Below are 144,179 nucleotides of genomic sequence, written 5' to 3' on the forward strand. Positions count from 1 at the left end.
GGGCGGTATTCTGCACAGTGGTCTTGCCCGGAAACCACCAAACTCATAATGAGGGCCCTAAATGTTTTACAACAGAGAAAACTTCAGAACAAAATTTGCAGAAACTAAAAAATTGAGTGAATCTTGCTAAAATACATCTACATAAGGTACTTCACACAACTTATCATTTTCCAGCCAATCTTTTTGTCATCCTAAAGAACCAGCCCAATCCTCTTACCTTCAGAAGTTCGACTTTACTTCTTCCTCTTTTACTAGAGATGTTCCCCAAGTTAGCAGTGACAAACGTTTTGCTGAACCTAAGGGTAGTGTCTGTTAGCGAATAACCTGATCATCTGCTCAGCGTCTTTTTATAACAGACCTAAAAGCAGGCATTTTAAATCTGCCTAAAAGCCACCATCAGGTCATCTCTAGTGCAAATCAGGTGGGCTTCGATCTACATTACAGGGACACTCAATGTATGGCAGACATTTGCTGCTGTCCTGGTTTTCACAGGCGGGCCCCTGCAGCTCTCTTGAACTTTACAAGTGGCACACTGCTGAAAAGCAGCATGGAGCTGCTGTTTACTTGACTGAGTACTAACATTCAAAAATCCAATGGAAGGGAAGGAATTTATTTACAGTAAACCCATTTTAAGGAAAAGAAACAAATGTATCCAGCAGCAATTCTCTTTAGAAACACCTTCATTTTTAAAGACAGCAAGCAAAAAACATATAAAAATATAATAAGGTCTCACCATAATTTGAAAAATGAAATTCATTAACAAGTAGGAGCTTTTCAACTTAGAGTATCAGATTATATCACTGCACTGAGAGACATTTATTAAAAGTTATAGTTTTCAAACATGAACTTACAAACATTCAGGCCTCCCCTGTTATGACAACCATACCTATAATGACCCAAGAGGCAAGCCAGTTGTCATTAGGGGTGGTTGTAGCTCTCACACTTTGCTGTAGCATAATTACATGAATTGTGTGAGATTACACTGAATTGTTAGGAGCGTAAACTTACATTTGGTGCCACTTTTTTAACCCAAAACCCAAAGTGGACTAGAGGATGCAGAAAATAATGTTAAATGCAACAGAACAGGAAAAGCAGCAGCGAGGTCTCTCGGTTCCTGTGCTTTCAAGTAGGCATGTTTGTCCCAATGTGCTCAAAATTACGCAAACCGGTGTAATCGCTTAATTTTCTGTAATTGTGTCTCACTAGAGTAATGCGAAATAGCCGAAATGTCTCCAATCACTCCTGTTCAATCAAAATATCGCCCAGGTCTAATCTGCATCTTGCTATGTAGTTGACACAATGCACATGTGCATTATCCACTGACACAGACATGTCATTATTGTTAGAAACCAGACCCAATGTAAGAACCTATATGGACATTTTCCTGTCTGTGTGTTACCTTACATCAGCAGCAGGGGATTTCTCCATGCCTAGTACCAACTGACAGGCCCACCATTGGGTGAGTGTCTCCACCAGTCAATGATATTGCTTTCTAAACTAACTACGGGATTCCTTCTTGCAGCATCTGCACATTATTTGGTAACTGACACTATGCACATGTACACGATCAATTTGCATAGATGTTGTTTTTGATGAACGTTATGACCTATGTGAGTACCAACCTTGTAATTTTTCCATCTGCAGTGTATACTATGTCACCAGCAGGGGGCTTCTCCAGCTTTACTCTTCCTAGTAACAGCTGACACACCCATCACCGAGGGAGTGTCTCCACTAGTCAGTGACGTTGCTTTCTATGCTTACTGATAGGTTCCTTTCTGCAGCATCTGCACTATCATTGTGCATAATTCGCAAAATCTGCTGTTGCATAATTATGCAAAATTACAGACAAATTATGCAAGCTTGCACAAAATTGTGCAATGAGTCTAACCCTGCATTTAGGCTTCTCAGTGTAAAATGCACCCTCATCTAAAAAGAGTGAGAGGATTCATTTTGCACTAAGAAAATAGCCCTTTATGCAATTGAACTGGAACAGCAACAGCAGTTCGCACTCTGTTCCTGTAATCTTGGGTAGGCATTTTGCCCCAAATTACAAAACATTACATGAGTGTGTGTAATTTTTGGTAATTTCTTGTCACAAGCGTAACGCAAAATTACCGCACTTACTCCGATTACTAAATCGTAATTAAAATTTGACCAGCCTAGGCTGTTTCCTATACACAGAACAACATTATAGTTTATTAAATCAAAAACAAAAGAAGGTTTTTTATAGAGCACATTTTGAACGCATGTATTTCATGGCACACTCACATGTGATAATAGAAACAAAGAGAGCAACATGAAATAAAACAATTGCCTGGGGGTTACACAATTTGGTCAAGTTTAGAAGCCGGGATTGATCCCAGGTGTTCGGGTTTCACACTGTGCAACTCAGCCACTGGATGCATATCTCTTTCCGTCTCTCTTTTCACATCAAAAGTGTATGCACCAAGTCTAATTCTTGGAACATGAGGTTAGAGCATGGGTAGCAGACAAAGGCCACTTGAAGGTTCAGCTTGGGCTGGAGAAGTCAAGGAAACTTCGAGCTTCGTCAGGCATCTGGCTCAAGCCATCAATAGCTCACCCACCTCTATCACATAATTCACATATCTGCGAATAATGGTACAAAGGCATAGGAAGGATATAATTTGATTATCATGAAACAATGTGGTGAAGCAGGAGTACCAACATCATAGCGTGGAACTCCTTGTTTCAAGATTCTTCACATCCTCACTACACCACATTTTAGTAAGCTGACTATGAGACTGGGTGTTCTGCCCCATGGGTAAAATAAAATGATAGTTGGTTTATAGTCCTCTTTTCTTATCACATACCTACTACTAGTGTTTGGTTTGAGCTAGGTTTTTCATATAGCTTAGCTTATATTTTTTCCTATCGCTACTAAAAAAAAAATCATAAGAATATGGTCAGTAAGTGATTATCCACAATTTGTCATAACAGGTGGCAGAAATTAACAAACAACATGACTTCTGATTCCGTAGTTTCTAACTTACTCATTAAACAACAACTGGAGTGTGAGTAGTTCCGATGGCGAGACACCAGGACTACTCTTACCAAAGAAATGCCACTGTGCTGTGGAACTTGCCCAAACTTGTCATGCAAAGTTCACAAACAGCATGTTGTGGCAAATTGGTAAAGCAGGGATTAAGGGCCAGATGTATGTACAACTGGTTGCAAAATTCTGGTAGCATTTTGGAACCAAAATTTCTGCGACCAGTGTGGTAATTTGCAAAGTGACCTATGTACCGATAGGTCGATTTGCAAATTATAGACTTGCAGTGGGTTGGAATTCGACCTACCTCATGAATATTAATGAGGCAGGGCACAAATTGTGACCCACTAGGAATCTCAGCCATAACAGGAATGGTAGCCTGTTAAGGTTAGCAAACCACCATGTCTATGATTACTTTTAAACAAAGCATTTTTTTTTTCTTTGAATGCAACCAAGGAAAATAGGATGTGTTTAAACAAAAAAATGAAAAGTGTAATTTGTATTGTTCTTAGACCAGATATTGATCTATTTTTTAAAACATTTGCAAAGAGGAAGGGTCCCTTGGGGACCCCTTTGATTTTGAGTTTGCAAACAGATTTCCAGCTCCTTTGCGTTTTTAATAAAATATTGTTTTGTGACTGCATTTCGGTAACAAAAGAATAATTCATAACACTATAGTCTGGTATTTGGAAGAGAGGCCCTAAACATGCCCCTTCTAAATACCAATCAATATTAGGTAAAGTGTTACCATGTCACAAGTTGGGCTTGATACATTAGAAAAGCATTTTTGTGTTCGCAATCAACTGGATTCTGCAAAACAAATGGCTCTGTACACCTGGCCTTAAATGTCAAGTTTCCTAGTGTAATGGATAAAACTTTCCTACTGTCCCATGTCTAGGGCTAAAGGTTGTGTTTTTGTCTCTGCCAACGTCAGTGAATTGCACACCTTGTTGGAAGTTCTTTGACACTAACAGATAAGAGACTAAAGGCATAAGAAGATTGTGAGCCCTAAGATTCTATATTATTCCAATTCCTTGTACCCTTGGCTCACCATTGGCAGCCATAGCAAGCAGAGAAAGCGTACCCTAATATGCGGTAGAGGAATAGCGACTCAAGTAAAGCATAACGCAGGATTGTCAAAACAATGATTATTCTATAGACTAGGAGCTTAATTTAAAGGACAAAATAGAATTAAACCCTCAAAATAACTCCACAACTCACTGTCCGCATCATGTGAGTGGTCACCTACATCCACTTCGCACACCCCGATCTTCACCCTGCTGGGATCAACGTGGCTCTGGGTCATATTACAAACCATACTTTTTGGCCTCTGGGAAAATATTTGTGAGCACTCATACTCTTTAATGTACACACTATGTTTTAAACTGATGCACTGACAGTGAGCTGGTGCATTTGGCTGACTGCAGCTTGCTGCAGTACCAAATCCACTGTTAAAGTGATCTATCTAGTGTGTGGACAGAGTTAGCAAGATGAACTTGCGGCCAAACTACACGTACAGCAATTACTTTTTTCCCTAATATTTATATTAATGGACATGTGTTCACAATTGAGGTGTAGGTGATCCTATTTTCCTACTGCAGGCTGAATTTTATTTGTTTACATAAATAGTGGCAGCAGATTTTCCAGATGAGACATGTACTGTACAAATTTAAGTTTAGATCCTGGTAGTTCTTGACAAGGTCATCTGGGAAATAGATAATTTACTTTCACTCTTCCTGGTTCTATATCTTAGGAAAGCGTGTGAGCTAAAGATACTGGCAAGTTCTGACAGGCTGGCGATCTCAAACCCAATGTTTGCCATCCACGATGATGGGGAGAAAGGAGATAACCAAGACAGAGGGAAAGTGGGAGGGTGAACAAGGGAGGGCAAGAAAGGGAGGAACAAGTAGAAGTAGAAAGAACAAAAGAGATGGGACAGGGAGAGAGGGAGATTACTTAATTAAAAACCAAGGCAACAGAGCGCTGGGCGACTCCTCCCTGCTGGATTTTTTTGTATAGTAACAAGAGGACAGGGTCTCTACCTCTGGCAACACAAGTAGTTATAGACATCTGGAGACGGTCTGCCCAGCAGATGGGGTGGGGAGGGAGGAAAACTGAAACAATGGACACCCTTGTGGCAGGGTACTACATTAACCCAGGTAGCCCAACTAAGCCTCTTCCAAAAATGGGATCATATAGGAATATCTACACTGGGCGATGTCATGCGGGGCTCGATTCTTAAATCGTTCCAGGAGATGCAAAATGAATATCAGACGCAGCATAGTCAATTTTATCAATACGTACTAACAGTTTTTTCACGCCCTGTCCCCATATTTGGACCCGTAGGAGCTGCCATAGTTTAGCCCCCTGGAAGGTAAACTCCTACTGGGAGATCTTGATACATAACAGATTATGAAAATATATCAATCCCTGATCGCTCACAATTCCACCACCCTACGGATCCTGAGGCGGGAGTGGGAGGAGGATATCAATAACTTGGATAATGACAACAGGACAGGGGCTTGGGGGGGGGGGGGGGAGGGGGTGCAGCCGCAGTATTGGGCAAACTCCGTTCAATGCAATTTAAATGCTTACATAGAACATATTTCACACAGCATCGTCTATCATGCATGGGCATGATTGCCTTCCGGGTATGCCTACGGTGTGGGGTAGAGGAGGGTACCTTCTTTCACATGGTATGGAGCTGTGTGGCGTTGACACATTTCTGGTGGGGAGTTATATCCTGCCTCCGGATGGTCCTCTCCTGGGACATGCCGCTGAACCCCAAAGTAATCCTCCTCCATAGCACAGAGGGTGTTGGGAGGGAATCGATAAAGAAGGCAGTTGCTATTCTTAGGACTCATATTTGCCAAAAGAGACATTGCCAGACTGTGGCAAGTGAACATCCCTCAATCAGTTGGGGACTGGAAGAAGGGGATGGGCCACTGTATAGGCCTGGAAGTAGGGGTATATGAAGCCAGGGGTTTCCGAAGAAACATCCCAAAATCTGGCAGTACTGGGCAGACTATAGGGGCATAGTCCTGGCTCCAGTCATACCCTTGCCTCCTTGCTGGACACTGAGATACAGAGATTTGGATTTACAGGACAGGTGCCCAACATACAGGAATAATATGTGAAATGCATGAAAGATATTTCAGGGATATGGGGTGGTTGGTTGGGCAACGTGGAACGGACAGTGCAAGTTGTTATGTTACAGTGTTTGAAGGGGGTGTTCATACTATAATCTCCTTCATGTGACTGATAGCAATACATTATGGCTGAGATGGCCAACACCCAATATAATTTGTTGTGAGGAAAAAAAAAAAAAAGGGAACTTTTGTTCCATTGCGGTCAATGTTTGAGGCTTTTTTTTTTTTTAGTTTTGTGCTGGGATAACTACAGCATTTTGGTCTCTTTATAACAGAATTCTGATGGAGAATGCACACTTCAATCCCATTTTTAAAAAACCTCTCTCGGAGAGAACCCCCAAAGTGTCCAAGGACATGCTCACTGTGCTTGCTTGCGCAGGTGAACAATTTCCAGCTTTGGTCTTGGATAGATTCTATGAAAGAATCGAACACTCAGATTAGACTGTTTCTTTATTTTCTTACAGCAGCCATATAATAATAAGACCCCCCAAAAACATAGTGTTAGACCTCGCATCCTTAGGGTGGGGTTACCCCAGACTTTTTGCCTTTACCTCCTGTTTTGTTGCTGTCACTTTTGTTGGTCTTAGGACTCTCAGCACTTTACCACTGCTAACCAGTGCTTAAGTGCATTTGCTTCTCCCCTAAACCTGGTAACATTGGTGTATTCATAATTGACATATTTAGTTTACATGTAAGTATTTTGTAAAGTGGTATAGCGTATACCCAGGGCCTGTACATTAAATGCCACTAGTGCAGCACTGACTGTCCCACCCACTTAAATAGCACTGTAAACATGCAGTCTCACTGCCACCACGACTTAGCATTCAAAACCTCTTTCCAAGCCTTAAACTCCCCTTTTCTTGCATATAAGTCACCCCTAAGGAAGCTCTAGGTAGCCCATAGGGCAGGGTGCTATCTAAATGAAAATCAGGACATTTACTTTTTAATTATTCATGACCCGGTAATGAAAAACTCCCAAAGTCGTTTTTTTTATTACTGTGAGGCCTACTCCTCTCATAAATCAGCATTGGGAATGTCTTAAAATACTTGTAAGCTGTAATTTCTGACCAGAGAGGAGTAGTTGGATCATGTTTAGCATCATTGGTAAATCTGGATTTATTATTATTATTTTAGAAATGCCACTTTTAGAAATTGGGTATTTCTCTGCCCTCACTGTCCTGTGTGCCTACACAGTCTCCAATATGCCTCTGACCTGGGATAGGGGACAGCTACACTTATGCATTCCCTCAGACACCCACACCACAGGATACTCAACTGCACCTGCATACTGATGGGCCTTCCTGGGGAGGAGGCTGGGAAGGGCTCACACTTAAATTTCAAATGGTAGTGCCCTCGGCCCACACAAAGGGGCTGATTACTCCCACTGATAGTATGGTGCCATGGCTGGGCTAAAAGTGGGACCTACGCATTTCACAGAAACGTTCTGAAGTCATCCGCCACATCAAAGTCACTTTTTGGTATAAGTACTGGGTCTATGAAGCCCTAAAATCAGTACACTTCTGGACCCAAGGAAACTCTGCTGAAGTAAAGACTGGTGTGTGCCAGAATCACCACCCTGCCAAGATTGACTGGAAGTGATGCTCTGCCTTGTTGTGCTGCCCTGCTGATCTCACCAAACCAAGAACTTACAACTAACCCCAGATGGATTCCAAGGGCTTTTTGACTTGCCTCCGGTTCTACCAAGGGTCTCTAGGACATCAACCTCCTCAGAGCAGCTTCCTTGCAGCTTTCTGCTTGCTTTTGCCAAGGATCGCAGAGTGGCTCGACCACTCCTTACTTCTCAACCCACGGAGCGGAGGCGGCAGTGATTCCCCTGGTGCTGCTGGTCCACTTACAGCTTCCACACAGCCTTGATAGGTTTTTTTTTCCGCATGCTGGGGAGAGACTCAATCAAGGACACAACACATGGTCACTTCCTGGGAAAGGGCGTGAATGGAGTATTACCATAATTTAAATAAACAAAGTGCATACACACCGCAGAATTCCCTTTATCATCTTAAACCATGTAACTTACTATAAGCACTGTTTTGATAACTTTGAAAAGTGAGACATCTTTATTGGCTTTTTGTCACTTCGGTCTTATTTTTTATAATAAAGATTTTCTATTTTCCTAGCACTGTGTGGAGTCTTTTTTTGTGGTGCTCTCATTGTGACTAATATAGGTGTGTTGCACAAATACTTTTCACATTGCCTTCTACATTAAGCCTGCCTGCTTTGCACCAAGCTACCAGAGGGTGAGCAGAGGTTAATTTAAGTTGTGTATTTGACTTACCCTGACTAGGATTGTGGTCCCTATTTGGCCAGGGTGCATACCGCAGCCAACTGGAGACCCAATTTCTAACACATACTGTAGAAATAATCAAACTCCCTTGAGGCTTCAGTAAAATATAACTATTTTATAACCAGTTATCAGTTGCAAAACAATGATACACTAATTACCAATTTTGTATTTAGAAAGGACACCCACAATATGCCACTTGCAGATACCGAATCTGTGTCCATTCAGAATGCCAATATAGGAGTTGGATAAAGATTTCAGACTTCTAAAAAGACAGTACGTAAGAAAAAGCATTTTAACGTCACACATGCCGAATTAAAGCATTTGCAACAGTTAAAATGCTGAGTACATCTAGCCTTAAATCTTTTTAAGACAAGCGTAATAATAGAATTTATATAAAATGGTTGCATATGTTTTCACAGGAAAACGATTTTAATTAGAAAACCACTACTGAGAAACCAAGTGTTTTTAGCAGATATAGCAAAATTCAGTATGTTTTAAAATTGTTATGCTTTTTTCCTCCCAGTAGGATATGACATGGACTACACAAATGTTTCCCATTATTAGCGTATACTTTACTGTAGAATTAAATATTTTTATTTGGATATTCATATTTATTCGATTTTAATGTAATTTTCAATTTATATTCTCTTAAAATTGTATTTCCTTTAAAATGTTTTCTTTAAGTTTTGATTTATTTGTATTTCCTCCACCCCAACCAGTGAAACGCCACTGGACTACAACTTGCTACCAGATCACCCTAGGTGCTTAGCATGCATTTTAAAAAAAATTACAGCTCCAAGATGAGTGTCCCTCATGTTGGGCTGGTGAATTGAAAAATTTAAGAAAAAAAAAATGGTTGCCGCAGCACTATGCCACCCACATATGGATATACACACCATCACTCTTCTGCTGTCCGTTTGCATGGCTTTAATATCTTTAGCTCTTGCTGATGTTGCACAGCACTGGCAACAACCATATTTACAATTTTGCAGAGGTTATCTGACATCTGCAACAAACGTTGACAAATATAAGTTAAGACTTTTAAAATGGGAGACCTATTGATCTGGCAATGCGTTCTTAATATGTCACCAAATTAGACCTAAAACTAATTTTTCATCAACAAGGGTGCTTCTGCCAACATGTAAATTTTTCCATTTAAAAGCAAAAAGGAAGAAATGGAAGCAGAAAGTTAGAAGTGTAATTAGGTTTACAATAGCTGATGAAGGGTGATACCCTGAAACCGGTCCCAGGATGCTTGTTTCTGGTCCAGGACGGACCTGGCCTGGCAGTTTGGGGTGGACTGTTCCCAGGAGGAACAGGGTCAAGACTGATTTGCATATGGCTGGGTCCAAACTCGGGTGGCATGATGAGCAAAAGAACAATGAATTATACCCAGATCTGTGACTGGGGGTGAGTGTTTGCATTGTTCAGCACTCCGTGCATCATCCTTTTGTGTTGCTAAAGTTGCCCTAAGTGGGAAGGGTATGACCAGACGTGGGTCCTTTGCTCACTGTGCCACTGGATTCTAGCCTGGCTGATGAAGGGTGATACCCTGAAACGGGTCCCAGGATGCTTGTTTCCGGTCCAGGGAGGACCTAGCCTGGCAGTTCGGGCTGGAATGTCCCCTTGAGGAACAGGGTCAAGACTGATTTGCATATGGCTGGGTGAAAACTGGGGTGGCATGGTGAGCAAAAGAACAATGGATTAAACCCAGATCTGTGACTGGGGGTGAGTGTTTACATTGTTCAGCACTCCGTCCATCATCCTTTTGTGTTACAATAGCTGGCCATTTCCAAACTTTTTGGGAATTTCTGCAACACCTGTCTGGTGGGATGACACCAGATACAGAGTACATATGTAAAATTCTGACTTAGTTTAGCCTTAATATTGTTACTCCACCATCAAAGGCATGATAGTGGCAGGGGGCAAAAAAAGATGTAAAAAAGTAGATGGACCAATCACACTAAAAGATGTCTTGTGTTGAAAGTTGGGAAAAATGCGATTTCAAGTGAGGCAAATATAGAAAAAAGAGTATTGTGAATTGTAACTATATGCAGTGGAAAAAGTAACTGACAACTACCAAAGCAGTGTCCTCTGACATTGCAGATTGAGCCTGCAGGTGTAAGGCAGAGTGCAGTTTTTTCTCTGCACAGCTATGCTGCTTATTTATTTTCCTTTATTAAAACAGAATCGATAGGGTAGGTGATGATGCCTCCACCATCAATATCAAAAAAAGAGGGACAGGGAGGTTAGTGGTCCAGTGTACTTTCTCCCAATAGACTAGTAACAAAACAAAGAGTACACTGTTCCAAAAGAACACACAGGGGACCTAAAAGTTTAGAAGCAAGAGCCCTCACACACCCATTTGGAGGTCAATATGGGGATAGACGTCGGGGTAGGTTCGAACAGGACGGACCACTGCGCTAATACAGCAACAGTCATAGGCTTCTATCTTCCCAGGGAGCCTAATCCTAACATTGGGGATGGGCGACACTTTTGTTTCGTTGACCAGACTGACAATAGACTTTAATGTAAGTGACTGGAGCTAACTCTTTTCTTTGTCCTCATAGAGACCTAATAGTGTATATATTTTGAGTATTTCAGGAGAAGTTTTTCTTTTGGATTTTGTTGGTCCTGATGAAGCGTCATTGGATCCGTTTGGACCACCGGACGCGAAACATGTCGACCCGTATCTAGAGGCGAAGTGATAATCTTCTTGCCCTTACTTATGCACAGAAAGTGGTTGAGCATTATTTCTCACACCATCACTTTCACGTTGTTTTTAGTCTTGGTCCAAATCCTTGGTTTTGGCTATTAAATGTTTTGGTCGTTGAGGTTTAGAACCAATTTTAATAGTTCCTCTCCTGCTTGATGAGTGTCTGCCCTTGGGCATCGCCTTAGATATTTTACCTTGGCAGCCTCCACAAAAAGATCTCCAGCAAAGAGCCCTCTTTAGGGGAGCCCGTCAGACATTGCAGCGCTGGTCTGACGAGGAGCATCCCCTGATGATGAAGCATGACATCCAAATGGGTGTGTGAGGGCTCTTGCTCCAAAACCTTTAGATGCCTCCACCATGTCTGTGCAATGATTTCAAAACACATGATCTCATATAAAGTGTTCTGAGCACCCACTCATAAGTAGATCTATTTGCTATTCTTTTTTCTTTTTGTATTAATTTTCTAATCAATTTCAAATCAAATTCACTTTATCAAGATTTAAAGAATATTAAAAAAAAATCATACCCCAGATACAAATCACAGCTCTTAAATATTATATATATAAATATATATTCCACACAATAATGCGGCGTATCGCTGCCACTTCTTCGCGGTCAGCTCGTGGAGGGGTGGCAAACCCCCAATATTCCACCAAACAGCAAGCTCCCACTATTCGTAAATTATAAAATAGTAGACCTCGTACCACGGCTCCATAATTAAGTGTGCCTTCTTTATTTTACCAAATGGCTGGAAAACCCGACGCGTTTCGGAGCTCAAGCTCCTTGTTCACTGGCATAATCAAACAAAGCGTTTTGGATGTCCATCCCCACTTCATATGGACATCCGTTCCCAACCATAAACAATCATAGAAGAAGGACTAAAGTGACACAATCACAGAATTCTTGTCTAAACATGTAGGCCATTTTGGAATGGACTCATTCAACAACCTAAATATGAACTAACCACTAAACATGTAAACATTTCTTATCCATATTAGCACACCAATGTGATCAAATTAATTACCAACTGTTGTAAATTAATGCCTCAGGTCATATCATTAACATAATTAAATATAAATAAAAAATATATAAGAAAGAAAAAATTTATTGAGAAAAACATCTACTATTTGTCAATAATACTTAACATGATATTGTTTTAAGGTAATCCCCACTCAATTCAGGGGGTAAGATATAATAGCTCTTATGTCTCCATTCCATTAGGCCGAATTCTTTCAATGCCCTATAACACAAAAACACAATATATAATAAATGAATCATATCAAGTAATCCTACACTCATTATCCTGTAGATATTATTGAATACACCAAAATAGACACTTCAATATACATAGACAGTCTTATACATTCTCTCTCTTAATTATTCTGTTTGATATTATTATATTAGCCTAGATGGATTGAGTTCTTCATCCATATTCAATCATCTCGGTTGAAGGGTCCTGTATTTGATGATTAATTTTGATTCCAGCCTGCACAATTCTTGTTCCCTATTGCCCCCTCTTATATTCACCGGAACACTGTCCAATACACAGAATTTTATCAAACTTATATTTTTACCATAGTACCTTGCACAATGTCTCACAACCAGATATTGTCTACCATCATTTTTCACAGCTCTAAAGTGTTCCAATATCCACTTTTTTGCCTTGTGAATTGTACTGCCTATATAAAATTAATCACATGGGCAGTACAATGCGTATACCACAAATTCCGTGTTACAGGTTAGATGTTTCCTTATTACAAAAGGTTTCTTTTCCATAGATAACGTTATTTCTTACAAACTGGTACTAAACTTCCATGCTTAACACATGCCGCAGGTGAAGAAACCTTGTATAGATCTTTGTAAATTTTTTATTGGAGACTGCACTAAATTTATACATAACTTATATTTCATGGAGGTGCTTCTTCTGAAAGTCATTTGTGCTTTTTCCTCAACAAAATTTCTGCTATTCTCATCATCTGGTAAAATATTCCAATATTTGTTTAAACTCCGTCTCACTTCCCATGATTGGTTATGAAAATTAGTAATGAATCTAACAGATAATTGAGTGTCACAGTCCTGTCTCCTCTGTGAAATCAATGCTTCATCCCTATTAATGGACAAAATTTTTCAACAAGCATTTCGAATGGTCTTTCCAGAATAACCTCTTTCTAAAAACCTCATTCTCATAGTCTCCATTTCCTGACGGAAATCCGCCTCATCACTAGTTCCTTTTTGCCCGAGTATCTCACCATATGGTATGCTCCCAATAAGTTTTTTTAGGATGGCAACTTCTGGCGTGCAATAGACTATTGCCTGCTGTTTGTTTGCGGAACAATACACTGACAAGATTCAAACGTCTTACTTCCAATTTCAGGTCTAGAAATTCTATCTGAGTGGTATGAATATGGGCTGTAAATCTTAGATTCAATTATCATTTAATTCCTTGATAAATGCTTCAGCTTGCACCTCACTTCCATTCCAAATACAGAATATATCATCAATGAATCGTACCCACAGGACAACATGTTCGTCAAATTGACGGCTATTGTACACCACCTGTTCCTCCCACCAGCCTAGGTACAAAACCACGTAGCTGGGGGCAAAACAGGTTCCCTTGGGTCGGTCTGTAAATCTTTTTTATCAAAATGAAAAAAATAGTTAGTTAAAAAGGTGTACATCATACGGAGTAGTATTTCGGTATGTTTAAGATAAGATAATGATCTAGCCCTTAAAAAATATTGACTAGCTTCGACCCATAACATGGGAAAAACAATATCTATTAGTCAGTTTGGATGTTGAGAGTCTATATACCTCAATTCCACACAGAGAGACGCCATTAGCTGTGCAGCCTGATAATAGCACCTAATATCAGAGATGGCCTGTCCTTCCTCCTCACTTTGGAGCTGTAAAGTCTGCATACTTTTTGAGAGTACTCCTTTTTTCAAAGAAAATTCAATTTATAAAGATACTCCAAGTTTTCAGAAATCCAGATACTTGTAGGTGTTATCTCATAACAGAATGCTAGGAAATTCTGATGTGATTGAGATGATGCATTGAAAAGGATTACCTTTGTTTTAGCCCTGTTCACATTATAACCTCTTACATTACAAAAGGCAGCAACAACAAAAAACTGGATTTCAGTAGAAGTTCACCCAGCAACTATATATAGAACAATATTTTTTGCTAACAGTTTTAGCTGTGGTGACTAAGGAACTGCTGACTTAATCGACTGCTTGACTCTTATTCCATTTGCCAGAGGCTCAACATACATTGCAAATAAAATGACAAAGGGCACCCATGTGTGGTTCATATCTGGTTCCCCAAGTGATGTTAATATCCTTAATTACTCTTCCATTTGCCAACGAGCCTTGCTATAACAAAAGCTATTGTCCTGATTAACTGGGCAGGAAAGCCTAGCTCCAAGTACTCAAAAATAGAAGCCACCAACAAAAAAGAACAAACCACTTTTCTACATCTAAAAAAATAATGGCTGCTTGAGTCCTATAGGATATAGACGTTACTACACTATTGCATGTATATGAACAGCAATTAATTTAGAAAATGCGTTATAATCAGTGAATAAGGTTTTAGAATGATATGAATTTGGATCCCTCTCTTTTTTAGACAGCTTATTGAAATACCTTTTTGAAAGGATGTAGGGACCTCACCTCCTACTAGAACATAGTTGAATAAGCGTGTTAAACGGGCTTTTAATTCCTCACCAAGCGTTTGATATAATTCTGAAGGATAACCATTTTCTCCTGTAGATTTGCCTTTTGGAAGATTTTTTTTTAAATTACATGTGCTATTTCTTCATACTGGAATGGGTGCATTAACCCAGAGGGCTTTAGAGAGGTTAAGGAAGGATTTCCAAACGAGTTGAACAATTGTGTAATTTATGTGTCAAAGTTGGTTGTACGTACTCCATAAAGGTTTTGAGAAGAAAAGAAAATTCTATCCAAGATCATTCTACATTAATCAAGCTTGCCTTAGGATCTATTATTTTAGTTACTGTGTTAGTTACGGAACATGTTTCAGTAAGCCAAGTTAATATTTTACCCACATCTATGTGAATTTGCTGCCCTACTAATGAAGAATTAATGATCTCCCTTTCTAAAAGATACAATTTCAACGCCCATTTATGATTGTTTGGCGTGTTATTCGGATTAACTTCCTCTTGGTTGAGGATATTCTGTAGTGGCAACAATTCCTGTTTAAGGAATTTATATTTATTTATTTGCACAGAGAAAGCTATTCCCTCTCTTCCGAGCCCCAACTGTTTCCCCTAAAAACTAATCTGGTTCTATCTTATTTTTTTTTTATGAAATCAGCGTTTGTCACTAACTAATTTCCAAACTAATTTCCACCTAAAGATGGATTTTGGTCCTGGTCGCAAGGATACATCTAAACAGAGCCCTGTGTGATCTGAGAAATAATTACTAATAATTTAACCAAGTATTTTTTAAGTTCTTAGTGATTAAAGAAAATATTTGTGGAAGGCCGTCTGAAATCTATTTGGAAAAAAAAGTTAAAAACATACTTCCTAGTACTATACAAGGTACTCTATTGATCTATGGCTCCCACCTCTGCTTAAGAAGTTCTCAGGCCTCTAAAGAATCATCACTTTCTGTATATTATCTGCTTTGGATGAGTCTAAAGCTATAAACTGAAGAAAATTCAATTATGAGCAAAGGGCAGTGGTATGATACAATTATCAGACTTTGCTGCTTCTCTCAAGAGCCACAGCCACCCATCTCCCAGCTCATCTTGTGCAGTTTTTTCACACAATCTTGTTCAGTTGTTAGAATGACTCCAGAGAACTGTTTAGACAAATTTGCTGATCCTTTGTATTGCAGAGGTCAAAAAAAAGGCTACTTGATAAAAGGTGAACCATAACGGATTTTGTTCTGCAAGTATTTTAGATCTATGTCTCTTGCATTAGTAATATTGAAGGATTTTGTTTGCTAAGCCATGATAGTAATGTGTTCTTTTCTCCACCATTATTCAGGCCATTTAGATTTACAGATATTATTCTGTCTTCAAAGATGTGATAGGTATGATTCTGTCTACATACAACAATAATTTTAACTGGATCTTGAATCTAATCTTTTTTCCCCCATATATCTTTTTGCTTCTTGACTCTCCTGCACACTTTTGGTCCCACTCACCCATCTTGTCACACTAGAGACCCCACCTGTCTTCCCAATCATGATGCGATAACATGCACCTTTTTTTTTTTTTTAGGAGTATGAGGGAACAGATCGCCATTCGACTCCAGTGTATAGTTCAATTATGCCTTAAACTTCAGCACTAGCACCTTCTTCCATTATTTAGAATTAACAAACTATTATGCAAAAGATTTGTTGTAAGATTTATCATCCATCATTAAGGTTAGGAATAATCTTTGCATTAATCTGTTTTGCAATTCACTAAACTATTTGAGAGCCGAGTGAATAGCTATAAAATCTTACATGAGGCTTCTGGCTGTAAAAGCATAGCTTCAACATGTTCTGTTTTGAAGAAAAGAACCGGATGTCTAAACCTTCTCAGCTTTGAGGTTTTGTAAGACATATCAGAAAAAAATCTGGAAACTGAATTCATTTGGTACTTTAAAATTATTTTGTCTTAAGGCTGCAGCTCTTGGTCATGTATTGTTCGGTTTGGCAGAGAATGAACTTGATGAGCTCTGGTGATTTTTAAATTTTCTTATTTAGCACATGGCAAAACCAGTGATCAAATCAGTTCCTTAATACCTTCTGCAACTGATGAGTTGTGCTCTCTCTGCTCTGGAATCCCTAGAAATCACAAATTGGACCGCCTCATTCTTTTGTCTTGCTCCTCCAATTGAGTTCTTAAAGATGATGGTTCCCTTCGGAGTGAATAACAAGACCATCAATTTGCATTCGAGCACTCAAGCTTGATGCAATTAAAGCTTGATTTGCTTTTGATTCTTTAATGTTTGCCAAAATGGGTTGGAATAGGGTTTCAATACCCATTTTCGGGTTTGCTACATGAAAGATGTGCTTGTCATTCTAATTAGTTAATTGTCCATACAGCATCTCTTTGTATGGTTGCTTAGGCACTTTTCCTCGGGTGATTTGGCTGCCAAGGTTTTTCATTTCTGTTTTTCTCTTTAGGGGCAGGGGACTTTATAGCGCACTTTATAGAGGACTCCGTGCATATCTCCTCAAGAGGCATGGAAGTAATGCCTCCATTCCCTGTGTTAATTATTACAGTAGGCTGTTTAGGTCTTGCTCCTATCTGATGAGCTCTGGTTGTGAAAACAGTGTTTTATTTAAAATTTCTGTATTTGCATTTGTAATTAGATTGGTGTGGTCAGTCTCAAGGTGATTAGCAAGACTCTTCTCTGAAATGTTTCGGTTTTCTTGGTTCTTGCCTCGAACTCCAATTTTGGTAATTGAGCTTTTTCTGATGCTAATGTCCCGAGTTTGGATGCTTAATTATTCTGCCTTTATAATCTATAATGATTGCTTGTTGATGTCAGCTGTGCTGTTTATGGATTCTAAGGCTGCTGAATCTGAGCCAGAGTACAGCCAAGCATGGGATAATTTGTTACTTTTTTCCTTGACCTTTTACATCTCTTTATTGGCCTGACTATGACAATAAAACTTGAGTGTTTAGTCTCAAGCAGTCTGATGATAGGAAAAGACATCTCTAATTAATTCATGTGGACTAACGCTTTTTAAAATGCAGCTGATATGGTATGCCCTATGTTTCTGATTGGGCATCCTGGGCCTTTTTTAAGGGACATTTTTAGTTTTAGGCATTTTTTAAGAGGTTAGCATGAGCAGAGAGTAGGGAGTTGCTTAATGACCTGAAAGTTATGAAGAGGAAAGCAAAAGTAGGAAAAAATATATATATTTCAGCCCTTTCTTTAAAATTTGCTTTTTATAAAAAGGTTGTCAAGCTTCTTCTGCGCAACTCTAAAATCTCCACCCTCTGCTCTTTTCCCCAACCCGGTCGACTTCAACCTTCCAAGATGACTGACCAGAGCTACTGACACTGGTATCGCTGTGCGACTGGGAGGTTGGAGAGGGTCAGAAAAAGGCTCTCTACTGATGCTGATCTCCTGTTTGTAACAGTCTCAGGAGTGGTATAGGCTAACATTTCCTTGCCCCAGCTCACAATTCTATTCAATCGTCCCTCCTCAGTGTATACTACGGAGATACAGTGTAGCCCCCTACAAGAGCAGGGCCAGCAGGGGTGACAGACACACAAGGATTCGTGCACATCAATCTCAGTTCTGGATTTTCTTTGCTATTCCTACACTTACTTCAGAAACTCTTTATTCTCCCACTTTATCCAGGAGTAATCACACTCTACTCTTAGCACCACGATTCAAACACCTGATATGAAGTTTCCGGACTCAGACACACACAGCATATCCTCGCTCTGTAGCATGCACATCAACACACTAAAGTATCAGGAATAAAGACACTCTTTTTATTAAGAGATCCAATGGCTCCTAAGACAAAAACAGCAGAAATATACATTTTACTAATATTAATAAAAGAAAAAACGTATTTTATGCCTCACAAAAAACATGTACTTCACTTTTGTAGCATTCATTTTCATTCTGGCAAGCTACACCTTGAGAATTCCAACACACTAATCAAAATCTGTCTCAGCACCTCTGTCATCATCTAGCTCGGTGGTTCCAACCTACTGGCTTCTGCAGACCCCACTTTATCATTACTGGAATCTGGGGACTCCACTGAATCATGACTGGAATCCGGAGAGCCCCCCTCCTCCACAACGAGTCATTACTGAACGCTGAGGACCTAATCTGTTAATATTATGTAATTTTCTAAGCAGTCGCGGACCCCCAGGAGTCCCCAGACTACAGGTTGAAAACCACTGATCTAGCTGGTAATAAACTAATCCCCGCCATCCACACACTCTCAAGCCAAGAATCATCGTCCTCACGGCCAGCACCCCTGTCAACCCTCTGGCATCCTCTACTCTCACCCCTTGGCAGCCCTACTCTCTAAACCTCACCCCCCCTCAAAGTCTCACCCAGGCGTCTCCTCAATCTTATACTAGTAACCTCATACATTACTTAGCTCTACATGCTCACCACTCCAAAAATATTCTTTTTTCCCATGGCAAAACCACACGCCCGGGTCCCCCCATCATCACCCACCCCCCACCAGGATCCCCCAAATTCACCAACATTCCCTGGAATCCTCACACTTTGTCCTAGCGTACCCACACTCTCAGCCATAGCTGGGGGAAAGGCAATTGTTGGCGTTTCCTTGTTTTTTATGTGACTCATAAATGTATTTGCTGCATTAGGGCATAGGGTGCACAGATTTAACACAAACAGTACCAACATTAGACCTGGTGCCAAGTGGATGGTATTTTTTTATATTTAAGGCAGTCAAAACGTGACTGCATAAGGAACCATAAATAACTCTCCTTTCATTTTCATTCTAGTCCCAAAGATGAAGAAAGATGAAAATGTTACACAAATACAAAGCTGGTCGATGTCTTGCCTTTCGTAGTAAGTGAATAAATTCAGGAAGGTTGAAGTTCAGAAAGGTTTATTGCATTTTTCACTCGTTCTTACGTAGGTAACATTGTATGTGCCAGCAAGGAATTTAAAGCGGCCTTGCCAATGGATCCTGGATTAAAATGACCAGGTGCACTGGCTCTCAGATCGGGTACAATCTAGAACCCTGGCTAAATTAAAATGATCTTGATCTGTAAATTGTAAATTACACAGACATTGCTGCAACAGCCAGAGATTGAAACAAGTGAGCACATGCTATACAGTTATGTCTCCACTACCTGTATTAACTCATTGAACATTTCTACCATGATTGGAATCAGTATTATACACCTTGCACACACAGGTCTCTGAAATACGAAGATGCACATGCTTATGGATGTATTTTTATATTAAACCCTTCAGACTTTGTAAAGTAGCAAATGTATCAGTCTTTGCCTTTAACAATTTCTCTATCTTTTCTGTCTTTCATACATTTCAAATCTTCTGTTTTTAGTTTTGTTCAAGATACCTGCTAGGCAGATTACCTTATTGAGCTGAGATCGCCCACGACTCCTTACCAATATCTTAGATTAAATGATGCACAAAATAAACTTTAGCAGATTTTTCTTTTTACCGATTAACAAATTAGAATCATTGATTACACAAAATGTTCATAATGTTTTGTGATTGTGAGATATTACCACAGAATCACATTTTGCAACAAGGAGGTAGATTAGTTTACAAGATCTGTCACCTACATTATGATTTGTTGTTAAGTTACAGCTCATTTATAAAACTCACTGTTGCCACTTTGATGGCACACGCCGGTCTCCACTGAGGCAAAAGGCTCAGTATGCCTGTACCAATGCAATGAGCACTTCCAGCCCTTGGCGTGACAGGCTGGGTAATATTGTACCATTAACTTAGAGAATGCATTCCTACAGATGACTCTTTGTGCCCGAGGTAAAGTTTGGTGGAAGGGCACTCCATCACAAATGTGACAGGTATCCTGTCCACGTTATTACAAGTGCATTATATCCTATGGCACCAGTACAATTCTAAATCAGGTTAGTTCCATTCCTGAGTTTAAAAAGATTTGAACAGCGATTAAAATATACAGATTGCTGAATAAAAAGTCTAGCACAAATTCAGAAAGTGAGTGTAACTCAGAACATGAGTGTAACTCAGACTGTGCATGTAATTTTACATTTTGTTAGAAAGTGGCATCCTACGGAAGGATGACCTGGTCACAGGCTCCTTTCGGAAAGAGGACCTCGTCAATGGCACCCCACAAGATTGTTATAAACTCCCCTTTCAGCCTAGCCTTCTACGTGCAGGGTTCATAGTCAGTCACAAGGGAACGGTACGACTTCCATATGCCAAGATCATTGGTGCATACTGTGCCCCCACCCCGCTTCTCCTCCTCCATATCCCGATTCATGTCCCCAATGCAGGTCCACGCTTCGTGGGAATTGCTGAGAGAAACACTCCACTTGGAGTGATCGACGTGCGACGTGAAGTTGGCACCAGACGGAAAGGCGATGCTCTGCACATTGAAGACATGGTAGGGCTGGGAACAGTTGGAACGCAGAACACCGCGAGAGTTGGGCCAGAACTGCACAAGAAGATCATGCTTTAGGGCACCGGCCAGCCAACCAGAGTAAAGATCTGAGGAGAAAGAGGGCAAGTGAGAAGATACCAAAGTGCAAGACTGTGTCTAACAGTGCGAGGGTGTGACTAAGTGTGAGAGGAAGCTAAAAGCGCCAGAGCAGGACCAACAGATCAGATGCTTAAAGTGGACAGGAAGTGCACTGGGGATGTTTATCAGAGTGATTAAAACGTGAGATGGAATAGTAAAGCATCAGTCAGACTACTTGCATCAGTGCTGGTAAAAGTGAAAGAGCATGACTAAGTACTTGATTCTGAGTTCAATTTTGTAAGTTTATCTACGATAACACAAACTGAACCAACAACAGGTAAGTTTGACTTATTCCTACCACCGTGTGTGTCTACATACCAATGTGAATAAGCATGCGAGACACTGACTAAAATAGCTTACCATCATAAAATAAGTTGTATTTGGCAAAGCTGACGAATGTCTTGCCCCCCAGCGAATCCAACTGTACTTGCCGGTTCCAGGGCGGGGACTTGACATGGCAGTGTTTGGCTGCGCTGGACAAGTCGGGTAGATCCTCAGCGAAGGCATCAGGGACGCTGGAGTCGAACACCCTGATATTATTGTACAAGAGCTGGGTTCCTAACAGAAGGGAGCACACATTCAATAACAATAAAACAAGAAGAGGATCATGGACTCTCCCGAACTTCCACATTTCTCAAGGTGCTTAGGGCATTTCATGTCTCCATCCTTCACTCTGACAGGCATTATTTGGGGATAGAATTTTATTCTCGCAAATTTTAATTCCTTAATGCTTACATTTTCTTGGGAATTGAATAATATGGGTGCTTTTTTTTTTTTTTTTTACTTCTCATGCAGTTACATAATTATTGTGAGGGGTTCAGAAGATGCCTAAAGGCAGTTATCTTTCAAAGAACTGGGCTAGTAGGACTTTCTAAAGTCAAAGGACTTTTTTTTCCTAAACAAGGCACAGAAGGGGCCTGTCAACGAAACCCGGTTCCTGCAAAGCACTAGCTCGTAACTATCCTTTGCTCAGTACTTTGATCATCAATAGTCCAACTAAAGAGGATCTACAAAATACAAGGGACACAGAAGAACATAAAAATTCAAAGGAGAATGAATACATTTGTTACAAAGCTCTGACCTCTAGAATTATACATTTTGAACGTTTGTGCGGAAGTGAACGATGTCACTGAAGACTTCTAACAGCTTTCGCTTGGTTGCTGCTTTCAGTGAGAATGCCTTTTCCTCACTGGGGGTGATTCAGGACGGGGTTTAAGTATGCTGTACTGCTTCACCATGACAGGTGGGGCTTCACCCTTAATTCATGATCTTCTTGGAGAAGGGAGAAGGGAGAAGCTACCGCATTTGGTCAATTAATGATGTGCTCTGTATCTGCTGCTAGCAGGGTCCCCCACACCCCAGCATCTTAAAAATCTACGGTATCAGTTTCCCAGATGTTTTTTCCATAACTGGTTAACAGCTAAATGTGGGCTCTCAAACAAAGATCCAGACATTTTGTATCTGCGAACACATAATGCTGCCCCGAAGATGTATTTAAATCTAATGGGTGGAGGTTTAAATTGAATCGAGTCTCCCTAAGAAATAAACTTTCGAGAATGGCTCTTTGTGACTGGTTAGCCTGGGCTCTGTTAAATAGCATTTTTTGGTTACTGCTTCAGCGTGCAGAGTGCTTGAACTCTAATTTCAAATCCGTAATAATTTAAGGCTAATTTTTCTCTTGCAAGGAGGAAAAAGTAGCTGCTTGCTAACTTTCAGGGGAAATAGCGAATGGAAAAAGAATACCTTTTGTTTTGAGTGGAGAGCCTATGAGGGTGCCCATTTAGGAGAGATGCCCTGCTGTGCCTTACTATCATATTTCTTCAATAACTTACAGAACCTGCAAAACGCCCCTGCTGTAGATTTCAGGCCTACATTAAATGTTGGCAGGGTGTCACCCATATACAATTGCCCCTTTCTCTTATCACGTATGGACACACCCACACAGACTGCTGCATCTAGGCCACAACCATCTCTGCCTAAATATTGAGGTCAGATGGGACTAATATTCTGAACTCACTTTGGGAACTTTCTTATAAATCGCAGCAAAGGCTGGAATAGGACACTTCGGGTCCAGGACCTCAAACTTTTATGCTCTGTGCCCACCTGTCTTACTTGTCGCCACTATTAAAGAGGCCTATGAACTCTTAAGAATGCTTCGAATCTTAACTTGCAAAACCTACCCTGGCTATGAAGCAGTTGTGTGTTTGTGGTGTGCACCACTGTTGCCATGCCACCAGATCTGCATCCTGATTTTGAAGGGATATGTCCACCTTGTGGTATTACTAAGACTTTGCTTTGAGCACAGGTCTTCTTCAGAGTGGTGGATGCCCTGCCCCAGCATGCGGACATCAATCTGCAAGAACAACCTCTGGCAATCATTCCTTGATGTACAGCCTAGAAGCTGCAATCCACCATTCTGAAATGTATGCTGCACCTTGGTGCCCACTCCCCCCTCATACCCAAGACGCCACTGCTCCTCCAACAGGAGTTAGGGCTTTGTGGCACAATAAAGAAAAAAAAAAAAAAAAAAAACACAACCTTGAGTTAGGTCTGCTTTTCAAAAACATATTTAGGTACTTGAGACTAAACTGTGAAGCACTATCACTTAAATCAGTGGTTCCCAACCTGTGGTCCAGGGACCCTTGGGGGTCCGCAAAGCCTCATCAGGGGGTCCGCGACTGCTTAGAAAATTAAATAATATTAGCAGATTAGGTCCACAGATTTTAGTAATGACTCAGTGAGGGGGTCCCTGGATTCCAATATTGATTCTGTGGGCGTCCCCGGGTTCCAGTAATGATAAAGTAGGGGTCCACAGAAGTCAAAAGGTTGGGAACCACTGACTTAAATAGCTGTCCCCAGAAAGACTTAGGTAGCATGTACAGACAACCAGGTTCTAGTACTGAAAAAAAACAGACATTAATATTACTGCAGAGAATAACACTGCCCTCCCCCACTGTTGACCAAGGTCCAGTTGTACTCCATTTTGAATTGGCCATTCATCCCAAGCTAACTCTAGGCACTTGGTGGGACTGGGTGTCTTAGCACTCTTCTTCACTTTTCCATCTGTGTCCGTGCATTCTACAATTTTAGGCCAGGAGACAACAACCAGCGAGCGCACGAGGGAAAGGGAGTGAGTGAGAACGATATGGGAACAAGAAGATATCTCACAAGAGAGACACTAGGGACTGTAAGGAGAACAGATCCAGTGCCTGTGAACCCCAGATAACACTGACCACTGTCGGGATACCGAGGAGATGGCACAGAGTAGCCCAATGAACTATGGAGAAACCACTAAAGTTTGACAAAATTTGAAGGCACCAACTTTGTTTCCAGGTCTTCAGTGCGGTGGAGGGGATCAAACTGGGTAAGGAGAGAGCGCGCGTAGGCTCTTCCATCTCAGGTGCGGGTAAAAAAAAAAAAACTCCTAGAGATGGCACACTGCATACTTACCAATGTCTTTGAACTGGGCGTAGCTGTAAGTGACGCAGAGAAACGACTGTCCATTTCGAAGCCCATTCTTCGGCCAGCTGTATTGGTCTTTCGCCATTGGTGGGAAACGGGGAGTGCTGTGAACCAGCCAGAAACCCTGGGATCTATCCAACAGGACCACTCCTACAAACAGACCGAGTGATTATGGGCAGAGAGGACTGACTAAAGTATTTAATGTACAGTAAAGAATTGCAGAGCCATGACGGAGACAATACTGACGGCAAGAGAGCACCATGGATATAGGTGTGTGCGTTGGGGGGGGGGGGGGTTGTGCGTTTTCTGTCTGATTTTTACATTTTTCTCCTCTCTTAGTGCTCGTATTTGTGTGTGTCAGATGGTGACTGGGCAAACTTGTGTATCCATAAAGTGAGTGGCATAGCGTTCGTAAAGCACAAGGTATTTCTTTGCATGTCAGAAAGCAAGCAGTAGCAACTTGCGTAGCATATGATGGGGAGGCAGATAGCAAGCAGAGGTGAGCTGTTCATTAGCTGTAAGAAAGTCAGGTATCACACCAGAGGCCTTTTTACAGAGAGTAGGTCGGGGAGCAATGGGCATGTGCGCCCACTGTTTGCACCCCTGGGATAACAGAGAAAGGGCTGCTGGTGCTTGCTCTATTTCTGTAATGCATATTGTGTCTGCGCTAAACGTGTGCTGGTGCAAAGAGTTCAAAAGAAGGCGCAGTGACTCCACCACAAATAGGTGGCTTACAGTCTGTGTTTCCCCCAAAAGCATCCCTTGACAAGGAAGGGAAGTGGGTTCCAGGGACTGGCCCAGGTCGCCCCCCTCCCCCCCCTCCCCCCCCCCCCCCCCCCGCTCTAGTCTGGTGTCGGCACTCCCGAACCCACCTTTAGGAACCCCCCTGCTCCCCCTTCAGACGCTGGCTGGTTGCTGCCAGCACGCTGCAAGGCATACGGGCATACTGGTGGCTTCAAGCCACTGGGCATCTTTTCACCAGTGTGCTGTTCAAAGTGTTCACATCTGCACGGAGAACGGTGCATACGGTGCATTTGCAGTGATGCAGTGTATTGTCCCAGGCTGTGCACCAGCTTAAGTGAGACCGGGGCGGGGGTGGGCCGGCAGTGTCCCATCTCCATAACACGACCCCAGATGTGTGTCAGGTAAAACAGTTTAAGCCAGAAAGTAGTTGGAAGCTGAAGAACGCTGTTTAAGTCAGACTTGCAAATATAATGAGAAATACCCTGGAAATCGTACTGCAATCAGCCAATTGTGCAGAGTCAGTCTTACCTTTAGTGTGTCCACCTATGGTGCTGGACATCTCTAGTGGTGGCTGGTCATTGTACAACACGTAGGCCAGGTCTTCACTCTGACAGGGAAGGCAAAAAGCGCAATAATACATGGTCAACAGGCTGTCTAATATTACCTCCCACTTTCCATGCTTTAAGGAGGCCAGAACCATACATCCTACATAGATACAGGTACTGTCATAAATGCCAGCAGGGGGCCTATCACTAGCGTTATACTGTCATGTACTGGTATTTAGAGCGTCCATACTCTGTGAGAAGCATTTAAGGGTTAATGAGAAACAACTCAGTTTGCAGTAGCAGCATGGTGCATCACGGGCAGTAGAAAGTGATGTTATTTCAGCAGGGGACTTGAGTGTACTCACACACAATGCAGGGAAACGGGACAGCAGTTTCCACGCAGAGATGGAAGTAGAATGCACAGTGGTTTAGCCCATTACCTAAAGCATTTTTAAGGGGGGAGGGTGCATAAGAATTGAGGAAGATGCTTAGAGATGAGCGACGGAAATGAGATCTAGGAGCCTCGCCCACTGTCGGCTGGAGGATTATGGGAGTGGCGGGGACCACGAGCACTATCCAGCACTCTGCCTGGTTTCTCGCCAACCCTCGGGCCAGAGTTTCAGACTGCACACAAGCAGACTGCGTATACACACAGCTGCAGGCACGCACACAGACATTCACAGGGACATACACATACCCTCGCAGCACACAGACGTTTTAACCCAAAAACTTACCTGCGGCAGGCGCACGATTTCAGACTCCTCGTCTTTCTCCAGAACCCACAGTTAAACCCACAAGCTTCCAATCAGAAGCTGGAATACGGCTCAAGGTGCCGGGGTAGACCTTTGTTCCCCATTTCAACTTCTGACAGGGCAAGAGGGTGTGTGATTGACAAGTCCTGAAGCTCCATTATCGGATAGTAAAGAATGTCCGATATGTACAGTGCATGTGTGAGGGCGGGCTGTAATAGTATCCGCCTGGCACATAGTGAAGCCCTCTGCTGCTGACAAGGTAATATTACAGCTTTCACTCGCAAATAAACGATCCATGAGACCATTTATTTTTATACAAAAGCCTGTAACACGCCGCATAGTAGCGGCAGAGGGAGGCAGTGGGTTGATATCCGGACGCCCACTAGGGGCAGCCGCAAATGGATTATCGCCCTGCACTCATCACATTTGGCTACGCCAGGAATATTTCCCAGCACTGATGCATAGGTCACAATGGTACTTTTTCTTTTCATCAAAGACATCCATGCTCTACATAAGAGGTTTGGGTTTCTGTGAATTTATCGTCAAGTGGGAATGGAGATAATTTGTAATGGTGAACAACTATGAAAGAGGAACAAACTAAGAGATCCTAAGGAGGGCAGGTAAACAGGCTCCTATTTGCTTCACTTGACGCGTAATTCTAGAATACGAGTGCAAGAATAAGCCACAACTACTACTGAGGACCTTAGGTGCACTAATCCCCCCTCACCGCACTTCACCCAGGGAACCCTATCCCATGCACAAAGGCCTCCATTTTGACACCTCAGAGGATATCATCCTCACGTGGTCAGCACAAATACCTCAGCACCAACCCAAACACATCGGTCCTAAACATAAATGTTTTATTCTGACTCCTTCTAAGAGAGATCAACTCTTATGTGACTGGCCTCCCTGCATATGCCGCTTTCCGTCCCCATTCCAAACACTCTCTGCCACTGTTATTAGTCCACCTAAGATAAACAATGTAGAAGGTCACAAATGTTACATTACGTGAAACTGTACATTTAAAACAAAATAATCAATCGGGGATGTTTATTTAAATTGTAAGCACAGGGACTTGAGACTACCTCAGGCAACTGTATTAGAAAACAAACCCATATTTACAAACAAGCATTTGACTTTAAAGACCATTATTTAAGTAAATTAAATGCTACTAGTGGGCCTGCAGCACTGATTGTGCCACCCACATAAGTAGCCCTTTAACCATGTCCCAGGCCTGCCATTTGCAAGGCCTGTAAGTGTAGTTTCACTGCCACTTCGACTTGGCAGTTAGAACTATTTGCCAAGCCTTAAACTCCTCTTTTTCTACATATAAGACACCCCTACGGTAGGCCCTAGGTAACCCATAGGGCAGGGTGCTATGTAAGTAAAAGGCAGCAGTTTTGGGTATATATACTGGGTCCCTGACCCTCACCAAATCAACATTTCTGGACCTACACCTGGACTCTGCCAGAGGGACTGCCTGGCTGTCCAAAGGGCTCATCTGGACTGCTGTGCTGGAAGGACTTCTGCTTTCCTCCAGCAGTGCTCTCCAAGGGCTTGGATTGAGCTTGCCTCCTGTGCTGAAGTCTCAGGGCCAACAAAGACTCCATCCAGTAGCTTCCAGCTAGTTCACCATCTTCAGTGATTAAAGCACTGACGCAACACCAGTGCCTGCTCCAGCTCTATGGTCTTCGTTGAGCGCGACAACAGGGGCCTGCAATGCAAGTCCGACATGGATGCGATGCTGCTGAAGTCCCACAGTGTGATCGAAGCACTGCAAAGTCGACAAAGTATGTTTTGACCGACTGAATTCATTAACGCTGCCGGGTCACAAGGAACCAACGCCTCGCCACCGGTGCCACATCAGCTCCACTGCAACTGGACAGAACCGACGCCTTGCCTCCCCTGCCTCACAATACGGAACCGACACCACACCTCCCCAGATGCCGTAAGGGGCCGACACCGCATACGGCTCCCTGCGACTTCTCACCTCCCAGACTCCATGCAACGTCTTTGGTTCTTTGTTTTCAAAAGTATTGTGTCTGGGGGTCCGTGCAACTCCGGCACCATTGGTGTTGGACTATGAGTAACGACTCAAACTATGACGTCGTGAGAGCCCCAGTTAGAGCTATTGTGTTTCTAAGCATTTTATTGGGATTTAATCTTTAAACATTCATATCTTTGGTTGCACACATTGGATTTTTGATATTTTGACCTTATTTTATTCAGATTAAGATGATCTACTTTTCTAAACTGGTATGGTGTACTTTTGTGGTGTTTTCAGTGTGTTACTGTATGAGGTATTGCACAAATACTTTACACATTGACTTCCAAGTTAAGCCTGACTGCTCCGTGCCAAGCTACCAGAGGGTGGGCACAGGATAATTTGAATTGTGCTGACTAGGACTGTGGTCCCTACTTGGACAAAGGTGTATATCTTTGCCAACTAGTTATCCAATTTCTAACATTTGGCTTACCTTGGTTGTGAGGGGGAGGGCGGGGGGGGCTTGGGAAAGGCTTGGCTGATGCCTCTGGTGTTGTGGGTTCCACTCTGGTAGAAGGAGGGAGTGCAGAGGCTGAAGAGGTCAAGGTGCCCTCAGATGGTATGGCAGGAAGCCAATGGCATAACACAGCCCCCCTGGGCCTCCTGTGGTGCAGGGGAGCCCCCAACCCTTTAGGGGCATCTCAACTCTTAAGGCACCCCATTCAGCTGAAGACCAATGAATATCTGTGATATATGGGAAAATAAGGGCCCCCTCTTTATATTTTGCAGGGGGGCCTTATCATTTTGGGTTACGCCACTGCAGGAATCAAACTGACTTCTAAAGCAGTCGGAAGAGTACCCCTCAAAAGACATCCTTATCCATCTCCTCGAATGAGGCTGCGGTCTGTTTCAGGGCCTCGAAGATACGGATGAGGGGGCCAGCTGTGTTAAACACTGGATCCTCGTAATGCTTTATGATACCATCAAACCCTCTTCAGGGGTTGCAACCTTGGCACTGCAGGAAGGTCAACAGGTACTGGTCAAGACCAACGGTGCAGAAAGCTTTGCCTGGTATGTACCAGCAAGGACATTCAGATCAGAGGATGATTCAAAACATTTTTTTTCAAAGGACACGGAGAACCAAGGGCAGACAAAATCCATCACATGAAGATAAACATACCAATAAATGGATTAGTGCGCCTTAACTCCAAAGGGTCATACATGGGCTTGTCGAGCAAATCCAGAAGGAGAATTTGTAGGTGGTGGGTGGTAGCATGGATACAAACAGCTCCAGAAACAAAGCAGCGGCAATGGGCACATCGTTGTCGCCTAAGCGTGACACATGGGAGGCTCGTCCTCCAAGCCACAGAAAACATCCTCTCAGTCCTCTCTGAACTGTGGCTTGGGAGAAAAGGGGGCCTCATGCTTGATGCAATACAGCAGTCTCTTTTGGAGGGGTGTACCAGTGAAGGCACCATGGAGGTGTTTGTGCATGGGGTTTCCAGTGTCCTCAAGAGGATTCTGGGGCTGCAGTAGAGTGGCAGAGGGAGGGGAAGGAGAAACGCTACAGAAAAGAGGTGTTCAGTGCCTTGTCCAAAGTAGACCATATTGGGGCCCTTCAATTATCATTCACCTTCAGCAGCTGGGGTGAGGGGTGGGGGGGTATGAGAATGTAGGAAAGGAATGGTCTTTGACTGCCTCCTCAACGCCCAGCATGATAGCAGATACCCTCTGGGCCTGGGGATGTGGGTATAGTTAGAACCATGCTTCCATAGATAATGGAATTAACAGTGTGGTAATAATTTTGGTGATGTTTCAAAAATCTTCAAGAAACTTAAAAAAAAAAAAGTCTCATCTACCTCAGCTTCTGCCTGGAAAGTTTCAGGGTGATCCATCAAGGGGGTGTCCCTAAATGTGTACACCCCATTAAGTTTCCCATAGGAAAATTGAACAGCGATGGCACAAAAATGGCAGAACAGAATTACACCAGATTTGCCAGAAAGCTAGTCCTTGCTCTAGAAAGCATGTTATTTTGTGATTTGAAGTAAATCCACTCAGCATTTTGATAAATGCAAGTATATTTTATATCTCTGTTCAACAGCAAATTCTATGTGGTGGATCTGCTGATCAACAAGCGCACATTGTTATTGCAAGCTGCAGCCTGAAGAAAAAGTTGTGGCTGCCATATTAGGACTCGGGGAATCAGTACCATTGTTGCTGAAAATAAACCAAAAAATATATAAAGGGGCAAGGAAGAGGTAACCTGAACAGCAAGGGGCATTTTTTGAAACAATGTTTTGTTTTTGGGGCTGGGGGTTCTGTGGATCTGCATATCCAGCGCAAGCCCCATTGCTCTAGAGACTGGGGGCAGATCCGCAATTCCGTAGTGCAACAGAATTTTTATTAAAAAGAAGGGGGCCCTTCAGTTATACGCAGTGGGTGGGTTGGGTGACCAACCCGATGTTGCGCACGGCGATGGACACCTTACTTTATATTTAAAAAAACATTTAATATCATTGAAAAAGCCCTAGGTTAAAGTGAAGTTTTAGTTAGGAATTATAATAATATCCTTATTCATGTCACAAAAATCCTTAGAAATTCAAAGGAAAAAAAAACAAAGGTTAAAGCAACATTACAATCAGGAGGAAATGTCGGTTAAAAATTAATGTTTTAAACTAACAAAAGCACTGAAATTCGCCAGTAATAGTTATCTCATGTAACTATAACTCATGTCCTCGCCATGCACTGTTTATACCCTCATATAGTACATCACTCATGTTATGTTCAATGATTACATTAATAATAATATCCCAATTGATACCTCAAATGACATCATAGATAAGAATACTGTGCATGACAAGGGCACGAGTTTATAGTTACTGTTACTTTAGGGCACAAGTTATAGTTACTTGAGGTAACTATAACTGGCGAATATCAGTGCTTTTGTTAGTTTAAAATGTTTTTATATATATATGTACACACACACACACACACACACACACACACACACACACACACACACACAAAAAGCCCTACCCCCCCCCTTCACCGGTTATGTAAAGGAATGGAAAACATGGGGTGGGGCGGGGCAGGGAGCTCTCTTGCAATGCAAACCCCCTCCAGATCCTCTATGATCTTTCCCTTTCTTTCTCTTTTTTCAAGGCACTGTAGCTTCTATTTTTTGCTTGCTCCTTTGAGTAGGCCAAAAAGAAATAATACTTGTTTCGCTGAAAATGAGAAAGGATGGTGGCAGCACAGTGCCAAACTGGTAACAAAGTAAGCACTAAAAGCTATCACAAGGGAACAATGGCAAAATAAAATAGCTGCACACACCATAGACATGTATAATGTGGCTGCCGTATGAAGACTCGGAAGGGTGAGGGAGAGGGTAATTCTGCATATGTAAAATAGAAAACAAATAGGACCCACTACTAAAGCATATACACCTTTGGAACTTTGTGCTATGCAGTAAAAACTGCTCTTTGAGTGCAACTGCTGTTGGAAAGTAGATGATTCTTTGATACTCTGTAAATCTGAAAATTGTTTAATTTTTAATCCATGTTAACGTGTCTGCAAATTTAGAAGCAAAGATGTAACACATAGGAAGAAAAGCAGCAGAAATATATTGGAATTCCATTCAGAATTATACTACCTTCCCAGACGTATTTCTATTCTCTGAATTATTGAGTTGATTATAGATCTGGATGTTTGTCTCATTTTTGTATAGATCGTAGATTATTCCCTGATTATCTCTACAATTATATACATCAAAAAATGTATCTTAAAAAACTAATCTAACAAACTCCCCTAATGAGATAACGTGACGTTAACCGTATAATGTGTTTCCCTGTCTATTAGCACTGCATTCAGTTCCAAACATTAAATCAAATAGTAATTAAGAATCTATTAAAATCAAACTGTACGTTTTGCTACATTGACAGATGTATATGTTTTGCAGCTCTTTCTTTTTGGCCTGTTACATTAAAACGTCTACCAAATACTTTAAGAGGTTCTCTAAGTGTGATACCACAACAGACAAACTGGATGTTTGGAGGGACCTGCTTACGACACAATCCAGCTCTGGATCACAGTGAACAGGCTTCTTCTGTCCGGTGTAAGACTGAACTATAGAGAATGAAAAGTTACTAATAAAACTTACTTATGCAACATAACTATCTGCATTATATTCATAGACTCTAGAATAACGCATACTGTTAGTGAGAAAAGAAACAAGATCACTAGTACCCTTTCAGTAAAAAAAAAAAAGTGGACAGTATAACTTTAGGTTAGCAACTTTCCTAATGCCTCAAACTGAAACTGTGTTATTTTTGGCTAAGAGATTAGGTGTTGACCTAACTCAGAATACTTTCACCTGACTTCTACAGTGAAGTAGGAATGTTTTTGAATATATGTACATATCCACCAAACGCTGGTGTGTACCAACCGGCTCTTAAGCCGTGCTCTTGAAATGCGCCCACGGCATATCGATTGAATCCATTGCTCTGCTCTCCTTCTTAGATTAGATCAGAGCACAACATGTAAATGTGAGTATTTTCAGTACTCAAAGTGTGTTTGGAGAAAAATGGTTGAATACTCCAAATATATTTAAAGCTATTGAGTTGGAGGGATTTGTTACTCAAATTATTGCATTGGTGTCAGGAGTGCTGCCGTTTTGTCGGTTATGTATTACTCCTTTAGAGACATTCCAAATTGATAGTCCTGGTTTTATTTTATTGCTGGCAACCCTACCTAATGCACTGATGTGATCATTGCTGACAGGCTTGGATGGTGTGGTCACTACTATATCACTAACATTAGTAGCTCAGGATGAGTTTCATTGAACATAAGTAGCTCTTGTTACAGAAAAGGTTGGATACCCCTGCTAAGTTTATGTAATTGCATAAGTGTAAAAATATATTGCATGAGACCAAAAGGTGGGTGGTCCTCAGTTTGGTGAGCCACTCACTCCCGTGGATGCTGTTTCAGCCACATTAGAAATCCCTCACACCCACTGTTACCTGATTCTGGCTGAACTTGTACAACTGGAGGAGAGTCCTTCCAACTGATGCTGCTGTGCTGTTCATCAGAGATTTACCATCCACCCAGCCGCCTGTGGAGCTGTCCTGGTACTTGTACATCATGCCAGTCTCTGGGGGACCTCTCTTTTCCTGTGGGAGTTTGTAAATGATAAACCTGCAGAAGGGTGAGAGAGAAAGGGGGCTGCTAATGACAGGAAGGCAGGTCTGAAATGTTACAGAGTGTAATAACAGCTAATAATAAGAGGTAGCGCAAAGGACCAAGGGATGAGCAGACAGGAGAACTTCAGGTATAGGAGGAACTGCTGGGGAGAAGAAGCAGGAACCACTAAGAAGAGATGAGGGAAGGGGCATCCAGGAGACAAGAGCAGGACAAATCCACAGAGCTGATGAAGGGAGAAAAGAAAGGAGAAAACAGGTAAAGTAGAAACATTTGAGGCAAATAGGAAAGATGTAGGTTATGTATGAACAGCCGGGTCAAGGCGTGGGTCCCGAGAGATGAAAGAAGCGGATAGGCTATGGTTAACCTATATTTGGTTCATATGGAAACTGTTGTAGTTTTAATTCTAGATTACCATCATTTTATAAAAACATGGGAAATGTGATTTTCTAATGGTTGACAGTGCTAAAAAGAAAAAAAAAAAGTAAACACAAGTAACATTTGAGATCTGTGCCTCTATGTCTGCCAGTGGTGTTGGAGGGCGTGACAACAGAGGAGAAGACTGCTGTGGATTATTCTGTGGACAGTGGTGGACACAGACTTCAGGTCACAATACGGATTATGAGCAGCATGGTGTAAACAGTGGCATCAGATCCGGGCACTAGTTAAACAAACACAGACTCCAGCATTTAGCACATGTTTAAGCACTAAGAACAGATAACAGCCTTTTGGCATATAGGCCAGCCATCAATGATAATCATGGTAATTACACAAGTCAAAATGACCAGTTTAGTTTGTCGTGGCATTAGGTATCAGCAAACACATGGACACCAGAACTTAGATTCAGTTTGGTGGGTATGGAAAACTTAATGTTGTCCACGCTAGCCATTTAAAAACATGTAACGTGTTTTATGCACACAAAAAAAAAAAAAAATAGATGCATACTTATACTAACAAATATGTTTTTTTTTAAAACAATCGGAAGATGGCCTCTACGGTGCATGGCGATGTGCATTTCTAATTTTCATCATCATCATATCTCGTGACCACACTTATGGTCTACAACCAAACTTGTAATTTCTAGAGAACGCAATGCTGCTATTTCGAGCCCGATCATTAAGGCAATACAAAACCTGTGAATCTGGAAGAATTTCATGATGCAACAACTTTAACAGCGAATGAACCTGTCAGTAAAATGGAGACATAGGTGAACCTTGGGCCATTGCATACAGCACCAGGCTAATTCAGGAGAGGACTGTATCAAATTTGAATCTTTGATGTCACAAATCTAGGAAGAATATGCACTACTTGGGAGCAGATTTAAATAAACAGGCACCATCGTAAAATGCTGTGATCTATTTTGATGGTGGCTGGGCTTACATCCAACACCACCAATGAGATACCAGCACTATAGCCCCCTCTAGTCAATCAGCCCAGATTGAAACAATTGCACAATCAGACGCTTGGCACTAAGTGGGGGCATGATTGACAGGTCAGAGACAGGGCCACATTGTCCATGACGTTGGAAAGGGTTGGCTTTGGGGCACCAGCTCTCCTAAACCAAAAGACTACTTCTTTGGGCATGTCAGTAACTTCGCCCTCAAAGCATGAACTTAAATTATATAAGTAGTGTTGTCGCGAAGTGTGTGCAAGCTAGCCCCACAGTAACTACTGTTCGCCACATCATGATAAAGATGATGATCATATACATCATCGTACAAAACATAGGTAGCAAGCAAGTATGAGCGTTGTTTTACAAGCTGTTGGAGATGACAAGCCTAGGGGCAATGTCTCGGGTTCCTCTAGAGATCCTCCCTACAGGAGCTGAAAAAACAGGCGCAAGAGGAATGTTGTACTGATTTAGAGATATATTTCTTAAAGTTGAAAAACATCAGGTAAACATGACTCCACTATCTTTCACTCGTCAGAAAATGGGCAATTATGTAGCTGTGAGCTACGACAATGAAAAAATAATCCCTCTTCAGTTTTGACCCAAACATATGCTGGGATGGAGGGATGTCTTCTAGGATCCAGATATTGTTGTAGGGTTGAGCTAGGATAGGTAGTTCTAATGTTACATAGTTACAAAAAACTTCTGAAGGGATTTTATCCAGGCCGGCGGTCTTGTGAGGTTTTTGAGCCATAATCACTTGGGAGAATTCCGTTTAGCTGAACTCAGACAGTTGCTCCAGGACCAAGGGAATACCAGGAATTCTGAAGGCTGTTGCATCTGGTATATATTCTAGAATGTGCCGTTTTAGGGTAAGCTGCTCATTCATTGTTGGTTTTGGCTCTATTTTCCTGCTGCAATCTTCTGGGCGGGTTCCTCGATTACATTGGAATTACGCCTGTCCACCTCCTAGTGTTAGGCTAGTAAGATATTTACCTCATACAGCGAGATGTCTCCTTGACTCTGATACAAGGTAGTAAAGTGATCTGTCCAGACTTGAGGACTTATGTTCAGCTCCATGTTCTTTGGGGGGGCCTTCACAGCCCCATCTGAAGATTTCCAAAATTCCTTTAAGTTTCATGAATTAATTGCTTCTAGTAGGTCTTTCGAAAGCTTACGCGAGTGATACTCCTTTTTATACTTTAAAGGCCCTTTGTACTGCTTCCAGTGAACCAGGAATAGAAGTTTGCGGACTTCAGACATGTGTCGATTCTTTAGAGCAGGGGACAAAGCTTTTTTGAATGTCATACATTCCTCGTCAAACCAGTCCTGGCCCTCAGGAAAACAGTGTTTAGGGGCAGTGCTGATTCTAATCTTCCTTTCCACAGATGTCTGTGCCAGTAGCTCCTCAAACATTTGTAACTACTGCAGTTTGCTGGGTCCCCTCATTTACTGGTAGAGTTAGTCCTGTGGTTTGTAAAGCTAACCATTTATGGCTGGTAATATAAGTGTTTGTGTTACCATTATCATCCATCATGGTGACGTTTTTTCTATATGGTTTTAAAACGATTTTAAGACCCCTATCTTTTTTGGTAGAGGTTGATGCCTGAGATTGGGTGCCCCAAGACCAGAAGCAACGGATCATGATCACTTTCAAGCCTGTTGATTACTCTCATATCGACAATGTGATTCCATGCTTCGATATAATGACACTTTGCCTGCCACAAGCTTGAAAGGTGGGTTTGGGAGTATGTCTGATTTAGTGTTGCCGTTCAGTTTGTGCATGCCTCCTTCAACTAAGGCTTCAAAGATTAATTTTCACTTTTTTGTGTGCTCATGTAACCCTCTGTAGGTGGTAGTGTGTTCCAGGCGCTGTCTTCATCTATTACCGATTGGTCCCACATGAAAGGGTGCAGCTTGGTATTGAAGTCGCCACAAATCAGTACACACTCCTTTGTGGGCCGAATCGATCCTCCCAGCATAGCTTCAGGTAGTGGCTTTGGCAATTCACCCAATCTTTTAGTCGGAAGGTGTTCTTTGAGGAGGAGAATGTCCTGATTAACTATTGCCCGACCGCCAGGTGGGAGATATACATTTATGATCTCGAGTGACCATGCTTTACTTCTTAAGTTGGGGATTTGAATGTTCTTGCTTAGTATGGTATGAAATATTCAAGCAAAGGCGTTCTTACCCAGGTGGTCAGGCTCTGAACTGGTCTGCCCTTGTTTTGTTTGATTGCAGGCAGGTGGATTGTTGAATACCCATCTAAATCATTTGTATCAATGGATCACGTTACATGACGACAGAGTATGTCATGTTACAATAAAAAAAAAAGATAGCCAATCCTTATCCTCCATTTTAGAGCTATGCTCCAGCTTATAATTTTGAGTTGTGTTTTTAGCCATGTTTCCACTTTGGAATTTCTAGGTTTATCCTATAGTCGTTTGCCTTCTTGGGCGACCAATGATGATCTTAATACTGGTTGGGAAACTAAACGTTGTTTAGTTTGAAGTACATTGTTTGCAATGCAAAACTTCAGATCAGTCAATTTGGAGCGCCTGGGGAGGGGCTGGCAGGAACTTGATGCATCATGAAGTACTGAACCCACTTTTTGGTTGTGCTCAGAAGTACTTATACTTGCTTGTTCTGAAAATATGCGTGGGTACAGTTCCCTTTCGAGGGGGCTATGTTGTTGCCCCAAGTCTTCAAGTGTTTTGTAAAATTGAAGATAGCATGGGGAAAATTTTCGGAAAACTGCTGTTATCCCACCTGGACTAGTGGCTACAAGAAAGATTTGATATCTACATTTCAAGCCGGTTTCATGGGAGGACAGAGTGCAGTAGATCAGGTATTCAGGCTAAAGCTAATCTGTTCAAAATATGCCTGTTTAAAAAAGTCATTGCTATACTTGGTATCTGGAGATCTCCAAACAGCATTCAATGTGACCATGCTACACTATGTAAAGTTCTAAGGGAAATGGGAGCCCCAGAAAAGATTTTGAAGCTACTAATCTAACTGCACTCTGGCAACACCACTACGGTCAGATATAACACTAGAGGAGAATATACAACAGAGATCCCGATTCAGTGAGGCATCCAACAAGGTTGTGCCTTGGTATTGTTACATAAATTACATTCCAAATGCCTTGAAGGATCTCAACCTCGATGTGCCTAGGTTGAGCAACAAAAGTATATAAATACTGCTCTTCAACGAAGACACAGTACTGTGGACCAGAACAAAGATAGCAATGCACCGTCTGCTGAAATGTTTTGAGTCATTTTGCACTGCCTGAAGATTAACCATCAACACTGGGAAAACAAAATGCATGGTACTTATTTTAAACCTTGAAAATGGCTCGCAGTTTCTACTTTTGATTAAGTATCTACGTATGACTATCTGGGTACCCTTGTCTATGCCAAACTTTCATGGACCCTGCAGTTATCCAAAAGCCATATTATCTTGGCTCCGCAAACTGCAGCTGTGTTGAGAGTCACAAAATCTTGCGGCAATCATTCAGGGAAGTCAGCAATCTTGGCCTAGAAAATGAAAGCAAACGCAGCAAGCACAAATGGCGCTGAGATTTGGGGATACAAAAACTCTTTGGTATTACAAATTACTGAAAACAACTTTATACGTCAGCTACTTTGCCTGGGCCGAGGATCACCAATGGATGCTGTGAGAATAGACCTAGGCATTGCAAAAATCCAGGAGAACATCACATTGGCACCACTAAAATATTGGTCTCGGATCTGGTCCAAGGTGGACCTTATGACGTACAGATTTATACTAATCTACATCATGAAGTCACAAGACTATCATAAATTACCGTGGTTTGCCCATTTGTCAAAGGTCTTAATTGATATCGGCTTAAAGGACTTCTGGTTTCATTCTGAAGCAATAACAAAGGACAGTCTTGACGTGGCGTTAAAGGCATATTGGGACCATAGAAATCAAGCGCTGCATAACGTTTTAGCAGATGACCTGGATGGTTAATTGTTACTAAACTATGAGCAGGCTCATGTTGCTTTCATCGATGAGATCTATCCAGTAGTAAGAAAGATCCCTCTATTTGAAATTCTGTTTGGGAACATTGCCTGTGGCCTCAGTTACTAAAAGGTGGTCTTCAAATACTGATGAAGAGTCAGATTCCTGTTTGTGCTCTCTGGGAGACCGTAAAACATTATCTCATCTTCTCTATTTGTGTTCCCATAGGTTTCCTTTCCAAGTAATATCTACGCCCACTTTTCCTAATGTTCAAGGTTAGAAAGTGCAAGGAGGCCGAGTCCCTGTGTATGAGATCAGATGACAGGCATTGTGCTGACTGTTTCATCTTACATCTATGCAGCATGGAAACAGAGCAGAAGCGCACAAGATGTTACATGTAGACAGCCAAAGCCTGCAAAACGTCGGCTATTAAATCTTCCCAGTGGTCTGAACACCAAACACTGATTTGTTTTTCCAATTTACAACTTCAGCACAACTGCAATACTAAATGAACAGCATCAGTACACTTTTATAACATCTTTTTCTTTTATGGATTAGAAGGTACTGCCAGATGGGGCATTAAAAGTCAATTACTTGAAGTTATTTTAGTGATACAAACTGTAAAACAAAATGGACAACACCAGTGCACACCAGGGCCCCTTAAACGCACTGGCAACCCACATAGGGTGCACTGTGAAATAGATCCTCACTGTCGAAATAACTCTTTTCCTGTGGTTGCTTACAATGCGAAGGTGGGCTAAAATATGATTTTTTTGGCGGCTGTTGTTGGGCTGACTTCTGGAGGGCAGCTAAATGTACTTGTATTTTATGCCCACTATACTTTAATGCTATGTCTTGCGCCAGTTGCCTTTGGGTCCACTGCCACCTGGGCAAATGTACTAGCACTTTAAGTTTAGCGCACTTTGGAACGATAGTCCGTTATATCCATCGGATTGTTTTTAGTTTTTTGCATTTTATATCTAGCACCTTTTGTAATACGAGCCAGTCGAATCCTTTCATCTCGGATTGTTCTGCAACGCTATTTGCACAAAGATTGAATTTGTACTAGCCGAGATCTATTTGCCCGATTTGGGTTTAATGTATAAATACATGTTAAGTCACAGTTTTGTCAAATGGCCAGAAAGTTTACGTTTTTCATGGATTGTTGATTGCAAGATAAAAATTCTAATCGATGAATTTTAAGGATTTAACTGCACTCTTCATAATGCTATTTGTTTTAAACTGCATAATGTAGTATTTTTAATTGTTATGGGCAGTTAGGCTGAAACAAAGTTATAAGTTTTAAATCACTCTGTTGCTCTGCCGGACATTCCATCCACCACATCTAAAGATGTCTACAGGCTCCACGGACATGTCTAGAAATTGGCAGAAATTGCTATTATGATGCTTACCGTTACTGTCAATGTTGTAAAATGTTGAGAGATGGCCGCGCCAAACAGGAAAGCCGTCTGTCAAACTTTTACATAGACGTACTGTTTTCAAAAACAGTAACCCAAAGAGGCAGTTCGTGTTTTAGAATGAGTAAAACTTAGGACCCTCACGCCATAGAAGTTATCATTTTATTTTATTTTATTTTATTACCAGTCACAGCCAGGTTTTATATGGTGGTGATGGGCAAAAAAAATAAAATAAAAACAATTTAAAAAATACAAATAAAAACACATCCGACCGCCTGCTCTAAATTTAGCAGCCAGCGAGATGTCTAATCTCTGATGCCTCGTATTCCATTTGGCCATCGGAAGAGTGTGTTGGTGATGGAGCCAGAGTAGGGTCTGTCACTAACATACTAAAGGACCGGTCACTTTAAAAACTGGGTGGGTGGACCATGAGTTTGGCAGAAGGGAAGAGAGAGTATCCTCTCCGACAAACTCTAAATCGGCCCCTTGGTTTGCTGGTGGGCCTGTTCAGCATGGTGTGACCTGGCAGATTTAACTGGAGTGCTACCTTTGTGGCAGGACAACATCATACTGGCCCTCTTCTATAAGTGAATGAAACTGTATGCTCCCACAATAATAACTAATGGGTCAGGGTGATTCAACTTTTCATCCATCACTATTTTTGCAGTAGATCTTCACATTGTAACTGACACAGTATAAACAAAATCCCTTTCTTCCTCAAGCATGGCCCATTCCTGGAGGAGACGGATTCTGAACTTTAGTCGATTGTGCAAAGGAGAAAGGATGGTTCGGTAAGATCGCAACAACTTCTGGAGGATAATTATGATGGACTTTAGCCTGGTTACATAATTCAACAATTTAATCGAATTAAAAAAAAAAAAAAAAAAAACACACACACACACACACCACACAAATAGGGAGATGTGCTCATTTAACAAGTTTTAAACACCCAGGGTGCGAGTCCTGAGCGAGAAACGTAAGTAACTTCTTTCTTTAGAAAATGTAGAATATATTGTTTTATAATTTAGGAGTCAAGTATTCTTGAATGACTATGAAGCTGCCTGAACGCTCAACATAGCATTTATGTAGCTCTATTAGTATATGATGGCAACCTGATGATGAAAAAAGAAAAAACAGTCCCCAAAATTAAATGCCAGTGCCCATCTCTTGCGAACTTGCAATAGTACACGTGTAAAAACGAATACATTTTATTCCACAATTACTGCAATGAAATGCACCCATAAAAAAATTACTGACTGAGGTTTCAACTAACATGCCTTGTCCTTAAAAAAAACGTAATTCACAGTACAAATGTAGGATTTCGTTACACATTGTACCATTAGAACTACGAATGTGTTTTATTGGGCATCCAACATCAACTTTTCTGCAAGCAACAAAATCTTCAGGAGTTCCTTAATGGGAGGTGGGATTATCACCATCATAGTCATGTTTCTAAAGCACTGTAACTCACAAATAACTCCGAATGGGCCCCCAAGTGCTAGAGAAGAATCGCTGCCACATGGCTAATAGTGCCTTGGGGGCTGGCTGAGACAAAGTTTCCCACATAAAATATTGTCAAGGTTTTGAAAAGAGCCTGAAAAAATTCAGTTCAACACATTTATCACAGTCCACTCCAGAAGAAACAACTCACCTCTTCCTCTTTTAATGTTAGAAAGAATGTGCAAAGACAGGAGGTGGGGTGACGTTGCTTACCATTATTGGTTTTCTTATTTGCATGGTTCTTATTTAATGCCTTGCTTTCCTTTTCTTGTGTCAAACTTATTCTGGGGGCATAACACACCCGCACGACACAGGTTGTTGGTGTCACACTTAACAATGATTTCAAAAACTTCACACAGTATGCATGCAATATCGGTTACGCCCCTGACGCAGCCAGACCAAAGTCCCTTATCGGTATCAAACCAAATGGTGCCCTGATTAACGGTCTCTTCTTCTACATACTGAGCAGTAGATCCCAATACTTTTGCTATAAATTAGATTTAGGGTCACAGGAATTATGTAAATCAGCAACTGCAGCTTTGTATACATAATTATGGATATTACGCATTTGCCACAAAAAATGCCTAATCCATCATTCGCTGCATTATCTGCAGATTTTAACAAAAAATATATGTATATGTTTCTAGCTCGTATGGGTCAAACGTTACGAAAACAGTCTTCACAGGCACTGGAAGGCCCTTCGCAAAGGTTAACTGGTCATCTTTCTGTTGCTTATTTATGAATTTGGTTGATAAATTGGTACTAATTGGGTGCAATATATGCCCATAGAATATTACAGTGTGTACAAATCACAAACTTATGAAGTACTGCTATCAAAGAGTGCAGCATAATTTTCTTTATTCTTAATGCATAATTTAGTCAACCCTGATGCATAATTTGGTTTCCCATGCCGCATAATTCCAGTGGACCTGGTTATATTGATCTATGTTTAAAACCATCCACAGCTGCTTCTTTTTTTTCGCATGTTAAACAATTTTCTGTAAACATTATTCATTTTGCTTGCTTATTGCTAGCTTTTGCTTGTTGAGGTGGAACAGTCATAGCCCAGAGCGTTTTAAACATAAGCTTCTAGAAAGTCGTTCCCCATGAGTTCTTAATTTCAGAGTTATTTATGATCTGCCATGATAAACGTTTTGAGGATCCTCCTGGGCGTAACTCATAGTTTAGCCTTTAGCACAACAGACAATACAAAAAGTCGTTCAGATATATGCTTGTCTGTGGAAATTAAACTCCATTCTTACTTAAGCTTGTGAGGAGCAGTCCGGGAGGCTATGTAAGAGCCAACAGGAGTGGCAGTGGGCCACATCTAGCTAGCCATGTTGCATGTTTCCCAAACGTTAATCTTGACATACATTTACTCCAGATTGCTATCATAAGTGGACTCACTCAAGGGCCATATAACCTTCTCATGGCTGCCAATTGTCTCTTTATACTACTCCACTTACCCAGCTGAATACATAAGTATTTATATCCATTGGTATGTTCCAACTTTTTCTGATGTAAATACCGACATCCTTTCTTGTGAAACTTGGGTGCAAAAACTTTAAATCAAATCAGGGTTTATAGAGTGCATCTACTCACCCATAAGGGTCTCAAGGCGCTGAGGTGGTTTTTCCTCTGAGCTTCAGTTGACAAGCCAGGTTTTAAGGTTCTTCCTAAATAGAGGTAGCGCTGGGGACTTCCTGAGGTGCAGAGGCATGGTATTCCAGCTCTTTGCCATGAGGTAGGCGAAGGATTTTCCACCAGCCGAGGTCTTCCATATGTGGAGTACGGTGGCCAGTGCTTGTTGAACGGAGCGGAGAGGTCTGGTGGGGGGAGTAGAAAGTGATGCAGTGGTTGAGGTAGGCGGGTCCTAGGTCATTGTGGGCCTTGTATGTGTGGACGAGGAGTCTGAAGTTAATTATTTTCTTGATAGGAAGCCAGTGGAGGTCTCTTAGCTGATTGGTGATGTGTCTGCAGAAGGGAATGTCCAGGAAAAGTCTGGCTGGGGAGTTTTGGATGTGCAGTCTTTTCTCTTTTTGTAATTGATATCCAAGTTATGATTTGCAGAACTCCTTTTAACATATGTAATTTCCTTTGAATGCCAATTACCATCTTTTCTAAAGTCACAGTGTTGTCTGCATAGTGTAAGATATTAAATGGCTGTCCAATTAGCTTTGGAAGAAAGGAAGAGTCCTAGTCAAGGGCCATTGTTAGATTAGCTACATACAAGTCAAACAATACAGGAGCCATGATGCAGCATTCCTTCAGAACTGTGATTTTGTTGATTTTCTCAGAAGTTGTCATATCTGTGGCCACTAGGATCTTAACCCAAGTGTTTGAGTATACACTGATAATTGTATTCAATAAACCTGTAGGAATGCCCCAGGCCAATAATTTTGCCCATTGTTTTTCCCGATCTAGGCAACTGAAAACTGACAAAGTTTAAAAAAAAAAAAGGCTGTGTATAGGAGACTGTCTGTAGTGTTGGTAGTTTACAGATAAGCATTGATCGTTTCACTAGAGCACCTTGTCCAATTTTCTTTTGATTGCTTGTTAGGAATACTCACACTCCTCACATTCTCATCCTTCCCTTATTTCCTATTACCAGTAACCAAAAGTTTCTCTGTTTGCAAGGTCTTTGGGGGTCCCAATGCGGGAAAAGAAGCGATTAGCTAGGCCTATGGATTTTTGTCCAGAGACCTGGTTTTGCTGCAGTGCTTTCCTGCAACACATATGGATATATTTCAATCTCTGGTGTGTTTATATTAATTCACCAGTTCAAAACACGCGTTCTATTTTCCCCGATTAGCTTAACAAAGAAACGGGCACTCAAGGACACGTCAGGTCCTTTGTTTACTTCACAATTTTTCTAGCCACAAATACAAATGAAGATATGCCTTTTTATTCAATATGTGATAACACCAGCAAAGCGTTAAAGAGTTTGATAACATTCCCTCTGTTTAATATGGCCATGCCATCACAAGCAGTACTCTGGCAGAAAAATTACTTTACTAAGAGATTGCTCTTGTTCAGTAAATATTAAGGGTTCTTGCGACTTTTGATCTTATCCTGGAATAGGCTTTAGTACTTTCTGGTTTTGTTTAACATAACGTTATTTGCATTTTGCCGAGATATAGTTGTTTCCAATATAATGTTTTTGCATGTGGCTCTGACTTTATTTGCTAAGATCTGTGTTTTTTCCTTTGAGTCACTGCATTAAATGAGCCGGTACGGAGTTCCGGCACTTTTTTTTTTCTTTTTATTTCGAGAGGGAGAGGACCTGCAGTTCTCAAGATAAACGTAATACTTGTAATTGTAGATTATCAACACTTCTCAAAAGCAAGCAGTTACCCCGACAGTGAGTACCTGCACTTCTATTTTGCCATTTTAAGCACTGCTTTGAGTTCAATCTAAAACTGAGAATTCAGCTGTAAAGAAGGTCCTGATTGCATCTATCCATAGTGTCCAGCATTATCAGTGTTCACCTACAGCGCACCAACATGGTCAGCGAAAGCTACTGTACATTAAAATATTATTATTATTTTTTTTTTTTTTGAACGGGCTTAGACCCCGGTCCATCCTTACCACTGGTAGGCTCCCACGTCACTCATTTCCTTGCTTCTTGTTGGTCAGGGCCTCCTGCTGGTTTCACTTCCTCTTTGGTGAATCTTCCTTTTGTCTGTTCGTCCATACAGCTTGGACCAAGCACATTTTTCTGTCTCTGCGGCCAGTGTCCTTCCACTAGCCGCCGCATGCAGAGGTACTTTTGTTTTTATTTTTTATTTTAAATCTAGCATTCCTTAAGAGTGCGTGTGTTTGAAGGCCTTTTATACCCCTTCCACCGCCTCTCTCCTCCTTGTTATGAACTACTCCTGAATTCAGAATCTCATTGTGCACAGCTAATTTTCCAAATGCTAACTTAAGTGCAGTGGCTCAAGGACGCTCAAATGGCGCTCTTAGAACTGTGTGTTTATTCAGAACAGAAATGTATAGCTCAGTATTCAGAGTATGTTTTTTCCGACCTGTTGCAGCAACAGCTCAGCTCCAAAGGCACACATTTCATGTTTTGACTCAATTTGAAATGGAGAGGAGAAACCCCGCTGCGCACTTCAACCACAAATCGCTTGTGTTTGATGGGGATTTGGGGGGGGGGGGGGGGGGGGGGTAGTGAGGGCTTGCCTGGTCTCCCCCCCCCCCCCCCCCCCCCCCAGGCAGATCGGGCGTCTGTGGTAGAACCCACCACGCAGGTGTCTTGATTGGTTAGTTAGGGCGGAAGGGTGGGCTTAGGCGTGGCTTTATAAATAAGGGGCAGGGCGAGGGCGGCCTCTTTGGCCATTTTCCCACACCCAGGATAGTTCATTTTTTCTATTTGTGTGAGGTAGGCCTTAGATATTATTCAGGTTGTTGAAGAAACTAATTTTTGAGTGGTGTGTCAGTTAGAGGATTATATTTGAAATGGATAATTCAAACAAGGTTATTCAGGCTATGAAAATGTTGCAGGAGGAGGGTAGAGAGGATCTCCCTCAGGCAGGTGTTTTAGAGCAAGCTTGGGTGGGTTTGAAGAGGCCCAGGAGGGCATCAGCCGAGGGTGTGGCGGCAGCAGTAATTGCTTGTGCATCACCGGTTCGCACTTCAAAGAAGTTTCGGCAAAAGAGTGTAATGGGCAGGAAGATTTCGGCTTCACCTGATAATGTTGTTTTAGTTGAGGATATATAAGGCTCTGACTTATCTGGGCACATGGTGGGTAGTAGGAGAGATAGCACGAGGTTTGCGCGTCGCTCCGGCACGTCGATTAGGCAGTGTGTTGTTTCTCGAGGGAGGGGTGCTGCTCAGAAAGGTGCAGTAACTGGTGATGGCCGCCTGGGGGCCGAGGGCGTGTACGCGCAGGCATCTGTGGCTGTGCGCCTCATTCTTTCAGGAGAAAAACGAGTTCTACTCCCCTCAGAGATAACGAGGGGACAAGGGGAGGGATTATTAGAGGAAAGGTCATGGGGAAATGGCTCCCAAGATGGCAGTGCCCACTGCAGATCATTGAGGTATGATTATTGTTGTGTCTGGTACTGAGGGAAATGACCATGTGGATGAAGGATGTTTATGTCAAATTTAGAGTATGTTAATGTTCCTGTGGTGAGGCAACATGGTGAAAAGATGCAGTTGGTCCATAGTTTGGTTAGTCCAATGTGGCATAAGGTGCAACAATGGGATGTTAGTCAGACCAGATATCAAAGAGGGCAGCACATTGAATTTACAGAGAAAGGTAGTGTAGGCGTGAGAGGTGTGTTAATTGGTGAAGCTGATGTGAATGGTAAAGCGGGTAGGGCAAAGGTTCGGGTGGATTTTTGGCAGCCGAGGTCATCAGTCCTGTTGCCTGGGTGTGGCACTTCACATGCAGTGGGCGGGCATGAGGAGCATACTTCATCGGCATGGCCAGGACGTCCTGCTAGCAATCAAGGGCTCTCGGTGGGGGTTGGAACACCCCTAAGACACCGGAGTGAAGAGAGGGCGAGACCCGGAGCCGTTTGCCAGACTTCGAGGGATGCAGCTTTACTTGTACTGCAAAATGTGCAGCATTTTGTGCATGAAGAGCAGTCTACCAGCTGGAGCGCTGATGGTTTGGAGCGGAATATTGGCATTGAAGATGAACTTTTAGATTATGATGATGGGAATGAGTCAGAAGCGATAGATGTGGTGCAGCAAAAAGGAAGAGAAGATGGGCTTGGTATGCAAAAGAAATCTAACAGGGGAAAGAATTTTAGTGTTTTACAGGAGACAGCAAAGAGGGCTGTCCAGAGCAATCGTCATGGTGGAGGGAGTCAGATGACCATTTTGGCTGGAAATTTACTACAAGGTGAGGAGAGAAGGGAATGTTTGGTTATGGGTGGGGAAGGGGTATCTCAAGCTGAGATGGTGGTGTTCACTGAAAAGGCTTTGGTTAAAGACAAGGGTGTTCAAGCTGGTTTAGCAGTCAAGGATGACTCAGTTAATAAGGATTTAACTCATGAGGTAAGTGGTATGGTTACAGGTTCAGGTAATTCTGAGTCAAATCAAGCTGGGAAAAGTCAAGGTCAAGAAAGTAGAGCTGTTAATGAGAATGCTGGGGGAAGTATTAGAAACAAAAAGCTTCTGTACATGGGAGTGTCTATGCCATTGGGGGCGCATCTCACTCGAACTTTGAAAGACAAATTTTGCAGAGGAGAGTTCATTGATGTGTTTAAGCTTCTTCATAGGGAAGTCCAGGCTAAGGAAGCTTCAAAGGAAGAGGAGTGGGAGTTAGAGCGTAGGCCCAAAGTTCCTACTACAATTGAGAATTGGACTTCTGCATTTTTGATACATGCCAGTGTTTATTGTGCGCGCTATCCAGACAGGAATGTGACTTTATTTAAATACATGGATATTGTACGTAGGGCTCAAATGGATTATGGCGGTTTTGGCTGGTTCAGATATGACGAGGAATTTCGGGCAAGGATGGCGGTTTACCCAGATAAGGAATGGGGAGAGATTGATAACGAATTATGGATGCAGTGGCTGCGGACAGCACGGAACGCGCCGGTCATGCATACTGCTAGCAGTTTGCCTTCACAATACAATTCAGGGTTGTCCCACCCAATACGGGGTGGTGAGTGCTTCACGAGGTCAGTTGCCGCAAAATGGGGCGTGCTGGTCCTTTAACAGCAGTGTAAATTCAGGCATGACTGCTCAAGATGTGGCGGTAGACATCCAGTTTTCCAATGTTTTGGTGGCATGCACTGGGGTTAGCAAGGTTCACAGGGGAGAGGTGGTAACAGGGGTAGGGGCCATGTGCAACAGGTGGCAGGTAAAGGGCCCTACGCCGATTAACTTAGATGTCCTGCGGTGGTGGTTGCCATGTTATCCAAAGGAGTCTGAGGATAAAGTTCTGTTGTGGGAATTTTCTGAAGGTTTTAGACTTATCAAGGACCAAGAATTCGGAGGTGGGCAAGAAATTTGAAGTCAGCACTGGATCAACCATATGTGGTAAGGGTCAAATTGCGGAAAGAGCTCGATATGGGTAGACTTGTAGGCCCATTTGGCCGTTACAAAACTTGAGGATTTCCCCTTTGGGAGTGGTGCCAAAGAAACAGCAAGGCGAATTTTGGCTGATTCATCATTTGTCATGGCCTTTTGAGGCATCCATTAATGATTTTATTGCTCCAGAAGATTCCATTGTGCGTTATGCCTCAGTTGATGAGGTAATTGCATTGGTGAAATGATGTGGTGTTGGGGCAGAAATGGCAAAATCTGATATTCAGTCTGCTTTTAGGCTCCTTCAGGTGCATCCAGGTGATTTCTCTTTGTTGGGTATGCAGTCTGATGGTGCCATTTATGTTGACAGAATGTTGCCTATGGGTTGCCAGGTTTCGTGCTCATTGTTTGAAAGGTTCATTTCGTTTTTGCAGTGTTTTTTTCAGTCACAGACCAGTCATAGATTGGTAACTCATTACTTGGATGATTTCTTTTTGGTGGGTGCAGCTGATTCAGGTGATTGTCAGGCAGCGTTGTTGGATTTTCAAAGAGTAATACTTGAAATGGGTGTTCCTTCAGAGCCGGAAAAAACAGAAGGGCCCACAAGCTGTTTGAATGTTTGGGGAATAGAGTTGGATTCCCAGAAAATGGAAGTATGTTTGCCTAGTGGTAAGGTACAGTTATTGATTGGGTTGTTGGACGAGGCAGTTCAAAGACCTAAGTTGGAGTTGAGGCAGGTCCAATGTTTACTTGGGCATTTACATTTTGCTTGTAAGCTTGTGAGAGTTGGAAGGGCTTTCTTTAGAAGGTTGGGTTTTGCTATTAGTGGTGCGGTTTTGCCTCGCCATCATATCCGGCTTCGGGCCAGTGTCCGAGATGATTTGAAAATGTGGATTTCATTTCTACAGGATGGCTGTGAATCTGGTTAACTCTCAGAAAGCAAAGGATGAAAAAGTGTTATGTCTTCTGAGGTTGTTCTTACTGAATTGTTTGAAGTTTAATATAATTTTCAAAGCCAGGTATGCCCCAGGCATTAATAATGATATTGCTGATGCGCTCTCTCATTTGCAGTGGCAGAGATTCCGTGGGCTCGCACCGGGAGCAGACGCACAGAAGACAGTAGTTCCTGGGGCATTATGGGAGATGGGAATATAAGGATGTTGGAGCCGATTCAGTAGTCTATAGCTCCTTCTACATGGAAAAATTATGATCAGGCTTGGTCTGAATTCATTAAATATGGGGCAGTTAGGAGATCTGGGGGGGTTTTGGCTTGTAAAGAAAGGCAGGAGGATACGGTTCGTTTTATCATGCAGCAGATAGATTTGGGTTTATCTGCTGTAAGTATATCTGGTAAGTTGTCAGGTATTTCTTTTTATGGTAAGTATTTTTGGAGTTATGATCTGATGGAGGGTGAAATCTGTATAAGGATTGTTGCAGGTTGGGCTAGGGGAGGGGGTGCAAGGCGTGATCAGAGACGCCACACCACGTCGCATTTGTTGAAGGACTTGATTTTGGTATTAAAAGATGTTTGTTTTTCCCCCATGGGAGGTGGTTTTGATGTCTTCATTCATGTCATGGCTTTTTCCATGGAGCTTTTAAAGTCTGAGCTGTTGGGTTTAAAAGGTAAGGAAGGTATTTTACGCATGGATGTCAGGGAAAATAAAGGTGTTGTCTATTTGTGGCTACGGTCTTCAAAAGTGCATCAATTGGGTAGGGGCCGGGAGGTGGTGATTCAGGGGGTGAATTCTCCTGAGGGGCCGGTGTACTGTTGGTGGTGGTTTGCCAGGATGTTGCTGGAGAGTTCTAGGTTTGTATTCGTTCATCAGGATGGTACTCTGTTGAAGTCACATCAATTGCTATCAGTTCTAAAAAGGTCTATAAAAAAAATTGGGGTTGGATCCACATTTTTACAGTACTCATTCTTTTAGAATTGGGGCTGCTACAGAGGCTAGACAACTCGGCTCTCAGATAGGTCAATAATGGATTTGGGGCGTTGGAAGTCTCAGTGTTTTAAGCGCTATGTTTGAACTAGTCAGTTTGAGGCTTGTTAAAATGCTGTTTTATGTCAGTTTAATATTCTAGGTAATGTTTTCTGCCTCTTATGAAGATGGATCTATTGAGGATCAGACAAAAATGGGTGGGGACACACATTGTTTAGACGGAGTTGGTTCCTAGGAGTGTTTGGAGGGGAGTGAATTCATTCAAGGGTATTGAAAAGCAGGGAGATGCGTCGTTTTTGTCAGGTTGAGGGGTTTTCAGTTTTGCAGCATGGAGAAATTGTTCATGGGGATGCAGACATTTTTAGGCAAGATGGAGTACATTTATCCTTTTTGGGTAATGAGCACTGTTTATTAGAGCTTCATATTAAGATCTCGGAATTGCTTGGTGAGAATTTAAGGGATCGGAGTTAATGGAGTATTTTTCAGGTGGGGCAGGAAAACACCTTGCGGGTTTTCCTGTGTGGCAATGTCTTTGCAGACATGCTTTGGGGGGGTGGGTGGAAGGGTACGGATGCACAAAGATGAGAGGTCAGGGAGTTTTGACAAGGAACAAAAGGGAGGAAAAGGCAAGGGTAACTACAGAAGGTGGACAGCAGGACAGATGGGTACTAGTTTGGTGGGGTTAAGGTGGGATGGAAAGGGGGTATTGATGAGTTGGAAGTTTTGTAGAGGGTGTGGGTGGGTTTTTTAGTAAGTTTATGTATTAGTGAGGAGTTTCTAGTTTTGTAAGGCTAAAATGCCAAGGTTAATTGTTCCAGACCTGTTCTATTAAAGTGGTCTTTTACCCCCATTTAGTGTGTTGTGGTTCACACGCTGTTTCACCCCATGGGCTGACTGCACTGTTAAGTGTCATGGCCTTGCACTACTAGAAGCTGAAGCTCTGGGATATTTCTGGAGAGCTACCATTGGGCGGGTCTAGTTTCTCATGTATGCCCCTTCTTCGCTGGGGTTCTCCCTCAGTGCCTCGTCACTCTAGCATGTCACCCTAGCCCTCCCCCGTATTTAGGGATTCTGACTGTGGCTGGTGGCAGCTGGAGGTGAAAGGGTCATGGCATCGCAGTATTGCTCCCGAAACTATTGATTTATTGTCAGGAGCTTGTAACCATAAACTGTGTGTACAGCACACTGACATCACAAAGGCTGGGTTTGCGGAAATGAGTCACCTTATGACCAGTTTTTCACGTGGTGCTGACACCATGCAAGTTAAAATACAACTAACTACTCAGCTGACAAGTGTCAGCTTTAAGTGAAAATTGTGCAGAACCTCGTGCATCCTCAATCGTAGTCCGCGTCCAACTCATTTTATGTGTATACTTGCAGCTGGTCGCATTTAAAAAGCACACATAAAATACATGATTGTGTTCAGTAGAAGGAAGCATGAATGCTCGTTCGTATGAGCGTTACCATTTGGGCGTTGGGGAAGCTTTAATAGATTTGCTTAGTTGCTACTGAAGACTAACTACACCCTCACGTCACACCATTTTCCAACAATGTTTTGTGAATACGGTGCCTGCTTGTAAATGCCTGGAGTACAATTTTGGGTTCTAAAACGAAGACCAGACATTTCAGTGTCCTCATGCTATTATGACATCTTCCCTATTAAAACTCAAATGATGCATTTGTAACCTCTTGAATGCTTGTATCAACGTGGTTGATGCGTCATTGGATGGATTAATTCTCTATTCCAAGCCTTAAGGCATATACAGGGGGCCTAGTATTACTGCCCCGGAAACTCTGTTTGGAAACTCTGGGCCCCTCTTCAGCAGGTGCGAATATGCTCCCGGTAAAGCTGTGGGCGGAAGTGCATATTGGCCCCCACCTCTTCCTTCACCTTAATGGGAAAGATAAAACATAAACCCCCTTCACTTCCCATGCGTTGCAAATGCACTCCCCAACCGGGATTCTTAGGATCACTGTTGATGGGAGAAAAATAGTGGTTTTGTAAGTACCTTATTGTTAGGACTTTGGATTTCCCGTTGCAGTCATAAAGTAGAATGTCCTGCAGAGCACACCTTATATGCAGTAAGGCTTAAAAGAATTTTAAAAGAGCATACCTATTTTTTCTGTACTTCGTTTTGGGTTTTTTCAGCAGTTTTTGTTTTACAAACATGCATTGGAACTGTGAAATTTGTAGTTTGTCTTTTTTAGGTCGAAGCCTGTCAGACGGCGGAGCTGTGTGGTGTGCTGACAACTTCTTGTGGCCACTCTGAAAGCTTCCCTGGGAACACAATTCATCCATTGCTTACTATTGGCTTTGTGGTGTGTCATTCACAGTTGCCTGCTTTCCATTTGCTAAAGGCTGTCCAGCTTGTGTTCAACCTTGTTTACTGTATCCGTCAGAGTACTCACTTTCTGTGAGCAAGCGTTTAAATGTTGTTCTTATCTTGTCACATTTGCTGTGCATTCAAAGGCAGAGGTCAAATGCCAGGATCTGTCTTCCAGGGAGGTTGGTGTTTACTTTTATTTCTCCTACTTCAAAGTGAAAGAAGTTATGTGACAATCCTGCTGAGTACCCATGTGAGAGGAGAGGCTCTAGAGATGGTATTTTTTCTAGTACACAACAAAAATGAAATGTGCTGATATTTCAGAAAATATCAGTATCAAGAAAGTACAAATTAAGCACTTTTTTGTAATTCTGAAGTGTGATGGAAAAATATCAGAATTTCATCAAATCAACACACATCAGTACACTAGGTAATGACGTTGCCACACATTATCGTTTGTGTGCATTAAAACTATGTCTGTGCAAATGTAATGGCCACTTCATTTGAATATGTGATGTCTGCAATGGCAGTGCACTACCATAGCATGCATTCTCCACACTAGGCCACTCGCCTTTGCACCACTCTACTTACTTAATGACCTTCAACTCTACGTCACACCACTCCATTCTACAAACACACCACTCCACGCCTCTTCACTCTGACACATCAGGCCAATCCACGACACACCACTTTACTCAACGCCTTCCACTCCAATCTGCCACAATCCACTCTCCACTCCAGTCTACCCCTCTCCAGTCCACACCAATCTACCACACTCCAAGGCAATCTACCACACTCCACTAAAGTCTATCTCACTCCGCTCTACCCCACTTCAATCTACCAGTCTCCCCTTCTCCAGTCTACCACTCTAACCCACTCCAGTGTAATACAGTCTACCTCACTCCAATCCAGCTCACTCCACCCACCTCACTCCAATCTACATCACGCTAATCTACCACAATTTATCCTAATACACCCCACTCCACTGTACCCCTATCTTCCCCACTCCAATCTACCCTACTCCAATTTACCGCACATCACACCACCCCAGCGTTCCACACTCCACTCCAGCCCAATCTAACACTCCACTCCAATCTATCTCACTCCAGTCTACCACAATCTACCCAACTCCACTCCAATGTACCACACTCTAATCTAACCCACTTCACCCCACTCCAGTCTACCCCACCCAGTCCACCCAAATCTACCATACTCCAATCTACCCGGCTCCATTCTTTCCCAGTCTACTCCACTCCAATCCACCCCACTCTACCTCAATATACCCACTCCACCACAATCTACCCCGACCCCAGGCTCCCCCATTCTATCACACGTCACCCCCACTCCACCCTTCCAAACTACCTGACCCCACCCAAATCTAACTTACTCCGATCCACCCACTCCAATCCACCCCACTCCAATCTACCCCACGACACTATTCCAATCCACCCCACTCTTCCCCCAATCTACCGCACTCCACTCCGTGCCACTAACTTTTAGCCACGCTGAACAGCAGCCACACTGTTGGACAACATAGCTAAAACACATTCCCAAAGCCAATAGCTCTTGCATAGGCAAGACCTACTGGCTTTACCAATGGTTGGTTTATACAATATATTGCACAATCGTTTGGACTGCTGTGCAACATGTATAAAGAAACATTTAAAAAAATAAAAATAAACCATTGTCAAAGCCACTTGGTTTCGTATGGGCAAAAACTACTGACTTCGCTAATGCTGGTTTTTAATACGTAGGGTTGCTTTGTCAATTCCTCGGGCATTGACAGCTGGTGGTGATCTCGTTGGTTATCTGGCTGTTCCCTATTTCTTGGCACCATATTCGTGCAACTTTTCATAATACTTTATCCTACTTGAAGTGACAGACTCATGTCTGAGTACAGTTGCTCTGGTTGAGTTTTTATTTACAACGTCTCTTGTACATGGGAGACTTTGCACAACAGGTGACACCTATTTATCGGTTTCTAAACTGTTTTCATAATTTTCTACTTCAAATATTGGAAATACCTTGGTGGTTATGAGGTTATTAAGATCATAAAGAATGACAGCATTATTTGTCTCTTTTTTTTTTTTTTTTTTTGTCTATTTACAAATGTTTGCGGGGGATAGGTTCTAAACTGGAACTAGTTGCTAAGTTGTTTCCATCCGCGAGTGAAGGTGACAGACTAAACCCCATTGTTTGTACGGTAATACTCCCTATTCAGAAATTACTTTTGAGCTTTGCATTTGGTCGAAATAATTCACTGTTGTGTGTGTCGCACAATCAGTGTTGTTTAAATTATACTGTCTTTTTGGAAGCTTCCTTGTCTGGGTCTTCTTTTACCCAGCTCCCTGTTTCTTTCAGTGGAAGACTAGAGTATGTATAGTTTCTGGTAGTTGCAGAACAGAAAAAAATACATATGTCAAACCTTCCTCATTAAATAGGGCAAATGGTCTAAGGTATTTACACTGACGACACCAAGTGCACCTGCCTGTGAGGTAAGGTCTCTGCCGGCAATGGGGCACCACAGGCAGAAACATGACCGTCTCCCCGACTCTGAAAAGTGATGGTGGACTGATAGCTTGAGTAGAGGGTAGTCCACTGTATTTCTGGCGGAGTACCCTCTCAGATAAACTGAAAGCGTAGCCGTTGGTCATTTAGACAAAACAATTATCTCCCACAACACTTAAGCCGACCCTCTATTCAATATGCTTCGATTTTTGTATGAAATTAATGAACATCTAAATAAACAGATGCAGTATTAAGTGTACATTGATTGGGGTAGATTTTTGGAATGAAGATTCAAATGTGATGAACTATATAGCAGGTCAAGAGAGCCTGTAATTTGAAGTGAAACATTTCTATATGTATCTTTACCATGGTTATTAAACATTATAAAGAAATACAAAATTAAGGAAAATGTATCATCTGTTTTTTGCTAAACTTCTAATTGTGTTTTCAGCTAGAATTTATTTTAATCAAACCACCTATTTTGTGAAAATGTCACAAAATAATTGGTTGCTACGGGATGAAAGCGAAATTTGAGCCAAAGCTACAAACAAGGGAGACTGAAAAAGGTAAATGCATCCTAAACAGAAGAAACATTGGCTCAGCAAGAGTAACCCATCATGCTAACCGAGACAAGGAAAAAAAAAAAAAAAAAAAAAAAGAATATATATATGCCACGCAACATATGTTTACAATGTGCTCACTGTGTGTAACAAGTATTGGCAAAGCCAATAGGCATCACCTATACAAGAGAGATTGACTTTGGCAATGTGTTTTCACCATGTTGTATAGCAGTGTTGTTGCTGTTCAGCATGGCTAAAAGTTAGTGGCGTGAAACTTGGTGGCGTGAAACTTGGTGGCGTGAAGTGTCCTAGAGTGGACTGGGGAAGTAGAGTGTCGCAGACTGAATTTGTTAGAGAAGAGTGTCTGTGAGAGGTGAGGAGGAGTAGTGTTGTAGGGTTGAGTTGAGGGGTGTAGAGTTCAGTGGCAGAGAGTGTCACAGGTGGAGTGGAATGGACTGGATTGAGGTAGTGGGAGGACTTGATTGGAGTAGATTAGAGTGGATTGGATTGGGGGAGAGTGGGCTGGATTGAGTGAGCTGGACTGGACTGGGATGGAGTGGGACAGACTGGAGTGGGGTTGGTTCCTTTGGACTGGAGTTGGGCCAACTGTTTTGCATTAGAGTGGGATTAATTAAAATAGGGCCAGATTAGAATGGGGCCAGATTGTTTTGGATCTGAGTGGGGCACACTGGAGTGTGATGGACTGGAGTGGGGGCAGATTGTTTTGGATTTGAGTGGGGCACACTGGAGTGGGGTGGACTGGAGTGGGGCAAATGGTTTTGGACTGGAGTGGGGCAGATTGTTTTGGATTGGAGTGGGATGGGATGGACTGGAGTGAGGTAGACTGGAGTGGGGCAGATTATTTTGGCTTGGATTGGAGCAGACAAAAGTGGGGCAGACTGTTTTGGATTGAAATGGGGCAGATGTTATAGGGCTGGCTGACTATATTCTGTGTATTTAAGAAGTGCAGAAGAGGCCACCAAAGGGAAATGAAGAGGGACTTGGGTATAAATTCCATACCACCTGTCACGGATGAACTCACCAGTCCACAGGCTGCCCATTATCATCGTAGCAGGAAATGCTGGCACTGGCACTCCAAAGGCCGGCTATGAGTAGCAGAGACTGGAACATGGTCCAAAATCCGACGCCTGTCTACAAGTGCCTAAAATAAATAAATTAAAAAAAGACTCAGTGATACTCAGGACAAAGGAATAGGTACAACCACTCACCACTTAAGCATACAGTTACAGGCTCGCTGCACTTTCCACAGGAGGAGCTATTAAAAACCTCAAACTCAGCTGAATTCAACTATAACAAATGTCATTAGGACACAGATTGTGACAGAAGAAAAGGCCCAACCCTCTCAGCTTGCCCTGTTCCTGCTGACAGACACATGTTTTTCAGTTTTACCCATACGTACTCAGAGAGTTGTCCGACCAAGTCAACTTTTGAGTTATTTTCTTCTACTTCTCACTACCGCCACTTTCGCATTTATTGCCCTTTCTTAAAAATATTTTCTGAAGTTACTACCCTGATTTCCCCCTAAGTCTTCTATTGTTACTTGGTAAGCCCGAGCATCTTCTCCCAGTCTTCTATCTTAAGTAAGTCTAGGCCCCATATCTCATCACAGGACCTTTTACGCCTGTCCTCCTTTCCTAATGCTACTGAGACTGAGAGAGAATCTCGGAATAATCCATCTCTCATATATTTAGGCATCTAATTCCCGAACATCCCTCTCCATTTCATATATTGGTCTCCACAATACATTTCCCTTTCAAAACTCCTCGGCTGCGTTCTGGCAAATGTACAATATTGAAGCTCCCTTTCCCCTCCCTTTGTACCTACCTCCCAAAATACTCTAAAGCACCAGAGAGTGGTTAGCAGCGTTTTACAAAACTACCAAATGAAAATTATGTAATTGTCATTAAGGACACCCAGTCCTGGCATTTCATTTAACATTCGAGGGGTAAAATCACACTGAAGAGCCTTCTGAACTTTTTGGAGAATTGTTTAGTTTTTTTTCCTTCATGTAAATGGAACAAATAATCTGCGACGCTATCAGTATTGTTTTTCTCATGTCGATTTTTCTGTACAGTGGTAGTGGACTGGAATATGTCTGAATGTGCTGTAAACAGCATTTGTTATTCGCGATATTTACCTTATGCCATGCCTGTAAAAAATAAATAAGATCGAATAACACATAGGATTTGGAACAAGTGTACTAAGAAACACACGTTCAATCATGTATTACTACATTACAAAGGTCACATTCATGAGTATTACCACAACACACTGTAACAGACTTAGAGACCCTAGGGCGCTTCATGCCAATATGTCGGAGTCCTTACAGCAGGTCCCCAAGGATGAAAACAATGGCACCCAGTTATTCCCATGGGCAGTTAGAAGATTGAGTAACTGGGTGTGAGTCCTTTTCTGGACTATGGGGTCCAGATGTGCGGTGAACTCCAACATTTAAGTCAGCAGATGTTGTCTATTCCTAGTCCTCATTGGCTAATCAGGCTGGGAGCCAGCTTAGGTCATATGTCACTGGCTACCCTTCGATCCCCTGTAGGCTAACCCACTGCCTTAACAAATAAACCTGCAACATAACTTTCTCCAAAACAAAACTGGTGCAGTCATTACTTTGTAGATTTTTCAACTGCATGCATATATTCATTGCATGTGTGCACACCAGGCCATGGGATATTACACAATCAAACTGCCACGTCATAGGAATTTGGATTTGACCTGTATGCTAAGATTTGTTGTTTCTCTTACATCAGAAAAGGTGCCTTTCATTGCTAAACAGCTGGAGGTTAATATGATAACTGAGTGAGTTTATTAGAAAACTATCAGTTATTTTGTAAGCATTTGGGGGAACAGAACTTTGCATAGAAAAGAGTCCAATTATGAAACACCCCATCACTTCATCTGCACTTGGACTAAGACTACTAGAAGTTCAGACAAGGACTGAAGATCTGCCCGCTTCCTTGAACTCGGAGCTTGTAACCACACCCTATGCGGCAGGAAGAACAAACCTCCAATTCCCCATCATACATCCACTGAAATCTTCTGTAATCTTTCCCCACCAACAAAAGTGCCTAGGGGCTTCATAACTGCATTAAAAAAGCAGACTACAACAAAATAAACAATCACTGGAAAAACCGACAGTGAGGCAGCAGGTAGGGATTAAATCAGAGAATGTAGGCAGAAAGGAAGTAGAAGGCGTCCAGCATGGAAGGGGAGTGCTTGAGTGATCAGCTACTGTATTTTTCAGTAAAAAAAATATTAAATGCGATGATTGACCATACAATAGTCTATCATACATCCCAATGAAGGAGAAATAAAACATCCAGGCAATATCACAAAATAAAATGATGGACTGAGTGTTAAAACTTTTCAAACACTCACCCGCAGTCACAGATCTGGGTTTGATCCATTGTTATTTTGCTTGCCACGTGCTCACTGTGCCACCAGATTCAAGCTAGCCTGGCTGATGAAGGGTGATACTCTGAAACGGGTCCCAGGATGCTTGTTTCCGGTCCAGGGAGGACCTGGCTTCGCAGTTCGGGCTGGAGTGTTCCCATGAGGAACAGAGTCAAGACTGATTTGCAAATAGCTGAGTCCAAACTGGGGTGGCATGGTGAGGAAAAGAACGATGGATTATACCCAGATGACTGGAGGTGAGTGTTTGCATTGTTCAGCACTCCACCCATCATCCTTGTGTTGCTAAAGTTGCCCTAAGTGGGAAGGGTATGCCCAGGCATGGGTCCCGTGCTCCCTGTGCCACTGGATTCAAGCTAGCCTGGCTGATGAAGGGTGATACCCTGAAACCGGTCCCAGGGTGCTTGTTTCCAGTCCAGGGAGGACCTGGCTTGGCAGTTAAGCCTGGACTGGTCCCATGAGGAACAGGGTCAAGACTGATTTGCGTATGGCTGGGTCCAAACTGGGGTGGCATGGTGAGCAAAAGAACGATGGATTAAACTCAGATCTGTGACTGGGGGTTAGTGTTTGGATTGTTCAGCACTTGGTCCATCATCCTTTTGTGTTGCCAAAAACAAAACATCCAAACAGCCAATAGAAAGGCAGGTACTCCTCTTCAGGGCAGAAGGGTCCTAAGCCAAAAGGGGCAAATTCAGGAAGAGACCTGAAATAAAACCCTCTACACATCAGTATATTTTTCTGATCCTGGTAACTGCAGGCCTAACAAGTATTGGCAAAGCTAATAGGTCTCACGTATGCAAGCGGTATTCTCTTTTCCATTATGTTTTAGCCATGTTTTACACCAGTGTGGCTGATTTTCAGCATGGCCAAAAATTAGTGGCATTAAGGAGAGTGGTGTGGAGGAGAGTGGAATGTAGTGGAGTAGCATGGAGTGGCGTAGAGTGGCAGAGAGTTCGCTGGCGTAGTGTTGTGGAGGGAGTAGAGCGTCGTAAAGTGGAAGGGAGTGGAGTAAAGTGCTGTAGAGTTGAGTGGCAAAGAGCAGAGTGGAGTGGACATCTGCTAGAGGGTTTTGTGTAGAGTGCAGTAAAGTGTTTTAGAGTACAGAGGTTTAGAGCAGAGCAGATGTTCGTAGTGTGGAGTGGCAGAGTAGAATGGCAGAGTAGAAAGTATTAGAGCATCGTAGAGAGGAATACTGTTTCATAGAAGAGAACTGAGTAAAGTATCAGAGTTACAAAGAGCGTCAGAGTGGAGTATTGTGATAAAGTGGAGTAGAGCTTAATGGAGTACAGCATCAGAGTGGAGTAGAGCGTCATAAAGTAGAATAGAATGGCCAAGAGTGAAGTGGCTTAAAGTACAGAGTAGACTGGCATAGAGTGCAGTGGCGTAGAGTGCATTGGTTTACAGTAATGTGATGTGGAGCACACTGGCGTAGAGTGCACCATGAAATCACAGATCAACACCATCTCCTTCACCTGCTTCTTTACTTGGCGCATGCTACGTAAGATCTTCGAGTGGCTACCCCTACACACAAGACGCCCTACACACTGGACTAGCAATGCCCTCTACGTAGGAATCACTGCATACCTGTGACCGAGACTTCAGACAATACAGAGCCCTGCAGCCAGACTCATCACCAGCCTTCCCCGACAAACACACATCACGCCCCACTTCAGGCAACTACAATGGCTCCTCATACAGAAGAGATGCCAATTCAAGCTGCTGAACCACAAGGTCTACACAACCAAAAGACCCCAGTACATTAACCACTGCCTGAACTTCCACCAACCATCAAGAAGACTACGCTCTGCCTGCCTTTCACTTGCCCATACTACTCGCATCTACTGAAGCAGAAGTGGCGGACGCTCCTTCTCCCACATAGCAGCAAAAACCTGGAACAGCCTCAACACACCTCGGGACCATCATATCACATCCAGAATTATGAATGGCCCTCAAGACCTGGCTGATGAAATAAGCCTCCAGGCAAGCGCTAGGATACCGTATTGGGTGATTAGCCGCACTTTATAAATCCTGATTGATTGATTGAGTGCAGGGGCATAGAGTGGAGAGCTGCAGCGTAGACTGCAGTGGCATAAAATAGATTGTTTCAGATTTTGGTGAAATGGTGTAGAGCTGAAAGGTGCAGGGTAGAGTTGAGTGGTGCAGGGTATAGTGCAGCGGTATAAAGTGGCGTTGAGTGCAGTGAGGCAGACCAGATTAGAGTGACAGAGTGCAGAGCTGTAGAGTGATGCAGAGTAAAGCTGTGTGGAGTGCATTGGCGTAGAGTGTCAGAGTTGAGTGGTGCAGAGTTAAGTTCAGTTACATAGAGTGCAGTGAGGAGAGGTGTGGAGGTCAGTGGTGGAGAGTGCAGTCTTGCAGACTAGAGTGCAGTAGTGTGCGGTATGGTGCAGTAGAGTGGAGAGGTGTAGAGAGTAATGGCGTAGAGTACAAGGGTGCAGAGTAGAATAAAGTGGCTTAGAGTGCAGTGACGTAGAGTGCAGTGGTGTAGAGTGGCATAGCATGCAGTGGTGAAGTGTACACCACAAACATGTTTTTAACCTCGGGCAGAGAAAGACCTGTCACAAAGAAAGAAAGCAGGAAACTGCCCGAGCCACTTAAAGAGCCAGGGAGTGTCTGGTAATGGATAAAGAGGGAGGAAGTGGATTTAAAACTATTCAACATTGGTATTTGTCATGCAGACATTTGATAGCACCGGTCACGGGCTTCTGAGCAGAGCTCTGGGCACCAGCGCTCATTCTGTTACAAATTAAGCAATGGGCGAGGCAGAGAGCTGTTCCCTAGCACCGATCCTTCATGGTTTTTTTGTCGTATGGGAGTTTTGTTAAGAGCCGTGTCGGAGAAATTCCAAACGCAAAAAATGCACAAAGCCTCCGGCACGAAAGTCTGTCTCTAGCTGAGCACTCCACTGTACTTCACTTCCACTGATGTGAAGATCTGTAATGGAGTTGGCTCTCCCAGAATTTTTGTTTTGGTGACAAGCGTAATCAGACAGACTGTAAACTAACAGACTGGTATAAGACACCACACGTGCACTTAATTCAATAATAGCATACTCGTGAGAGGGTGGTACATGATGGTTTCTAAATACATATGTAAACACTATTACTTCGAATAGACGGCACTCAATCCAAGGAAATACTAAAGTTAAAAAAAAGGAATACACTTAAAAAAATAAAGTCTTAACCCTGTGTTAACATGAACTTTCTTGCACGATTTACTTCTCAAATATTTTGATGGGCTCGGCTCGTGCACAGGCTCTTAGAGTCAGAGGCGACCCTTGGCTCGGCTCTGGTGAAGCTCTCGCTCACCTTGAAGGACACATGTGCTCTGGGTGTCAGGCTCTTGAGTGGAAACTAATGTTCAATGTCTTTCACTGTCACCTGGAACTAAACTTGCACACCTAGCATAGTGTACTCCGGGTAGGCTCGTTTAACATGTGCGAGTTCGGCCCACGCGCAGGGCGCTGACCTTCAGAGGGTGAGTAAGCTGCCTGCAGCAGTCTTCTTTCGTCTTGGCTCCAAAGGAAAGTCTATTTAAACACTGTTTCTGGAGGCTGCAGGTGCCCGGGTCTACATTTCAACAGCTTTTCTTCTCATGGCTCTCCTCTTTCTCACCCCTTCCCCTTCCTCCTACACCAACCACTTTTTCCAACACACAGTTAGGGGGGGATGAGTCGCAGGGGGACCAGTCTGGTTTCGCCCAGGGCGCGGTCTGAGCAAAGGCCAGCTCCGACTCCAGGTGCTGTCTCTTGGGGAGGGTGGCACTGCTCCTAAACTCCAAGTATCAGAATTAGGGCACGACCTATGCATCGTGCAGTGGGGCACTGAACCTGCGCTCAACGAGCTGGTCTTCATTTCAGTGAGCGCTGTACCTGAGAGGCAAAAGCTGCTCTCTGGCGGAGGGGAAACATCGCCCCTGTCGTCCAAGAACTGGTTTCATACTGTAAGTATTTGTGCGCCAAAAATGTATCCCCGGGAGGTGGGGGGGCACCTCAACAGTTGGACTATGGGGCGAGGTAGAAACATGACTCTTTCACACTGTACCTGTGCAGTAAGTTAGTCTCCCTGAGGGTGATGCGCAGTGCATCAGTACCACTTAGTTTCCTTCCCCATTCCTCTTATTACGAATGAATGCCTCAATTTCGTAATGATCGGAACATGGAAGTCTGGACGCAGAGTAACTACATTACCGGTAAGTAATCTATGCGGTACTCCTTGTCCTAAGGACCTGTCTCTGTAATCTGGGTACTGAGTGAGGAAAATGTGCCTGTGTAGTCTTTACAGGTGGGTTTCTGAGGGTCGGGGGGCGTTGCACCGTGCGTAGGTGTTGGCCCCGAGGGTTAGGGAGGACCTGTAGCCTATATTTTGGTCTATGGAACATACTGTACGGGTGCTCCAGGTGCTGGTCTCTGGAGGGAGGGCTGGGCACAATACCTGCGCTGTAGGGGTGGATATCCGTAGGGCAAGTATCAGACCCGCAGGTGCTGCTCTCGGGGGGGTTACTGCACGCGTGCGCCAGGCTGTCCTCTCAGGGGTGGTCTTTTGCTCGGAGCTGCTCACAGACTACACTCGTTGTCTCCCGCCCCCACCGGCGAAAGTGACTCAGAGCGCAAACTTCCCTTTCTGTAATGACTCCATTGTCATGTGATCTCGCGGGCCACGTGACACCTCTTCCCAGTTTCTAACTGCACTTCCCTCCTTGGAATGAGTAAAAGGGGCCACCTATCTAATTATTCCGGAACCAAAAACGGATAATATTTTGCAGGTTTTTTTAAATGTAGCGTGAACTTGGTTCCGCAGATACAAAATTGTCTGCTCGGGCATTAACGGCAGAATACTTAGTGTCGACTCCCCCAGAAGAAGAGTCGTTTGGTTTAATTTTTAAGACAAACAATATTAGACCGGGGAAACTCAAAAAGTATTGCCGTCATTATTTCTTTGTTTGCTGCCTTTCAGAAGCAGCTATCGGAAGTGAGTGGTAGAAGCCTGTTTCGACAAGTGTGCTGTCATAAATTTAAAAACGTCAAGAATGCGTGTAAGAGCGAGGGTACACAGAAAGGCACACTTTTTGTTTGCTACATACTCATGAGTTGCAAGTCTTATTTATAAAAGTGTAACGGGTTGGGAACCAGATTACATCCAGGAAGGACTATGTTTTTTTTTATGTGTTACATTATGGAGAGTTGTAAAGCATGACTAACTCTAATAAACGTAGCATGATGCCCAGCAACAAAAAAGTCGTAATTAAATATTGAGCAACTATTATGCATCCAGAAAGCTTAAATTACGTTTTGGCTCGTTTGCCTCCCCAGAAGGATTGTGTGCCTTCATGGCGGTGAAGGGCCCACTAATTGTCAGTCCTTCCTTCGGGCGAGACGGCACGCAATGACCACTCTCATTCACTATTAAAGCGCTAAAAGGCTTCTTTAATAGAGCAGACCTGGAAAATGTACTATCATTATCTTTACAAATGCATTACTAAACTAAATAACCTCACTAATATATTAAATACCTGACCCACCCCTCTAAGAACTTTTACCCCCTTAGAACACCTGACCCACCCCTCTAGGGACTCTTACCCCTGACATATTCCTTTCCACATAAACATTGTTCCCAATTCCTGTACCCATCTGACATGCCTGCAACCTTTCGTTGTTACCATTGCCCCCTCCATCCCTTTGGTCCTTGGCCAATATACCTCACCTCTCATTGCTCTGCCTTTCTGACCCCCAAATGTCTACTAGCCCGCCCAATACAAGACCTGTCTATCAGTGGCAACGAATACAACCAAACACAGACCTGCACCATGAAAGCTCCCAGGCCAACTCAAAAGCAAACCAAAAATCCTCTTAATCCAAACCCTGAAAAAGGGTGTGGATGATGGAATAACACACTCCAGGCCACCATCTGTCACTCCCTCCTGCGTGGCCAGTGTTGCTGCTGCCACTGTCTCCTGTCAGAGCCTGCTGGCTCAGTGTTTGAGGCCCACCTCCACCCGTACGCAGCCACCTGCGCCTCATCCCTAAGTGGCCATCTGTGTCAGGTTTGTCTGACTTTTTTCTCTTTTCATCCTTTTCTGTATTTTTGCCTTTTTCTCTTTCTTCACTCTTTGTCTGCTTGTTTGCCCTTTGCACGCTTCTCCGCTCCCTGTCGCTGCTGCCCCGCGGCCACACCCTCATAGCACTTCCTGCCCTTCCACCTCTCAGCTGACCAATCTCTTCCTCGTCCCTCCCCTTCTTAAAGGTGGCCGCTGCTCAGTGAGGGGCAACTTCATTGTCCTTTTCAAGCCAGCATCCGTCGCTCCCTCCTGCGTGGCCACTGCTGCTCTGTGCTTGAGGCCCACCTATACCCTCAGGCACCTGCCCGCGCCTCATCCCTGGTAGCCTAGTGGCTTTCTGTGTCAGGTCTGTCTGCCTTATTTCCCTTTTCATCCTTTTCTGTATTTTTGTCTTTTTTCCTCTTTTCCCCCTTTGTCTGCTTTTTGCTTTTCTGACCTTCGCACGCTTCCTCCGCTTCCCCGCTTCCTGCTGCTCCTGCCCCAGTGTTCCCACCTGCATAGTGCTTCCCGTCCTCCCAGCTGACCAATCCCAATTCCCCCATGGACCCACGGACCTTTCTCCTGCCGCCACTGCCACCTCACCTTCTCCGCACGCAAAACTCCAGATCTCCCATTTCCAGAAACACCTCTGAACCACCTCAACTGTATCCTCCTCAACGTCTGCTCTCTGCACAAGCATGCTGTGGAGATTTGGAACCTGATAGATGCCACCTGCCCGGACATCGCTTTCCTCACCAAGACATGGACCAAGTCTACATCCGGACTGGACAAAACCATCACCACCCAGAGCGACTACAAGCTGCTCCACAAGGACTGTCCCTCCAGACCAGGAGGTGGCATAGCCATCACCCACAACACCACCCGACTAACGATCAACACACAGGAATCCCCGCCTCTCATGGAGCACCTCCACTTCTAAGTGCACAACACCCGAAGACCACCACCCGCGGCACACTCATCTACAGACCACCCGGACCACACCAAGCATTCAGCAACTCCATTGTTGACATCATAGCCCCCCACGCACTCACCTCCAGCAACTACATAATCCTCAGAGACCTAAACTTCCACCTCAATGATCTCAGCGACCACATCACTTCATCACTACTCGAGAACCTGTACACAATCTGGCTCAAGCAACTGGTCACCTCACCAACGCACACTACCGGACAGACTCTCAACCTCATTTTGTCTGCCAGCAGCAACATCATCATCGATGACTCAATCCTGCTACACTGGACCGACCACCACTGCATACACTTCTCCATATCCACACCTACAGGACACACTTACATAACGCTCCCCTCCCACAGGAAATGGAACCATATCACAGAGGAGAAACTCGTCAGCACCCTCAGCAACTCGCTGACCCCGATACAACAGATGCCAACACCTCAGCACTCAACCTCCACAAATGGATCACCGGCTGCGCCGACACCCCAGCTTCTCTCCGACCGACAGCAGGGAAACTCTCCTCCAAGAAATCCAGCTGGTTCACCCCCCACTCCAGGAATCAAAGCACACCTGTAGGAGGCTGGAGAAGAAATGGAGGCACAGCAAATCCCTGGAAAACCTTGCAACCTTCAAATCCGCCACAAGATCCCACCATGGCCTTATCAAATCCACCAGGAAAACTGGCCTGCAGGACCTCATCAATGCCACCACACACAAGACTAAGGAACTCTTCAGCGTCATCAAAGAATTAGCCAAACCACAAGCCAAGACCACTAACATCCCTCCATCCCAGGATCTCTGCTACAGGTTAGACACCTTGTTTCATCGGAAAACTAAAGACATCTACGACATCTTCGGAACCCAAGACTCTTTGGACTCACCTACAGCACTCCTACTAGGATCTGCTGAACCCCCACGACCCCTGCACACCTGGACTCTTCTCACAACAGACGAGACTCACTCCATCATGAGCAGCATCCACCCCGGGGCCCCTACCGACCCCTGCCCCCAGTACATCTTCAACAAGGCCAGCGCCTCAATCGCACCCGAACTCTGCAAGACCATCAACTGCTCCCTAGAGTCAGCAACCTTCCCTGAGGACTGAAAGCCGGCCAAGATCCTCCTGCTTCTGAAGAAACCCACAGCCGACCCAACAGATCTCAAGAACTACTGCCCTCCCTCGCTGCTGTCCTGCCCTGCTAAGGTTGCTGAAAAAGCAATCAACATTCAGCTCCACCACTTCATCGAGGACAACAACACCCTGGACATCTCCCAATCAGGATTCAGACCTACCCACAGCACCAAAACTGCCCTGCTTGCCTCCACAGAGGACATTCTCTTTCTCCTCAATCGCAGCCAAACAGCAGCCCTGATCTTGCTAGATCTTTCAGCCGCCATCAATACAGTGTCCCACTGCACTCTATGTGCCAAACTCCACACAGCAAGCATACGTGGCAAGGCCCTTCGATGGATAAACTACTTCCTGACAGGAAGAACGCAGAAAGTCAAGCTCCCGCCACACCTGTTAGAATCTACAGATATCAGCTCTGGAATATCCCAAGGATCCTCGTTGAGCTCCACGCTGTTCAACATCTACATGACCCTGCTCTCCCCTATTGTCAGGAGCCAAAGTATAAATATTGTCTCCTACACTGATGATACCCAGCTGATCATCTCCCTGATCAAGAACCCCTCAACAGTCAAGAAGAATTTCACAGACGAGATGGAAGTAGTTGCTACCTGGATGAAGGAGAGCTGCCTCAAGCTGAACTCTGAAAAGACTGAGATCCTCATCTTGGGACCCTCCTCCTAAGCCTGGAATGACTCCCGGTGGTCCTCTCCACTCGGCAGGCCCCCTAATCCCACAGACCATGCATGAAACCTCAGCATCATCCTAGACTCAGCGCTCACCATGACCAGACAGGTCAACTCTGTCCCATGCACCTGCTTCCACACCCTCCAACTCCTGCGGAAGAGTTTCAGATGGATACCAACCGACTGCCAGAAAACCATGACACACGCCCCAATCACAAGCCGACTTGACTACGGCAATGCCCTCAATGCTGTAATCTCCAAAGAGAACCTGAGCAAGCTGCAACAAATTCAGAATGCCGCCACCAGACTCCTCCTGAACAACCCCAGCCGAGAACACATCTCAGAACACCTGAAAGACCTACACTGGCTCACCATTGAGAAAAGGATAAATTTCAAACTCCTCATACACACCTACAGAGCCCTCCACAAGATTGGACCCAGCTACCTCAACCTCCGCATCACCTGGTACTCCCCTTCCAGACCTCTCCACTCATGCCAGCAGTCACTCGCCAACATACCCCAAATAAAGAAGTCTTCGGCTGGAGGAAGGTCTTTCATCTACCTGACAGCAAAAGGATGGAACACCTTACCTCTTTACCTCAGTCAGTCGCCATCACTACCTCAATTCAGTAAGGACCTCAAGACCTGGCTCTTTGACTGAACCCAAAGGACATACCCTTCAGTGCCTTGAGACCCTATGGGTGAGTAGCGTGCTAAATAAATGTCTGATTGATAAAGAAACGTCCTGCCCCTTGGTGTGACAATGGCCAAAAAGGGCCGCCTACAATCCTCTTCAGTGCTAAAACCCCACACCACCACCACCCACCCAATGGGAACCGAGAGCTTTGGCAGAATGCACCACCCTGTCCGAATATCCCCGGGGGAAGACCAGGCAAGCCCATCTCCCCCTGAGCTCCCATCGGGCGAGACAGCATGCAATGGCCACACTCACTCAAAGTCTGATTTAATATAACAGGCCTGGAAATTCCGCTATCAATACCTCGGCAAATGCCTTACAAAACTAAAGCTGACCCACCTCTCTAAGAACTCTTACCACCTGAGATGACCTTTTCCACCCAAAACTGTACCTCAGTTCCTATACCCATCTGAGATGCTCAGAACCTTCCGTTGCTACCATTGACCCTCCATCCCTTTGGTCAGTGGCCAATATCCGTGACCTTGCATTGCTCTGCCATTCCAACACCCTCCCATCCAACAAATGTCGTCTAGCCCCGCTAACCAGGAAAACCCAACAGTGTTTTCCTGCCATATCTAAGAACAAAACATCCTGCTATCTGCACCTCAATCCCACAACCTCTCCCACAGGAGCTCTGCAATTTTCAAATGCAATTCCATTATGTAAACCTTTTTGCTTAAAACAGATAAATGCACACCATCCTGCCTAAACAACTACCAATCCTCCTGCACAATTTCTGGATGCCGCAAAAAGGAGATTCCTATTGCACTAGAGAAACCTCTCATCTACCTATTAATCTTCTTTCTCTGCTTCTCCATAGCCTCTTGCTTCCTTGCACCTCTCTAAATTCTCCTCAGCACTAACTCAGTCCTAAAAATATGTGTGCCTGGCCACCTTGATTCAATATGTTCCAAATCCAACTCCATTGTCTTCAATAGACCAATATGACAATAAAGCAACCGGATCATTCTCTCCAAGGTGCAATACCAACAAATCAGGACAATACCCACTGCCACCTTCTTTGAGAGTGTACACAAAAGCTCACCCCATCTCATGCCATTTTTCTACCCACCAAACAACTACCCTGGCCCCATCCTATCCCAGCTGATGTCCCAAAATTCCACCTGTTTTGCTATACAATGGACCAATGGATGTCCCACAATCCACACCATGGAAAGGCCGTTGCATGGCCCTGCATTACAACTTTGAAAAGAAAACACAAAATTAACAATATCCAAATGGATGGGCAAGAACATTAGAGCTCCAAAAAGGTTTAGAACCTCACACTAAACTGGAATAAACATAACGCTTATAACATTTTACTTCCATTGTCCCATATTCATTACTTTGTCCTCCAAAAGGCCTCTCTGTTGCACTACGGTAGCCACCCCAATTCAAAAAGAATGTGTACCATAATACTTTGGACAAATACCAAGCCTATGTAATGCAATCTGTAAAATAGCTAAGAACTGAAAAGATGTCAGCTTAGACCTATTTTATGGACAAAAACATAGGTGTCATAATTTCTAAAACACTGAAAAGAAAACCAACAAACCAGTGGACACACCAATGAGGAGTCCTTGTTCAAGATGACTTCCTGTCCTCTGCCTAACTGCTCCATTTTAGACTGAGCCAACCAAATCCTAATCCCGTCATCACACACCCTTACAGTGGAACATGGTAAACCCTCCCTCTCGTCCCCAGCAACTCAGAAACCCCAAACACACTGTGAAATATCCAAATAATGCACAGCAATAGGAAAGCCACCTCCCATGGGGAAAACAAATCCTCTACAATTCCCTCAATACATCACAAAGTAACTTACCGTAAATCGGTCTCCATCTATCAGCACGAGCTCCGCCTTCCCTCGCCCAGCCAGCCACAATCCTCCTGCAAACCTGTCTCTCCTTAGGATCATATCCTCAGAAAATACTTACGGTAGAATGAAATACCGGCCATCTTACCAGATGCATGGGGAAGATTGCTTTGGGCCTTTCACAGCTGAAAGAAGCAATGCAATCGGCCCCATGATAAAGCATACTCCATCATCAATCCTTTGCAATAAAGCCAATGGACCTTCCCGCGTGCACCAGATTGTAAAAATTCAAACCGAGTCAAAGAATAACTCTTTTGGGTGGAAACAGCTATTGAATTCCCAATCAAATCCAAAATCCTCATTCTCCCAGCCACCACAGATCCTGAGGCATCTCTGTCTTCAGCTTGTCCACTCCTGGTGCAAGACCACAGAATCTCTGCCACTGTGAACAAGATAGCGTGTCTGACACATTATTAGCTGCCCCCGGGATGTATTTGGCTTTAAACAAAATGTTAAACTTTAAACATCCCAGAAGGAAAATCTTCCAAAACTTAAAAACTTTCTCCATTCACAAGGTTAACCACTGTTTGATTGTCAAAATGAAAAACTAACCCCCTTTTGACCAACCTCTTTCCCCATAACACCATTGGCACCACCAAAGGGAAGAATTCCAAGAATGCAATGCTGTGTCTCGTTTCCAACCATGCTGCTGGCTACTTTTCCATCACCCAATGTCCGAACCAGAAAAGGCCGAAACCATGCACTCCAGCAGCATCAGAAAATATCTCCACCTGCCACAACCAATCCTCTTCAGTGGACCACATGGTAACGCTGTTGGATTCTTTTAGAAAATAAATCTGCATCTTCAAATCTGCCTGGATTCTTTCTCTCCAACATAGCCGGTGAAGGGGCAAGATTGCACCTGTCACTGAAAAACCAAGTCGACTACAAAAAGCTCTGCCCACTCTAATCAGTTGACATGAAAAATTCAAATACCTCTGCACTTTCCTGAGTTAGAACTTCTTAAAACGACCACTTCCTCCAACAGCAAAATCAACTTCTGCACCTTATCCATAGGTAAACAAACTTCCATCATTTGAGAATCTAGCTCAATACCCAGGAAAGTAATGGACGTACATGGTCTTCAGTCTTCTGTGGAGCCAAAGGAACTCCCAATTCCTGTATTGATGCTTGGAAAACCTGCAATGCCTTTAACCCTTTCACAGCTAAGCCTATCCCCTGCCCGAGTGCTAAGCCTTTTTTGGGCTATTTAGGGTAGTTCGCGCTTAGGCCCCCATAACTTTTTGTCCACATAAGTTATCAGTGCCTAATATGCAGCCTTTTTTCTTACATCCTGAGGAATCTAAAGGTACCTAGGGTTTGTGAATTCCCATGGAGGGGCCTGAGAAAGTAGCCAAAATACTGCTAAATTTTGGGGATTTTGAGAAAAATGGAAAACAAATGCTGCAAAAGAAAGCGTCTGTTTTTGCCCTGCAAATGGCATCAGTGAAGGGTTTGCAGTGCTAAACTCACCATCTTCTCAGCATTCAGGAACAGGCAGACTTGAATCAGAAAACCAAATTTTTCAACACAGTTTTAGCATTTTACTGAGACATAGCCCATTTTTCCTATTTTTTGTGCTTTCAACCTCGTTCCAGTTAGTGGTCAAATGGGTGTGAAACCAATGGTGGAGTCAGGAAAGCTATACATTTCTGAATAGTAGATAACATTCTGAACTCAGCAAGGGGTAATTTGTGTAGCTCTTTCAAGGTTTTCCTAAAGAAAGTAACAGTTGAAATTAAAAAATATTGAAATTGATTTGAAAAAAACAGCCCTTTCTGACTACGTTTTCTTCCAAAAGTTTTCAAACTATAGAAGATTTTTGAAAATAATATACCATTACATCTGTCGGACCTTTTTGTTTTTGGGGATATATAAGGCTTGTAGGCTTACCAAGATCCCGATGTGCCCAGAGCCAATAATTGAGCTGCACCTTGCAATGGTTTTTCATTGTGTACTGGGTATACAGTAATTCATTTGTTAAACTATAAAGAGTGAAAAATAGGTATCAAGGAAACCTAGGTATTTCCGAAATGGGCAGAAGATATGCAGTTTATAAGTAGTGGTTATTTGTGCATCTATCAATCTGGGGATACCCATACTAGCATGTGAATTAGAGGGCATTTCTCAAAATTACTTCTTTCTTACAATTTGTCTTACATTTGGTAGGAGCAAATGCAGAGAAAGGCAATTGATAATAACACTTATTCTACTATTATGTGTTTTCCTATGTCTCCTGATAAAATGGTATCTCACTTGTGTGGGTAGGCCCAGTGCCCACAACAGGAAACTGCCCAAAACTCAAAATGGAAACATCAAATAATTTTATGCAAAACTGACTTTTTTTTTTGCAAAGTGGGTAGCTGTGGTTTTTGGGCCTTACCTCACCTGGCACATAGGGAAACCTAGCAAACCTGTACATGTTTGAAAACTGGACAACTTGCGTGGCTCTCACCTGGTTCTGTCACCCAGAATTTTTGCAAACCTCAAAATATGACTAAAAACAAATTTTCTTCACATTTCTTTGATGGAAAGTTCTGGAATCTGAGGGGAGTCACAAATTTCCTACCACCCAGCATTCCCCTTGGTCTCCCAATAAAAATGACACCTTAGTTGTGTAGGTGAGCCAAGCGCCTGTGACAGGGAAGGACCAAAACCATGTGGAAATTGAGGGAGAACCAAAGCGGATCCAAAAGGGCAGTTTTTTATTTTCATACGTTTTTAGGCTGACTGTGCTTTGGGCACCCACACAATTGGGGCAGAGTTTTTATCAGTACAGGTGGGGCAATGCTGGCTGATAGAAATTGTGTGGATTCCTGCAGATTACAAAGGTTTCTATCAAGGAAATGCAGGAAAATGTGTGATTTCAGGCAAAGTTAGGGGTTTGCAGGGCAACGTGGGTAAGAAAATGGTGTGAGGGTGTATGTGAAGCACATTAGTCTGGACTCCCCCAGATGTTTAGTATTCAGAAGTGTCTGGGTCTTGTAGGTTTTTCCAGGTGGCAGCGTACCAAAGTCCAAAAAGTACAGCTGATCACCATTGCAAGTGGGACGATATTGGGAGTTAGCTAAGCTCTCTTGGCCCATATGTAAAATCCAAAAGAATCAAATGTCCTTTTGCTTGCCATTGAGATGAGATGGTTTAGTATGCAGCAAGAGCAGAAAGATTGTTGCTTCCTTCAGTTGGGGAGCAGAACATAACCATGCCCTTAGTGGTGGCCAGCCTCAACCTTCTATTTAAAAAAAAATGCTTCTCTGGGGTCTAGTGTGCATTCTGCCCATCCTGGGGGGGCAGGGGTGTGGGGGGCAGCTCAGAGATAATAATCCCTATCTGCCCAGGGGGGGGCAGAAAGACTGTGTCCATTTATTATTGGTGGGGGCATTACCATGCCCATTCGGGGCAGCCCCCACCCCTACATTACCAAAAACAAATTCCTGGTGCCTAGTGGGCTTTCAACCCCGGGGGCATATTGGGGACTATTGCTCCCATCTTCCCCCAGGGGGCAGAAAGAGTGTGCTGATTTTTTTTGGGAAGCGACTGGGCATTGCAATCCCCATTCTGGGCAGTCTTCACCCCTAGATGAATACAAAAAAATCCCTGGTGCCTAGTGGACTTTCTGCTCCCCAGGGAGCAGATTGGGGACTGTTGCTCCATCTGCCCTGGTCGGGGGTGGGGGGGGGGCAGAAACACTGTGCTGATTTTTTTGGGGGGTGGCAGGGGTATTTCTTTGCCCATTTTGGGCAGCCCCCTCTCATAGATGAATTAAAAAAAAAACGTGGTGCCCAGTGGACTTTCTGCTCCCTGGGGGGCAGATAAGGGGCTAGTGCCCTTTCTGCTCCCCTGGGGGGTGGAAAGACTGTGCTATTTTTTTTGGGGGGGAATGTAATGTCCATTCTGGTCAGCCCCCACTCCAAGATGACTGAAAAAAACCTGGTGCCTGGTAGGCTTTCTCTCCCCCTCTGGGGGTGTGGGGGGGCAGATCGGTGCTGTTGCTCCCATCTGCCCTTCAGATGCGGCAAAAATACTGTGCTACTTTTTTGGAGGAATGGGGTCATTACAATGCCCATTTAAGGAAGCCCCAACCTCTAGATGAAATAAATCCCTGGTATCTAGTGGGCTTTCTGCCCTCCCCCCCCCAGATACTGATCAGGGGCTATTGCCCACATCTGCCTCCAGGTCCAGGTGGGGCAGAAAGACTGACAATGCCCAAAACACAAGGGGAGCAAAAACCCTTGTCAAGGGGCGCTCCCCCCTCCCTAGTGGCTAGTGTGTGGATCCCTGCTTGGGGATCACCCTCCAGTGACAATACCCATGCAGGGATCTACTAGGGAGGGGCACCATTGGAAAGTGGAGATACCCTCCTTTCCAATAATACCTCTCTTGTCTGCCTCAGTGCTTGCAAGGCTGAGATAGCCCCCTGAGCACTGAGACAGTGCAGGTGAAATGAGCCAATTGGCTCACTTTACTTTCGGTTTCAGTGAAATGACGTCAGCGCGCGCAAGGTGATCCTGATTTCACTGAAACAAAAGAAACAGCCCCGGGAGATGGGAAAACTCTCCCCCATCTCCTGAGGCTATCGATTTCTAAAAGAAATCTCTTTGGTGCCCGCACCAGAGGGATTTCAAGAGCCATGTGTGCCGATAGTGAGAGCCATCTGACGCATCTCTGACGTCATCAGATGTCACTTGGGTGGGAGGTGGAAGGGGAAGCAATTCCCCTTCCATCCCTGACCAGGGGAGGGCGTGTGAGGCTCTCGGGGTGAGCGGTGCTGCCGAGGATGTAACTGTTATGTCCTGGGCACCCAAGCGGTTAATAAAAAAATTAGAGGCAGTGTATCTGGCATCTAAAACATGTATAATGTTTTTTTCTAGCCACACTGACCACCAGTGGCTTCAGCTCAAGTGCCGCTGCTACAAGAGGAGAGTCAGTTTAAGGAAGAGAAGCAGCGGCAGGGATGGGCAGTGGTAAGTCAAATTGCTTGCTTATTGACAATTACTATTATACTCATTAGCTACAAGGGCGTCGTTGTGATCATGGATCCCCTGCATTACCAACTACAGAGGTGGTTCGGTTATGGTCTCTTCTATCTGCAACTCACCAAAAACTCACATAATGTACATTAAAAATGATGGCTTGATGGAAACGGAAAAGAATGGAAGGTTAAAAGAAAGGATAGGTGAAATGATTGAAAGGAAAGAATACATGGGTGAGTGGGAGAAAGGATGCATGTGTGAGCATTGGTTAAATGGATGGATGAGCAAAAGGATGATAGAAAGGGTGGATACTGAATGTATGGATAATGGATTAGGAATTTTGGTGAAAGACTGGATGAGAGAAAGTAAAGCTTAAATCATGGGTGACTATAGTAGGATGAACGAAAGGATGATTGAATAATTGCTTGGATGAATAAACAAGGGAGCTCTTCTGCAGAGGGGCATGCTGCTCACCTACTTCGCTTACTTTGTTTTATGGTTATCAAAGCTATGGTTCAAAGTGTGGGGTATTTCAATTTGTGTTCTAATCCCTTTACTCACTGTGTTTGTTATGCGAGGTAGATATGTATCCCATCATTCATCAACCCCCTCCTTGCCCATGGCATTTCGCCTAACATGACCGAAGAAGTGCAGTACGGTTCAATTTGTTACTGTAGTGTTGGCTGTGCAATGAGTGTCTGCTTCAGTTAATGCAGCATGTACAAAGTTTTCAATGCATTGCAAACCAAACATACAAGATGTGCTTCCCTCTGCCCACCCAGTATTCTGTCCCAGCCTACCAAAACAATTGAAAAATCAATTCTTGCCATGTGGCACATTTTTATGGCCATGTGAAGTGTTTCCAAAATATATTTCCCTTAAGGCGTTCGCCTATACAGTGACTGAATGAGCTAAAATTTAGTCACATGATGAATTGATGATCACTGACACCCCTCTATTCTACAGCAAAAGCTCTTCCTAACCACCTAATCCATTTGCCTTTTCCTGCACTAGAGTAAGTCAAGTTTCCTTTCGTTACTGCCCAGCATCTGGATTTCTTGCAAATAATTTGTGGTGGTGGGTAAGGTCAGTGAGTAAAGTGGGACTAGTAAATTCCCGACTTGATTTCAAGTTTGGCATAAGGGATACTCTGCGACAAATACAGTCTATTTATCCCATTCCTTTCTCTGTAGTGCAGTGCATCGTTTTCCCTACCGTCTACTTACGGCAGACAGGATAATATATCCACATTTTATATGTGACATGTGTGATATGTCTTATTTATTATTCATCTGCCTCTTTGGAGTCAGGGTAGTAAAGATAAAGAATTGTCACCTACAGCTGCCCCAGCTGCAGACAGTAGCAAAGTAACAAAGCGCTGGCTAGCATGCCTCCATTAATTTGGCACAACAACTTGTACTCCATAGTGCAGAATCCATAAATGAGAGGTAAGTGATTTTTATTTTTCTACTAAAAGTGTCCATTTATTTACTAGAAAAGCCTTTAAAAAATCAAATCATTGTTTTTTTTAACTCTAGGGTTATCCTGCTATAATTCTTTTCTACCAGACAGTCAGTGCTTTTTAAGTGAGGCACGTGTGGGTAAACAAATAAAATTGGCCCTGCTACTCTTCTAATCAGAATCACATCAAATTTCAATGTCCCTAGGTGACCAGCAATGTACTGGTACCGTGTCATCCACTACTAACTTTGAAAGAAGTGTTTGCTCTGAGCATTGTTTACAATGTGCCTTTTTTGTTTTTGTTTTTCTCAATTAAGCTATTCCTTCTGGTCGACCAGCACCACCCATCAGGCAGGAAATAGTGGCCCATCTGCAGTGGCAGAGGCTGGAGACTATACAGGCCGAATACTGGCAGCTGGTAGTTGTAGAGGATAAAGAGGCGGAAATGGCTGCCTCTGACCCAGGACCCAGTTCAGCAGCACGCCAGCCCCAGCCTCCTGACCATTACATCTCCGAAGCCACCGCCAGCTGTCAGGGGTCCTTACTACACCTGCTGCCACCCCCTTCCGCACTAACAGGGCATTACTCCAGCGCATCCTACAGCGGATGGACCGTATGGAGAGCTGGCTTGCCAGGATCAAGCAGAGCCTGGTCTACCTCCAGACCCAAATAAACAATTCCCTTTTCTAATCCCTTTTTAAAAACATTTGTTTTGGTGGGAGAGACTTGTGGGTTGAGAGGGTCGGGGAGGGACTTGGGACCAGATTTCACTTTGGACTTTCATTGGACTTTTTGGGGACGGGAGATTTGTGTGAGGAGAGGGGTGGCCTGTTGTGGCTGGAATTGGTGGGTTTTCTATTTGTTAAAAATAAAGGGATATGTTACTTTATTTATGCCTCAAATGTTTATTTTGGTCTTTTAGTTTGCACTGCTGTCTTTTAGTGTAGCCTGTTTTTTCAAATCTGCTAAAAAGTGTATGTAATTGACTTATACCCTTGCTCTACTGCCCTCTGTAAGTATATTGACCACTAGGGGGTGGTTGACATTGCCTATTTTACCTACAAAAACCTAGATACACACAAACATCATATTCTTCTGTAGAAGTTGAACACTAACTAAACAACTTCACTTCAATCCATTGTTCTTCTCTTACCTGTTTGTACAGGAGAGGGCTAGGAGAAGTAAACAGTAACTGTATTATGGAGTCAAGGAGAAGAACCACAGGAAGCAAGGTAAGCTTCATGAGGAGTCAGGAGTGTACCAAGAAGACTCAGAGGCAGAGCAGGAACATAAAGAGGATTTTCATGTTTGAGTCACCAATGCAGCAAACACATACCCAGCATCCTTTCCCAAATCAACGCACTTCTCTCCAGTCCATCGAGCTGAGTGAGTACTAGGCCTCAGAGTCTTCGCCATCTTCATGGTTACTGTTTGAAGTCAATAATTTTCTTGTTCTAGCTTGTAAGGTAGTCCTGCCCTGTGTCCTTCTATCCTCCTCTTCCTCCTCCTCCTGATTCTGAGAAACTCCGTCTCAATCCCAAACCAAGCAAGGTAGACCTGTGTAGTGCACTGCTGTTGAAAAACTAATAGAGAAATATAATTGGAGTATCTTGTGTTGATTTGTGTTTGGTAACTAAAGTGACTGAGCTGGTCTCTGAGGAACCAGAAAAAAGGAGTGGACCCGGCAAGTAAATTTTGCTAAGTTTGAAAGGCTAGTCACTTTTAGAAATAACTGAACACCCATCAGCCCCCAAACATTGCAAAACATCAAAATCAAGTTTACAAATTTAATACATTTCCTCCCTCACTACCAGCCACCACATACACCATCAATCATCACTCACAATCACTGCATATATCACCACTTATTGGTGCAATAGTTAGTAGGTACCTCTTCCAATCCAAGGTGGTTGATACAAAATATTATTTGCTCTTTGATCTTAGGAAGACATTGGAATTTGGCATTGATCTTCTGGGGCAGCCCTGGTAGGTGATGTAAAATAAGGATAGGGAATGGCATGTGAGAGAGGCAGGCATTGTCTTCAATGTTCTGAACGGAATGTGGGGGCTTCTCACTTAAAACAGGCCCAACTGCAAATCGGCCATATATGTGACTAACAAATTGTGTGACAGCATAATTCTGACACAAATATGATGTTCCACTAGCTATTTTTTGCAAAGAAAGAAAGAGGTTCAACAAAAAATAATTTTAAAGTTCTATGGTGGCAGTGGCACACTGAGTCTGGGAAGTGGAGTCCATCCTCAAACTCAGGCAGTTCATCGAGAAGTTGATCAGCAAGCACACTTGATTCTGACCAATCATCCTCTTTCTCCTTCTGTGCTGTTTCGGGAATGGTGTAATTAGGAGGTATAAAATGCTAGTTCATTTTGATCATGGTTAATCTCTCCACGTTTTGAGACGGGAGACTAGTCCTTCTCACTGTAACAAGTGTGCCAGCTGCACTGAGCACACATTCAACCGACATGGTGGCTACAGGACAAGCCAGATACTTTATTGTCAGCCTGCTGAGCTCTGACCATTGACACATCTTCCCATACCATTACACCAATGGGTTTTGATCCACATACACCTCTTTTGAGTCATCCAGATACTCCTTGAACATCTCCTGAATTGCCATTGATGCTGCCACTTGCTTGACCTCTTTTGCCTTCACCTCTGCACTGCACTTAAGACCTGCCACTTGAAACTAGGCCAATGCAGAGGTTGGGTCTGATTCTTCGGATGCTGTTGTTGCAGGTGTTTTTGTTGTTGGTGTTGGCTCCTGTGAGACCAGACTGCCCTCTCTGGAAGTTGAAGGCGGCACCCTAGAACTGCGTAGTTGGACTCTAAGTTCCAGCCATTCTTTTTCCAATTCTCGGACTTGCTCAACAATCCACCTCTTGTATTTTGAAACATCCCTTTAAAAAAAAGGAACGAAAGTGGGAAGAATTGTTTTGTAGCATGGATCAAGGAGGGTGGCACAGATTTACTCCGGACTTGATGATGTTAATTTTCAGCCTTGCATTACAAGTCAAGCTTAGGCTCTCAACCAAGGCATGCACTTCTGAGTTTTCGTTCACACCACTGAGTGCGAACCTTTGAGACACCTTTTTTAGCTGCTCCCGTAGCAGATGCAACAACAGGATAGCTTGGCCCATTGTACTGTCCTACTTGTTAACTTCCTGAATATAAACCTCAAAAGGGAGCAGCATCTGTGTCAGGCATTTGACTAGGACCCATTTGACTGCATCCATGGTCATAGCTTTCCCAATTGCATCCCTTCCTCTTAGAATGACATAGTCATCAATCCGTCTGTATTTCTCAAACAGATGTTGCAACATATCATAGGCTGAGTTCCAATGTGTTGGCACCTCCTATATCAGGGCTTTAACTGGTACTCTGTTACCATGCTGAATAATCCGCTGTTGCTTCTAGGCTCTTAAAGAATGGCTGAAATTAGTGCAGATTCGTCTGCAGGTGGTCAGTATGTTCCCATGTCTTCTTTGTTTAGGAAGTCTTGCACAACCAGGTTGATGCAGAGTGCATGGTGGATGATAACAAACACACACACACACACACACACACACTTGCCATAAAGAAGCATGGTGGTAACACTGAAGAAAACACTAACATTAATTCAGCAATGCAAAACACGAAAATGAACTGAGCTATAAAAATTTCACAACAGTACACATCCTCCTATGCCATCAAATATTACCCCACAACATATACACTTTTTGCAAAAAAAAATGAAATGCAAACAATAGCCAACATTGTTAACTTAATCCTATGTCATCCATGCCCTAATTGAAGTTTACCATTGAAATATTTTTTTCATGCACTGATGAATACTAGTACTGGACCCACTGGCTCGATGGCTCTTTAGAAATCCAGGCCACATAGTTAAATATTATTGCAAATGTTAAAAACATGTAGAAAAGGACAGGTACTGACATGTACAACAATTTTTCTTTACAATAGCTGAAAAATCAATGAAATGCAAAATAAATCACTACTTAAACTCCAGGCCGCCCACCACTATACATTTTTAAAATCAAATTAAAGCACAGAGAAGTACTGGTGCATGCCCAAGCAAATAAACAGCCGCCTTATTCAATAGTTTTTGAACTTGTATGATTTCACAAAAACAAAGTCCTTAAATCCAGAGATGTAACCAGGAGACAAAGAGAGTGATCCTTCCACCTCAAAATCCAAGTGAAAAGTCACCAAGAGATGGACAAAGCACTGGGAGGAGCCTGCTGAACAGGACAGTAAGTTGTAGTCTCTGGGGCACTTCCTTCCTGTTTGAAAAAGAAAAAATGCTTCTCAATCTTAAACATTGTAGAAGACAATCCACCCAAAAGCCACTTGTGACTAGATTTAGATGTATCTAGAGTAGAAACTCTACTCCAGGTGCATTCGCGATCATGAGCGGACTGTTTTGGCAGCCGTCGCAGCCTTAAGCAGCGCAGGTAAATGCAAAGTCTTCCGCGTGCGACCAGAAACAGAGCAAGTGAGTGCAAAGTTTTGTGCATACTCGCGAGCAGCCCTATGGAAGGGTGGCACTCATGAGAGACTGCCAAAACAAAATCTCACGTGTGCAAACAAACTCCACTCTGTGCCACATTGCGGAATTCGGGAACTCCGCACTACTCCGCGTAGTGCGGAGCACCTGAATTATGCAAACTCTGCCAGCTGAGCAGAGCTTTACGCCCAGGCCTAGAAACAATCCAACATACTTAGTTTTTTAAGGAAAGAGCACTGTCACTAGGTCTGCATAGCAGGCCTCAGTGCACTGTCAGAGTCAAAAACCAGCATCTAGTAGTTCCAAAAGGGGCCAAAAAGTGTGTGGGGGGGCATCTGCAAAGAAGCCCAGTTTCCTACACCTAGAGGCCAAGATAAATGATGTATGAACCTGAACTCACTTTGCTGCTTCCTCAGTACCACCCCCGGTGGAGAAATAGTCAAATCAGGCAAAGGCCAATAATCAAAAGGACCAACAATCCTTCCCTCTGATGCCTCCTTTTCTAATTTTCTCTGCAGAACTTCAGGATTTTCCAAAGAAGATCTCAAATTCTTTGCCCACATTCGTACCCTAGGGAAACCTTTAAAAAAAAAACACAGTACAAACATTTGGCTTCTTCCTGACATGGATAAAACTGTAATCACTAACTCAAAATGTATAAATGAATTGGTGTAGGTACCTTTACCACCATCTGCTGCACCGGATCTCCACCCCTGTCCACCTGTCTAAACTGAGATCCTTGCCACGCCACGATAATCCCCAAAACATTGCAGAACGGGGTTCCTCCCTCCACAGTTTGCGCAGTCATGCCTGAATCTGCATTTTGGGCACCTCAGTTAAAGGACCAGCAAGACCTGGTCTGTGGCAATTGTCCTCTCCCAAAGCCACCCAGCCCAGATTGGGTGGGACGACCCTGAAAGGGCTTATATTGAAGTGGCAAACCACTAGCTGTATGCACCATCAGTATAGTCTGTCAGACTGCAACCACTGCATCCACAATTCATTATCGATATCACCCCATCACGGTTTATTGCCAATCATGCCCTGAATTTCTCATCATATAGGAACCAACCAAAACCTCCTTAATCCATTTGTGCCCTACGTACAACATCCATATACTTAAACATGGCAAAACATCACCCTGGATGGTGCTCACAATAGATACTGGCATAAGTCAAAAATGCCGAAGTCCAGTTCCCCACCGTAGTCCGCACCTTTGGCCTGCGTGCTAACTCCACTCCCTCCTCCTTTCAACCCTCTTTTGCCTGAACCTCCCTGATGAACTGACCAGAACACTGGCCACCTCCAGCCCTTGCACATTATTCACTGTGGGGCTCACCCAATTAGGTACATCCTCAGACCTGTAAGAAAAGTTAATGTCCTCCAAAACATTCCGGCCCATCCCCATAACACTTGCCTCCTCGCTCATCTGGCTTGCAGCCCCCTCCTCATTATAAGAATACAATATAATAATTGGATCGACAGCAGCCATAGGCGTGGCCATCTTGGCGAGTGCTCCTAACAGTCATTTGTCTACAGGCGCAGCACCTTCTCCCCAATGAACACTATGGAGAGAAGGGGCCTTGGCAACACTCTCTGCAATAGTATCAGCACATACACGTGCACTGGCAGCCTCGCTATGGACCTCAGCCCCTAGCAGCAAGAACCTGCCGCCGTGTCACCGCAGTTGTCGCTGGAAGCCACTGTGTTCACCTGTCCACTCTCTTGCGTTACAGCATCCCAGACTGCCTTGGAAAGGGCAGGCCAACTCTCCGTGGACCGATGATGCCCACTGCCACCTGACCCACCAGGGAAAGCCCAAAACCTTCCTGAAGCCCCGTTTTTAGCAGGTACAGTATGACCCCCACCTTCCACACGCAATTGTTTGCCAAAAATTCTTCAGTTTATTGACTGGGGAGAGCAAGCCAAAACAGCAGCAGCAACTTCCCCAGAAGACACCCTTCTAGGGTGCTTCAAACCAAACAAAGCCTGCTCCAATACTCCCTCCTTAAGCAAATCCTCCACGCCCTCATCCTTGAGAATTTTAAGCACCTCAATCACTCTATTGACTTGTGGTTTAATTGCCCTGGCTCAGACCCAATGAGCAAATTACTAACCCAAGGGCTTGATAAACTTTAGCGTATCTGGATGACACACTCTGAAGAAACTCCCTGCCCTTGGGTGTGAAGATGGCCAAAAAGGCTGTCCAGAACCACCTCAATGCTAAAATCTCACCTAATTCCCCTACCCACCTTCATTCAGCCACTGGGAACCCAGACGATTGGCAGAAAGCAACAACATGCCTGAATAGCCCAGGGGAGACTGGGCAAGCCCAACTACCCTTGAGCCCCCATTCCAAGTTTAGTTGTGTGAACACCTTAGCCAAGGACCATGCCAAGGACCTTGTCCCTGTTATCGTGGCATCCTGAATGATGCAATATTACAGCTTCCACAAATTACCTTCTTTTAGAGTGCCACCAGGCCTCTAACACAGGGGATGTGACGCACTACGCAGTATGAGCCAGGCACACACAGGATTTAAATAAAAAGGGTAGAACATCAGTTGCGGGCACATCCGTACTAGAGTTCCAGAGTGTGCTGTGGATTATTATTATTGATGGCCCCACTGTGCGGCCTGTGTCTAGTAAGCTTAAACCTTGGGCACCCTAAGGGGGATGAGACAGCGGTGACTTTTCGCCTCACTTGACCCCACCCCTTCTTTTTTGCAGCCCACATGGGCATGCCACTGCATGCAACCACCCAGCTGTCCTCATGTCCTGGGAGAATTCAGTCAACACATTCTGTGTGAGTACTACCCTGCGGCAGGTCATCGCAGCCGGGTAAGCGCTCCAGACATGACTGTGCCTGTACAGGCTGGAAATTGCCTGATCGGCCTCTGCCCATTGGGGGCCGTCGAGCAATAGACAAAGCAGAATAAACAGAGCATGAGCGCGAGGTGAAGAGTACCAATATAGGGCCCCGTGGAGAGCATACGCAGGCTAGTCTCTCCACGGGAGCATTCGGGACAGGGGAAGTGAAACGGCAGGACAGGGATTGGCTGGATCTAGGTTGGGGAGGGTCTATATGGAGGGAGTAGCATAGGTGAATGGTCTCTTCCGTGACAGCCTCCCGCGCTGTTGCGAATCTGGCTGTTCGGGGGTAAGTGTAGGAAAGGTAGAAGGCAGGTTCTGTGATCAGGGACATCGTGGGAAGCGCCTGCTGCCTGGGCTGTGCTTTGCACGGCCAGCAAGGCCGGCGAGCGGATCTGCTCAGGCTCAGTGTGCGGGACCGGGCCTGGGTGGGTAAGGGACGCAATGGGCACATGGAGGCACGAGGCGCTGAGGTGCCTGTGGCTGCATGCCGCCCGTCGCATAAGCGCAGCGAAAAGATGGCTGTGGGGGAGAGGGGATGCAACATCCACCCCCCCTTCTTGAACTATGGCCCCCGTGGAGGGCAGTGGGCTGCGTGTGGATCGGGGGGTGGGAGGGCCGGGGTATCCTGGCCAGGCATCCTGGGTAAGGAGCTGTAGCTCAGGAGCATGGTTAACGGCCTTTGGTGTCTTAAGCCCTCAACAGGAAGAGGTTCGAATCCAGCCTTTTGAAAACACAGCAGGGCGAGCAGAGTGTGACATGTCACCACCTCCTGAGCAGGGCCTAGACGGGGGAGAGCTGTGGGAAGGGAGCTGGGGTGGCCAAGTTCAACCCCAGACTTGCCAGGGGGTGCAGGGGTGCTTAGTGTTGGGGCTGGCAGGGCGCTTGGCAAGGAAAGGAGCAGAGGTCTGGCGGCGGCCTAGGGCCACGTTTACTCAGGAGTCCCCAGGGTGCAGCAGAGGGGGCGTGTTCCGAGCACACCAGTGTGGGGTGCACCCTGGGTGAGCAACTCGAGGGCCGTGAGGAGGGGCCGTGGGGGAGACAGTAGCAACTAGTGGTGGTCAGGCCCTGCCTGTTGTGGATAAAGGCCATGATCGAGAAGGTAGTAGGGGGGGTGTCGGAGATGGAAGGGAGGTGGGTCCAGCTGTGCGGGGGCGGGAGAAGGCGAGGGCGAGGGAATAGGCCATGCAAAGGAGGGTGGGGTTGGGCTGTGGCTCTGGTCAGGGAGGAGCCTGGGACTAGCCGGAGTAGTGGGGTAGGGGCGCCATAAGGGGATCACAGAAAGGGGCAAGAGGCTTGAGCGGCCGAAGGGGTAGGCACGTGGCGCACAAGGCCATGTGAAGCGTGGAGAGTCAAAGTCAGCGGTGGAGGCTAGCAGAAAGGTGGGTAAGCCAACCGGGTGCAACACAGCCCCTGGATGGTGCTCCGAAGCACTAGAGGGGTCTCTGGCGGCCTTCTCAACAACACAGGAACATAGTTACCACACATATGGCACACGCCATGAGGGGTAAGAAGCTGGGGAGTTGCGTGATGTGACATATGCTGAGGGTGCAGAGGACACGTGTGTGCTGAAAGACGAGGATATGTGGCACTCGTTTATGAGATGGTTTTGAAGATCGGGAGGACGGGGAGATCCATGAGCATGTGGTGAATTTAGAAGATGGAAGGGGAAGGGGCGCAAGAGTAGCGCAACACCCCTTTTCAGTTAATGTTTTGCAGATTTTCAAGATGGGCACATGGAGTTTTTCGCGGAAAGAGAACCACAGTCGCAAGTCAGTGGTGGACGCAGGAGCACAGGCACAGGTGGTGCGAGGTAAGGGTGAATAGTGGTCCATTTGAGAATTTTGCTGAGCAGTCACGGTGCCCTGCATGGCAAATCATTGGGGTGGGTGATGACTCCATACACGGAGTGCCTGGTACAGGTGCAGCACAGGTGGAGCGCAAGGAGGGGGTAGAGGGCAAGGAGTCAAAGGGTCTGGGTGGGGAGGGAGAGACGATATCGGAAGTGGAGACTGAGGGTGAGGACAAGGATAAGGGGACACAGGATGAGGCTCCCCATGCATGGGTTGGGAAAGGCATCTTGGTTTCTCACGTTGCGGAGAAAACAGCCGCATCACGCCCAAAAGATGGGGGCGGTTTGGTCTCAATAATGACCTCAGGTGCCTGGTATGGGAGCCTGCTAGGACATTAACAAGGGTTTTTTGCCCCATGCATCAGAGCACTATTGATCTGGAGTTTTCAAAATGTGGGGGAAAACACCCGGTCACGGAAAAGGGGGATACGCTCAATGCTTCTCCCTCTGCCGGCACAGTTGAACAGTGGAGGGCTGGAGGGGGATCGGGAGCAGCTGGGCTACGGGGCTCTTACGCCAACTAGGCAGAAGGGGGGAAAAGAAAAAAAATGCTACCATGGCTGCGCATGGATCCGAGTAGGGTTATGCTGTGCAAGCTTAAGTGGAGGTTTCAACGTCAGTTTCAGTGTGGGACACCAAGGGCCGCGTATGTGACATTGGGCTGAAAATTTGCGGTCTGCACCAGAAATGGCAGGTGTGGTGGCGACTAAGTGCACAAGGAAGTGGCAGGGGGCAAAAATGGTGGGGACATGTTATAAGTGGCAGTGGCATTTTTGATGATTCCACCTTTGAGAGAGATGCCTTAAAAAAAAAATAAGGGGTTTCAGCTCTATACATCACTTGTCATGGACGGAGGGGGCGTAGGTGAATGACTTAATCGTGCCGGCAGACATGCAAGTGGTATATGCGTTGCTGGATGATACTATTCAGCTCATTCAATGGTGTGGTAGAGGCACTGAATTGGCCAAAGGCGACAGTTGAAGCGCCTTTTCGATTTGACTATTTATATGGAGGTACTTTTACATTTCTGGGAATTGAAATTGGAGGGAGCAATATATGTGGAAGGAGTGCTGTCCATGGGGTGTGCGATCCTTGTAGTTTTTTCAAAGCCTTGGATACATTTCTGCACTGGGTTCTTTCATTCTGCACTGGGTTCTTTCATGAAGGGAGTGGGCACCGGACGGTGCTGCACTGGTTAGACAACTTCTTTTTTGAGGGAAAAAACGGTTTCAGGGTAGTGGGGTTTAGGGCTTTGAGGTTTTTAGAGCAGCTCGTGGGGGGTTTAGGTGGTTTCCGTTGGCTACTGTACAGACATAGGGTGCCAGCGGTGTATTGACAATTTAAGAATTGAGCTGGACACAGTGGCCTCCATGGAAAGACTGCCACGAGGCAAGATAGAAGAGATTTCTGACCTTTATGCGGTGGGGCAAGTTGCTGCGATCAATTAAATTGCCCATGGCATACAAGCTATTGGGTTTCCTCAAAAAATTTGCATGCCGGGTGGTGCGCAGGACATTTTTGCAGGTGTGTGGGATTTGCGATGCAAGGTGCATACGTTTCACATCACAGGGGGCCTGAGGGAGGACATAAGGGTGTGGGACATGTTTGTAACTTGGTTTTAAACCGGGTGTCAATGGTTTTTGTGGAAAGAGGATACTGTATGGCAGGTGCTGATATTGTCGGATGCGACATGGGCTGCTGGGTTTGGCCTTTTGGGAATGGACGGTGGAGCACAGCAGTATGGTTGGATCCATGGTTGACCCAAGGCAGGAGTATTGTGTTCTGAACATTTTTCCACTGCTCATGGCTTGGATAGTGTGGGGAGATAGGTTGGCCACTCAAACCATAAGTTTTTACATGTGGACAATCTGACGGCAGTGGATTTGTTGAACAGACGGAGGGCTAGGGACCTTAGGGTACTGCGGCCACAGCAGAATTTCATTCTTCGGTGCTTAACTCAGTGAGAAATATTTTAAGGCAGCACACGTTGGAGGCGTACATTTAATTTGCGGATTTCCTGTATTGTTTGCAGTGGCAATGTTTTTTGCAGCTTTGCCCAAGACGAGGACGGATGCAAGGCAGTGGTCCTGGCAGACAGTTGGGAGTGGGGGGTGTGATGGTCATTAGGCTGGCCGAGAGGTTGTTGGCCGCATCCACGTGGCGGAGTTCCCACCCGACATGGTTGGAGTTCTAGAATTTTGTAGGATGTGATGGGACAATTTGGTTGCTGGGTAGTCGTACTATGGAGACACGAGGGTTGATTTGGTTTGTCTTGATTTGGAAATGTTTCTCGCCCGCCATTATTGTGGGCAAGTGTGCAGGTGTGTTGTTCTACAGGCATATGTTTAATTTCAATCCCGCTAGGGATGATATGGTGTAAAGGTTGATGGGTTTGGGGGAAGGGGATACTGGGGTAGGGCTCAGCGGCGAGAGGGGCTATTGCATTTGTGCAGTGGCTTGATATGTTGCACGTATTGCCAGTATGCTGGGTGGATGCACACGCAGTGGCACAGTTCAGGTTCTGCATGGAATGTATGTTTTGGGGCTCTCCGGGAGTCAGGAGACAGATCCATGGGATAAGGGGAGATAGGTATGGTGGAGCTGAGGGGGCTTTGCAGCAGCTTGTCCGGTATGGAAATGGGACAGTTTCGGGACAGATGGGGTGACGAGAGGAGAGGACGCTTTTTGTCGCATGAAGGCGAACTATATATTACAGGGCTGCAATTGCTTTCAGTCTTGAGGGTGACATTGCCTAGGGTTAGGCGGTAGGCCAATTATTTGCGTGCTTTTTCCTTTTGGTTTGGGGCAGCCATGGCGGCAGCCAGCTTAGGCTAGGACCGGGTTCAGATCGGCACGCTGGGGGTGGTGGTCCAAATGCGGAGACCGTCATGTGAGGGCATGAGCTGTGAAAGACAGGGCTGTAGGTATAAGGGAACAGTAGCTGGAGGCAGGAGTGGGGGTGTGCTGGTCAACCATTAAACTATTGTGTTTCTTTGCAGGTTGCGTAAGCGGCCCGAGTAAGCGAAAGTGGCCACATGGCGTTTTGGTTAAGACTCATTACATAAAGTGATGGAACGCAAGGGCATTAAGGAGGAAGAAGCGATGCTCTTCAAGGATGACGGGGTGCACTTTTCTGAGATGGGTGATGCATATTACATTGTGGAACTGTGTTAGATTTTGGGGGAACGGTTGGGGGACAAGGTCGTGTTGAGAGAAACTGCTTAAGGTTGCAGTGTTGCTGTGGGTTCGCTGGTGGGGCAGCAATACGCCCAAAGGGGGTTTGTGCTGGGTGGCAGTAGATGGGGAAGGGTAGAGAAGGGTAGAGAGTCAGATGCGGGCCCGGCCACCCTTCCAGAGGGAGAAGAAGAAACAGGTGAAGGACGACAGAGTGGGGGATGCCCAAGACAGGCAGGGGCCTAAGGAAAAGAGGGTTTTGTGGAGGAATGTATGTGGATACTGGAACGGAGGCAAGATTGGAGAAATGAAGTAAAAAGCAAGAATGGGGGGAGTTCAAAGGGGGAGGTTAAAAGGTCGATAAGTTGAAGTTACAGTGTATATCAATGTTATGTCATGTTTTCAACCCTGTCCTAATAAATGGCCTTTTACAGTTATAAGTGAGTGTCGACGATTATGTCCCGGTAAGTGACATACTACAAACGGAAAAGCAAAGGGACCAACAGTGAGAGACCAGTAAGATTCAGCGCAAGGGACACCGTATTGGAGACTTCAGTTAAGCATTAGAAATGGCAGGCAAACACCCCCCACCACCCGCTGCTCCTTTGCCTTTCTTTCCATCCCCCGCTACCAGCATCCACCTCCATGGCAGTGCTCCAGTCAATTAGTAAGGTGATGGACACTGTCACAACGGCCCTACCCTGGAAGATATAGATAGGAATGCTCAGCAACTATTTTCATGCCACAAGGGAAACAGATGGCGCAGTAAAAAAAATCGTGTTTGGGGGCTGGAGAGGGAGGGTTACACGCTGTTTGAGAATCCCAAAGGAAAAGGAGAGGATGACGGCTATGAGAGTGCAATGGCTGCATTTAAATCACATTTTGACCTGCAGATGAGTGCAGACACTGAGCGGGTCATGCTCCATCAGGCCCAACAACCTGAAGACAAAATGATCAACGGATTCCATGCACAGCTCAGGTCCCTAGCAAGCACATGCAACAACGATGACCTGATGAAGAGCTGAAAGCACAACTAATTCAAGTTTAGCTTGTCTGTTTTGCGTCATCTTATTCTACGCCAACCAGGCATCAATTGGAACCCTCACAAATTCTCCAACAGCTGTGCTGATAAGATGGAGCTAGCCTTAGGAAAGAGGCTTGCTGCCACTCCCCGACCAGGCCTAGCACCATCATAGTCAAGGTAGTTGATGCTGTGTACAAGCGGTCACCCCAGATTCAGCCAACACCATTGCAACACCCCCTCAAGGACATTGCTGCAACTACAGACTAGAGTCTTACATGCCAGAAAGCTGCCCAGCCCAAGGAAAGACATGCTTCTGCTTCTGATGTAGAAGGCAGAACCACTTTGCTAGAGTGTGCCAGAACCAAGAAAAGAGGAGGCAATCACAGGCACAGCCATGCCCCAATAACACATAACCCCAGCTGACCTTTGATGTCAACAGATCTGATCGTAGCGACCCATGGCCACCTGCTGTGGAAGAGGAGTTTGGCAGCAGGGAAGAAGACGTATTCATGATCTCCTATGCAGAATTGTATGGCAGGGGAAGGCAACCTCCTGCCTTATGTACCTTCAAGGTGACAGGAAAAACCATACATGCCCTAATTGGGCTTAGTGAACATTATGAATGAACGCCAATGCCTGCCAATCATGCCCAGGCCGCCTTTCCAATTCACAAACACAAAGATTTATACATATGGTGGAGGAAAGCCTCTCTTTATGGCTGGGATGATAGAAGTCATAGCCAGAAACAAGGACATGCTGAAGAAGGTCCAGTTCCTGGTCACGAGGGAGGGTGAGGGCATCGTCGTCTCCACACCACCCTGGTGCAACTGGTTGAACATGGGTCATGCACACACAGAAGTGCTCATTCTTTGAGCACACCTTTGAGATCTTTGGATACATCTTGTTCAAAGAAGACATTCAGGTCAGTCCCGCAAGGCGGACACCATCCTCAGTCCTCCGGTACTCCTAAACCCAACAGAAGTTTGTAGTTTCCTGGGGATGGCCACCTATTTCAGAAGGATGTGCTGAACTTTGCCATGCTGTCTGAACCTCTTCGCTATCTCACGAAAGCTAAAGAGGTGTGCAACTGGGTGTCATGCCTACCATGGGCCTTCAGATGCATGCAGCAGGGGCGGAGCACAGCGTTCATAAAGCAGCTCTCACACAGCAGGAAACTGCTTGATGTTTTAGTCTTCATTTCTGCAGTTTCTTGCCGTCAGGTTCACAGTCCTTCTGCTTCCGGGTCACTTTTCACTGCGGTCGGTGTTTTCATCAGTCTTTGTCAGTTTCTCTCTTCGTCTCGCATCCATGGATAATCATTAAAGCCGCTCCTGCTTCCTCCCAACTTTGCACTTGCAGAGAAGAAGTAAAAAAGAGAAACAGAAATTTAAAGCACATTACTCCTCAAATCCATATAGTGGTAACACGTGCTGCGCTGCTATGATTATGCATATAATTATCTGATATAATGCCTGGCTTCTGGGGACTGAAATGATAGCCGCTCCTGGATACATCCGAAAATAATGATCTACTCTGCAGGGTGCACAGTGATAAAATGCGTGATACGCTTATAACATTTATTGACTGCACACACTTGCCTGCTATTAACCCCAGGTTTCTGGGGTCTTTAAGTCGCCCTAAGAAAAGATCATCCTGTGAATTCTAACAGGAGATAAAAGTACTTGTTTGGATGTAGAAAGGCATAGTTCTATGGACTCTAGTCAGGCACTACTTGTTTGCACTTGCTGGGATGTCACTCTTTCCTGCTAGGAACAGAAAGGTGTAAGGCATGCTCAACCTTCATATACGTATATAGGGATGTTGATATTCTTTACCACTGCCTTCATGTAGTTTTTATGTTCTGTTGTGTTTCCATAGATCATACATTCTATCTTTTACACCACCCACGCGTCAACTAAAGGAGGAGGGAATCACTCAGGTATTCTACCAGTCTTTTGCCATATATCCCTGCACATGCTGTATCTCTTCTCTCCTTTAGGGTGAGACTTACTAATTCTTTTTTTTCTTTTATCTCTTCCCATGAAGGTACACACAACACCAATTGGGTAACACATACTTCCGTGCCCTGACTGTGCGACCTGTTATTGTTTCACTTCTATCCCCTCTTCCCCCATTTTACCTGGATTGGCTTTGACATTGTTGGGCTGTCTGGGTGATGGTGGAAGTTGGGAACTTACCTCATGAATATCCTGTCGCTCCTGCAGAAACTAAGGTGAGATCTGACAGAACGTCAAGCCCAGATTATTTTCTGCCCAAGCGATATGGAGGTTTGTGATGTCACCTTAGCGGATTTAGCAAACATGATAGGCAATTTACAAAAGGTGACACAATCGCTTACCCTTGGAGTAGACGCATTACAACAAGCTGGCACCTCTTATCCTGCTCCAGGTCTTAGTCAGGGGACTTCTGGGAATGTATTTACTCCGGCTTCTCCTCCAGGGTCCATAACTCCATTAATTCATGTCACTGCACCTTCAACAATTTCATTGGCCCCACCTGAAAGGTTCACAGGAGATCCTACCCGATTTGCTACATTTATGAACCAGTAGCATCTACATTTTTTAAACTTCTGTCACATTTTATTCCCACAAATTGAGCCCCACAAAACAAAATTATTCTGTTGGGGATAGAGGGTTGCCATCTATCAGGAAGGCCTTTGCGGTATGGCAGCATTTCCTATTGGCGGTTTTTCATACCATCATGGTCCTTACAGATCACAGAAATCTGTAGTTCCTCAAATCTGCACATGTCTTATCCATGGGACAGTTGCACTGAACCCAATTGTTTAGCAACTTTGATTTTGTTATTCAGTTTCATGCAGATAGAAAGCATGGGCAGGTAGATGCCCTCTAAACGTTGGGGGTATGATTCACTCAACATACGTACTGAACACCTACTCATAATTTCTAAGGAGTGTATCTTGGGGGCCCTGCATTCTAAAAACAGTTCACTAAGGATGTCGGGCAGACTCAGCTGTCTAAGCAGGCAGAAGACATTGCACGAAAACATGACGGGCATAGGATACAGGATTTACTATACATACAAGGGGGTTTATTCCTTCCTACATTACCCCTATAACAGCAAGCTTTGGATTGGTGTCTTTCCCATATGCTAGCTGGGCATCCAGGGGAGAAAAAGACCGTACATCTCCTACAACAACATTTCTGGTGGGCCACTCTTTCCACAGTTGTGAAACATTACATACAGAAATATCATAAATGTGCAGAAAGCAAAAGCTTGCATCAGGCACCTGCAGGGTAATTGACTCCTTTAACCACTCCTCCTGCTCCCTGGCACACCATAGCTATGGACTTTATCGTAGAACTGCCGAAAACTGAACAGGGGTTTACTGCTAGATTGGTGGTGTTGGGCTTGTTGACCAAAATGGCCCATTTTATACCCATAAAAGGTCTGCCTGCCTCTAAAGATGTGTCCACTGTGTTTTTACAGCACATAGTACGTCTACATGGTCTTCCGTCTATCATTGTTTCAGAACGGGGTTCTCAATTTGTGTCAAAGTTCTGAAGAGGGTTGGGTAACATATTACAGATTGATATATGTGTGTCCTCTAGCTATTGCCTCCAAACAGATGGTCAGATCTAGTGGGTGAACCAATTCCCTGAACAGTATTTAAGGTGTCAATTGTTGCATTCCACCTCTGATTGGGACACTTATCTTTGGGCTGCTAAAGTTGCCTATAAAAATGGGATGCACTCTTCTACTCTGTTTTCCCCTTTCTTTGGCAATTATGGCTTTCATTCTCGTTACCTTCTTTCATACTCCTCTTTCACCTCTCCTATTTCTAATGCCCAAGAATTGGAAGATCACATACATGACTTACAGAAAACTATGCAGGCTCATTTGGACAAAAGTAATGCAATGTTCAAAAGAAGTGTGGATCTCCACCGCCGCCCATTCTAGTAGGGACTTTGTCTGTCCACTCATAACATTGCCTTGAAGGGTTCACGTAAATTCAAACCTCGGTTCATTGGTCCTTATAAGATTATTAAGAAGATCAGTCCTGTTGGTATGAAATTGGAGCTGACTGCTACCTTAAGAATGCACCCTGTCTTTCATGTTTTTCTAATGAAGCCTGTTGCATCCAGTACTCTATGCCCCAGAAAGCCTTTGCTTGTCAAGGTGAATTATGAACCAGAATGTGAGGTGGAGACCATTGTGGACTTGAGAAGGGTACAGTGTAGACTCCAATACCTGTTTAATCGAAAAGGTTATGGTCCCGAAGATCGTACAAGGGAGCACGTGTGTTACCTCCATGGTCCCCGGTTGTTGCGGCAATTCCACAGACGATACCCTCAGAAACCAAAACCTGTGGGGGGTGTTGTTGAGGAGGTGTACTGTTGCACCTGCTGTGGGTGTCAAATTCCATACCTTTCTTTCCCACTTCAGAGCGTTGTGATGGTTCTCCGCGTCGGCTCTTGAATGTTCTGGTCTGTACGAGATAAGGGTGACCCTTTCCGATGGCCATGGTGCTGCCAACGGAGAACATCAGAGCAGACTTTGCCCTATAGGAGTCCCAAGAGGAACAAATCCTGTAAGGAGAGAGGCCAGCAAGAACTACTAAGGATACTCAGGACAGGAGACAGAAAATAACAGAAGGCTCCCAGGACTCCGAAAATAACAAGAAGCAGCAGGAAGAAGCAAAGTTACACCAAGCAAAAGTAGGTAGCACTAACGAGATCGTAGATACACCAGCAGAAGCAAAGAGTATTTCAATGAAAAGGAAACGGTACTGCCGCCCAGTATATACCCATATGGAGGAAGTGATGAAACAGGAAATAAGGACCGTACATCTTGGATAGGGAAACAGTGAAGAGAAATCAGAAAAGCAGCTGTCTTTGAAAGGTGAGTATAATACAGCGCCCCTGGCCTGCTGGGAACAGGAAAAAGAAATAACAGGGCCCCCAGGAATAAGGTAAGTAGGTCTTAACCAACACTGTGGGAGCTGCAGTTCTGAAAGGAGTGGCGGTGTTAGGAGTTAGGAAATGGGCCACTGCACAGACCCGCAGCGTGCCCGACAAAAAAAAGGTAGGTGTCATGGAGTGTAACCTTCATGCAAAAACCACCACAGCGGGCCGCCATGCCGAACTGCGGTGTCCCCTGAAAGAAGGGGCGATGCAGAGGGTCGCATAGTGGCCCACAGTGGCAGCAATGACAGTGTCATGGGATGACCCACAGCCCGCAGTGTAACAGTAGGTCTACATCCTGAGGCACCAGGCTTGTCAGTAAAAGCCAAAGTGGCAGACAAGAACTGGAACATGAACTGAGCCAGCATCCTCATAAGATCTGTCACTGGGAGGTTAACCCTTCCAGTGAACCAGAAACTCTAAACGGTTCCTAAAGAACCGGGAGTCACACATTTCCTGTACCTCATACTCAGGAACACTATTGACCAAAACAGGCGGAGGTCAAGAAAAGTCCCTCTTATAGGGGTCAGTGACATAAGGTTTCAGTTGGGAGGTATAAAACACAGGATGAACATTCCAGGTATTCTGGCAACTGTAAACAAAAGGACACTGGATTTCTTATGTGATTGATCTTAAAGGGACCATAAAAGCACAGTTTGAATTTGCTAAGGGATAGATGATGAGGCAGAAATTTGGAGGAAAGCCAAACCTTATTGTTAACCTGATAGGGCAGGGACAGGCACCAAAGGGCATCAGCAGACTTTTTCATTTTCTTTTTGGTGTCCTGCAGATTGAAATATATTCTGCGCCTAACGGCTTGGAGATGTCTATGAAAAGAAGCAGCTGCTGGAATAGAAACAGTGACTTGTAAGACAGGATGAAGAGCCTTAGGTTGTAGACTATACAGGCAGGAAAACAGTGGTAGCTTTGGATGCACTGAGAACAGTGTTATTATAGGAAAATTCTGCCAATGGTAAGTAGGACAACCAATCACTTTGGGTAGAATTACAGAAGCAGCAGAGATATTATTCCAACCCTTGATTTAAACATTTGGTTTGACCATTGGTCTGAGGATGGAACCCAGAGGAAAAGGCTACCTCTTTGTGAAGGGATCTGCTGAAATGTTTCCAGAACCGTGAATCATACTGGTCAGATACCAAGGTCAGATATAATGACCTCTTGTGAACCATGTAGGCGAAAGATCTCATTTGTAAAGATGTATCATATTTATTGTGCAGTGGGTAGTTTACGTAAAGCTGTAAAATGTGCAATTTTAGAAAATGAGTCAACAGTCACCATAATGACATGGTTTTCTACAGATGGAGATAAGGAGGTAATGAAATCAGTAGACACTGTATGCCATGGTGCTGGAGGAACAGGCAGGGGCTGAAGTAACCCTACAGGTCTAGTTTGAGAGGTTTTGGATTTAGCACAATCAAGACAGGAATATTTTATTTTACTGATGGCCACCAAAAAGAGCAGAGCATCAGTTCCAGGAAGGACTTAGACCCACAATGACCTGCGATGGGGGTATCATAAAACATCTGTAAGGCCTCAAATTGTACTTCTTTAGTAGAGAAGTATAATGCCTTTTCTTTGTAGTAGTGAGTGCCATATTGACTGAGTTGAGCAGCTGTGTTTTCCCATTCATCTTTGGTTAGGGAAGTGTATCCCAACTGGACCCTATCAAGGAAAGACTGAATGATGCCAACTATGCATTGAGATTCTGTGATGTTTTGTTGTGGAAAGATAGGACTTTCCAGATAACGGTGGGACATGGCGTCAGCCGGGTTGTTCTGCCCAGGTATAAAGGTGAAGATAATGTCATATTGGCTAAAAAAGGAATGCCCACCGGGTCTTACAGCTGTTTTGACATTGGATCCTGAGAATACACTATAAATTTCTGTGGTCTGTTTGTATTTCAAATGGTTCCTTAGTGCCCATTAGGAACTGTCTCCATTCATGGCAAGCTAATTTAATGGCTAACAGAGAATAGAGTAATTCCTCTCAGAATCTTACAACACATGCAACATGTAAAAAACAGGGTGTTCTAGCCTATCATCTTCTTGTCTCTGAAGGAGGACAGTCCCTACTGCCCTGTCTTAAGCGTCTGCTTCTACTATGAATTTCTTGGATAAGTGAGAATGGGTGCTTGAGTGAAGGACCGTTTTCAGGGATTGAAAAGCGTTTTCTGCAGCTTCGGTCCATTTGAAACCCTACCGAAGATTATTCTTCTTTAATGTTTGTGTCATGTAGTTTGTTCAGTGGGCCAAGTTACCAATAAACTGGCAACAGAAATTCGACGGTCCCAGAAAGCATTGGGCTTCTTTAATGGTTGAAGGTGAAGGCCATTCTAATATTACCTATACCTTTCTGGGATCCATGGAGATTTCTGTCTTGTTGATATGGCACTCCGATATACTATCTCAGATTTGTCAAACTCACATTTTTGGGGTTTACAAAACAAACTGTTTCAACGCACCCTTTCCAGGACTTGAATGACATGTGCCTATTGTAGCTCAGGATCCACAAATGAGACCAATATGTCATCCAGGCATATCACTACCATCTGATTCAGAAGGTCCGCAAACACATTATCCATCAATCTTTGGAACATAGAAGGAGCATTGGTCAATCCAAAGGAACCCAATATTTAAAATGATCCAAGGGTTTCTAATTGCGGTTTTCCATTCATCTCCTTCCTTAACTCGAAGGAGATGATAAGCACCTCGAAGGTCCAACTTGGTAATTCTTTGTTCTCCTCTAACCGATTCTAGAACATCCTTGTTTAGGGGTAAAAAGTAGCGATCCTTTATAGTGACTTTATTTAAACCCCTAAAGTTGATACATGGCAGCAGTTCCTTGCTCTTTTTAGGTACAAAAAAGAGAGGTGCCCCAGTGGGTGAAGAGGATCGTGTGATCAGACCACTCTGAAGTTTCTCCTCTGCATATTGCCTTAGTGTTTCTTTCTCTGCCTCGGTGAGAGAGTACATTTGACCAAAGGGCACTGTAGCTCCAGGTTCAAGAGGAATGGCATCATCCAATTCCCTATGGAGAGCCAATACTAGACTCTCTGGTTTCTGGAAGACTTCTGCATACTTCTGGTAAAGACTAGATACCTTCTCTATGACATTGATTTTGTTACAAACGTCTATAGGGCCATCTCCTCGGGAGACCAATAGTTCTCAGTAGTATAAGAAAACTGATGACAAAAATGTGATATCAAGGAAGGAGATGGTCCTGGTTTCCAAGATGATGTAAGGATTATGGGGGTCATTCCGACCCTGGCGGTAAAAACCGCCAGGGCCGTGTCCGACCTGAAAGCATGGCCAACAGGCTGGCGGTGCTTTCCTGCCCATTCTGACCGCGGCGGTAAAGCCGCGGTCAGAAAAGGGGATCCAGCGGTTTCCCGCCGGATTACCCCTGGCTGGGCTGAATCTCCATGGCGGCGCTGCTTGCAGCGCCGCCATGGAGATTCTGACCCCCTTCCCGCCATCCTGTTTCTGGCGGATTTTACCGCCAGGAACAGGATGGCGGGAACGGGTGTCGTGGGGCCCCCTAACAGGGCCCCAGCATGATTTTCACTGTCTGCTTAGCATACAGTGAAAATCGCGACGGGTGCAACTGCACCCGTCGCACCCCTGCAACACCGCCGGCTCCATTCGGAGCCGGCTCCTGTGTTGCAGGGCCTTTCCCGCTGGGCCGGCGGGCGCTCCCTTGGCGGGCGCCCGCCGGCCCAGCGGGAAAGTCAAAATGGCCCCCGTGGTCTTCTGACCGCGGAGCGGTCTTTTGACGGGGGAAGTTTGGCGGGCGGCAACCGCCGCCCACCAAACTTGGAATGACCCCCTATGTCTGGTCAACCATGGTATCCCTAATATCATGATATGATTAGGAGACGCAATCAGATCAAAGGACAGGTGTTTTGATGATTTCCGAAAGTGAGCCTTAACGATGGTGTCATTTCTTTGACTGGTCCAGAAACAAGAGGGGTTTCATCTGCAGTGTGTACTTGTTCTGGCGTATCTTTGGGTATTCGATTTATTTGTCTTCCGTGGCTCAATTTTCATCCAGATAGAGTCAGCTAGCCCCACAATTAAAGACTGCCAACACTCTCTCCTACTTTCCATTGGGTGGACTCAAAAGCATTGGTAGTAGAAAAGGCAAGTTGGAAGTCTCATTTGAAGAGCAAATAGAAGGTACGTTAGACCATCCCGTCCTCTTCCTTCTTACAGAGGACACGATTTGGCACTTCCCGACTGTTTAGATGGGCAAATAAGACAATTACGGATCAGATGACCAGGAGAACCACAATATAAACACATTCCTGATCTTCCCCCATTTTCTCATTCCATTTCGGTTAGAGGTCCCCTAGTCAGATCTATTTGCATTGGTTCTTCGCCAGTTGAGGAAGATGCCTCAGGATGGGGAGCAGCGGTTCGATGCACAGTCGAATGCATCATTCCTGTGTGTGGCAAAGCACGTGTTTTACGTCTCTCTAACCATAGTTCCTGAAGGCGATTTTCTATGGACAACGCTAGCTCTATAAGCTCAGCCATGTTCTCAGCTCGAGGTGAATGTACCAATCCGTCTTTGATTTCTACTTGCAGCCCTCTGTGAAAGAGCGTTACCAGAGTTTGTTCTACTCATGTAGTTTCTGCAGCGGTGGGTCTGTTGTTGCAACACAAAGGAAATGAAACTGCAGCCCTTTATGGCTCCATAGGGAGGAAGTGATGAAACAGGAAATAAGGAACGTCTACCTTGGATAGGGAAACAGTGAAGAGGAATCAGAAAAGTCATCATCTTAGAAAGGTGAGTATAATACATCTCCTCCCCAGTCATGATAGGTAACAAGAAAAAAAAAGAAGAAGAAAGAAAGAACATGGCCGCCAGGAATAAGGTAAGTAGGCCTAAACCAACACTGTGGGAGGGGCGCAATCAGGAATTAGGAAACGGGCCACCGCACTGACCCACGGCATGCCCGACAGAAAACGGTAGGCGTCGTGGAGTGTAACCACAATACGAAAACGACCCCAACGTGCCGCTGCACAGAGCCGCTGCATCCCCTGAAGAAAGGGGAAGCACTGTGGGTCTCGCCACAGCTCCCAGTGGCAGGCATGACAGCATTGCAGGCTGACCCACATCCTGTGGCATAACAGTGGGCCGCCAGATGCATGCAGAGGGGTGGAGCACAACAGGCCTAAAGCAACTCTTGCATGGCAGGAAACTAGTTGACGTTCTAGTCGTCAGGTTCACAGACATTCTTTCTACTTACAGGTCACTGCACACCACGGTCGGCATTTTCGTCGGCCTTTGTCAGTTTCTCTCTTCGTCTTGCATCAACAGATAATCGTTAAAGTCGCTTTTGCTTCCTCCCAACGACTTGCACAGAAGTAAAAAAGAGAAACAGAAATTTAAAACACCTTAATCTTCAAATCCACACCATGGTAATGAGCACTGCGCTTCTATGATTATTGTATACATTTACTTATATCCTTTAATGCCTTGCTTCTGGGGACTGCTTTAACGGCCGCTCCTGCTTAACCTCCCCACATTTGTGTAAAGAGAGGATACATCAGAAACATTATGATCTCCTACTTCAAAAGGTGCATAGTGATAAAATGTGTGAGATGCTTATAACACTTATTGACTGCACACACTTACCTGCTATTAACATCTTGTTTCTGAGGTCTTCAGGTTGCCGTAATAAAAGATGATCCTGTGAATTCTAATAGGAGATAAAAGTACATGGTTTGGCTATAGAAAGGCATAGTACTAAGGACTTAGTCAGGCACTACTTATTCGTACTTGGAGGTTATTCTTTCAATTCAATTCAATTCAGTCTTTATTCAATCTTAATAAAATAGATCATAAATTATAACATTAATTATTAAATAAAAAATAAAACATATTTACAGATAATATTTAATCAAATATAAATAAATATAATTAAAACAGCATCAACTTTCTAAAGGCTAGGGAACTTTTTAAAAAGCATCCAACAGCAAAATAGGGTTCATTATCCATTAATTGTTGTAGAAAAAGCAATGCGACCCTGCATCTAGTGAACCTATACTTTTGCAATAGAGGTAGCAAATAACGACTTGTAAAGGGCATGTCCAAAAAATTATATAAGTGCAATAAAGACTGAGAAGACGAATCATCACAGGGCAGAAACAGATGTCAGCAGTTGAGAATTGCCCTTGAGGGAAACTCAGCAGCTCACAAAGAGACCCCAGCCTAAACCGAGTCAATACAATTTACTCACACACATTTTGTCCATACAGAAAGTGTGGTGCAGTCCCCGTTGACATTTGAATCATGCAATACTCTCTAAGAAATGACTTCATTACCTTGTTGGCCTCCCAATCAGACAGTCTATGGGTGACAAAACATTCCTGAACCTAGGCTTTATCCTTTTTTTGTAATTGACTGAGGATTATCAAACAAATGAGGACAACCCAAAGATATCATAGTGTCCCATATATACTTCAACCATGGGATAGAAAGACCATAGTCGCTGAAAAGACAGTCATTAATGATTGCTCTATTGAGTTCCTCTTCCTAATAAGCCCAAACCGAGCACCAGAGCACCAACGGAGAGACATTAATGGTATCTTGCACATAATCTAAGCCTTTTTCCAAATGGAAAGAATAGTGGAGTGTCGATGGAGGAACACCCAACAGCCGGCGGCAAAAACTATTCTCCTCCACCTAAATAGTGCCAACTTCCCTTGTGCCCCCACACTCCCATACCATAAGTCACAGTTGATAGACATTTCGTTTTATTGATTTCCAAAATGGGTGGGATGGGTTTTTTCCCAAAGCTGGCTGCAAGGGAGAAGGTGGCTCCCACAGCACACAAAAAACGGGCCACTCTACCTCTAACACAGGGAAACCCGGTGCAAACATCATCAAAATCCAACCCCAAATACTAAAAAGAGTGCACTCTATCCACTGTCCGCCCACCTATGCTCAGTGAATGGGTTTTAGTAGATTTGGAGACGCATACCACTATAAAAGTCTTTGTATAATCTGTCTCCAACTCTAACTCCTGCAGCACGCATAGAAAGAGCAAAATGCCAGAAAAGATTGCTTATGTGCAGGAAGGTGTTCCTTCCTGCACATAAACAATCAAACCCCTCAAACGCGGACATGCTTGCATGATGGTGCAAGGATACCTGCATTGGCACTAGGCAGCTGAATTTAGCACCAGCGCAGGGGGAAACGCAGGGGTGCGCCGTTTTCTAATAAATACGGCGCATTGCTGCATTTCTAAAGTGATGCAGCGCGGCTCCTCCAATTCTGGTGCAGCACCACGCTGAGCCATTTTCTGTTAAATATGGGCCTTTGCACGTTGACCAGGACAACAAGATAGGAATAAGAAGCAAGTAAAAAGTCAATCATGGGAAGCACATCCATAGTTTGCTGAGGCGCCCGAGTTAAATGTTAACTGGCGGGATAGCAGAATTGTTAAAAGGTCGTAGGGCTTCCTTCTGTGACCGAGAATTTGCAAATGGTGCAGCCTCCTGATTGTCAGTAGCACAACCCCACAACAGCCCCCATCAGCTCCTTCAGTAATAATATTTTCGGACAATGATGCTATGGGTTGAGAAGACAACAATGATGAAGGTGGAGTGGCAACAACTTCACTAGATTGGTTGCTGCAACCTGCGAACAAACTGGACCACTTTCTATCAAAGTAAGCAGATTTGACATATTGGCCTCTATAGTTTCTAACAATTATAGATTGGTTTCAAGTATCCAGGAGGCCCTCAAGCCACTCGCTCAAGATGTCCCATATATCTGTACTTGAGGAAGACAAAGAACTTAAACCATTCACTTTGTGAGAGCCAGATAGTTGCATGGATATGAGCGTTTTGGCTTTCTGCACTTTTTCCCACCTTTTAGCTATCAGCCGAGCCACTGGTGAACAACTTACAGCTGTTGTGTTGTAACTAACTGCGGGCCCTTCTTCTTGCTCAACCACAGGCAAGCCAGTCCCAACCGAACAGTCCTTCGTTGGAAAAATAGACCCATTTGAGAAGTGAATTGAAGCACCAGTAGCAGCAACAGAACTTATATCTGGTGAGCTTGGTACCCTAGAAAGAGGCAGAGCATCAACGTCCTCCGACACAAGTGAAAGGTGGCATTCAGCCAGTTTGATATAATTTGAAACGAGGTCCACCACCTGTACTAAAAAACTATGGGGCAGATTTATGAAAAGTGGCGCTGCACATAGTGCAGCGCCACTTTTCCTGCGCCCCTTAGCGTCCCCCTAACACCACCATGGTGGCACCGTATTTAAAATACAGCGCACCATGACAGTAGTTAGGGTGACTATTGTCATAATTTATTACGCTAATCCGGGCATTTGCAGGATTAGTTAAAAAAATTATTACGCTATCCTGCAAAGCACTCAGAAGCCCATTGTAATCAATGCCAGCCTCTTTTGAACACCTGCACTTAGCAATTACGTCCCCCTAGTGACGGAATGACCCCCTTGCTTACATTATGCCTGGTACCATTAAGCATTGCACCACTCTGTAAATATGGCACAGTATTTTTTCCCTTCCAACTCCACATTAGTGTAAAAAAATGACGCTAATGTAGCATTGAAATTGTGCAAGGCCGGCATAAATCTGGTCCTATCAATTGAGAAGCATGGGTGAATTTGCAAGCCCAAGGTACATGCAGCATTGGCTTGTAAATGACACCAAATGACATGGAACACAATAAACAGCTGCACATAGTACTTTCAAATGGAGGGCAGAAGGAAACAATATCCTGGGAACAAAGAAGGGACGCCAACAGAAGGTAGGCCCAGCCCGGCCTCTGATGGCCTGTCTTCACCGAATGTTTGCCCGGGCACACCCTTGGGCGTGCCCCGTGCTGTGGGTCCCTTGGGCTGCTTAAGTGCGCCTCCTGCCGCAGGCCAAACAGCGTTGGCGTCTCCTGCTACAAGGAAGGCTGGGCATGTAATCAAACACCCAGCAGCCAAAACAGTGAAGTCCCCCAATCTGCCGGTCCTCTGGGCTGCTTTAACTCCTGGCGTAGGCAGGACAGCGTAGGTGGCTCCTGCCGCAAGGAAGCCTGGGGTGTACAGTCAAACACCCGCCCAGACACCACAGTGGAGTCCCCCCTTTTTTCCTGCTTGGCACAGAAAAGTGTAAGGTATGCTCAACCCTCATATACGTGTATAGGGATTATGATATTCTTTTCCACTGCCTTCATATAATTCTTACGCTCTGTTGTATTTTCATAGATCACAAATATTATCTTTTACACCACCCACATGTCAGCTACTGGAGTAGGGTTTCACTCAGGTATTCTACCAGTCTTTCGCCATATATCCCTGCACACGCTGTATCTCTTCTCTACTTTAGGGGGCGCTTTCTGATTCCTTTTTTTATTTTATCTCTTCCCAGGAAGGTAGACAGAACACCAATTAGGTAATACATACTTCCCTGCCCTGACTCCGTGGGACCTGTGTTTTTTCTCTTCTGTCCCCTTGTCCCCCGTTTTACCCAGATTGGCTTTGACATTGTTGGGCTGTCTCCGTGGTGGTGGAAGATGGGAACTTACCTCATGAATCTCCTGTCGCTCCTGCGGAAACTAAGGTGAGATCTGACACTGGGATGGTAAAGTGAACAACGCCTTTGAAGAAATCAAACCCGCCCTCCTTCGGAACAACAATACGGCATAGTTTGACCCCTGCTGCAACACCAAACTAATGGTAAACAGAAGCCCCATGGGGCTGGGCATGGTGCTGACCCAGGAAGGATCTAATGGCCTACAGGTCCCCATCACATATGTCAGCAGGGCACTGAATGACACAGAGAATAAATGCGCCCAGAGGCCCTGACCATTCGCTGGGTTTGCCAATATTTCCATTTCTGCCTATATGAAAGGGAGGTCCAGGTTGTCACCGAAAACAAGCTGTTGGTTCCTCTGTTTGCCAGCAGTTCCAGCCATTCACTGCAGTGGATCGAGCAGTGGAAAGTACAACTACAGCTGTGCAACTTTAGCGTTGTCTACCACCTCAAGGCGAATAAACCGGTGGACTCTCTGTCATGGCATCCTCACCATTGGGAGACAAGGAGGTTGGGGCCGCTGAGTGGGCAAAAGCATTTGTACATATCAATGCCCAGGATGCCTGTCCGAGGATGCTTGATGAAATCCACACCACAATGCTTGATGACAGTTGTTTACAGAAGGGCCAACACATGATCACCATAACCAGTTTCAGCGACTGATCCGTGGCAATCTTCCCACTGGACCAGCCTTGCATCTGGTCCTAAGGGGTAACGACTGGGCCCAGCAACAACACCATGCTAACAACAACTGTGCCAGTAGGGTGTGCCGCGCTGAACTTCTGATGCTCCAAGCTGGGGATCATGTCATTGTCCGGGACAAACGTCTGAGCTGAAAATTCTAGATTCCATTTGAGAAAGAACATGGCATGTGCATAAGGTGAAGGGCACCATGATAACGCCGGTCCGCAGGACTAAGAGAGTCACCCGAAATGCATCCTGGTTTAAGAATGTAGCCACTCTAGGGGCATACGATGAGGAGAGGCTGAAAATTCCTGAGTGAAGGCTGGAGACTAGAAATCACACCCTTGAGACTGCTTAGTTAGATCTTATTTGGTAGTAGCTCTTGCACCGTACAACCCCATAGGTGGAAGAAGATGCCTGTGTCTGAAGCTTGCCTGACAACATTGACAGCCCTGGAGGGCCCAACTGTGAGAGCCAGGAAAATCCAACGGAAAGCCCACAAAGAAGCCACAAATTCCACCTACGGCCAAACCAAGCTCCTAGCCAAGCCCTCAAAGTCTATGGGGGTCATTACAACATTGGCGGTAAAAGCCGCTTACTGCTGTGCAGAAGACCGCCAACACACCGCCGCGGAATTCTGCCACGGTCATTATGACCGAAAGCCCGTAATCTGCCAAAATCTAGACACCCACACAAGTCCGCCACACCAAAGGTCAGTGATAAACTGCCGATAAGAAATCCTTCACCGTCATGCCAACAGGAATACGCCCACACTATCACGACCCACGAATCCACGCAGCGGTATTTCAACCGGGGTATTCCATTGGCGGTACACACCGCCACGCTTAAAATACACACACATATACAAAACACATCCACATTGGACAATTCGAAATACACAAACCTGATACACATACACACACCACTCCCACACACCCAATACAATATAAAACACACACCCACATCACCCACAAACCCTTATGACCAGAATTGCGACTGAAGGTCACAAAGAGACACCACCATCTACAAACGAGCATCCACAGGTACTCAACACCATCACCCACATAACATCCACGCACCTCACACAACACACCACTAAATGTCACCCCACACATCACAACACACACAACCCCACACATCACCCACACCACCCCATGGCACGGCAAAGACACCCCAGGTTCTCTGAGGAGGAGCTCAGGGTGATGGTGGTGGAAATCATCCGGGTAGAGCCACAGCTATTCGGATCACAGGTGCAGCACACCTCCATAGCTAGGAAGATGGAGCTATGGCGAAGAATAGTCGACAGGGTCAACGCAGTGGGACAGCACCCAAGATATAGGGATGACATCAGGAAGAGGTGGAACGACCTATGGGGGAAGGTGCGTTCCGTGGTCTCAGGACACCACATCGCGGTACAGAGGACTGGCGGCGGACCTCCACCTCCTCCCCCACAACTAACAACATGGGAGGAGCAGGTCTTGGCTATTCTGCATCCTGAGGGCCTCGCAGGAGTAGCTGGAGGAATGGACGCTGGTAAGTCAAATCTTTACTATTACATCCCCCACCCTACCTGCATGCCATCACATACCCCCACCCTCACCCTCACCCCCATCACTCCTACTACTCACACATGTCCCAATATCACAAACCACCCATCCCAACACCAAGCCCTGCATGCAACACCAAAGCATGGACACCCATCACCAAAGCATGGCCACTGCACATACCCATCCACCCCCTAAACCATCATCATACAAGGTCCTTCACAGGAATGCAAGCACTGGGGTACACGGTCATCCACCCATTGCACACCATGGCACACACAGATGCAATAATCATGCTTTTACCCCCCTGCAGGACCTCTACCCAACGTCACCGGACAGGAGGGTCCAGACATGTCCACTCCACCCACGAAAGAGGCCCACAGTGATGACAGCAGCTCTGTCCAACTGGATCTAGACGACCAGCCCGGCCCATCTGGGACCTCGGGACAGTCGGTTCCCCTCACACTGGCACAGGCCACTACAGAGCTTCCCCCCTCTGGAAACACCAGTACAGCACCCACCAAGCGGGCCCATACCTCTTTCCCCAGGACACGTCAAGCAGCAGTGTGTCCACCACTACAGGGAACCCAGGATAACCCACCACCCCAACAACACCAGGGACCTGGGGGTAGTGGCAGTGGTCACACGGTTCAGGGGACAGAGGCCCAGGAACACAGGGGAACTGGGAGGGCTGCTGTGCGACAGGGGGAGGACAGGCCCAGGGAACCCACTCTCCACGAGGCCCTCTCCAACATCATGGGAGCCTACCACCATTCCCAGGAGAGGATGGCAACGGTACTGGCCAAGTTTCAGGAGACCCAGCGGCTGCAGGAGGAACAGTATTTGGGCTTCAGGGAGGAACTCAAATCCATCAATTCCACTCTGGGCACCATTGCAGGGGTGCTGAAGGAACTCCTCAACACCAGGAGGGACACTGTGGCACAACAAGGGGCCCCTGACACTAGCCTGGATGATGAACTGCACACCACCTCTGCCGGCGCTAGTGGACAGGAGGCACCGCCACAGGACCACCACACCAGCACCCCACCCCCTGCAGAGGGAGAACCACCCGCAAACGGTCCCTGAGATCCAAGACAAAGACAGAGAACAATACCAAGACCCCCGCCAAGAAATGAGACCACCCTGATTGTCATCCATTTGTCCCACCTTGTCACCCTGTCCATCCTTAAACTGCCCCAGATCCACTTCCTATGCCCCTTTGGACAATGCACCTGTGAGACTAATAGACTGGACTCTGCCATGGACATTCCTCCACCATCACCCCTCACCATTTTACAACCCCCTCCAATATTGAGCACTTAAATAAACTCCCTTAAAGCACAAAACAATCTGGAGTCTGTCTGTGATTTCGAAATAGTGCAATTACAGTGCCAAAATGCTCTTTCAAATGTAATGTCAACATACCTATGTCACACAGCTCTAGTCCATGAGGAAACAAAGCAGATGTCACACAGTGGGACCCACATCTGTGAAATCATAAGGGAAAGTGACAACTCAGTGACCATACACTGGGTGAAAATGACAGACAGTAGAGAGGTAGTAGATTTTAATTAGATGTAGCAGGCAGGTTTGTCTTCTTACCTGTGTCTCACTGGAAGTATTGCAGGATCACCGTGTTCCTGTTGCCGATGTCCTCTTCTTCTGCTTCCTCGTCTTCACTGTCCACAGGCTCCACAGCTGCAACAACACCTCCATCTGGACCATCCTCCTGCAGAAAAGGCACCTGTCATCGCAAAGCCAAGTTGTGAAGCATACAGCAGGCCACGATGATCTGGCACACCTTCTTTGGTGAGTAGAATAAGGAACCACCTGTCATTTGGAAGCACCGGAACCTGGCCTTCAGGAGGCCGAAGGTCCGCTCTATAATCCTCCTAGTTCGCCCATGGGCCTCATTGTAGCGTTCCGCTGCCCTTGTCCTGGGATTCCTCACTAGGGACAAAAGCCATGACAGGTTGGGGTAACCAGAGTCACCTGCAAATGGCAAGGGAAAACTGTTGGACACACACTAACTCTTAAGGACATCCCCAGACCCAGACACCTAGTCACACTGTATTGGGTCCATGTGCTCACCTAATAGCCACACCCACTGCCTCTGTAGTTGCCCCATCACATAAGGGATGCTGCTATTCCGCAGGATGTAAGTGTCATGCACTGAGCCAGGGAATTTTGCATTAACATGGGAGATATACTGGTCTGCCAAAAACACCATCTGCACATTCATCGAATGGTAACTCTTCCGGTTTCTGTACACCTGTTCACTCCTGCGTGGGGGTACCAAGGCCACATGTGTCCCATCACTGGCACCTATGATGTTGGGGATCTGTCCCAGGGCATAGAAGTCACCTTTCACTGTAGGCAAATCCTCTACCTGAGGGAAAACGATATAGCTCCGCATGTGTTTCAGCAGGGCAGACAACACTCTGGATAACACGTTGGAAAACATAGGCTGCGACATCCCTGATGCTATGGCCACTGTTGTTTGAAATGACCCACTTGCTAGGAAATGGAGTACTGACAGCACCTGAACTTGAGGTGGGATTCCTGTGGGATGGCGGATAGCTGACATCAGGTTTGGCTCCAACTGGGCACCCAGTTCCTGGATTGTGGCACGATCAAACCTGTAGGTGATGATCACATGTCTTTCCTCCATTGTTGATAGGTCCACCAGCGGTCTGTACACCAGAGGATGCCGCCATCTCCTCACATGCCCCAGCGGACGGCGCCTATGGAGGAGAACAGCGAACACAGAGTCAACCAACTCTGAGGTACGTAAACACAGCTTACTCTGAAAATATTCATAAATCGAAATTTGCCTGTATGAGTGGTTAGGCAAGTCCTAGGTATGTGTGACGCAGTCAAAAATAAAGCCATGTGAGCCCCTGAAATGGCGACTGCCTGACCTGTAAGGTGGGACAAGGGGATATGAGGTAACTGTGCTGGCATTGTACACCAGTGCGGTAGGCGGTCAAAGACCGCAGCGCAATTCTGCATTGGTTAACATTGGACCCTATGGGTCCCAGGAGCCAATGACGATGTACGCCGGCGGTGACGGTATACACTGCCGTGGACGTGACCGCCATTTTCTCTCTGTCCAATCACTTGATACCTGATCTTCGACAGGAGAGGACCTACACAGCAAGTGCTGCTGTGACCTCAGTCTGGAAGAGACAATGGCTCGTGTGTCTGGGGAAAGGGCCCCTGCCTTCAGCATGGAGGAGTTGGAGAAACTAATGGATGGGGTCCTCCCCCAGTACAAGCTACTCTACAGTCCTCCAGACAAACAGGTAAGTACATTGTGAGCATGCTGTATGGGCAATGCCTGTGTGGAGTGGGGTGGATGAAAGATAGGGGGGGTGAGAATGAGGCGTGCATGAAATGATGGTGAGTGCATGTGCGTCGTGGCAAGGGTAGGTATGCGGGCCAATGACTGTGACGGTGCAGTTGGTAATTACTTCTCTTTTCCCCTGTGCAATTCCTGTAGGTCAGCGCCCACCAGAAGAAGGACATCTGGCATGCCATCGGCAAAGAAGTCCGGACCCTGGGGGTCTGCCACAGGTGGAGCGCCCACTGCCGGAAAAGATGGGAGGACATTCGCTGCTGGAGCAAGAAGACGGCGGAGGCCCAGCTGATGACGGCCTCCCAACGTGGGAGGGATGGCCGTCGCACCATGACCCCCCCCTGATGTTCAGGATCCTGGTAGTGGCATATCCTGACTTGGATGGGCGCTTGAGGGAATCACAGCAGCCACAAGGGCGTGAGTACACTCTCATTCTGCTGATTCAGTGCGCATTTTAGGTGTCTGGGTGGGGGAGGTGGGCTGTGGGTTCCCCTAGGCCAGGGCGAGTTTGCTAGTTAAGTTTCCTTCTCCAGGCAGGCCCTGTGGCACCCCACCCCACCTGTGTACAGTGCCAACTACACCTAGTCAGGCTCCTGTGACATCCATGTGTGCAGAAATCGGCCATAGCCTTGTAAGCCATGTCCCAGGGATTGAATAGTGGACCCCAAGTGTGCGGCGTAGTGCAGGTGGCTTCTGTGTCTGTAGTGTCCGCCAACGGTAGTGGCATTGCATGCACTGAACATGTCTTTCTTCTGTCTTCCTCCCCTTTTTGTGGTCTCCCTGTACTTGTGTGCATTAGCATCATCAGGCGGAGGAGCAGTGGCACCGGAGCAAGAGGGAGCTGCATCCCACATGGCCCTGGAGGGCGACATTACGGACTCCGAATTCACCAGTGGGACGGAGGGCGAGGGGAGCTCCACGGCGGGGACAGGAGCTGACACCAGCGAGACGGACTCCCTATCTGTGCCCCCGTATCTACAGGTACAGCCGCCACCCCCCCTACCAGCACCGTCCTCCCAGCAGCCCCTCAGCCTTTGCCCGTGCCCGCTCACCCAGGAGGGTGGGCATTACCTTCTCCCCAGGCACCTCAGCCCCTGCCCCTGTCACCCTTGCTACGCTCAGTGAGGAGGACATTGACCTCCTCAGGTCCCTCACTGTTGGGCAGTCTACCATTTTGAATGCCATCCAGGGTGTAGAGAGGCAGTTGCAACAGACAAATGCATACCTGGATGGCATTCACTCTGGTCAGGCAGCCCTTCAGCGAGCTTTTCAGACTCTGGCCTCAGCACTGATGGCAGCCATTGTCCTTGTCTCTAGCCTCCCCCTCCAACTTCCTCCACCCAGATCCACACCCCTGTACTTCAGCCTATCCCAAGCACACCATCAGACCAGCATGCACACACCTCAACACACAAGGGAATCTCTGGAAAACATAAGCACCATACATCCAAAAGGCACTCAGGCAATCATCACACACATGCAGACACACCAACATCCACTGCCTCCACTGTGTCCCCCTCCTCCTCATCTCCCTCCTCCCTCCCTGTCTCGTCTCCGCTCACACCTGCATGCACTACATCCTCAGCCACTACCTCCATCACCAGCACACCCACCACCACACCCCGCTCACGTGCAGTCACCACCCCCACTACCATTCACACATCCCCTGTGTCCTCTCCCAGTGTGTCTGTGAGGCCACCTCCCAAGGTACACAAACGCAGCCACGCACCCACCCAACAGCCATCCACCTCACGACAGCCTCCAGCCCATGCACCTTCACCCAAAGTCACCAAACGTACACCTCCTACAACCACAACCTCTTCCTCCACTCCCAAACCCCCTCCAGCTACCCGTCCCAGTGTTCCTAAGAAACTTTTCCTGGCCAGCCTTGACCTCTTTCCCTCACCTCCTCCACTCTGTCAGTCTCCTAGGGCCCGACTCTCCAGGTCCCAACCTAGCACCTCAGCCACAACATTGGCGGGACCAGTGGTGCCAGTAGTCACCAGATTATGGAGTGCACCAGGAGGCAGGGCAGGCAGAGTGGGAAGGAGCCACAGCACGGACAGTCCCCCACCTGTCAAGCATAAAAAGTTGGCCAGTGCCCGGCAGGAGAGGGGAAAGAAACCAGCCACCAAAGCCACTCCCAGGGGTACAGTTGGGAGTGTGGAGACAGCTGCGACACCATCCAAGGTGGGAAAGGGGCACAGTAAAATCGTCAAGTCTGGGAAGACCAGCACGGCGAACATGATCGCCAACAGCCACACTGCACAGGAGGCGACCGCCAGCAGCCACACTGCCCAGGAGGTGACCGCCAGCAGCAGCCCCACTGCCCAGGAAGCGACCGCCAGCAGCCCCGCTGCCACAGACAGGACCACCAGCAGCAGCCCGCACCCCAGGAGGTGACTGCCAGCAGCCACACTGCCACAGACAGGACTGCCAGCAGCAGCCCGCTGCCCAGGAAGCGACCGCCAGCAGCCCCGCTGCCGCAGACAGGACTGCCAGCAGCAGCCCCGCTGCCCAGGAGGCGACCGCCAGCGGCCCCGCTGCCACAGACAGGACCGCCAGCAGCAGCCCCGCTGCCCAGGAGGCGACCGCCAGCAGCCACAGTGCCCAGGAGGTGACCACCAGCAACAGCCCCACTGCCCAGGAAGCGACCGCCAGCAGCCCCGGTGCCACAGACAGGACCGCCAGCAGCAGCCCCGCTGCCACAGACAAGACCGCCAGCAGCAGCCCCACTGCCCAGGAGGCGACCGCCAGCAGCCCCGCTGCCACAGACAGGTCCGCCGCCAGCAGCCCCACTGCCACAGACAAGACCGCCAGCAGCAGCCCCACTGCCCAGGAGGCGACCGCCAGCAGCCCCGCTGCCACAGACAGGTCCGCCGCCAGCAGCCCCACTGCCACAGACAAGACCGCCACCAGCTGAACCGCTGCTCAGGACACTGACGCCAGCAGCCCCGCAGGCCAGGACAAGACCGCCACCAGCTGAACCGCTGCCCAGGACACCGCCACCAGCAGCCCCGCTGCCACAGACAAGACCGCCACCAGCTGAACCGCTGCCCAGGACACCGCCGCCAGCAGCCCAGCAGGCCAGGACAAAACCGCCACCAGCTGAACCGTTGGTCCTTGGCAGGATGAGGCACTCTGGGCACAAGGCCCCCTCCAGAACCAGTGGAGAGATACATCCACTACCTCAGTCCTTGGCAGGATGAAGCACTCTGGGCACAAACCCCCTCCAGAAACCAGTGGTGACTGTTATCCACTTGAGACACTGTGGCTTTGAACTCCCCAGGATTGAACAGTGGGCAAACCACCCACTGTAGAGACTTGGGAGACTGTGGCTTTGCACTCCCCAGAATTGAACAGTGGGCAAACCACCCACTGTAGAGACTTGGGAGACTGTGGCTTTGCACTCCCCAGGATTGAACTGTGGGCATGGAGCCCCCTCATGGATCTGGCGTCATGCACTCAACCGGCTGAGGTGCCTCCCCTTCCCTTCCCTCTGAGGTGCCTGTTTTATTTCTATCTGATGCCCCTGCAGTGTTCTCTCCATTTTGATTGGGTATTGAGTGTGGGCCTCGTCCATGCCTTTTGGGCCCAGTGATCCACGGACTATGTGGAATCCCTTGGACTTGTGTTCTTAGTGTATATAATTGTATATAGTACAAATGTATGTATTTGTAAATATTTTTGATGTATGTAATTGAATATATCACAATTATTTGACTCATTTCCTTTTGTCCTTGCATTCTTCCAGGGGGGGTTGGGGAGTGTAATTGTTATGTATCAGTATGTATTAGCGTGTGTGTTGTAGTGGGTGAGGCTGGGGGTTGGGGGGTTGCGTGTGTGTATCACTCTCTTTTCCCTCCCCCCTCGCCTGTGTCGTAGGTGCAGTACTCACCGTTGTCTTCGCCGCCGGCGTTCGTGCTCCTGGTAGAGGAGCAGGAAGATAAAGGCTGGCAGAATCTGGAGCTCGGGTTCCATGGCGTCCTCGTGGGTAGTGTAGAGGTGAGCGTTTTCCCTTCGAAGTCCTGTTTCCACCGTGTTTTTGTTCTCGATGAATCCGCCCCGGAAAAGGTGGCGGATTGGTGGGTTGTAATAGTGTGGGCGGTACATTGTCCTCCGCCTGTCTGTTGGTGGTTACCGCCACGGTGTTTGTTTGTACCGCCGTGGCGGTCAGAGTGTTAAAGTGGCTGTCTATGTTGGCAGTATCCGCCACGGTCGTAATTCCATTTTTTTTTACCGCTGGCCTGTTGGCGGTTTTACCGCCGCTTTAACACCGACCGCCAGGGTTGTAATGACCGCCTATGTATGCAGGACAAGGCTATGGCTGGGGGCCAATTCCATGGGCCAGGGGAGTTCAGCAACTAACGTGGGAAAGTATGTAGAGTGTCACTTGGCCTCTACTACAAGGGATGTGACATATCAAGGCTGGGACCAACCAAGGATATAAATAAAAGGGTTGCAGGCCGCTCATAGCCACACCCGTACCAGAGTGTGCTGTGAGTTTTTATTATTGATGACCCCACCACATCGCCTATATCTGGTGGGCCTAGCCCAAGCCACCAGACTTCTGAAAGCCTTTAGTAAACAAAATCACAATCAGTCTACCAAAGTGATTAGAAGTTCAGGGTGTCATATGGCATGATGTAGGTGAAGCAAACCCTAACATTAACTGGTAGATATTAAACAATGTAAGCAGTTTGTCACGCTCCTCTTCAGATTCAGACTGTCGCAGTCTGCTGATGACTTTCTTATGGAGGGTAGGGGAGTTGTGCCTTGAAAAGGCTTAAAAAGAGAACGATGCCTGAGTGATTGATAGATTCTAAATTAAAGGGTTGTTTAGCCTTTTTATGTAGCCCACACCTAGGCTAGGGGGGAATTGGAATGCTTTGGGGACCAGTTACATTACACAAGTTCATAATAATTTTTTTAGGTAAGGGGAGATTAAGGGCCTGATTTAGATGTCCGCAGAGGGAATACTCTGTCACAAACATGACAGATATCCAGTCTGCCGTATTACAATCCCCAAAGGATAGAATGGGACCATAATACAGTGGATGAGATCCCCCCAGTGCTTAGTTTGAGCTGGTGGTTTCTGGTGGGGGCACCATTACTTATTTTAGAGGGCTGTCGCTTACTTTCCTGCATCACGCATTTACTGCAAGCAAAATACACATATGGTAAAGACGGAGGAAGAGAAAAATTAAAAAGCGTCACAAAGGGAGAAAGCAGAAAGCTCCAAGAGTGAGCTGAAGGGGCAGGGAGTGGCTGTAAATGGATTAAAGAGGCCTGAGGTGGCTTTAGGATTACGCTGCCTTTTTAGTCTGTGCTTGCACATTTAATTGCAGCATCTGCGTTTCAAAGGAGAGCTTAGGGCACCGGCCTGTTTTTATTTACAAGTTAAGCACTGGATACCCCTCACATTTGTGACAGAGTATTCCCCTCCGCCGACATCTAAATCAGGCCCTAAGTGATTTGCCCACAATCACAGGATGTTGAACCAATGCCAGGATTCAAACTTTGGTTTCCAGTTCCATAGACAGCAGCTCTGGCCGTAACGCAACACCCTCTCCCTTCAGTTGTCTTGGAACCAACCATGTACTGCTCTTAGGGTGAAAATGAACATTTGGAATGTAACCATGAACAATAGTAAAGACACCTGTCAATCTTCTGTCCTCAGGATGCTTTGACCTTGTTTGTGCGATTGTTTAGAGGATCATGGACACATTTAAAACCCTGACTGCATTACCTTGCCATGTCCAGGGAAGATCGAAGTGCCACGGGCTTCTTGGGAGTTGAGGTGTTTTTGTGAGCTACAACTTTGTCAAGATCTGGTTGCGTGCCCTTTTCCCTAAAAATATGTATCCCTGAAATTTCAGTCAGGTTTGTTGGCATCACTTCGTCTTCTGTGGAGCATCAGGGTCCTATCTCAGCATAGCCTCATAATGTTTGGCTTGTATTTTTCCAAAGCCTGGGGTTTCATTGCCGTATTTCAGACAGTTTGTATGTAGCATATCATTTGATGAATTTCTTCTGAGAAACTTCAGTCACAGACAAGTCTCTAAAACTAAGGTGGTCATTACAACCCTGGCGGTCGGTGTTAAAGCGGCGGTAAGACCGCCTACAGGCCGGCGGTAAAAAAATTGCAATTATGACCGTGGCGGAAACCGCCAACAAAGACAGCCACTTTAACATTCCTACCGCCACGGCGGTTCAAACAAACAGCGTGGCGGTCACCGCCAACGACATGCGGGAGAAAATGTACCGCCCAGACTATTATGACAGGCCAATCCGCCATCTTTTCCGGGGCGGATTCACCGCTGATAAAAACACGGCAGAAACAGGAATCCCGAAGGAAAATCACTCACTTCTACACACCCCACGAGGAACGAGGACGCCATGGACCCGGAACTCCAAATTCTACCTGCAATAGTCTTCCTGCTCCTCTACCAGGAGCACGAATCCAGCGGTGAAGACCACGGTGAGTACTGCACCTACGACACAGGGGAGGCAAAAAACAGGGACACACACATGCAACACCCCCACCCTCACCCACTACAACACACACACTAATGCATATCAATACATCACAGTTACACCCCCCAAACCCCCCCGGAAGAATGCAAAAACTATAGAAAATGTGTGTAACCATTGTAATATATTAAAAGCAAGTAGGCAGAAATATATATATACACCATGTACATAATATATACCAAGCATAGTAGTCCAGGTAGTGCTCTAAGAAAGTCCGTGGAACACTGGGACCACACGGTATGGGCGAGGCCCATACAAGATCCCCGACCATGACGGAGAGAACACTGCAGGAACATCAGACAGCAACTAAACAGGCACCTCAGGAGGAGGGAAAGGGGGGGCACCTCAGCCGGTTGAGTGCACAACACCAAATCCACGAGGGGGCCACATGCCCACTGTTCCATCCTGGGGAGTGCCAAGCCACAGTCTCTCAAGTCTCTACAGTGGGTTGGTTGCCCACTGTGCAATCCTGGGGAGTGCAAAGCCACAGTCTCTCAAGTCTATACAGTGGGTGGGTTGCCCACTGCCATATCCTGGGGAGTATAAAGCCACAGTCTCTCAAGTCTCTACAGTGGGTGGGTTGCCCACTGTTCCATCCTGGGGAGTGCAAAGCCACAGTCTCTCAAGTCTCTACAGTGGGTGGGTTGCCCACTGTTCAATCCTGGGTAGTTCAAAGCCACAGTCTCTCAAATCTCTACAGTGGGTGGTTTGCCCACTGTTCAATCCTGGGGCGTGCAAAGCCACAGTCTCTCAAATCTCTACAGTGGGTGGTTTGACCACTGTTCAATCCTGGGGAGTGCAAAGCCACAGTCTCTCAAGTCTCTACAGTGGGTGGGTTGCCCACTGCCATATCCTGGGGAGTGCAAAGCCACAGTCTCACAAGTGGATAACAGTCTCCACTGGTTCTGGAGGGGGCATGGTGCCCAGAGTGCTTCATCCTGCTAAGGACAGAGGTAATAGATGCTTTTCTCCACTGGTTCTGGAGGGGGCATGGTGCCCAGAGGGGTTCATCCTGCCAAGGATTGGGGTAGTGGATGATAGTCTCCACTGGTTCTGGAGGGGGCATGGTGCCCAGAGTGCTTCATCCTGCCAAGGATTGGGGTAGTGGATGCTTTTCTCCACTGGTTCTGGAGGGGGCATGGTGCCCAGAGTGCTTCATCCTGCCAAGGATTGGGGTAGTGGATGCTTTTCTCCACTGGTTCTGGAGGGGCATGGTGCCCAGAGTGCTTCATCCTGCTAAGGACAGAGGTAGTGGATGACAGTCTCCACTGGTTCTGGAGAGGGCATGGTGCCCAGAGTGCATCATTCACCCCGTGACGGACTCATTTGCGCCAGTGCCCTTGCCGCTCATGGGCCAGCTGTGCTTGAGATGGCGGTGCCCTGTTCAGCGGTGCTTGAGTTGGCGGTGCCCTGTTCAGCGGTGCTTGAGATGGCGGTGCCCTGTGCAGCGGTGCTTGAGATGGCGGTGCCCTGTGCAGCGGTGCTTGAGATGGCGGTGCCGTGTTCAGCGGTGGTTGAGACGGCGGTGCCCTGTGCAGCGTTGCTTGAGACGGCGGTGCCCAGTGCAGCGGTGCTTGAGACGGCGGTGCCCTGTGCAGCGGTGCTTGAGTTGGTGGTGCCCTGTGCAGCGGTGCTTGAGTTGGCGGTGCCCTGTGCAGCGGTGCTTGAGTTGGCGGTGCCCTGTGCAGCGGTGCTTGAGATGGCGGTGCCCTGTGCAGCGGTGCCTGAGATGGCGGTGCCCTGTTCAGCGGTGCTTGAGACGACGGTGCCCTGTTCAGCGGTGCTTGAGATGGCGGTGCCCTGTGCAGCGGTGCTTGAGACGGTGGTGCCCTTTGCAGCAGTGCTTGAGTTGGTGGTGCCCTGTTCAGTGGTGCTTGAGATGGCGGTGTCCTGTGCAGTGGTGCTTGAGATGGCAGTGCCCTGTGCAGCGGTGCTTGAGATGGCAGTGCCCTGTTCAGTGGTGTTTGAGACGGCGGTGCCCTGTGCAGTGGTGCTTGAGTTGGCGGTGCCTTGTTCAGCGGTGCTTTAGTTGGTGGTGCCCTGTTCAGCGGTGCTTGAGACGGCGGTGCCCTGTGCAGCGGTGCTTGAGATTGCGGTGCTTGAGATAGCGGTGCCCTGTGCAGCAGTGCTTGAGATGGTGGGTGCTCTGTTCAGCGGTGCTTGAGACGGCGGTGCCCTGTGCAGCGGTGCTTGAGTTGGCGGTGCCCTGTTCAGCGGTGCTTGAGTTGGCGGTGCCCTGTTCAGCAGTGCTTGAGATGGCGGTGCCCTGTGCAGCGGTGCTTGAGATGGCGGTGCCCTGTTCAGCGGTGCTTGAGACAGCTGTGCCCTGTTCAGCGGTGCTTCAGATGGCGGTCTCCATTGCAGCGTTTCAGCTGCTGGCAGTCCTTCATGGCCCAGCGGGGCTTGTGCTCGCGGTCCTTCATGGCCCAGCGGGGCTTTTGCTGGCGGTCCTTCATAGCCCATCGGGGCTAGTGCTGGCGGTGGCCTCCTGGGCAGGTGGGCTGGTGCTGGCGGTGGCCTCCTGGGCAGGTGCTGGCGGTGGCCTCCTGGGCAGCTGGGCTGGTGCTGGCGGGCCCCTCCTGGGCAGGTGGGCTAGTGCTGGCGGTCCTGTCCTGGGCAGCTGGGCTTGTGCTGGAGGTGGGCTCCTGGGCATTGGGGAGTGTGGGAAGGAGTCACAGCACGGACAGTCCCCCACCTATCAAGCATAAAAAGTTGGCCAGTGCCCGGCAGGAGAGGGGAAAGAAACCAGCCACCAAAGCCACTCCCAGGGGTACAGTTGGGAGTGTGGAGACAGCTGCGACACCATCCAAGGTGGGAAAGGGGCACAGTAAAATCGGCAAGTCTGGGAAGATCACCACGGCGAACAAGACCGCCAGCAGCCACACTGCACAGGAGGCGACCGCCAGCAGCCACACTGCCGAGGAGGTGACCGCCAGCAGCAGCCCCGCTGCCCAGGAAGCGACCACCAGCAGCCCCGCTGCCACAGACAGGACCACCAGCAGCAGCCCCGCACCCCAGGAGGTGACTGCCAGCAGCCACACTGCCACAGCCAGGACTGCCAGCAGCAGCCCGCTGCCCAGGAAGCGACTGCCAGCAGCCCCGCTGCTGCAGACAGGACTGCCAGCAGCAGCCCCACTGCCCAGGAGGCGACCGCCAGCAGCCCCGCTGCCACAGACAGGACCGCCAGCAGCAGCCCCGCTGCCCAGGAGGCGACCGCCAGCAGCCACAGTGCCCAGGAGGTGACCGCCAGCAACAGCCCCACTGCCCAGGAAGCGACCGCCAGCAGCCCCGGTGCCACAGACAGGACCGCCAGCAGCAGCCCCGCTGCCACAGACAAGACGGCCAGCAGCAGCCCCACTGCCCAGGAGGCGACCGCCAGCAGCCCCACTGCCACAGACAGGTCCGCCGCCAGCAGCCCCACTGCCACAGACAAGACCGCCACCAGCTGAATCGCTGCTCAGGACACTGACGCCAGCAGCCCCGCAGGCCAGGACAAGACCGCCACCAGCTGAACCGCTGCCCAGGACACCGCCACCAGCAGCCCCGCTGCCACAGACAAGACCGCCACCAGCTGAACTGCTGCCCAGGACTCCGCCGCCAGAAGCCCAGCAGGCCAGGACAAAACCGCCACCAGCTGAACCGCTGGTCCTTGGCAGGATGAAGCACTCTGGGCACAAGGCCCCCTCCAGAACCAGTGGAGAGATACATCCACTACCTCAGTCCTTGGCAGGATGAAGCACTCTGGGCACAAGCCCCCTCCAGAAACCAGTGGTGACTGTTATCCACTTGAGAGACTGTGGCTTTGCACTCCCCAGGATTGAACAGTGGGCAAACCACCCACTGTAGAGACTTGGGAGACTGTGGCTTTGAACTCCCCAGAATTGAACAGTGGGCAAACCACCCACTGTAGAGACTTGGGAGACTGTGGCTTTGCACTCCCCAGGATTGAACTGTGGGCATGGAGCCCCCTCATGGATCTGGCGTTGTGCACTCAACCGGCTGAGGTGCCTCCCCTTCCCTTCCCCCTGAGGTGCCTGTTTTATATCTATCTGATGCCCCTGCAGTGTTCTCTCCATTTTGATTGGGTATTGAGTGTGGGCCTCGTCCATGCCTTTTGGGCCCAGTGATCCACGGACTATGTGGAATCCCTTGGACTTGTGTTCTTAGTGTATATAATTGTATATAGTACAAATGTATGGATTTGTAAATATTTTTGATGTATGTAATTGAATATATCACAATTATTCGACTCATTTCCTTTTGTCCTTGCATTCTTCCAGGAGGGGTTGGGGAGTGTAATTGTTATGTATCAGTATGTATTAGCATGTGTGTTGTAGTGGGTGAGTGTGGGGGTTGGGGTGTTGCGTGTGTGTGTCACTCTCTTTTTCCTCCCCCCTCGCCTGTGTCGTAGGTGCAGTACTCACCGTTGTCTTCGCCGCCGGCGTTCGTGCTCCTGGTAGAGGAGCAGGAAGATAAAGGCTGGCAGAATTTGGAGCTCGGGTTCCATGGCGTCCTCGTGGGTAGTGTAGAGGTGAGCGTTTCCCCTTCGAAGTCCTGTTTCCACCGTGTTTTTGTTCTCGGTGAATCCGCCTCGGAAAAGGTGGCGGATTGGTGGGTTGTAATAGTGTGGGCGGTACATTGTCCTCCGCCTGTCTGTTGGCGGTTACCGCCACGGTGTTTGTTTGTACCGCCGTGGCGGTCGGAGTGTTAAAGTGGCTGTCTATGTTGGCAGTATCCGCCACGGTCGTAATTCCATTTTTTTTTACCGCTGGCCTGTTGGCGGTTTTACCGCCGCTTTAACACCGACCGCCAGGGTTGTAATGACCGCCTATGTATGCAGGACAAGGCTATGGCTGGGGGCCAATTCCATGGGCCAAGGGAGTTCATCAACTAACGTGGGAAAGTATGTAGAGTGTCGCTTGGCCTCTACTACAAGGGATGTGACATATCAAGGCTGGGACCAACCAAGGATATAAATAAAAGGGTTGCAGGCCGCTCATAGCCACACCCGTACCAGAGTGTGCTGTGAGTTTTTATTATTGATGACCCCACCACATCGCCTATACCTGGTGGGCCTAGCCCAAGCCACCAGACTTCTGAAAGCCTTTAGTAAGCAAAATCACAATCAGTCTACCAAAGTGATTAGAAGTTCAGGGTGTCATATGGCATGATGTAGGTGAAGCAAACCCTAACCTTAACTGGTAGATATTAAACAATGTAAGCAGTTTGTAACGCTCCTCTTCAGATTCAGACTGTCGCAGTCTGCTGATGACTTTCTTATGGAGGGTAGGGGAGTTGTGCCTTGAAAAGGCTTAAAAAGAGAACGATGCCTGAGTTATTGATAGATTCTAAATTAAAGGGTTGTTTAGCCTTTTTATGAAGCCCACACCTAGGCTAGGGGGTAATCGGAATGCTTTGGGGACCAGTTACATTACACAAGTTCATAATCATTTTTTTAGGTATGGGGAGACTAAGGGCCTGATTTAAATGTCCGCACAGGGAATACTCTGTCACAAACATGACAGATATCCAGTCTGCCGTATTACAATCCCCAAAGGATAGAATGGGACCATAATACAGTGGATGAGATCCCCCCAGTGCTTAGTTTGAGCTGGTGGTTTCTGGTGAGGGCACCATTACTTATTTTAGAGGGCTGTCGCTTACTTTCCTGCATCACGCATTTACTGCAAGCAAAATACACATATGGTAAAGACGGAGGAAGAGAAAAATTAAAAAGCGTCACAAAGGGAGAAAGCAGAAAGCTCCAAGAGTGAGCTGAAGGGGCACTGAGTGGCTGTAAATGGATTAAAGAGGCCTGAGGTGGCTTTAGGATTACGCTGCCTTTTTAGTCTGTGCTTGCACATTTAGTTGCAGCATCTGCGTTTCAAAGGAGAGCTTAGGGCACCGGCCTGTTTTTATTTACAAGTTAAGCACTGGATACCCCTCACATTTGTGACGGAGTATTCCCCTCCGCCGACATCTAAATCAGGCCCTAAGTGATTTGCCCACAATCACAGGATGTTGAACCAATGCCAGGATTCAAACTTTGGTTTCCAGTTCCATAGTCAGCAGCTCTGGCCGTAACGCAACACCCTCTCCCTTCAGTTGTCTTGGAACCAACCATGTACTGCTCTTAGGGTGAAAATGAACATTTGGAATGTAACCATGAACAATAGTAAAGACACCTGTCAATCTTCTGTCCTCAGGATGCTTTGACCTTGTTTGTGCGATTTTTTAGAGGATCATGGACACATTTAAAACCCTGACTGCATTACCTTGCCATGTCCAGGGAAGATCGAAGTGCCACGGGCTTCTTGGGAGTTGAGGTGTTTTTGTGAGCTACAACTTTGTCAAGATCTGGTTGCGTGCCCTTTTCCCTAAAAATATGTATCCCTGAAATTTCAGTCAGGTTTGTTGGCATCACTTCGTCTTCTGTGGAGCATCAGGGTCCTATCTCAGCATAGCCTCATAATGTTTGGCTTGTATTTTTCCAAAGCCTGGGGTTTCATTGCCGTATTTAAGACAGTTTGTATGTAGCATATCATTTGATGAATTTCTTCTGGGAAACTTCAGTCACAGACAAGTCTCTAAAACTAAGGTGGTCATAACAACCCTGGCGGTCGGTGTTAAAGCGGCGGTAAGACCGCCAACAGGCCGGCAGTAAAAAATTTGCAATTATGACCGTGGTGGAAACCGCCAAAAAAGACAGCCACTTTAACATTCCAACCGCCACGGCGGTTCAAACAAACAGCATGGCGGTCACCGCCAACAGACATGCGGGAGAAAATGTACCGCCCAGACTATTATGACAGGCCAATCCGCCACCTTTTCCGGGGCGGATTCACCGCTGATAAAAACACGGCAGAAACAGGAATCCCGAAGGAAAATCGCTCACTTCTACACACCCCACGAGGAACGAGGACGCCATGGACCCGGAACTCCAAATTCTACCTGCAATAGTCTTCCTGCTCCTCTACCAGGAGCACGAACGCCAGCGGTGAAGACCACGGTGAGTACTGCACCTACGACACAGGGGAGGCAAAAAACATGGACACACACATGCAACACCCCCACCCTCACCCACTATAACACACACACTAATGCATATCAATATATCACACTTACACCCCCCAAAACCCCCGGAAGAATGCAAAAACAATAGAAAATGTGTGTAACCATTGTAATATATTAAAAGCAAGTAGGCAGAAATATATATATACACCATGTACATAATATATACCAAGCATAGTAGTCCAGGTAGTGCTCTAAGAAAGTCCGTGGAACACTGGGACCACACGGTATAGGCGAGGCCCACACAAGATCCCCGACCATGACGGAGAGAACACTGCAGGAGCATCAGACAGCAACTAAACAGGCACCTCAGGAGGAGGGAAAGGGGGGGCACCTCAGCCGGTTGAGTGCACAACACCAAATCCACGAGGGGGCCACATGCCCACTGTTCCATCCTGGGGAGTGCCAAGCCACAGTCTCTCAAGTCTCTACAGTGGGTTGGTTGCCCACTGTGCAATCCTGGGGAGTGCAAAGCCACAGTCTCTCAAGTCTATACAGTGGGTGGCTTGCCCACTGCCATATCCTGGGGAGTGCAAAGCCACAGTCTCTCAAGTCTATACAGTGGGTGGGTTGCCCACTGCCATATCCTGGGGAGTATAAAGCCACAGTCTCTCAAGTCTCTACAGTGGGTGGGTTGCCCACTGTTCCATCCTGGGGAGTGCAAAGCCACAGTCTCTCAAGTCTCTACAGTGGGTGGGTTAGCCACTGTTCAATCCTGGGTAGTTCAAAGCCACAGTCTCTCAAATCTCTACAGTGGGTGGTTTGCCCACTGTTCAATCCTGGGGAGTGCAAAGCCACAGTCTCTCAAATCTCTACAGTGGGTGGTTTGCCCACTGTTCAATCCTGGGGAGTGCAAAGCCACAGTCTCTCAAGTCTCTACAGTGGGTGGGTTGCCCACTGCCATATCCTGGGGAGTGCAAAGCCACAGTCTCACAAGTGGATAACAGTCTCCACTGGTTCTGGAGGTGGCATGGTGCCCAGAGTGCTTCATCCTGCTAAGGACAGAGGTAATAGATGCTTTTCTCCACTGGTTCTGGAGGGGGCATGGTGCCCAGAGTGGTTCATCCTGCCAAGGATTGGGGTAGTGGATGACAGTCTCCACTGGTTCTGGAGGGGGCATGGTGCCCATAGTTCTTCATCCTGCCAAGGATTGGGGTAGTGGATGCTTTTCTCCACTGGTTCTGGAGGGGGCATGGTGCCCAGAGTGCTTCATCCTGCCAAGGATTGGGGTAGTGGATGCTTTTCTCCACTGGTTCTGGAGGGGCATGGTGCCCAGAGTGCTTCATCCTGCTAAGGACAGAGGTAGTGGAGGACAGTCTCCACTGGTTCTGGAGAGGGCATGGTGCCCAGAGTGCATCATTCACCCCGTGATGGACTCATTTGCACCAGTGCCCTTGCCGCTCATGGGCCAGCTGTGCTTGAGATGGCGGTGCCCTGTTCAGCGGTGCTTGAGTTGGCGGTGCCCTGTTCAGCGGTGCTTGAGATGGCGGTGCCCTGTGCAGCGGTGCTTGAGATGGTGGTGCCCTGTGCAGCGGTGCTTGAGATGGCGGTGCTGTGTTCAGCGGTGCTTGACATTTCGGTGCCCTGTGCAGCGGTGCTTGAGACGGCGGTGCCCTGTGCAGCGGTGCTTGAGACGGCGGTGCCCTGTGCAGCGGTGCTTGAGTTGGTGGTGCCCTGTGCAGCGGTGCTTGAGTTGGCGGTGCCCTGTGCAGCGGTGCTTGAGTTGGCGGTGCCCTGTGCAGCGGTGCTTGAGATGGCGGTGCCCTGTGCAGCGGTGCTTGAGATGGTGGTGCCTTGTTCAGCGGTGCTTGAGACGACGGTGCCCTGTTCAGCGGTGCTTGAGATGGCGGTGCCCTGTGCAGCGGTGCTTGAGACAGTGGTGCCCTTTGCAGCGGTGCTTGAGTTGGTGGTGCCCTGTTCAGCGGTGCTTGAGTTGGCGGTGCCCTGTTCAGCGGTGCTTGAGATGGCGCTGTCCTGTGCAGTGGTGCTTGAGATGGCAGTGCCCTGTGCAGCGGTGCTTGAGATGGCAGTGCCCTGTTCAGTGGTGTTTGAGACGGCGGTGCCCTGTGCAGCGGTGCTTGAGTTGGCGGTGCCCTGTTCAGCGGTGCTTTAGTTGGTGGTGCCCTGTTCAGCGGTGCTTGAGACGGCAGTGCCCTGTGCAGCGGTGCTTGATATTGCGGTGCTTGAGATAGCGGTGCCCTGTGCAGCAGTGCTTGAGATGGCGGTGCCCTGTTCAGCGGTGCTTGAGACGGCGGTGCCCTGTGCAGCGGTGCTTGAGTTGGCGGTGCCCTGTTCAGCGGTGCTTGAGTTGGCTGTGCCCTGTTCAGCGGTGCTTGAGATGGCGGTGCCCTGTGCAGCGGTGCTTGAAATGGCGGTGCCCTGTGCAGCAGTGCTTGAGATGGCGGTGCCCTGTTCAGCGGTGCTTGAGACGGCGGTGCCCTGTGCAGCGGTGCTTGAGTTGGCGGTGCCCTGTTCAGCGGTGCTTGAGTTGGCTGTGCCCTGTTCAGCGGTGCTTGAGATGGCGGTGCCCTGTGCAGCGGTGCTTGAGATGGCGGTGCCCTATTCAGCGGTGCTTGAGACGGCGGTGCCCTGTTCAGCGGTGCTTGAGATGGCGGTCTCCATTGCAGGGTTTCAGCTGCTGGCGGTCCTTCATGGCCCAGCGGGGCTTGTGCTGGCGGTCCTTCATGGCCCAGCGGGGCTTTTGCTGGCGGTCCTTCATGGCCCATCGGGGCTAGTGCTGCCGGTGGCCTCCTGGGCAGGTGGGCTGGTGCTGGTGGTGGCCTCCTGGGCAGGTGCTGGCGGTGGCCTCCTGGGCAGCTGGGCTGGTGCTGGCAGGCCCCTCCTGGGCAGGTGGGCTAGTGCTGGCGGTCCTGTCCTGGGCAGCTGGGCTTGTGCTGGAGGTGGGCTCCTGGGCATTGGGGATGATGGCGGTCTTCCCCGCCGCGCTGCTCTTCCCAGACTTGCCGGGTTTCTTGTGGCCCTTCCCCACCTTGGAAGGTGTCACAGCTGACTCCACACTCCCACGGGACCCCTGCGAGCGGCTTTGGTGGCTGGAGTCTTCCCCCTCTCCCGCCGGGCACTGGCCAACTTCTGATGCTTCACAGGTGGGGGACTGTCTGTGCCGTGGCTCCATGCCACACTGGCTGCCCTGGTGGACGGTGCACTCCAGATTCCAGTGACTACAGGCACCACTGGTCCCGGAGATGTTGTGGCTGAGGTGCTAGTTCGGGACCTCGGAGACGGACGGGGTGGGGGAGGTGTGGGAAAGAGGTCAAGGGTGGACAGGAAATGTTTTTTGGACACACTGGGACGGGTAGCTGGAGGGGGTTTGGGAGTGGAGGAAGAGGTGGTCGTTGTAGGAGGTGTACGTTTGGTGACTTTGGGTGAAGGTGCATGCGCTGGATGCTGTTGTGAGGTGGATGGCTGTTGGGTGGGTGTGTGCCTGCGTTTGTGTATCTTGGGAGGGGGCATCACAGACACACTGGGAGAGGACACAGGGGACGTGTGAATGGTAGTGGGGGTGGTGACTGCACGTGAGCGGGGTGTGGTGGTGGGTGTGCTGGAGAGGGACGTAGTGGCTGTAGAGGTAGTGCATGCAGGTGTGAGTGTACACGAGACTGGGAGGGAGGAGGGAGATGAGGAGGAGGGGGACACAGTGGAGGAAGTGGATGTTGGTGTGTCTGCATGTGTGTGATGCTTGCGTGAGTGCCTGTGGAATGTGTGGTGGTTATGTTTGCCAGAGCTTCCTTTGTGTGTTGACATGTGTGCATGCTGGTCTGTAGGTGTGCTTGGGATAGGCTGAGGTACTGGGGATTGGGTCTGGGTGGAGGAAGTTGGAGGGGGGAGGCTAGAGACGGGGACAATGGCTGCCATCAGTACTGAGGCCATAGTCTGAAAAGCTTGTTGAAGGGCCGCCTGACCAGAATGAATGCCCTCCAGGAATGCATTTGTTTGTTGCAACTGCCTCTCTACACCCTGGATGGCATTCAAAATGGTAGACTGCCCAACAGTGAGGGACCTGAGGAGGTCAATGGGCTCCTCACTGAGGGCAGCAGGGGTGACTGGGCAGGGCCTGAGGTGCCTGGGGCGAAGGTGATGCCCACCCTCCTATGTGAGCGGGCACGGGGCAAAGGCTGAGGGGCTGCTGGGAGGGCGGTGTTGGTAGGGGGGGTGGCGACTGTACCTGTAGATGCGGGTGGCACAGATGTTGCCGCCACCACAAGGGAGCTCCCATCAGAGGACGAGTCTGTGTCGCTGGTGTCAGCTCCTGTCCCCGCTGTGGAGCTCCCCTCGCCCTGCGTCCTACTGGTGAACTCTGAGTCCATAGTCTTGCCCTCCAGGGCCATGTGGGATGCAGCTCCCTCGTGCTCCGGTGCCACTGCTCCTCCGTCTGATGATGCTAACTCACACAAGACCAGGGAGACCACAAAAATGGGGACGACGACAGAAGAAAGACATGTTCAGTGCATGCATTACCGCTACCGTTGGCGGACACGACAGACACAGAAGCCCCCTGCACTACGCCGCGCTCTTGGGGTCCACTGTTCAATTCCTGGGAAATGGCCTACAAGGCTATGGATGACATCTGCACACATAGATGATACAGGGGCATGACTAGGTGTACTTGGCACTCTACAGAGGTGGGGTGGGGTGCCACATGGCCTGCCTTACGGAGGGGCCTTGCCTACGAAACTCGCCCTGGCCTAGGGAAACCCACAGCCCACCTCCCCCACCCAGACACCTCCACTGCGCGCAAAGTCAGCAGAATGAGAGTGTACTCACCCCCTTGTGGCTGCTGTGATGCCCTGAAGCGCCCATCCAACTCCGGGTAGGCCACCGCCAGGATCCTGAACATCAGGGGGGTCATGGTGCGACGGGCACCCCGCCCACGTTGAGAGGCCATCCCCAGCTGAGCCTCCACCATCTTCTTGCTCCAGTGGCGAATGTCCTCCCATCTTTTCCGGCAGTGGGTGCTCCGTCTGTGATAGATCCCCAGGGTCCGGACGTCCTTGGCGATGGCACGCCAAATATCTTTTTTCTGGTGGGCGCTGACCTACATGAAATGTACAGGGGAAAAAGAGAAGTTATTACCAACTGCACCGTCAAACTGATTGGCCCCCATCCCTACCCTTGCCATGTGTCACATGCATTCACCGTCTTTCATGCACGCAGCACTCTCCCCCCATCCTTCTTACATCCAGCCCTCTCCACACAGGCATAGCCCATACAACATGCTCCCTGTGTACTTACCTGTTTGTCTGGAGGACCGTAGAGTAGCATGTACTGGGGGAGGACCCCATCCACGAGTTTCTCCAACTCCTCCGATGTGAAGGCAGGGGCCCTTTCCCCAGACACACAAGCCATTGTCTCTTCCAGACCGAGGTCACAGCAGCACTTGCAGGGTAGGTCCTCTCCTGTGGAAGATCAGGTATCGAGTGATTGAACAGATAGAAAATGGTGGTCACGTCCGCGGCGGTGCGTACCGTCACCGCCGGCGTACATCGTCATTGGCTCCTGGGACCCATAGGGTCCTATGTTAACCAATGCAGCATTGCGCCGAGGTCTTCGACCGACTACCACGACGGTGTACAACGCCAGCGCAGTTACCTCACATCCCATTGTCCCACTTTACAGGTCAGGCAGCCGCCATTTCAGGGGCCAACATGGCTTCATTTTCAACTGAGTCACACATACCTGGGCCTATACTCTACACACATTCAGGCCATTTTTTGTGTAGGAATGGTGTTCTGTGTAAACTGTGGGTACGTACCTCTGAGTTGTTTGACTCTGTGCTCGCTGTTGTCCTTCATAGGCACCGTCCGCTGGGACATTTGAGGAGATGTCGGCATCCTCCGGTGTACCGACCATTGGTGGACCTGTCGACAATGGAGGAGCGACATGTGATTATTACATACAGACTTGACCGTGCCACAATCCAGGAACTGTGTACCCAGTTGGAGCCAGACCTGATGTCAGCAATCCACCATCCCACAGGAATCCCCTCTCAAGTGCAGGTGCTGTCAGTGCTCCATTTCCTTGCAAGTGGGTCTTTTCAAACAACAGTGGCCATAGCATCAGGGATGTCCCAGCCTATGTTTTCCAACGTATTGTCCAGAGTGTTGTCTGCCCTTCTGAAACACATGCGGAGTTACATTGGTTTTCCTCAAGTGGAGGATTTGCCTACAGTGAAAGGTGATTTCTATGCCCTGGGACACATCCCCAACATCATAGGTGCCATTGATGGGACCCATGTGGCCTTGGTTCCCCCCCCCTCCCCCCCAAAACAGGAGTGAACAGGTGTACAGAAACCGGAAGAGTTATCATTCGATGAATGTACAGATGGTATGTTTGGCAGACCAGTACATCTCCCATGTGAATGCCATGTTCCCTGGCTCAGTGCATGATGCCTACATCCTGCGGAATAGCAGCATCCCTTATGTGATGGGTCAACTCCAGAGGCACCTTGTGTGGCTATTAGGTGAGCACCTGGAAGCAAGTCAGTGGGAATGGTTGTCTGGGGATATCCCTCCAGGTTAGTGTGTGTCTAACAGTTGTCCCTCACCATTTGCAGGTGACTCTGGTTACCCCAACCTGTCATGGCTACTGACCCCAGTGAGGAATCCCAGGACAAGGGCAGAGGAAAGCTACAATGAGGCTCATGGGTGAACTAGGAGGGTGATCGAGTGGACCTTCGGCCTCCTGAAGGCCAGGTTCAGGTGCCTCCATATGACAGGTGGATCCCTATTCTATTCACCAAAGAAGGTGTGCCAGATCATCGTGGCCTGCTGTATGCTTCACAACTTGGCTTTGCAACAACAGGTGCCTTTTCTGCAGGAGGATGGTCCAGATGGCGGTGTTGTGGCAGCTGTGGCGCCTGTGGACAGTGAAGACGAGGAAGCAGAGGAAGAAGACATAAACAACAGGGACTCAGTGATCCAGAAATACTTCCAGTGAGACACAGGTAAGAGTACAGACCTGCCTACTACATGTACTTTAACACTACTACCTCTAACTGTCTGTCGTTTTCACCCAGTGTATGGTCACTGAGTTGTCACTTTCCCTTACGATTTCACAGATGTGGGTCCCACTGTGTGACATCTGCTTAGATTCCTCATGGACTAGCGCTGGTTGACATAGGTATGTTGACATTACAATTGAAAGAGCATTTTGTCACTGTAATTGCTAATACACTATTTCGAAATCACAGACAGACTCCAGATTGTTTTGTGCTTTAAGTGTGTTTATTTAAGTGCTCATATTGGAGGGGGTAGTGAAATGGTGAGGGGTGATAGCGGAGGAATGTCCATGGCAGAGTCCAGTCTATTAGTCTCACAGGTGCATTGCCCATATGGGCATAGGAAGTGGAGCTGGGGCAGTTTATGTATGGACAGGGTGACAAAGTGGGACAGTAGGATGACAATCAGGGTGGTCTCATTTCTTGGCGGGGGTCTTGGCATCGTGCTCTGTCTTTGTCCTGGATCTCAGGGACCGTTTGCGGGGTGGTCCTCCCTCTGCAGGGGGTGGGGTGCTGGTGTGGTGGTCCTGCGCCGGGCGTCCTGTCCACTAGCGCCGGCGGAGGTGGTGGGCAGTTCATCATCCATGCTAGTGTCAGGGGCCCCTTGTAGTGCCACAGTGTCCCTCCTGGTGTTGAGTACTTCCTTCAGCACCCCTACGATGGTGTCCAGGGTGGAGCTGATGGTTCTGAGTTCCTCCCTGAATCCCATATACTGTTCCTCCTGCAGGCGCTGGGTCTCCTGAAACTTGGCCAGTACCGTTGCCATCGTCTCCTGGGAGTGGTGGTAGGCTCACATGATGGAGGAGAGGGCCTTGTGGAGAATGGGTTCCCTTGGCCTGTCCGCCCCCTGTCGCACAGCAGCCCTCCCAGTTCCCCTGTGTTCCTGGGCCTCCGTCCCCTGGACCGTGTGCCCACTGCTACTGCCCCCAAGTCCCTGTTGTTGTTGGGGTGGTGAGTTATCCTGGGTTCCCTGTAGTGGTGGACATACAGCTGATTGACGTGTCCTGGGGACGGAGGCATGGGCCTGCTGGGTGGGTGCTGTGCTGGTGTTTCCAGAGGGGGGAAGGTCTGTGGTGGCCTGTGACTGGGTGAGGGGAACCGACTGTCTCGAGGTCCCCGATGGGCCGGGCTGGTCATCTAGATCCAGTTGGACAGAGCTGCTGTCATCACTGTGGGCCTCTTTTGTTGGTGGTGTGGACATGTGTGGACCCTCCTGTCGGGTGACGTTGGGTAGGGGTCCTGCAGGGGTATAAAAGGATGGTTATTACATCTGTGTGCAATGGGTGGGTGACCATGTACCCCAGTGCTTGCATTCCTGTGTGTGACCTTGTGTGATGATGGTTTAGGGGGTTGTATGGGTATGTGCAGTGGGCATGCTTTAGTGATGGGTTTCCATACTTTGTTGTTGCATGCAGGGCTTGGTGTTGGGATCGGTGGTTTGTGATGTTGGGACATATGTGAGGAGTTGGGGTGCTCGGGTGAGGGTGAGGGTGGGGGTATGTGCTGGCATGCAGGTAGGGTGGGGGATGTAATAATTAAGATTTGTCTTACCAGAGTCCATTCCTCCACCTACTCCTGGGAGCCCCTCAGGATGCAGAATTGCCAAGACCTGCTCTTCCCATGTTGTTAGTTGTGGGGGAGGAGGTGGGGGTCCGCCGCCAGTCCGCTGAACCGCCTGGTGGTGTCTTGAGACCACGGAATGCACCATCCCCGTAGGTCGTTCCACCTCTTCCTGATGTCCTCCCCATTTCTTGGGTGCTGTTCCACCTCGTTGACCCTGTCCACTATTCTTCGCCATAGCTCCATCTTCCTTGCTATTGAGGTCTGCTGCACCTGTGATCCGAATAGCTGTGGCTCTACCCGGACGATTTCCTCCACCATGACCCTAAGCTCCTCCTCTGAGAACCTGGGGTGTCTTTGCCGTGCCATGGGGTGGTGTAGGTGATGTGTGGGGTGGAGTGTGTGGTGTGTTGTGTGAGGTGCGTGGAAGTTCTGTGGGTGATGGTGTTGTGTGCCTGTGGATGCTGTTGTTCTTGCTGGTGCTGTCTCTCTCTGGCCTTCTCTCTGAATTTTTTGTCGTAGGGGTTTGTGGGTGATGTGGGTGGGTGTTTTATATTGTAATGGGTGTGTGGGAGTGGTGTGTGTATGTGTATCAGGTGTATGTATTTCGAATTGTCCAATGTGGCTGTGTTTTGTAAGAGTGTGTGTATTTTGTGCGCGGCGGTGTGTACCGCCAATGGAATACTGCGGTTGAAAGACCGCCGCGTGGATTTGTGTGTCGTGATAGTGTGGGCGTTTTTCTGTTGGCATGACAGTGGAGGTTTTGTTTTCGCCAGTTTATCACTGACCTTTGGTGTGGCGGACTTGTGTGGGTGGCTGAATTTTGGTGGATTCCGAAATGTGGGTCATAATAGCTGTGGCGGAATTCCACGGCCGCGGCGGTGTGTTGCCGGTCTTCTGCACGGTGGTAAGCGGCTTTTACCGCCAATGTTGTAATCAGGGCCTAAGTTATTTGTAGCGGTGAAGCCCTGGAAGACAAGGAGTTCACTGTGCTGTACCTTTATTGTCCTTCCAGCTAGAGATGACAGTAGCCTTTAAGATGTAGCTTTAAAACGATACAGGCTGCGTTTAGTTGGTGAATCATATTTCTGATGTGTGGGGAGTTGTCTCTCACTGTATTGATGTGTTTATCTGTCCCATATCATTGCATACTCTGATCTGTACGCTGATTGTTTCTGATGAATATGAATCATGGGGGAGAACCATGTGTTGAACCAAAGTGCAATTATTGAAGACATAATTTACCCTGAGGATGGCAAGCCATCACCATATAGGGATGTTGTTCCCTGCAATTGCAGAGGGGATTTGGGAGGCAAATCGAGCCAGCAACCCAGTATCAAATATTAGAAAAGGACCACTTTTGAAACTGCTGTAGAGCCTCTGGGCTTTGCCACAGGCCCAGCGGTATACCAAGATCGAACACTTGAGCCAAACTCCGGTTAAGCATAAAGAGCTGGGGCACTGGCTCCTATGGACCCCAGAATTTAAATCCAGGGGCATTCAGAATGTATTAAATTGTGTAAATGTCCTAAAACTGATAAAGGGACTCCCAGGCCTAAATTATGTAGTATCAGATGATATTGGTTCCATTAAGTTCCTGCCAGCTAGAGGAAGGCAGATCTCAGAACCGACGCTCATTACATTTTCTAATCTGGATCTTCCAGCAAAAGTTCTAGAGAGCAAGAAGCTGCTGAAGGTACTGTACCAGGGGAATCAATATCCCCCACCATTGATAGAGCAGCAGCAACCGGCCAAGGAGGCAAGTATATGTCTATCTAGGCATCAAGATTGATCTAAGAGTCTCATTTGCTCCACAAAGGGAAGCGATTAAGGAAAAGGAGTTGGCTTTACATTTTGTGTCTTCAACTCTAGCAACCCTCTTCTGGGGCACACCTCTAACCCCTGGCTGCAATATTGAAGGCAAAATTGATACCTACTCTCTCGTACGGAGGTGAAGTGATGATGGGTGCAGACCCCAGTTTATCGGATAAAATCGTAATAAAAACCTATAAGCAAGCATTTCGGCTGCTGAGACCTGCATCGCCCGCACAAGTCAGACATGTGTTCTCGCAGACAAAGCAGACCCTTGCCAGGCCTGGAGCATTTGCAAAACGCATGTTGAGATCCAGTGCCAAGAGTTCGGTAGCTAACTTGGTTTGGACCAAAATCAACCTCCAAAGAGCAAAGGACGACTACAAAAAGTATCAGGAGGAGAACATAGAAAAAGTCGGGATGGGAGAGCTATGGAACCTAGACACATTTACTCAAGTGTTCAGGAGGATGCTAAATAAAAGCTGTAAGGTGCAAAGTTAGATAGGGGATAAAAGCAGTGCCTAATTTGTGCTTGATGTTTCGGGTGCGAAGCACCAGCACTTATTTTTGAGGGCCGGCGCCTATTCTTCTGCCCAGGCACTTGCCGCGAGCAAAAGGCACATATGGGATAGACAGAGGAAGAGAAAAACAAAAAAGTGTCACAATGGGAGAAAGAAGGCAGCTGCAAGAGTGAGCTGGAGGGACAGGGAGTGAGTGTAAATGGATTGAAGAGGCCCAAGATGGCTTCAGGATTACTCTACCTCAGTATTCCGTGGTCCCACATTTAAATGCAGGAGCCACATGTTTATTGAGGAGGGCTTTGAGCACCGGCACATTTTTATTTACAAATTAAGCACTAGATAAAAGAGGAGTGGCCAAGCGACCACATGGGTGGCTTCTGCAGAATTCCTATGCTGATCAAAAGGAACACCCACTTTTGGAAACTACCCCATCCCTGAACATTACACAGAAATACCTGTTGTTGAGATTGGGAGAGCTCCCCACTCTGGATTTTATAGCAAAATGGCAGGAATAAGACCAACGGGGGATATGAGGTGTCCCTGGTGCCATCAGACAAATGAGACGCTGTTGCATATCGTTTGCATCTGCCCATGTTTAGGGCAACAGCAGGAGACCCTGGTGAGGAAGGAGTTTAAGGCACTGGGGATTAGGACATGCAGATCGGCAGTAATAAAATCGCTGGATCCATGGAATATGATGCTTAACTTCAGATTGGTGCAGTTTTTGGACATTTTAAGGACCTTGGGCCAGATGTAGCAAATTTAAAATTTGCGAGGTGCAAAGTGCGAGTCCATGCAACTCGCACTTTGCACCTCGCAAATTGGTATGCAGTACGGTGTCTCAGACACCGACTGCAACTCGCTATGGGGTCGCAATGACCCACCTCATGATTATTCATGAGGTGGGTCGTAAATTGCGGCCCCATAGCGAGTATAGGCACTCGCAAACATGGAGGCCTGCTGTCGTCAGCAGACCTCCATGTTCGTGACTGCTTTTAAATAAAGCAGTTTTTTTTTTTTTAAGTGTAGCCCGTTTTCCTTACAGGAAAACGAGCTGCACTTAAAAAAAAAACGAAACCTTTAGTTTCGGTATTTTTTCAGGGCAGGGAGTGGTCCCTTGGACCACTCCCTGCCCTGAAAAAATATTTGTGGGTCCAGTCACAAACTGGAAGGGGTCCCATGGGGACCCCTTCCAATTTGCGAGTGGGTTACCATCCACTTGAAGTGGATGGTAACTGCGATTCCATTTGCGACCGCGTACGCGGTCGCAAATGGTATTGCATACCACTCAGACTCGCAAATAGGAAGGGAACACCCCTTCCTATTTGCGAGTCGGAAATGCATATTGCGAGTCGGTACCGACTCGCAATATGCATTTCTGCATAGCAAAGAGGCATTTGCACCTCGCAAACGGCGATTTTCGCCGTTTGCGACGTTCAAATACTTTGCTACATCTGGCCCCTTGTTAGGAAGAACATTCTCAGACTCAGACTGTGGTTGAAGCTGCTAGCCATAATGAACTCCCCCAAGGGAATATGGAACCCATTCATGTCACTGCGGTCTGCTAGGGCAACATTTGACCCATTATGCTCCTATCCCGCAAAGTTGAGTGTCAGTTCCCGCATAAGTTGATCTAGGCACTGCGGCATTTTATACGTGCCTTTGCATATTTGGGAGGGATTAGACCATCTTGCCATGGTTAGGAATCAATTGGAAATCAGCCCTGTTAGAACCTACCTTGTCCTGTTGGTGTTGATCTTATTCGTGCTAACCTCAGATTTCGTCCCACATACGCACCTTGATGTCTTTTGCGAGTAATAGATCAGACATTCTTGTTAAGATCAATTGGTCAGTCAGGGAAGCAGTATGCTCATTTTCAGGATGCTTCTAGTCCCCAATCTGCCTTGTGTGTATAGGTTAAAATCTTAAGTTTCATTGACACTGTGGCACTTTAGAAGAGGTTTTATTATCAAGGTATGTTACTCTCTGCTGGGAAAGGCACTAGTTCCTTAGTCTTGAGACTGTTTACATCCCATGCACCTGAGCACTTTAAGAGCCCCTAAGGTGCGTCAAATCCCCACCATCATGTGGGGAACCACATATAAGCTTAATGTAAGTACTTTGGCATTTTTTATATGTTACTTGACCATTCAACTTAGCCAAGATAGTGTCTGCATCTACATTCACCTTAGCACTGTATGTGCCCCTTGGAATTTTGGGCGCATGGATGAGCCCTCGGGCTTGTAACAAGGAAGGTATCTTTTGTAAGGGGAGCTGGTTTTAGACTCTTCGTTATTGTCTGAAGAGCTGCATGCTTGATTTTATTATTATCTGTTGTGATATTAATTGTAGTTTGATAATGTTTATGGTTTTAATAGACTAGTAAACACATTTTCCTACTACTACTAGTTGGATGTATGACGCTTTGGTCTCATGTTATTTATTAAAATCTACTCTATTTTCTAACTCTGTTGTGGGCTCCTTTTGTGGTGTGTTTTCACTGTGTTACTGTTTGAAGTGTTGCACAAATACTTTACACATTGCCTCTAGGTTAAGCCTGGCTGCTCTGTGACAAGCTACCAGGGTGTTGAGCACAGGTTCATTTAGAGTTTGCTTGTGCCTTACCCTGACTAAGAATGTGGTTGCTGCTTGTCCCGGACTCACAACCCAGTCAACCAGTATCCCAATTTCTTACATGCATTCATTAATAACTGTCATCTTTCATGTCCTTGAGTATGAGGAACATTTGAAATGCATCTGTGCCACCGAGGTCCCAAGATTCTGGCTTATTAAATTTCAAATGCAAGAGTGGTACTTCAAGTATTGGCTTTCAAATTAGTTCTTAGCATACATATCCTTCTCCTACAAGAGAAATGTTTCCTTGGGATAATAAGAATGTGTTTTTATATAGAACTTCCTGCCACACTTCTCTTGTGTATAAGCATTGGAAAGCTCGGTTGGCCTTGCCTGCTTCACAGCAGATGTCAATAGTGAAACGTATCTGAGCCATCTAGCTGGATACAATGGGTTTTGTGGCTACTTCCTAAAATGAAGCCGTTTGGCGTCCCAGTTTATGGACTTGCATTTTTCTTGGTGGTGGTTATGACTGGAAGTCTGCGTTTTCACTGATCGCAGCTAATTTCTTGGTCTTGGACGAAGATATGCTTTGTGCAATAATGTTCTTTTTGTTGCACCAAACTGGAGAGAATGCACACAGAACCTCAACAGGAGGTGAATGGGGTTATTTGCTCAACATTAGTATACGTCACCTTCCAAGGCCAAGTTGGAGTTAGCTCTAGGACAATGGTTCCCGACCTTTTGACTTCTGTGGAGCCCTACGTTTTCAATACTGGAACCCAGGGACCCCCACTGAATTATTATTGGAATCTGGGACCCCCTACTGAGTCATGAATGAAAGCACGGGGCCTAATCTCTTAAAATTATTGCATTTACTAAGCAGACCACAGGTTGGGAACCACTGCTCTAGGAGGTGATTCTTGTCCAGCAGCTTCAATGCAGGGGTAGAATCACATAGGCTGTTTCCAGAGGGGCAGGTTTTTGCTTGAAGGGACACTCATGTTGGATTGGCATGGGATCAATGCTCTGCCTCATCACCAGTGTAAGTTCTGGCAGGGCATTCATATTGAACAAACTATAGAAACTTTTTCAACAGGTTGCTTTGTAAACTTAGGTGTGGTGAGTTGCAAAGAGAAAAGCAACAAGTCCCTTTGCGTGGTTTGGCTGCCGCCTGCGCAACCCCTTACCTGCCTCGATCCACTGCAGGAGTGGCTCATCACACACGTTCTGCATTTCTACTACTTTAAGGACCCCAATATGCTGATAGTGTTAAATACTGGGGAGTGCTTGGACTGTAGTATTTATAATCGAACTGTGTATTTGGTGAAAAAAATATACACTTCTCCCATATGATCTATGTAGCTTCAGATCTGGGTAAAACATTGTTCATGTAAAAGAGAACACGAGCCTCATCAAGGCTTGTGTATTTCGCGTTTGCCTCAATACATTATTTTCGCCTATTACTGCCTTTAAAGGGTCTGTTTGAAGCCGACACGCATTCGATTGAAAGCGCAGCAAAAACAACTCAAAGAAAAACATCTAAACATCTTCACAAGTGTGTTTGCAGATGGACAGCATAAACCAGGAGAATCCATTCCAGAGTTTAGTGCAGAAAAAGATTAAAGGGAGGTGGGGTGGACTATGCACTGCGTGAAAAACAGGAACGAGTGAACTTGTGACGGAGTATTTCCAGGACTGTGCTACGGTATGTCTGCTGACCAACCAAGAGCAACCGCAAGAAGTCTAATGTCTAGTGCGTGCGTACAGCTGGTCTAGTTAACTTAAAGTTAAGTGCTGCAAAGGGGCTTTTCCTGCTGCTGCACATAGGGCAATGATCAGGACACAACAGGGGAAGTGATCAACATGTTCGCCTCAAAAGCGGCCACTCTGAGCTTTTAGCATGCCTCCATCTTGTGTTGACCATAGCATTTCTATTGTTTGAGAACATGAGTATAATAACCAATCCTTGCACCCTCTCCTAGCTACAGATAGCATTTATATATATATATATATATATATATATATATATATATATATATATATAAAGATTCTTGCTTGCTTGGTGGGTTACTCTGTCCCAATTGTAATGGATAGCCCATCCACCTTCTTACAAAAGCCATAGGCTATAATGCACTTGTAATAAGGCAGACGGGATATCAGTCACATTCATTGCTTAACTTGAGCTGGTGGTTTTAGGGAGCAAAACTGGTGACTTTAGTGCTTGGTGCACGTAAAGTTGGATCTCATATGTTTCTATCCTGCATGCCTCTCTGTGGTTAATATGTGCTTGTTAGATTGCCACCGCAGGGTGTAATGCTGGATTTTTTTGCCTGTAATCTCCACGATTCCTAGTTCTACTCGGTTTTGCTGCTCATGATGTGGATTCCATCTCCGAGACTGTAACTTTAGATCTTTAATTACTGGTAAGCAATCCAACATTACTTCAATATCCCCTTTCTAATTGAGTCCTTACTCATGATGTATACTGAAACTGCGAGATGACTTTGGGCCAGTGAATGTACGCACACCCCAATGTACAGCAAATATCTTTTGCGGTTTCTGGAGTGTGCCAGAACATTGGTGGGGCCCATAGTGCATCCGCCAGCGCGTCCATATAGCAAAAACCTAGTTGAGATAACCACAGGACCAACCGGTCTCATGATATCTCAACGAGGTTTTCACTACACCCCAATGTATGTGTGCACACCCCAACCATGGAAAACACATTCCTCGACATTAAACATGCTGTAAACACCCTAAGTGCTTTTTCATGGATATATACACTTGAGACCAAAAGAATCCGTTTCTGTTTTACTGTCTTCAAACTTCACTCCCAAATTTGGCCTCCTTTACATCTTGTAAGCAAAGGCAATAATAGTGTACTAATGTATAACTCGACATCCAGGTAGCTATCCTATAGATATTTGTGAGTGGCACACTGCACCTCTAGCCAGGACACGGCCATCCCTCTGATTGAGCATTGTGGATTCCTAATGCATGGACACCGAGCCGAAGGTTTCGGCCTTCTGACCTTGGCCAGGTACACCATATATGACAAACGTTTTCCACTATCTTACTGCTAACCACCCAAGTAGCAGAACCCTGTGAATATACAGCAGATGCTTTGCTTCCTCCTTCCTTATGGCTGTGGGAAAAACACAGACAGTACAACCTCCTGCACCCTGTAGAAACTTGTGTAAACATTAAGTTGGGAACTTACAAAAGGGCATAACTTGAATGCGCATGGAATGACCACAAAATAAGGCTCTTTGTGGCCCCAAACTCACCAAATCAGTATGCAGAGGTAAAATGATTTCATAAAAAAAATGTGAACTTATTTCGTCACCCTTAAAAGCAAGCAGGACCTATCAAGGAGTGAAAAATCATCTCACAGTAACCCTTGCCATGAATACTATTTCTGAGTAATCTAGCTGAAGTTGACTCCCCCTTTATCAGTCCAGCCCAAGTTTGCAGAAAGTCTTTATTGCTGATCACTGAAAATGGACCATACCTACTGTACAAGAATAGGAAATATGCCGTAAACCAACAACATTGAACTTGAGCAAAAGAAGTTTACAGGATGTTGAAATTATAGACCTCAGGACAACCCCTATCTCTGCAGCACTCCAATCTCAAACTACAGGCAGGCAACAATGTTACAGCCCTAGGCGGAAAGGAAACTGATTCTGTGAAATCTACCAGAGTGGAGCAGGGACTAGATTTTAGGTCTCGCCTACAGCTTTTACCTGTCTCTTGTCAAAAAGACCAATTGCGGACAATAATAAAACTTGCAGGGCCTGATATTTGAGCCAGCCCCACCAGCCTACCATTGGCTGGCTTTTTTGTCAATTCCATTTACTTGCTTATTTGATGGTTTTCCTTCTTCTTCTTGTCTTTGTCCCTTCACTGAAGCATAGCTTCTTGAACATCCATTCGATTGTATGAGTTATATTCTTCAATTGCTCACATTTATGGAACTTCTTTTTTCTTTATCTTTATTCACTCCATGTGAGTGCATGCATTTTCTCAAAGTTTTCCTTGTGTGCTGCTTCTGGCACAATACCGAACCCCAATTTCCCCATGTGCCCCTGAACTCCACATTTCTTCATTCACCCTCATCGATTTTTTTTCCATTTTTTTTTTCTTCTCCTACCCTCAAGGACCTCCATTGCTCCCTGTCAGCTCCTTGTTGCCTCCCCAGCCTTTAAGTTCTCCTCCAGTTGCCCCCACCCACTCCTCATGTGCTCCACCACCCCTCACCCCATCATGGTCCTTTAAAACATTTTAGATTTTTCTTTTTTGAAGACCTCTTCGCTGTTATTTGCTGCTGGACACTCCATTTTTAAAAAGTGCTTTTGCAGACATTTTTTTAATTTTTATTTATCAAGCTTGGAACAGTAAATAAAAAGATAAACAAAATGACAGCAGTGGCAAGCCGTATATGCACATGTGTAGTGATGCATGTGCACATGTCATCATGCTGGAGCACAATAGTCTCATGACGTATATGAGCGCATACACTACATTGCACTCTGTTTTGATTTTTTTGGTGCCTGTTCTGCACACCATCATTCTGCACAGTAGAATGATACCTCAGTAGATGAAATTTACAGGAGGCTAAGAGGCCATACCACAGATAAATGATCCACTCCGATGTGAGCTGACAGCAGGACAGCAAATCCCCCACAGCCCATCATCCTTGTTGGAATGACAGCTTTGCCAGAAACAGAGTGGATTTACCTCTGACGACTGATCTTATCCATAGTCAGAGAATCTTCTGCCCAAATCAATACACCCTTTTTGCATACTAATGGATAGAAACGTTCAGTGGCTTAGCGAGGGTGGCATAGGTCCAAATGGAAGCAAGAACAAGTGCTCCACCTCCACCTGGACGCCCTCCCTTGGATTGCAAAGGAGAGCAATGATTGGGGTGTAGCGCTCCCAATCAGGCCTAAGGGCACCTGCTACACTAATGACAGCTATGGCTCTGGGAATGCTTCAGAACAATGAAGATCACTGAAATCCTCTCCCATTTGCAGATTGTCTCTTCTTTTCCCAGGATCAGCCCCGCTTACTCTGCAGTGGAAGGGGGTAATGAAGGAGCGTTGTTTCTATGCACCTTCGTCTACTACCAGGATTCAATTTTTGCCTTTGGTCTGGCTCGAGTGCTGCCTACCAGCCTCCTGATGGTTGCCTAAAATACATAGCTATAGAGGATGACACACTCAATGCCCTTGCTTCCAGAATGTGGACAAGTAATTTTTCTCCTTACAGGTCTTTTCACCTTCTCCTTCCACTGTTCGCCAAACAGCATTACTCCTTAGAAATGAATCTTAAGAGCACCTTCTTTGTCTGCGGCATCAGTATACCTGTCCCTCCGATGGATCTCTCAGCGGGAAGAGAGAGAGAAGACCTGCAGCCAAGACAGACGCTTCAACACCATCTAACTCTAGAGCAGAAGCCCTACCTGGCTTCCATTGCTCTCAATAGGACCTTCTTTAACCACAGCTTGAAAACCAGGTAACAAAACTAGCCTTTTGGGTAGTG

General features: G+C 46.3%; 1 protein-coding gene and 1 long non-coding RNA gene across 2 annotated transcripts; one reads left to right on the forward strand and one right to left on the reverse strand.

Moving 5' to 3' along the window:
• Positions 1-19,724: 19,724 nt before the first annotated feature.
• DNASE2 (deoxyribonuclease 2, lysosomal) lies at positions 19,725-64,773 on the reverse strand. Its single transcript, XM_069231866.1, has 7 exons — positions 64,575-64,773; positions 57,722-57,841; positions 33,894-34,068; positions 26,123-26,201; positions 24,839-25,000; positions 21,749-21,946; positions 19,725-21,357 (listed from the first exon to the last, which is right to left on the reverse strand). The coding sequence occupies exons 2-7, from the start codon at positions 57,808-57,810 to the stop codon at positions 21,017-21,019; spliced, it is 1,044 nt and encodes a 347-aa protein (XP_069087967.1). The 5' UTR covers positions 57,811-57,841; positions 64,575-64,773; the 3' UTR covers positions 19,725-21,016.
• LOC138292969 (uncharacterized) lies at positions 63,818-78,863 on the forward strand. The gene is made up of 3 exons (XR_011202857.1): positions 63,818-64,083; positions 76,412-76,504; positions 78,292-78,863. It is a non-coding gene; the product is annotated as an uncharacterized lncRNA (long non-coding RNA).
• The last annotated feature ends 65,316 nt before the right edge of the window (positions 78,864-144,179 follow it).

This window comes from Pleurodeles waltl, chromosome 4_2 (genome assembly GCF_031143425.1).
Source record: "Pleurodeles waltl isolate 20211129_DDA chromosome 4_2, aPleWal1.hap1.20221129, whole genome shotgun sequence".
In the NCBI taxonomy this organism is placed as follows: domain Eukaryota; kingdom Metazoa; phylum Chordata; class Amphibia; order Caudata; family Salamandridae; genus Pleurodeles; species Pleurodeles waltl.

What these genes read in the sequence shown, in the direction of transcription:
- DNASE2 (XM_069231866.1), bottom strand. Translation starts at nt 57,810, where the DNA reads ATGTTCCAGTCTCTGCTACTCATAGCCGGCCTTTGGAGTGCCAGTGCC. An exon ending in ACAAGTTCAGCCAGAATCAG is followed by an intron (nt 26,202 to 33,893) that starts GTAACAGTGGGT and finishes CTTCCCTGTCAG; the next exon opens with AGTGAAGACCTGGCCTACGT. An exon ending in CATAGGTGGACACACTAAAG is followed by an intron (nt 25,001 to 26,122) that starts GTAAGACTGACT and finishes GTCTGTTTGTAG; the next exon opens with GAGTGGTCCTGTTGGATAGA.